The following is a 144,179-nucleotide window of genomic DNA, read 5'->3' on the forward strand; positions in this document are numbered from 1 at the left end:
CAACTTCATGGCTGTTTTTTTTTAAGAACACTCAGAAAAGTAATCTCAGACCACAGAAACTTATACATGTTGTATATTGTACATATTATACAACATACATATTGTACATACCAGTTTCGAGTTTAAGGTAGATAATTTGAGTGAATACTATTCTTAGGTGAATTTAGAAAAGCATCCTTAAGTTAGCTTACCAAAATGGTACCAAAGCCTTAGAAATATAGTTAACTGAACCTTCAAAGACATCTTACATTGAGTGTTAGAACAGCAACATTTTAATATGGGATATTTTTAACAAAAAAAAAAAAAGGGAAAACAAAGTCTTAAGTTATAAACTGTTTTAATAAGTTCTTTATCTGTTCTTCAGGACCTTGCTGTATACTCTCTGCACTGTAGTTTTCTTGTCCATTTCCCTTATGGTACTATATTTGCCTTTTGCCCCAAATCTGTCCAAAGCATTGCCTGTATCATGCTCTGGTATCTCATTCTTTACCCCATCCATCTCTTAAGATCTTAATTCTTCTAATAATACCCTATTTTTGACCAGTCTTATCATTAGCAAATCAAAAGCCTTAAATTTTCTTTCCTTTTTTGCCTGTTAGTTTTTCTCTACAACTTCTTCACAATGATTTATCCAGTGTTACATAGCTAGTAAATATGTGGGGTTGGATTTGAACTCGGGTTTTCTTGATTCCAGGGCTAGTATTTGTCCACTGTGCTATCTAGCTGCCTTTAGGGATATTTCTAGTAAAGGAAAGCTGTGCAACTTTGAACTCAGTAACCTGATTGCTCCCCTTCCCCCTCCCCCCCCCCCTTCATTTCTCTATGCTACAATATAGCTTGACTAGAGAATGTAGGAACAAGGAACTTGTGTGTGGTTCTTCACTAAATCTAAGAGAAAGGTCCCAGCATCCAGCAAGGCCAATTCTGTCCTCTAGAAGTCACTAAGCAGGGAAACCTGAGGGTGGTAAATATAAAGTGCCCAGTGTGACACTGAGCTCCAGAAAGTGATCAATATGAGAAAATAGTGAAAATTACCAGAGATCCCATGAGGAAGAAAACTCAATGAAAGACCTTTAAGTACAAGCAGGTAAACCAGTAGAGAAGATAATTAACAGTAAGGGGACTGTGGTCTCCAATTCAGGTAAGAGGGTTTAGGCATATATGACTATTATTGCAAGACAAAGGAAAGTAAATTACCACCTGATGAGGGAGAGGACTCTGGGGATTCCCAGAGACCATGGAACCATAGCAGGATGTTCCAGATGTTTAAAAGAGAGCTAAAAATTATGAAAACAGAATTTTTGACCTGCACGACAGAAATAATTGGTAGAATAGAATAAAAACTTGAATCCATGTTAGAAAGCCTTGTTAAAGAAACAAAAGAAAGGATAAATGATTGGGAATATAAATTCATGGAAATGAATGATAATCTGGAAGAAGTGAAGCCAGAAGTATTAACATTAATAGAAAGCATGATCTCTATACAAGCAAAACAGTAATCTCAGATGTTCACATAGTGTCCCAAAAGTCTTAGTGCAGTATAAAGCTACAAAAACTTGGAATAGATCCTTAGCTTCATAGTTTTAGAGCTATAAGGAACCTTATGCGTCATCTAATGTATATATGTACATATAAAATATATAATGTATTTATAGTTTCATTAGGTACTTGAAATACTTGAAAGAGTTTATAACTGAACAGAGGATTCAAAATAGAACAATAATAAAAACACATCTAATTTATAGTATAACACTATAATTGAAAAAGAATGGCAGGTTTCTTTCAGCTCTATATCTAATATCCCATGATTGTGCTGGTGTTCTAGGGAATCAATGTTGTTAATCACAGTGAACTTAACTGGAGGCAAGAGGTCCTTGAGATATAGTTGAAAGAAAGCCTCATCACTCTAGTGTCCTCTTAATCCTTCTTTTTCCAACCAGTATCTTTTCTGACCCAACCTACATAGGCAGTTGTGGCTCCTTCCCTGGTCCCAGTACTTCTCTTTACCAGTTCTGTATCTACAGATATTCATACATGGCATTTTATTTTTCATAAGAGCCTGTATCTCTTCAGCAATGATACAATGTCTGCCCCAAAGTATGCTAATTCAAAATATTCTAAGAGCACAGCTGCTGATGCTCATGGAAAGCATCCAAAACACATTCCATTAAAAAACACATGCTATGCCTTTGCACATTTCAAAACACTGCTTTAAATGCTACGTGACAGAAAAGTGAGTACTTCTTATCTAGAAAAATTAATACTCCAGTTAGAGTCTACACTGGGCATTACTTGTAAATAGAAAACCAGAGGAAGAAAAAACCTGGATATTTTGGGGAAAAAAAACCAAAACCTCGTAGATCATCCTAGTCTAGTCCTCAACTAATCTCCTGCAAATGACCTTGGCAACCCATCAGTTGGTAGTACACAGAAAAATGACAAAACTTGACATCCTGCCACAACCCTTGAAATGCAGCTGGAAGCATACACTTCCATGACCTGGTAAAATGCCAGGTACCCATAATTGTGATTCTGGAGAAGAATGGGACAGACAAGGAAGGAAAAAAGGGAAAGAATCTATGTTAAAATGGTTAGCAATCAACCAACTGATCATTATGCATTAAAATGTTATTTTATTCCTATAATTGAACTGTCTTGTTTCAGTACATTTTTATTTTTATGAAAGAATTCTGGAAGTAAAGATGTAGCTCTAATTCATCTTAAAGTATGTGAAATAAACTATGAAAGTCTGAGAACAGTTGTCCTCTGACAGCCCAAGATGAAGACAGCCCAAGCTGTCCTACACACCATTATAACATATCTTAGTCAGACCTATACTAGCAGTAGGAAATCTCCCCAAAGTTCATGAAAACAAGAGGGTGTGCAGAAGATTTTCCTGGCTGCAATGTTCTCCCTACTATAGTAGAAGTGGCTCCAACATTTTTTCTTAGCAGGAGAGAACAGTAAAACCTCGATTACCTAAAATCTTTGCAAAACCAGCTATTCTATTTAATTAAATGTTATGATAACATTTAGTTAAGTCAGGGTTAGTCAGAAAGTGTTTTTGTTTTAATTCTTATGGCTGAAGACCTCAAATGCTTACTTCTTTGCCTTATTAAGTAGCAGATAATAAATAGCAGATACCCTCTGCTAATTCAGAACTCTGGGATTCTGATTGATCATTTTCAACCCCAGTAGGCATGGGAGGTACTGAGCCACAGAGAGTTTAGATGTTTGGCCTGAATTCATTAACTCAATGACCACCTTGGACACCAATCTTTGCAACACAAGGAAATAAAGAATTAAAGCAGAAATGGTCTCTGGCTTCAGGGGGCTTATACTTCAATAGGTGTATGGGCATAATTAAAGGGTTTTAGCCATTTTATGTGTCATAGGCCCCACCCCTATGACAAAATTGGTGTATGACAGGAGTTGCCAACAGCTGGTGAAGGCCATAGACCTTTTCTCTGAAAAATTTTAGTTGAATAAAGCATAATAAACAGGATTGCAAGTAATTATATAATGAAATAGTTGTCAACATGTAAAAAAAACAAAACAAGGTTACAGCAAACCCTTGTCATAAATCTAATACAAGGTAAAAGGTAAAATGTGAAAATGTTGTGAGAGATACAAAGTGTTATGCAAATACAGAGGGAGAAATTACTCCAGAGTTTAGGGAATCAAAGAAGGCTTTATTGAAGACAAACCATTTGGGTTGGTTCTTTAAAGATTGAAAAGAATTAAACAGGTAAATTTAGGGGAGCAGTGGAAAGACTAGACCATATTCCTCAAAAAGGAAAGAGCACTTGCAAAGATCCAGGGTTTGGAAAGGTAGGGTTTTGTTTAGGCAAGAGTGAGTAATCTTAGTTTGCTTTAGGCATAGTTGGAGATTAGGCTATAAAGTTAAGTTAAGGTAATATTGTGAAAGGCTTTGAATGTCAGACTAAGAGATCTGAGCTCCCAAAGCAGAGGGTAATGGAGGGGTAGTACAAATGGGAATGGCTAGCAAGTTGTTTGAAATTCTAGATTGGAGTATTTTGAATAGATTTGGCTAAACTCATTTTCTTTGGGGAATTTTATTTGTATATTTTGTTGTTATATCACCTTCATTTCCAAATATATTCTTTCTCCTGCCCAGTGAACCTGTACTCTATAATGGGACAGGACAGGGCTGGGGGAGGAGAGGGAGAGTGGAGAAAAGCAGAACAGGAAAACTAACCAATATTTCAGTTGAATCTGACAGTATAAGCAATTTTCTTTGACCTTACTAGTCTTTCATCTTTCTTTGGGACCAACCTTGATCATTATAATTATACTGTTCAGTTTTGTTTTGTCTGCTTTGTTTTTTCCATTTTTGTTGCATTATATATATATTGTTTTCCTAGTTCTGATTATGTAATTTTTCATCAGTTCATGTGAGTTTTCCTATTCTCTGAATTCTTCATATTCATCATTTCTTATATTGCAATAATTATCCATTACATCTGTGTACCATAAGGTCTCAACATCATTGTCTCAAAGCCAATGGACATTTATTTTGTTTCTAGTAATTTGCTACCACACACACACAAACAATGCTGCTATAGGTATTTTGTTGTATATTGCATTTCCTCCTCCCCCTTCCCCCCCCAGTTTCCTTCTCATTTGATATATTCTTAGTAATGGGATCTCAGGGTCAGAGGATATAGATATTTTAGTCATTTTCTTTGTAGATTCCAGATTGCTTTTTAGAGTGTTTGGATCATTTGAAAACTACCAGTTGTATGTGGACATGACAATTTTTCTCTAACCCCTCCAACACTGCCCATTCCATCTTTTGTCTTCTTTACCAGTTTTCTAGGTCTGAGATGAAACCACAGATGTGTTTTGTTGTGCATATTTTCATAACCTGGAGCTTTAAACTTAGTGTTTTTATGGTGAAACAGGTATATTTGTCAGATAATAATTGGTGCCATTACACATATTCTTTATGACCAATTCAGAGGAAGGAAAGTGAAGTCCTAAGGTCTCTCCTTAACTACAGGAAAAATTGGCTGTGATAAGGGAGAGTGTGGTATATCACAATTGTTATGATGTGGTGTGGTGTGGTGTGTTGGTGGAGAAGAAGGATAATCTAAAGTTGGTAAAGCAACTGTAGAATTACATTTTACAAATTACGAAGCGGATGCCAAAAAATTCACTATAGAAAGAGGAAAGTGTAGCTCTCTCCTTAGCCCCCACCCCTTTTAGTTAAGTCTATTGGCTTATTTTTTCCCCATAATTTTTGCTTTGTAGTTGTAATCAGTAGTCAATAATAATAGTCAATAATCAAGCTCAAAGATGAATTTTACAGCTCTCTGCTAGAATGTTTATTTTGTGGGGAAAGATACATTATTTACATATATCTCTGGAGCTTAATGGTCATAAAGTAAACCTTTTCATCCAAATTAGACTTTTAACTTAATAAAATAAATAAAGTGTATGATGTTTTCTCATTGGCATTTGTTGTAAAATAATGAAGTAGTTTCATTTTTGAGATTTCTGTATTTTAAAAATTACTTTGGACTCGAGCAAAATTAAAATTACTGGCAGGTTTATGATTTATTTAAATAATTGAATGACAGATGTTTGCAGTAGAAAAGATAATACTGATTCCAGGTGTTCTACAGGTACATTTGAAAAGGTTAGATTCTGAAATAAGTTTAACATGAGAACAAGTAGTAAAATGGCCTTAAAGGACTTGTTTTTTTCCAACTCCATTAAAACACAATTTTTTAGGAATCTAAGATAAGTCCAATTTAGTTTAAAAACCTTATGTAATGTACTGTTATTAAGCTCATTTTTTAGAGCGTGTATTTCAGAGTGGAGGAATTTCATTATTGAATTGGATAGACTAAAGATACTCTTTCAGGCACCCTTTCTGTGGGATGTGCACCATCACCCCAGCACAGAGTTCTTTATTAGAAAGCCAGAGGAAAGTGGGAGCTGGGCTGCTTCCTTCCCCCTCACCAGGTGCACCTGAGGATATTTCTCATATCACCTGCCCCTTTAAAAGGTTCACTGTAGTGCTCTGGGCAACTCAAATTCTCTAGGATAAGTCGACAGATAAATTGCTAATCTCTATTGTTGAAGGGAATTTTCACCATAGCAATGTTTTATATCCATAAAATCATAGGTCCATATCCTGCCCTCCTTCCTCTATTCTCCCCTCCCCAAGAACCCCAAAACATACTATCTATTTTCATAGGATTTTTGTGGGAATAAAATGAGATAATGCATATCATTTGGCTTGTAAATCCTTAAATACTCAAATAGACTCAAATAGGGAGCTTCCTTCAATGAGGCAGATTATAAATCATCTATGCTTGCTTATTCTATTGCCTCTTGCCCACATCTTCCCCAAAGTTTGTCTGATGGAGTCCACTCAACCTACTAGAAATCTTCCTCACTTTCTGTTACATTTTCAGGGTCCCACTGGAGCAGTGTGGCCACTGATTTGGCATTCCTCACTCCTGTCAACTCTAAACTTGGGTCATGGTGCATCTCTAGTGCCTGTCCCAGATATGTTCACTGTTAGATAAAGTTTGTAGTCTATTCAGATGTATGATGAAATATAGGTTATAGACATTCTTTATCCACTTGGGCTTTCCTGTGTGAATGGACAGGCCATCTCCTTTGAATAATGATAGATTTCTTCCAAGATATATACCATGCCATGGTTTTTGTTATAGTCAATAGTGTTATATGCAAAAATCAGCTTTTTCAAGACTTTGCCATCTACAGGGAGTCCCCTCATTAAGAATACTAAATGATCTGATTGTATGATTAGGAGACCTTAGATCTTAGATTTATTCTTTACATCTGCCAGCTGATTGTCAGATAGTAAAAATATGGTCCATTGTTGAATATAGTTTGTGAAAACCTGCTTGTTCTGTACTAATATCTTCATTGAGGATGCCCTCAGTAGATGTATAGAGAGGACTCATAAAGATTTTATATAAATGGTAGAGTAAGCATTTAGGTCAATAGTTGTTGATGCTCTATCACTTTTTTTTTTTTTAAAGAATTAAGCTCCAAGAATTTTATCGCATCCTTGATATCTTCCTTCTTTGTATACCTTGTACATTGGTTACTCAGTACCCTCACAGTTTTACCATCTTAGCACTATTCTCCTCTATTGATACCAGTTGCTTTCCCCCATCTTTGTTGTCTTTAGTGCTATTTTTACATTTTTTGCAAGCACCTTGGAGACTGTCATGTTAGGGTTTTAGTACTGTCAGTCTGCTTTCCTTTGATGGGGGAAACTATTGTAATGACTTCTTTTCTATTTTCCTTTTGTTTGTAATCTTTTCTCTTTTTTTTACCTGTAAACACTTTTGGGCTAAATTTGTTTAACTTGGATACCTTGTCAACCTTTGTTTAGACTAGCTTTTTTCTTTATCAAATGATATTAGTTCTCCATCATCTTTCTTCCTGAGTTCTAAGTGTATTCCTAAATTTCTTGTGTTTACATTCTAATCTAGTGTTGAAGGCAAGGCAAGGTGCTTTCTCTCTCTTTGACAAGTTAAATGTTTGCTCATTAAGGTGTTTTCTAGACTCCTTTGGTATCCTTGTTGTACCAATCAAGGTGCTAGATGAAATTAGTAAAGTCGATGTCAGTGTAATTTCTGTTGTCTCCCATTTTTATTTTCAGTGGCTTTCTTAGACTTAAATCTTCTTAATTGTACATATTTCTTATTACTAAAGTTCTTGACTTATGCTTTTTTTTTTTTTAAAGTATTTCCCCCTCAATTTATACCTCCTTAAATTGGAAGTTAGGACAAGAAGGCACATTCCGTGTTTCAAGGCACATTGTAACTTAGGGGAATCCCATGAAGACAAGCAAGAACCAAAGGGTATAATATGAGAATGCCTATATTCTGAGTGGGAATAGAAATGATAAAGTGGAACAATTGATGAGATGTTCATGGGAATTCATGAGGATATTTTTAAAAAACATTAATATTTATTTTTTAGAAAAGTTAACATGTTTACATAATTCATGCTCTTACTTTCCCCTTCAGCCCCTGAGCTCCCTCCCCATACATGGCTGATGTGTATTTCCACTGGTTTTAATATGTGTCATTGATCAGGACCTATTTCTAAATTGTTGATAGTTGCATTGGTGTGGTAGTTTCGAGTCTACATCCCCAATCGTGTCCGCCTCAACCCATGTGTTCAAGCAGTTGTTTTTCTTCTGTTTCCACTCCTGTAGTTCTTCCTCTGAATGTGAGTAGTGTTCTTTTCCATAAGTCCCTTCATAAGGATATTTTGATGTATCAGTTAAGATAGCTTTGTGTCTAGCTAGCATCATGGTAATCTCTGGACTAAATGAAAGCTATCTTTTGCTTTGAAGAATGCAAAATTCCCCTATGGCTATTGACTACATTCTCATTCATTCTCTTTCTATGTGTCTCTCTCTCTTCCCCTTCTTTCTCTCTGTCTCTGTCTCTCTTTTTCTCTGTCTCTCTTCTCTCCCATTGTCCCCACTCCAATAATCACTTTCTTATGGATTAAGAAGTATTTGTTATTAGGGCCTCTTACATCTACACTTGTAATTGGGGTGGTTTGACCACTTCCAAAATCTAGCACTGTCTCTTTTGGAAATAGTACTTCCCTGCATTGTGGGCCTAGAAACTCCTTTTTTGAGGAGGAGTGACACCCCTTTTTTTAAAATGGTAGTCTTGTACTTTTTTCCCCCTGCTATAGGAAGATCATATATATTTGTTTAAACATCTCCTGATCTTCCTCCTAAAACTTGAGCATGCTTTCTTTTGAATAGAGATGTCAACAGTTTATTTTAAATATATAAATTATAAGAAAGAAGAGATAGAAGATAATTATGTAGAAGGAAAAGTGATTTCATAAATTGTAATACTGAAGAAACTTTGAATGAACTGAACACTAATTAAGTGTATTTTTCTGTGCAGGTATCATTTTGCCCCCTGGGATTCTGTCAAAGAGAGAAGTTGGTGGGAAATACTTCTGGAAAGAATACTAAAAAGTGGTAGGCTGAGCCAAATTTTGTTTTTACATGGTTGTCAGCTCATTAACCAAGATGGATGCTTTTGCCAACATTTTTCCTCCTGGTGGAGATACTGGACTGACGAGTTCACAATCAGAGTTCCAAAAAATGTTGATTGATGAGAGATTTCGATGTGAACATCACAAAACTAATTACCAGACTTTGAAAGCTGAACACACAAGGTAAATTACTTCAAATTTTAATGTTTTTCCTTTAATCTCAAGTATTAAAAGTGGTCACTGGAAGTTCATGTTATTTTGTTAAGTATAAATGATTGTTCTGGAATTGATGGCAAAATTCTCTTAATTTCTAGAATAAGACATTCAGGTTTATTTTATTTTCACTGCTGTCCTTTGTCTTTATGTCACATTCATTTCCAAACATACTGCCCTGCCCTGCAACTTTCCCACGTGCAGGGGGATGGAGGGAACAAAAATTTTTGTAACAAAAGATTTTTAAAAAGAAAGAAAAACAATTCAGCAAAACTGATCAATGCTTTGACCATTTTTGACACTAGATGAATATAGACAATATTTCACCCTCTTAGCCTCTCACCTCAGGAATGAATGAAGGGAAGAAGCTTCATTGCCTCATTTGGCTTTATTTTTTCAGCTCTTTGAGCTAAGATTGGCCATTCTAATTCAGAAACATTTATTTGTTTTTATTCCTTCCACTGACATTGCTATAATACACGTTGTCTTCCTGTTTCTACTAACTTCACTCAGTATCAATCTCCAGATATTTTCCTGGATTTCTCTGAATTCTTCATATTTATAACTTATTATGGCACAGTAATATTCTGTTGCATCTATGCATCATCTATGCCTGTTTCTTTAGCCATTCCCAACCAACAGGCATATACTTCATTTTTTATTTCTTTGCTACTACAAAGGGGGCTGTAATGATTAAACATAGTTTATATGGAAGCTTTATCTCTTTTTGTAACATCTTTGGTGCATCCTAGTATTGGAATCTTGGGGTCAAATGGTTTGGATATTTTAGTCATTTTCTTAGCATAACTCCAAATTGTTTTCTAGAAGGATTAGAATTGCAGTTCACAGCTCCACCAACAGTGTATTGAATACCCTGTCTTTCCATAGAATTTCTACCTGGCTTTTTTTTTTTTTTTTTTTTTTTTTTGCCAACATTGATAATTTTCTAGATGGGGAAGTAAAACTTTAAGATCGACTTTGATTTGTGTTTTTCTTAAATAGTAAGTGATTTGTTGTAATTTCTGTAGATTCAAAGATGCCAATGTCATCCACTGTCCCAGTTGTCCTGACTTTTGTCTTGTCACTGAACTTTCATTACTCTTTGAAGAGAGTGAGACTGATGACTTTGGGTCACTCACTGTCTTACTTTTAAATCCAATTCATGCACAAGCCAAGACATTGCTCTTGCAATGTCATTGGGCTTCTCAAAAAATGAAGGATGAACAAATGATTTGGAGTAGTCTCACATATGGTCGTTAAACATTTGTAGTTCTTTGGGAACTATGGGTTCTCAACCTTTGACTATTAATCCATTGAGGAATGGTTTTTGGCTTTATATATTTGTGTTAATACTGCCATATATCTTAGATAGCAGACCCTTATCAGAGGTATTTGGTGCAAATATTCTTCCTTCTATTCTTTCTTATTTCCTTCTATTACTTCTTGGGTTAAGGTTTTTAAAAGATTGCTTTTGTTCTTTTAAAATATTGGCCCTTAAATTTTTATCTTGTACATAGTTATGTTAAATGTCAAGTGTGTTTTGTCTTTTTTTCCTTCAATTTTTCTTGAAAAAGCTAAAAAATATAACTGTTTCAAAACATCTAGGTAATTGTAATATATTTTTCCTACGTGAAATTGTTTTGAAATTTAATTTATGGAATTAAGTTGGAAATTAAATGAAACCCAGTAGAAAAATTTTTTACCAGTTTAATAGAGTATTTGATACTTATAATTTTCTTCTGTAATGTTGTTTTGGCTGAACATAAAACAATGCCATCAGAAAGCCAGGAATATACTTAACATTGACTCCCAAGTCTTTTCTCCTCCTTTTTTAAAATCAGGTTACAGAATGAGTACATAAAGTCACAAAATGAGCTCAAGCAACTCTTAAGTGAAAAACAATCTCTTCAGGAAAAATTTCAGCTGCTTCTTGCTGAACTAAGAGGGGAATTAGTAGAAAAAACTAAAGAGTTAGAGGAATTGAAATTACAGGTGAGAAAACAGATTCAAGATATTTGCTACAAGTAATTAATTTTTTTTTCTTAGAGGCAAACTTGTCTATTTAAAAGCAATGTGGTAGCTTCACAAATGTAATAATTTATTTAAATATTTTTCCGTTGTATAATGGACCTTGATTCTGCACTTGATTCTCTTAGCACTCCTTAGTCAATATAATTGAGACTGGTTTTTTTTCTTCCCCAAAATGAGAGGGTGACAGAATCACTCTCATGTAACTTATTTCTAATTTACCAATACTTCCTTAGGAGATACCATGTGGTCAGGCAGTTGTCCTTAGTGTCAGGAAGACTGTTCTTTAAATCCTGCTCCTTAGATTTACTAACTTTGTGTTTGAAGGCAAGTCACTTAACTTCACAGTGCCTCTGACAACTCTCAGGAGACAGAGAGCCACAAATAAGTTGTTCAAATACATTGGTGGGAAGAAGCTTCTTCACCAGCAGTTAGTTCTCTCTCACATAGAAAACTGCAGGTTTTTACTAAAACAGGAACAAGATCTTCCCAAATTCAGGGAATAGCCCAGTATGAATTCATGAAAATTCTGAAGTAGAAGTGTTATAAATGCAATTATTTTCTAAGTAGATTAAGAGGAACTAGGCTGAAAAAGATTGGCAAGTAGTTATCCTTTTGGGAACTACTTTAATGAATATATAGGAATAATTTGCATTTTGCATACAGATGATAAGCTTATTACTTGTTAAAAGTTTTGGAGACAATTACTTTCTCTACTACTCCTTTTTATAGCTTATGTTATTTGTCTAGAAAATCTTAATCATAATGTAAAGGGTAAACAGCTAGATCTTATTAAATTACTATAAATATCAAATTAGTGATTCTTTCCATTTTATTATATTGATTTAGTAGGACTATAACCACACACACACACACACACACACACACATATATATTTGAAACTCTTTGCAGTTCAGTTCAACAAACATTGAATTGAATTTATTCAATTCTGTCTTCAATAAATTCCCTTATATTCTTGATCTTTTCAAAATTCTTTTGAAGCCAGTGCTCTCTTTAATAGAAACCTGGCTCTCTTGAGGATACAATCCATATCTGTTACAGCTTTCCTGTGGAGGCCATTTTCCCTGACTAAGAAGAACAGAAGGGGGAGTCAGCATATTCCTTGTTCTACATTCTTAGCTCTTCTGGGTTATCCATGTGTAGCTCTTTCTGTTTTAAAGTATTTTCCCGTTCATGCTACCTTCTTCCTGTCTTCATTGCTGACTTGTACTCAGTGATGTTAGTACCTGGACTAATCTTTCCCTTCACCCTATCCCATAATCATTATGGACTTGGAATTAGGAAGACTTGGATTTAAAACCAGACAGGAATACTTATAAAGTATGTGACTCTGGGCAAGTCATTCTTTAGACCTTAGTTTGTTTATCTGTAAAATGGAGATAAGAACACTTAACCCATAAGACTGAGATGATCTTAAAGTGTCATATGAATATAAACTATCAATATTATTGTCATCAGTCAACTTGTACTTTATAAGTGTGTGGTATGTGTCAGACTCTGGGAAGATTGAGATACCTAAATGAAATGGGTTGTGCCCTCTAGGAGCTTCTGTTTTATATTAGAGTCAACGTAGACACATGCAAAGATATAAAAATATGAGGTAGGGATTGTCCTAGTCCCTATGCAAAATGTACACTTGTTTAGTGCAAGGTAATTTTTGGGGAACAGCTGAGGGGATCAGGAAAATGAATAAAAATCTTGAGTTGACCTTTGTCATTAAACATTTTATTAAATGATTACTATCTGTAAAGTTCTGGGCATTCAAATAAAGGCAAAAAATAGTCTTTGCTCTTAGGAATTTAAAGTCTTAAAAGCAACATTGGAGACCACTGTGTATAAGATAAAGGAGAGATAATTAATAGAGAGAAAACACTAACATGAAACCTTTTTAGAGAAGATGGGCTTTTAACTGACCTTTGAAAGAAGCCCTAGAGGCCAAACAGCACAGGAGGAGGTAGAGACTTCTAGGCAACGGGGGGGGGGGGGGGGGGGCAGGAAGTCAAACTACTTCAAGAGATGAAGGGTTAAGTATGAGGAACAGCAAGAAGGCCAGTGTCATTGCAGAGTATACGGGCGTTTGGTGGCTGGGGAGTACAGCTTAAGAAGATTGGGAAGCTTGGGAGGGGGCAAGTTATAAAGAGCTTTGAATGCCAAACAGAATATTTTATATTTGATCCTGGAGGTAAGAGGGAACTATTGGAGTTTACTGAATACAGGGATGACATGTCAGATCTAGACTTCAGGAAGAGCAATTTGACAGCTGAGTTATTTTTAAACCTTTACATTAATTCTAAGATTGAAGAGTGGCAAGAGCTAAGCAACTGGGGTTAAATGACCTGCACAGTGTGACACAGCTAGGGGGTACCTAAGGTTGGATTTGAACCCAGGTCCTTCCAACCCCAGGTCTGACTTCCTATCTACTGTGCTACTTAGCTGTCCCTGAGTAGGGAGAGACTTGAGGCAGGGAGACTGAACAGAAAGCTGTTATAATAAGCAGTTCAGGTGTGAGGTAAAGCTAGACTAGGGGGATGGCAGTGTCGCAAGTAAGAAGAGGACTTATGTTAGGGGCATTACACTGCTAAAACTTCTAAGATTTGGCAACAGATTGGGTATAGGGAGAAAGGGTGAGAGAGTGAGAAGTTGTGATAACATCCAGGTTGTGACCTCAGATGACTAGATGAGGATGGTGATGCCCTTGCCAATAATAAGGAAGTTCAAAAATGGAAAAAAATTTTTGGGGGGGAGGGGATAATAAAATGGATTCAATTTGGAGCATGTTGAATTTTAGATGTCTATAGGACAGTATGAGGATAGAGTATGTGATTACAACACTGAGCCTTAGCCTCAGGAAGACCTGAGTTCACTCACATCTGGCCTCAGACACTTACTAGCTGTATCACCTGGGCAAGTAATTTAGTCATTTAACCCTGTTTGCCTCAGTTTCCTCATCTGTAATATGAGCCAGAGAAAGCAAACTTCTCCATTATTTTTGCCAAGAAAACTCCAAATGGTCATGAAGAGTCAGATGCAACTGAAACAACTGAACAACAATAACAATAGGATAGGAAACCCAATATGTCCAGTAGAAATTTAGAGATAAGAGACTGGAGATAAGGGCCAATTAAGTAGGTTTCATATATCTCTGATTGCATAAGGTGATCATTGAATACTTGGGAGTTGATGAGATTATCCAGTGAGATAATGTCAAGAGCCAGACAGAGTCTTGGGTATAACCTGGATGAAGATTCAGTAAAGGAAAAGGAGGAGTGTGGAACAGAACTGGGAGAGAAGAGGATGATTGGCAGCCAGATGGGCAGGGAGGATGAGGATTGCCAGAAAGCCATCAGTCACTTTGGAGAGAGCTAGATAGAAAGTTAAGAAGAATGAAAAGAAATGGAAGCACCAGTTTGAGACTGCTGACTTCCTCCTCCATGAACTTGTACCCACAGTTCCTTAATTTTCTTAACTCTTAGTAATTTCCTTCTCCCACCCCATATGGGTCTCAGGTCTTGGTCCCACTTGGGGCATTTCTTTTGGAGTTCTGCTTTCTTTGCTCTGATTCAGCTTCTATTCTTCCCCTTCTCCCACTATCTCTGGGGCTGTCATTTCAGGCTATTTCTCTTACTGGGTTCACTTTCCCTCTACACTCAGACTGACTCCATATAGTTTGTTGCTTTGATATATTTGTAGCCAGTACCAGTCAAATCCCTTGCTGGCTGATAGTCACTCTTATGACCAGCTGATCTGCATCCTGAGTAGAGGACTCCGTTTCAAGTCCTGCCACTGACAGTGGGACGTTAGACAAGTCATTTAATTTCCCTGGGCCTCAATCTTTCCTTATTTCTAAAATGAGAGTTAAACTATATTACTTTTAATGTGCTTTCCTGCTCTAGATTTGTGATTGTATGGTAAACCCCAAAAGGCAGTTTTTCTATACCTCTTCCTAGAATGCCTAGTGTTACTCATGAAATTGAACTCTTTTCCCCCACCGTAAATTTATTTTTTGTGACCATGATAGGGCTCTCACAGGTTACTTGTATTCTAAACTTCTTCATTCTCAAGGTCATTCTTCACTGCAGCTGTAGGAAATCCTTTTTATCTCCCTTTCAACCCTCTGTCTTCCTGTTCCCTTCTTTTGTAGATAACATAAACTATTACACACCCTCATACAGTCTTTTCTGCTACTCTCTCTTCATTGAAAGAGAAGTATTCCTATTCTTTATTAGGCTGTTCCTTCCTGCTTGTGATCCATTTCCTTTCTACTCTTTCATTCATTCATTCATTCATTTATTTACTTCCTTTTTTATTATCATGCAAAAACACACTTCCATATTGGTCATTGTCATAAGAGCAAAGTCATACCAAAACCCCAAAATAAAACCAAAAATACACTGATGTGAGAGATGACTCCAACAGTTCTTTCTCTGTCATAAATCTTCCAGGATTTTCCCAGATCATTGCATTGCTGAGAGTCTTCCTAGTCTTTTAGGACCTTGCTCCTTCAGTTTATTTTCTCTTTCCCCATGCATATTCAGTCTCTCTTCATTGGCTCCTGCCTGCCTGCTTAAAAACTTACTTAGGTCTTCTCAGTCTGAAAAAAAAAACTTTCCTTTGAGTCTTCTAACCAATCCAACTGTCATCTCATATCTCTCTTCACTTTTTCTGCTAAACTTCTAGGAAAATTCTTTATACTTAGTGCTTCTACTCTCTTAACTTCCTATACTCTCCTTAACTTGTGATTTGGCTTTTCCCCATCCTTTTCCTTACTGAAATTATTTTCTCTAAGGTCATATTTGGTTACTTATCAGCTTCATTGACCTTTTTTCCCCCAATCCTTGATTTGTTTTTAAGATTCGACATTATTGCCTTTATGCTAGTTGTTCTTTATTTCCTTTCTTTAGAGATAGCATATTCTTCCATTTCACTTTCTTCTTATCCCATCTCCTGTGTTGATTTCATATCATCATTCTGTTCTCTTAAGGTGGTTGCTACCAAAAGTTTTGTTGTTAATCCTCTTCACTTCCTGCACTTTTCCACTCTTATAATTTTAACTATTACTTCTATGCAGATGAATCACAAATCTCCATATTCAGAGCTCCCTTCAATTCTGGACTTCAGAACTATTTCTTCATCTGCCTGTAAAAAGTCTTGCAATGAATAGTCTACTTTTACTTCAAAGTCAATGTGTCTGTAACTAAGTTTATTGTCTTTTCTCTGTAAACCTTTTCCATTTTCTGAGTTTATTCTCAGAATGATACTACCATTCAGAACTTTGTATTGTCTTTACTTGGCCCTTTATGTCCATGTTGTTTTCAATTTCTGGTTGGTATTCTCTTATTACACTTTGTTCATAGGATTATAGAATTTAGAGCTAGAAGAGAACTTAGATGCCTTCCAATCTAACTCCTTTATTTTATTGAAAAGAAACTGAGGCCCATAGAAGTTGAATGACTTGCCAAAATTCAAATAAGTAACTAATAGCAGAGATCTGGTTTGAAAATAATTCCAAATCCAGAACTCTACACTAACATGTTTCAGTTATTTATGTACTTTGCTTATCCTTTTTACTAGAGCTTAATCCCCTTGAAAGATGCAATTGTCTTGTAGCCAATACCTCCCCCTGCTCTCTGTTCTATCTAGAATAACACTGCTTATAGGCCATTTGACTCCTGACTTTCCATAGATGATTATAACTAGGTCAGGAATAGCAGATTAAAATAGGACAAAAGGGGTGAGGGGGGGGCAGCTGGGTAGCTCAGTGGATTGAGAGCCAGACCTAGAGAAGTCCTAGGTTCCAATCTGATCTCAACCACTTCCTAGCTAGGTGACCCTGGGCAAGTCACTTAACCCCCATTGCCTAGTTCTTACCACTCTTCTGCCTTGGAACCAATATACAGTATTGCTTCTAAGACAGAAGATAATAGTTAAAAAAAAGAACAAAAGAGTGGTGGCTAGTAAATATTGAAATATTTAATAAGTACTTATGAATGAATGAATGAATGAGTAATGTATTCTTTTATAGATATCTCAGGAGTGGTATTGAGAAGGGCAAGATCTTTTTTCCAGTCATTTTAAATAATCAGCTTTTCCAGTTCAGTTATTAGTTTTATCCAGTAGGCCAAGTTATTGCATGATTATGACTGGATTTTCATCAGAAAATAATGAAATTCACTTTCTCTGTTCACCATAGTAGCCTTAATTGCCATCTTTTGCCATGTTGTTCCCAGGAACTACTTAAACAGCAGTGATTGGTTGTTATTAAGCCATGTCCACTGAGTTTTTGTCAGCTCTCAAAGTATGAAATTAGAGTGTTTAATGTACTGTGTTGTCAAATTTCCTCACTATTGATGCCATGATTAGAATTAAATTAGCAATACTATGAAAACTTTGGTAGATCCAGTCCTATATATTTTATGTCAAATGGAGTTACTCATATCTTATATACTTGAAAAGAAGGACTGGACCCAGTGATTTTTTTTTTAACGGATGTATCTAACCTGTATCCCTGATTTGATGAATTTGAAATTTAGAAAGAACTTAATTTCAGTTTTCCTGACTTAATATTTAGGGCTTTTTCTACATATTAGGTATTAACACCGCAAAAACTGGAATTATTAAGAACCCAAATACAACAAGAATTAGAAACTCCAATGAGAGAACGTTTTCGAAATCTAGATGAAGTAAGTAAATACTGGTATCAAAAACCAGTTATTTTCATGTGGTGATATATTACTGTGGAAAGTTGACTTAAATATAGGAACTTTCATTTGACATGTATTCTAGTGAAGACATTATGACTACAAAGTAATTTAAAAAAATAATATTTTTTAACTGAACTTCAGTATTTTAGAGTCATGACTAGAATAATCTCACAAAGTGAACATTAATTATGACTTATGATGTAGATAGTAGAGAAAACTTCAATATATTTAAGATGTGACTAATTTTGTAATAAACACGCTAGAACTAGAATTTAAATGAATGTCTCAAATTAATCACCTTTGGAGGGACAAAATATTATTCCACTGTTAATACTATTGCTTAAATTTGTTTAGTATTTTTGAAACTCATATTTTGAAATTGCCCTTAGGGATTAGAATATATTCTCTTGATTATCCTTAATAGTGACAAAAATTCACCTGTTAGAGTGGATTTAATATTTAGAAACAGACTAAAGACATTAAGAGCAAGCTTGATGAATAAGATGGGTGATCAAGTTAGATAAGATCAGTTTTGGTCCAAATGAAAGTATGACTAATAAGCAATGAAATTCATTTTCTTGCGTAGCTTGTAAACTGGATCTAAATTGAAGATTCTGATCCTTCTTGGGTTTGTATTTTGGAGGTTTGCTCTCTCATTAATTCTTTTTCTCATACATTTTTGAGTTGATGGCTCTCCTGCATCTCTGCTGCCTTATAACTAAGATTAGCTTGTTAATTCTAACACCCAGCAATTTCCATAAAGTGTTAGGAGGCTCTGAACAACTCAGACGCCTTATTAGACACGGGTTTTAGTTGGATTTGAATGATTGACTTTTCAAGACAATATGTTTAGTTCAGTTAATCTACTATTGTAATTTTTATGTTTTTTTTTTTTGCTAAACATTAAAGAAGTCCTCATTGCTTTTCATTTATTTTTTCTACTTTAAAGGTATTGTTATTTCTTGATCATATTTTCTTTTGATCAGATTCATAATATTGCATATTTTCTTCTATATACTTATATGAGAGTAGTTTGTTATATTTTGAAGTGTTATTTCATGAAGTTTAAATATCAGAATGTTTTCTATAGGGAAGCATTCTATTTTCTCATGAAAGCCAATGAAGAAGATTTCCCTTTTTACTGAATATGCATCTTTCTACAAATGTACTGAATATATACCATCTCATTCTTGCTTTATAGAGTCATCTTTGTTTTATTGTGGAGTTTTTTTTAATAGCATGTATGTGATGTTTGTAGTGAATACAAAAGGAATATTTTATATTCATTTGAATTAACAATATTTTCTGTCTTCTAATTTAGGAGGTAGAAAAATATAGAGCTGAATATAACAAGCTACGCTATGAACATACTTTTCTCAAATCAGAATTTGAACACCAGAAAGAGGAGTATATGCGAATTTTGGAAGAGATGAAAATAAAATATGAAGCAGAGGTGGGCATATTTCACTTGTCTTTTATTCCATTTTTTTAGTAATTTAATTATTCTGGAAAAAGTTGCATTTTTCCCCCTAAATTCCTCATTTATAAAGTCAGTTTTTGTATCATTTGGATCTGTCTTTTATTTGAAAAAAAACCAACATCATCATTTTGTTAATTCATTAGATTTTCAATGTGCAAAAAGATTAAACTACTTCCTTTATTTTGGCCCCTTCTTGAATGAAAAACATGAAAGCATTGTTATTTATTTTTAGTTAAGCAAATTCAATTTTATTTCAATAGATATTAAACATTTGCTGTATATACTGGGCTAGGTCCTGGGGATACTAGTGAAATGATCACCACCCTCCCTCCTAAGACCTTACATTGTATTGCTGAAATAGAATTGTAATAGAATGAGAAGAATCCCCCTAATGAAATTTTAACAAGTACTATTTACTTTGATGAAGTTAGCTTATTCTTTATTAAAGAGTAGATAAAATAGCTGACCCTTTTGATTCTTGACATCTTTTTAATTGTGTTTTGGGGTATTTTTTATTGAACCAGGAATGATGGACTTTAAAAAAGTGGTTTTGCTGTAAATTTAGTTCTTTTAAAAAATATTAAAGTGTTACTTGTAAATTTTTTCTCAAGAAATATACATTTAAATGTTCAAAAACAATTCCTAATTTAGATGTATAAAAATAACAGTATGATCCCAGCAACAGACTGTATCTCCTTTCTTAGAACCAGCCATCTTAGCAAATACAGAGAGGCTTATCACCAGTTGACTGGCCATTGGGTGATTCTTTGACCCTTGCTCTCCATAAAAAAATTCAAAATAATTGTGCGCTCTCTTTAAAAATAAAATTCATTTTTAAATTCCTCTCCTTTCCTAAATCCCCTTCTTCCTTCCATTAAAAAAAAAAAGAATGACATTCCTTTTAAGAAATAGTCAGGCAAAACAAATCCATACATTGACTGCAAAAGATACATCTCTTCTTTTCTCCCCCTCAGATCCTCCTCCTTTTTGTCCCAAGTGTCTTTCTTTTCCCCTCTTGCTTTTTTTCTTTCACTTAAGATAATCAACATAGGAAAAAAAAAACATTTTTAGACTTTCTTTCTTATGAAACGAATGTTCTGAGCAAATACTTGTTTCTCTCCCATTAGATAATGAACATTTCTTTATTGTATCGTCCCTTTCATTTGCTCCTGCGATTGTAGTTGCCTTTCTAGATGTTGATGTTTCAGAGGTTACATTCAGTTTTGGTCTTTTCATTAGGAATGCTTCAAATTCCTCTGTTTCATTAAAGGTCCATTTTTGTTCCCTTTAGGATTTTACTCAATTGTTCTTGGATACAAGTCTTTATCTTTTGACTTATTCCAAACTGTTCCATGGTTTATAGTGTTGACTGCCAAGGCTTGTATGCTATTAACTTTAACTGTTCCTTGTTTTTTGAACTCTTTCTTTCTATCTTCTTGAATTATTTTTTCTTTGACCTATAAGCTTCCTCTTGACGAGGATGTCAAGGTTTTGGGTATGTTGTTTTTTTTTTTTAAGAGAATTTTTCATTTTAGAGTTTCAGGAGATAATTGATGGAAGCTGTTTTCATTTTGCTCTCTAGTTCTGTGAGAGCTGAGCATTTTTCATTTATAATATCTTAGAAAACTGTATTCAAACTTTTTCTTTTTACCCTTGGTTTTCTGGTAATCTGGTGATCCTTTTTTAGTTGGGTGATTTTTTTGTTTTAATGTTAGTGTCTTTTTTTAAAAAATATTAATGTTTTGAATTTTCCTTCTTGATTTGAGACTTCTTGTCCGGGTATGGTTTCACTTATTCCTGTCCGCTTGGTTGGGATAGTATTCTCTTGTTTATTTTGTTTTCATTGCCAGAAGTCCTGTTGCTTCCCTTCCCCTATGCTGGTGTGTCCTGTGCAAAATGTGCTGGTAAGTTACAGAATGTTGAGCTCTTCCTGGTTGTCAAGGGATGCTCAGTTCTTTAACTTTAAGCTTCCAAATCTCCTAGCCCTTTCAGACTGGTTTCTTTCTTTCCTAGTAATATCCCTATCTGGGTGCTTTAACCACCCTAGGACCTCTTGGCTGTAGCATTATCTGTTCTATTGGTAGGTGTGCTTGATGGACCATGGGGCTTATAATTGCCTGCAAACTACATGATCCTGAGGGTGCATGTCTCCTCACTCTGTACCTCTAGAAGAGATCCTTTCTTATGCCTAAAGGTTTCTAAATGTCCCCTTTGTTGACCTAGGCTAGACAAAGATACTTGCCATAGTTCCTAGTCATTATTTGATCTGATCCTCTTTTGTATGTTCTGGAGTACATGTATGGGAATTAGGCTACTCTGCTACTGATCACTTCCTCATCCTGACCTGAACCTCAAGACTTTATGCTCTTTTTTCTTGAGGATAATACTTATGACATGAATCACAAAGTTTTGGTTATGGAAAATACTGATTTACCAATACGGCAAATCAAACAACCACATCTTGATAGATTAATGATATACGAATCACTTATAAATCAACTGTGTACAGATAGACCATTCATTTGTTAGATACACATTCAAAATCATTACCAATAAGGAGAAGAAAATTAAAAATGAGAATCCATGTTAAGTAATTGTGACATTTCTCTCCACATTTTTTTCAATAAACTCTTGAAGTTTAAAAATGGAAAACGATTAAAAGTAGACATTGACTTTAACAATCACCACTTGCCAATTTAACTGATGCAAAACAGCTACCATAATGAAGTGCATCAAAAGGCTATAGGATTCATAAACTTTTTTGTGTTGTAGACTCCTAAATGTATATATTAAAACACATAGTATTTTGAAGGAAACCAATTTTGTTGAAATACAGAAATAAAAATGTATATATATATATATATTATACATGTATGTGTATGTGTGTACATAGGTGTGTATTTTTTTTTTTAACTCTTCCATATTAGAATCACTACTGTGTTCTTGGTTCTAAGGCAGAAGGGTGGTAAGGGCTAGGCAGTGGGGACTAAATGACTTGTCCAGGATCTCAACTAGGAAGTATCTTAGATCAGATCTGAATCTAAGACCTCTTATCTCTTGGCCTGGCTTTCAATCCCTTGCACGACCTAACTGCCCTCCCCAGTTTTTTTTTTAAGTTCCTGAACTCCATGTTAAGATTTCCAGCTCTACATAAAACCATAAAACTCTTGATCTCCTTTGCCAAGCAGAGAGGCATGCAGCTAATACTATTACTAGTTTAGAATATAAATTCCTTTGTAAAATGGTACAGAAGAAACCTGGGAGGACTTCTATGAACTGAGTTAAGAGAAGGAAGCAGAAATAGAACAACTTATATATATTGATCCTAACATTGTGAAGAACATTAACTCCTGATCAGTGCCACATCCAGTTTTATCTCAGGGAGGCTGATGATCAACTTCTTGGTAAAGATGAGTTGTGGATAATAGTATGAGATATACATTTTCAAATGATACTGGTATAATCCTTTTTTTTTTTTTTTGGCTTGATTATATTTATTTGTTATAAGGGATAGCTTTTATTGGGGGAGGAAAATGTTATGGAAGAATATAGGGGTAGCAAAAAAAAAAGGGAAGCATCAATTAAACATAAAAATATATAGAAGAGGACAGAATAAAGGCCAGAGTGGGACACAGACAAGGAGGGCAACATTAGTACTAACATGTTAAAGTTGATCTGTGTTTTTAAGAGAACTTACTGATCATAGCATATTCATGATTTCATACATAATCTACTATTTCTGTCCTTTGGACATGATCGTGTTTGATGACTGTCAATTATATTATGGAAATATTAATTTAAAAAATGTAGAAGACAGGGGTAGAAAATTATAAGTAGCATTTTCTCATAAACCAAGGAGAAACAGTAGAGAACAAATTAAGTTTGTAGAAAGCATGATGTTGTGGGTCAGTCTAATCTAGGCTAGTCTAATAATTCAGGCTCAAGGTTTAAGCTATAGAAAGGCAATGTGTATCATGAGATGTAATTAAAACCAATTTTTAGTATGAAATTGAACAGTTTAAAAGAATACAAAATTAAAGATGAAACACTACTTTCTCTTTCCTTCACAGTCCAACCAGCAGCCAGCCAGCTAAATCAGGAAGGCATTTCTCAGAAGTCAGCAAGGGTACTGGGAACCTTTGGACAGCATTTCCCTCCAGATTGGGCCTCTTATAATTGAAAGAAATGGGTGGGTGGGAGGAGCAAATTGGGTTTTCACCCCTTTAATGGGTCAGCCTAATTTACCAGTCTGAGAGTAGGGTTCTCAAATTTTGTGGTCTCAAGACTCCTTTTTACTCATAAAAATTATTGAGCCCCCCACCCCCTGCCTCTTTTTTTTATATGGAATATGTCTAATAATATTTACTACATTAGAAATTAAAATGTTTAGTGTTATAAAAGTCATTTTGACCTCAAGCCCCCATGCCCAAAGGGTCCTCAGAAAGGTACTTTGAGAACTACTCTAGAGTTCTATGCCACTGTGCAGGGCAACCATGGAAAAAAAGAAAAGGGAAGAGTTGAGGGTATAAGGACAAAAAGATAGTAGTGGTGGTGATGGTGCTAGTGGATGTTAAAGAGAAGGTAGCAGACCAAATAAAACTACCCTGGCCAGTGTGTGGGCATGCAGCCAGACCCTCTTCAGTAATGGTACCCTTGCTGCTTACCCAAAATCAGCCTGCTCCTACTACATATGAGAACGCCAGTTAAACTGGATTATTTTGAGAATATTTAAGGATGGAATTTTTTTCCTCCATTTTCCCTGGAGTTTTCTTTTTTCATTTTTAAAAATTTTATTTTGAATATTTTCCCATAGTTACATATTTCATGTTCTTTCCCTTTCCCCCAAACTCCCTTAACCCCCCCCTTAGCCGATACACAATTTCACTGGGTTTTACATGTATCATTGATCAAGACCTAATTCCATATTATTAATAGTTGGACTAGAGTTATCATTTAGAGTCTACATCCCCAATCATATCCCCATTAGCCCATATGTTCAAGCAGTTGTTTTTCTTCTGTATTTCTCCTCCCACAGTTCTTCCTCTGAATGTGGCTAGTTTTCTTTCTCATAAATCCCTCAGCCTTGCTCTGGATCATTGCATTGCTGCTAGTAGAGAAGTCTATTACGTTCGATTGTGCCACAGTGTATAAGGTTTTCCTGGTTCTGCTCCCTTCACTTTGCATCAATTTCTGGAGGTCTTTCCAGTTCTTTATTCCTTTGAGCACAATAGTATTCCATCACCTGTTGATACCACGATTTGTTCAGCCATTCCCCAATCGAAGGACATTCTCTCATTTTCCAATTTTTTGCCACCACAAAGAGCACAGCTATAAATATTTTTGTACAAATCTTTTTCCTTATTATCCCTTTGGAGTATAATCCAAGCAGTGGTATGGCTGGATCAAAAGGTAGATAGTCTTTTAAAACCCTTTAAGCATAGTTCCAAATTGCCATCCAGAATGGTTGGATCAGTTCACAATAAGGATGGAAATTGAAAGAAAACAAAAAGCAGATGAAAAATAGAAAATATCTGCCTTTATTATTTTTTAAACAAATTATTTTCTCCATCTTTGGAAGAGTAGCTATAATATTTAACATCACTGCCTTTATGTGCTATAAGACCAGATAAAAATAAAACTGAAAGAAGGATTGAGAAATAACCAGATTGCATTAAGTCAGTCCATCAACAAACATTTATTAAGTAAATCCTGTATGTATCTCACTATGCTTAATGCAAAGAAAGGTAAAAACATAGGCTCTGCCCTCAAGGATCATACATTCTAATGAGACCAATTATTTACAGAAGACATCTTGGCTTTGAGGATCTTGAGAAATCAGTTCTTAATTTATATGAAATGTAGGTGAATATTCAGTGTGTATAAAAAGTTCTGATCATTATTCCACAAAAAGATGAGGAAGAAAGTATCAGTAACTGTTAACCTGTATGTGTTTTATCTTATCTCTACAAAATATTTATGAGTGTAACTTATATGTACATTAAGGCTATCCTGATAGAGATGTAAGAAGGGAATGGACAAACATTAAAAATGAGTGATAGACATCTTTTATTTTTATACCACCTTAATGTATATGTTATTCTTTATTCTCCATCTAGGGAACCAATCCCTATAACTAAGAATTAAAAAGAGAGGAAACCAAAACTAGTTCAGCATACCTAGTTAGCATTTCAGCCAACTTTGACATTGTATATATAGTCTTCCACACCCATTGCCCCCCTCTTATGTAAAGAAGGATTGAAGATACATTCTGTTTTCCTTTAGTTGGGGCCAACCTTGGTCATTATAATACATAGCATTCAGTTTTGATTTTTCTTATTGTTCTTGCCATTTATATTATATGTATTTGTTTTTCTGGTTCTATTTATTTAATTCTGAACTATTGCCTATTGGAATTTGAGTAAATTATTATTTTTGAAGAATCTGCATTTTACATATCTTTTTAGGTTTTTAAGGATTAAACTTTTTATTTATAACACAAAAGTGTTTTTATTAAGTCCAGATTTATTCCTTTAGTGTCCTCCTATCATTTTTAATAATATATTCTCTTTTAACCTGTATAATACAAATACATATTTGTGTGGTTCAGTCATTTTGATTCATGTTTCTTGGTAAAAATGTTGGAGTGGTTTGCCATTTCCATCTCTAGCTTGTTTTACAGAGGACAAAATTGAAGCAAATAGGGTTAAGTAACTTGTCCAGGGTCATATAGCTAAAATATGTCTGAGGCTAGATTTAATCTTAGGAAGATGAGGCCTGGCACTGTGCTACCAACTGCCCACAAAAATATATACATTACAAAACATTCAGGAATATCAGTGTTCTGTACCTTGTTGTCATATTGCTATTTGCAGTGCTAATATGGTTGCTTTGACCAACCTTAATAATTGGCCTATTCTAATTAAAATCATAATGAGGAGGTATAAAGTTTAAACAGCACCACTGTCTTTACACATTAAGTAGTTTGCATACTGGAATTTAAAATTTATAGTACCCAAATATTCTCCTGATAACCAGATGCTATTCAAGAACTCAGTAGATCTGATATATAGTGTGGAGAGGTATCATGAAGACCTTCATCTTCATATCACTTTGCTTTGAAACTGACTAATGATCTGTAAAATGAGAGGGCTGGACTAGGTGATTTTTTCATCTTTTTCTAAGTTTTAGTTTTTATTAACATATTTTCTTATTTCATGACATCTATTTTCAAATATATCTCTCTTCCTTTCCCTACTCAACCAGCCAGCCCTTGTAACATAGAATAAAAAAGGGGCAGAAAACAACTCAGCAAGATTGATCAGCACATCAACTAATCAGACAGTCTGTGCAGCATCCCACACCCAGAGTCTGCCCCATGGCGAAGACAAGAGGAAGGTGCATCCGCCTCTCTTCTCTGGGCCAAGTTTGGTTCATCTAATTATACAGCATTCAGTTGTGCCATTTTGCTCTGTCCATGTGGTTATTGTTTTTCTGGTTCTTCTTAACTTTATTGTTATTTCATTTAAGTCTTCCCATGCATCTTTAAATTCTTCATATACATCATTCCATATGGTGCTGTAATATTCCATTTCCTTCACGTATGACAAATTACTTGGCTAGCCCCCAATTGAGGGCCATATACTTTATATTTTTCTAAGTGAAAGTAAAAGAAGATAGAGAAAGGCAAGTTTTCTCCAAGCAAGGTAACATTTTATATTAACAGGGTGAGAACCTGCTGATAAAGATAGGTCTGATGACTGACTGTTTCAGTTAGCTAAAGAAGACCCTGGGATAGGGACCTAGTTTTTTTTTTAAAATAAGATTAGAGCAGAAAACTAAATAGGGTAGGTGAGGAAATAATGCAGTTGGTTTTAGAGTTTGACATCATGGGGCTGAGGATGTGATTGGTTAGAAGTTGGGAATGAAAGACTAGCCACAGCCTTCCTTCCTTCCTTTGACTAAGAAAAGTTCATTGGTTGATACTTGTAAAACCCAGTTGAATTGCGCTTTGATTGAGGAGGGGAGGGAAAGAACACGAATCATATAGCCATGGAAAAATCCTCTAAATTAATTAAATAATGAAAAATGAAGTGGAAAAAAGAGAAACTAAAAAAAAGAAAAGAAAAAAAAGTTCATCGTTTAAGTCTACTTGCAAGGTTAAAGATAGTGAGCCAGATTTCTTTAGATTACAGACAGACATCCTTGAAGGATGACTTCTTGGTATAAAAATGCGAGACCAGATTCCATGATGTCTACATACATTCCTTAAGGATAGCAGATTTCCTTGAGGCAAGAACAGAATAGTTATTAGAAGACATGGATTTCTAAACTGATCTCATTTTAGGGCAGCTGAATTTCTGATCTAAGTCCAGAGACAAGAGCCATGATATAGGCAGTTATAAACAAGATCAGTTAATTATAAATAGGGTCAATAAAAGATGATGCAGAATCAATTTAATCTTCTCAGCACCCAGTTTCTTGCTATCACAAAAGGTGCTACTGTAATATTTTTGATGTATTCAAAACCTTTGTTTCTGTCAGTGACCTCCCTGTTGTATGTGCTTAGCAGTAGCATCGCTGAGGTAAAGGATATTGATATTTTACTAATTTTCTTAGTTAATTTCAAATTACCAAAATGATTGGGCCATTTCATAGCCCCACCAATAGTGCTGTCTGATTTTCTTCTTGACCCTGTTTTGGGTTTTCTTGGGAGAGTTACTGGAGTAATTTGCCATTTCCTTCTCCAACTCATTTTATAGGTGAGGTAACTGAGTCAAATAGGGTAAAGTGATATGTCCAGAATCACATAGCTAGGAAGTGTGTCTGAGGCCAGTTTTGAAGTCAGGAAGATGAGTCTTCCAGACTCCATTTACTCTGCCACCTAGCTGCTCCAACCAATAGTGTATGAACCACATTATATATATTATATCTAAGGCTCTTCTACATTAGGGACTCTGATTCTAAAAATTGCATATTCAAATTTGCATGTAAAATTTTGTATTATAGTTTCTTGTATTGTTAATTTCTTATCACCCTCAAAGGAACTGCGCTTCATTAAAACATTTTATCTCTATAGCCTAACATAATGAGCATACAACTAGATACTGAATAAATATTGTTTGTTGTCATTGTTAGCTCTGGAGGAAAACACTAAACTAGCCATTAGAAGCCCCAAGTTTGCATCTCTGCCCTGCCATTTATTAGCTGTCTGAAATGAGATAAGACACTGGAAACTAATGATGGCCTATCTCAACCTGGCAGGTATGAAGATTAAATTAGATTATGTATGTAAAGTACTCTGTAAATGTGAGGTAATAATTCTGATGATGACAACACATGTGACCACAGGAAGAGGTTTGGAATGTGCAAAAGATTATAATAAGCTTTAAAAAACAAAACCCCACATAGTAAAAAGCAATTTTCTTGTGGAAAATAGTAATAATTTATTTTTTAATCTCTCAGAATCTGTGATTTCATCAGTGTGGGTACTTCATCAACAGATATCATTAGCCCTCTATAATATAGTGAATGGCCTCAGAGAACTGATGTGACTGAAGAATTGATCACTTTGTAGAGTAGCTGGTGCTAAGCTTTTCTATGTTTAGTTGGTCTGCCCCTCGTTTGCATTTCATTTATTGCTGTATGGTTTGTGACAATCTTATGATGTCTTTGAACTGACCCAAGTTGGTCCCTTTACGTCAGCAGCCAGAGCTTACATGAAATCTTTCTGGTGTTAGGACCTGTCATGGCTTACGTTCTGGTGCTCTAGCCTTCAAGAAGCCAGGATCATGTCCCTATAACAATGAGGCATTGGAGCATATCTTTAGTTAAGAAAGGAGTAGATTTACAGTTGCTTACTAGAAGGAAAGTACTTTTCTAGGCATTGGAGTATACAACATTAATAAGACATGATCTCTGTTCTTATGGAGATCACAATCTAATGGGAGGATATAGTGCCTATAGAAATGACTATAATAAATATTTGACAAGATTAGTGAATTTCAAAGGGGAAAATGCACTTTATGATTCGATAGCCAAGAAATATCACTTCCATTGTAGGGGTTGGATGGACAAGGGATCATAGAATCACACAGTTGCAAAGGACATCAGTGTCCTCTAATCCAACCTGTACCTGAGAAAGAACTTCTGTAATTTAATTATGATCTAACTATAACTATGATTGAGACCCTGCTTGATGACCTCCAATTAAAGGAACCTTCAACCTCTTAAGCATCATTCCACTTTTGGAGAACTCTCAAATGTTAGGAAATGCTAGGAAACTTTTCTTTACATTCAGTCAATCAATAAACATTAATTAAGCACCAAATTCTGTGCTAAGTGCTGGAAATTCAAAAAAGAGGCAGAAGGCCACCCCTGCCTTTAGGGAGTTTACACTCCAATGGGGGAAGTCTAAATTTGCGCCTTTGTTACTTCCACTCATTGCTTTAAGGTTTGCTTTCTGAGACAGAGCCTGGGCAAAGCAGAACCAGTCTAATCTCTCTTTCATGTGACCACTCTATATTCTTGAAGATAGCTTCCATGCCTCTCCTTCTCCTTCCCCCCAAGTCTTCTCTTCAAGCTAATAAATATTTGTGTTTTCTTTATGGGATCCATAGACTCAGGCTGGGAATGAGCAGGAAGGTCATTGAGTTTTTCCCCTCGTTTTACAGATGAGGAAATTGGGATTTTAATAAGTTGACTGAGGTCATAGAAATGAAAATATTTGTCAGGATTTGAATTCGGACCCTCTGATTTCAGAGCTCATATCATTGTACCATAGTGCTTCATAAAACATGAGTTTGAAATATTATTCTGACCTGACATTCTTTAGATATCACTTTCCTTTCTAAAATGTGCTACCCAGAATTGAGTGCTATATTCCAAATATGCTTAGAGAGCAAGAAGTACTCCTTATTTCTGATGCTAAATTTCTCTTATATAGCTTAAACTCTCAGTATCTTTCTTGACTGTCATGACACACTGCTAACTCAGTAAGCTTATTTATAGTTAAGTTGACTCTTAATGTCCTCATTGTCCTTATCATAACGTTTATATAACATTTTACAGTTTGCAAAAAAATTTTTTGAAATATCTAATTTTATTTTCAAAATAACCTTGAGGAGTAGGTTTTATAATCCTATTTTTTAGATAAAGAAACTGAGGTAAAGGTTGAGTAACCTGCCTAAATCACAGAAATAGTAAGTATTTCTAAGGCCAGATTTGAACTCAAGTCTTGCAGATTTTTGTTCTAGCATCTTATCCATTGTGCTACCTAGTTGGTATAAGACTTCAGATATGGTCCAGTGATTTCATCTCTCCAATTTTTAAAAATTCAGACTCTTATCCAGAATCAGCCTTCCCTCCCAGTTTTGTGTCATCTACAAATTTTGCAAATGCAACATAAAAATGTCAAATAGCATAGAGAACTGATATATATTCTTGCAACATTCTACTGGAGACTGCTTTCAGAAGTGACATGGAATCATTAATACTCTTTGGGTCCAGGCATTTAACTAGTTGCAAATTCATCTAGCCCATCTCTTTTCCATCTTTTGGACAAGAATACTATGTATTGATTGCTTTGCTAAAACCTAGATAAACTGTTTGTATGGGATTTCCAATCTTACAAGTTAGTAATCTTATAACAAAAAGTAGTGAATATTGCCTCTTTTTTATTAAGCCATGGTGGCTTACTGTGAATACTGGATCCTTTTCTAGATATTTACTAACCATCTATTTAGTAATTTATTTTAGTATTTTTCCCAGGTATTGAAGTTAAGCCTCCTGGCCTATAATTGGAAAAGTTCATTCTCTTCTCAAAAAAATCCAGAAATTTTGTCTCCCTTATTCTCTGGTATCTTATCCTGCACTGATCTTTGGAAATTACAAACAGTGGCAGTCATATTTACCATGTGATCCTGGTGACTTGAACATATTAAGGACAGCTAGGTACTCTTTTAATAGTTACTCAACTTATTGTAGGTCTCAACTCTCATTTTTTCCCTATCCTTTCCACTATAAAATGCATTCTTTTTTGCATAGAAAACAGAATCAGATTAAGAGTTCAGCAGCTCTGCCCCTCCAGTGTGATAAATTATCAATGTTACATCCACCATAAGCAGTGGTCTTTTCTCTTCTTTGATCTCCCTCTTTTCCTCAATGTAGTTTAAAAAAAAACCAAACAAAAAGCCAAAGAAACCTTTTTGTTATTCTTTACTTGTCCTCACCAGCCTCAGTAGATTTTGTTTTGGGTTAGTACTCCTGACACTCTTTTTAAAGGACCATAACCTACTTTTGTATTCTGTCCATTATCTGCCCATGTGCCTGTCTTATATATATATATATATATATCTTTTGAAAATCTTAAATCGATTATTTAGTTCATTGCCTCAGGATAGAGAAGGCAGAAGCATTTGAGTTAGATGGATAGGATTTCAGTAGTCTTCAGTTGAGGCCTGGTATTTCTTGGAGTAGGGAATCGAGTATACAAAAGTATGGGACTAGGGCAGTATAGGAAAAATCCAGGGATGCTGTGTTTGGCTGTAAAACATGTTACCCTGTGTACTAAAATAAGGTTGCAAAGGTAAAGTGACTTCAGCTTGTGGCAGCTCAATGCAAGGCTATATTGGAATTTCAGAATATAAGGAGTCCCAATTCCAACTCACACTGATTGTGTGATTCTGAGCAAGTATACCTTCACTTCTTGGTGCCTTAGGTAACTTGCTTAGGGTGGGAGTTGCCAGTCTATTGTAGAGATTTTTCCCAAGCAGTTTTCTGTGCCAGTGAATCACAGTTACAATCATCTTTCCTGTTCCTTCTCACCCCAATCCACCTGAACGAAGAGTAATTGAAGAATTTTGCACAGAAATACAACCATCTGCTCGAGATAGTCATGGTACAAAGAACAAATTGGACAAATCTATCAATAATCATATGAAGAAATGTTCTAAATCCCTCTTAATTAGAGAAATGCAAATAAAAACAACTCTGATACTGCCTTACACCTATCAGATTGGCCAATAGGGTAATAAAGAAAAGCGATAAATGTTGGAAGGGGATGTGGTGAAATTGGGACACTAATTCATTGTTGGTGAAGTTGTAAACTGATCCAATCATTCTGGAGGTCATTTTGGAATTATGCCCAAAGAGCTATAAAACTGCGTATCCTTTGATCCAGTAGTATTATTTCTGGGTCTGTATACCAAAAAGATCATAACAAGGGGGAAAGGACTTGTGCTTGTACAAAAATGTTTAGAGTAGCTCTTTTTGTAGTGGCAAAGGATTGGAAATTGAGGGGATGCTGTCAATTGGGGAATGGCTGAACAAATTGTGGCATATGTTGGTGATGGAATATTATTTTGCTATAAGAAACAATAAGAATGATTTCAGAGAATTCTGGAAAGATTTCTGTGAACTGATGCAGAGCGAAAGAAGCAGAGCTAGCAGAACTTTGTGCACAGTAACAGCTATAGTGAATGATGATGAAAGACTTAGCTTTTTTCAGCAATATAGTGAACTGGGACAATTCTGAAGGACTTATGACAAATAATGCTATCCACCTCCAGAGAAACAATTGTTGGAGTCAAATACAGATCAGAGCATACTATCTTTCACATTAGTTTATTTATAGTTTTATTTTGGGGTTTTGGTTTCACATGAATATTCCCTTAAAACAATGACCAATATGAAAATATGTATTACATGATAATACATGCATAACCCAGATCAAGTTGTTTACTATCTCCAAGATGGGGAGACAGCAGGGAGGAAGGGAGACAATTTGGATCTTAAAATTTTGGAAAACATATGATGAAAATTGTTATTACTTGTAATTGGGAAAATAATACATCTTTGAATAATAAAAAATAAAGAACAGATTAGAAAGGGGAGAGAATAGGGTTTTGAAATCATCTGTATTTCAGATGTAGTGGCAGTGAACCTAGGAAAAAGGGACTTGAGATAGGAAACTAAGATGGCATCACTAGGCTTTGGCATTGATTGGATGTGGAAATGAAAGCGAGGGAAGAGTCAAAGATAATTTTAAAAGTGTGGAATTTTTGTGGATGGTAGGTCTTTGGCTTTATCAGTCATTTAGAAGGAGGGTTAAGGATTTGGGGGAAAAGTTAAGTTTGAATTCTATATTTGGAGTTTGAGATGAATGTGATTATAGATTTGTGGTGATTAGGAAGGAGACAGGTATAACAAAGATACAGAATCTGGGAACCCAGAACTGAATAAGAACGTTCTTTCTCAAACAATAATCCAGACTTCCGGTTAAGATTGCGGCAGAATAAGGAGCAGCTGCTCCGAACCACACAGGACCCCTCAAGGGGAAATAAAAACGAGTCCAGAGGAACGAAGGAACCCCACAACAGGGCGCAGCATTGAAGGTACGCAGAATCGGGGCATTTCCACACTTGAAAGGGGTGAAACAGTTCACACTAAAACACGAGAGGAAGAAGCCCCTCCCCCACCCCCCACACCGCACAAGCGGGTAAACAGGACTGGGGCAACCAGACAATCACTGGCAGCCCCTGAGCCCGTACCTGTGCACTGCAAGACGAGGGACCCCAGGTGGCTGGGACTCTCCCTGAGCGCCCACGTGGGTGAAGGCACTGCCTCCGGCTGGGACAAAGGCCCCTAAAACTCGGCCTTTCCCAAGCACTGAAGGCATTGCCTCAGGTGTGAATAAAGATCTCCAGCCCACGGACTTTCACTACCTTCTGCGGGGGTGAAAGCAAGCCCTAAGAGCAGCAGCGCAGGCAAAGGCAGTGCCCTAGGCTTGGATAACGATCTCTAGCCCAGGCTTGGACCTCCAGTGAGGACCCGGTGCAGACCTGAGCGTGGCTGTGGAAGCAGCCCCAAAGACTGCTGAAGGAACCTCGGGCAGAGGGGCAGACCGGGAACTACCAGGAGGCCTGACCCTGAGGACAAGGAGACCGGAGGCACCCCCCCCCCCCCCAAGCTTGCAAGGCCCAGGCAGACCCGGAGTGCAAAGACAAAGCGGAAAAGGGGCGGGGCTAACAATGGCCAGCAATAAGGAAATCCAGAAGAAAAAGACCATCAAGAGACACTCTGGAACACTGGACAACTTCTACACAGAGAAAATCCAGACAACAGAGGAGGGAAAACAAAAATCCAAACCTCCCCAAAAAAATGAAAGCTGGTCACAAGCTATGGAAGAGTTTAAAAATGAAATGCTAAGGAAGATGGAAGAAATCTGGCAAGAAAATAACAGTTTAAAAGGCAGAATTTCGCAATTGGAAAGTGAGACAAGACAACTGAAGACGAAAAATGACCAGATTGAAAAGGAAAACCAAAACATTAAAGCCGAAAACCAGTCCTTAAAGGCTAGAATCGAACATTTAGAAACCAATGATCTCTCAAGACAACAAGAACAAATAAAACAAAGTCAAAAGACTGATAAAATAGAAGGAAACATGAAATATCTCAAGGAGAGAGTGACAGACCAAGAAAACCGGTCTAGAAGAGATAACTTGAGAATCATTGGTATTCCAGAAAAGGCAGAAATTAATAAAAACATGGACTCCATACTCAAAGAAATTATTCAGCAAAATTGCCCTGAAGTTCTACAACAAGAGGGCAATATAGACATTGAAAGGATCCATAGAACACCCTCTAAACTGGACCCAGAAAAGTCAACACCCAGAAATATAATAGCGAAATTGAAGAGCTTTCGAGTCAAAGAAAAAATCTTACAAGAAGCCAGAAAGAGACAATTCAAATATCAAGGAGCACCAATAAGGATCACACAGGATCTGGCAGCCTCAACACTAAAAGAACGCAAGGCTTGGAATACAATATTCAGAAAGGCAAGAGAGCTGGGCCTTCAGCCACGAATCAACTACCCAGCGAAACTAACCATATACTTTCAGGGGAAAGTATGGGCATTCAACAAAATTGAAGAATTCCAAGTTTTTGCACAAAAGAGACCGGGACTAATTGGAAAGTTTGACACTCAACCACAGATATCAAGAGAAAGATGATGAAAAGGTAAATAAGAAACAGAGGGAAAAGAAAGAAAACTCATAGTCTTTTAAGCTTGACTCTTTAAGGGCATAAATAAGATCTAATTATCTGTATTACTAGGTGGAGAAATGCTATGTATAATTCTCTGTAGTGAACTCTATACACTATTATAATATTCACTATTATAGCAACCAGAAGAATAATTCATAGGGAGAGGACAGGATACTAAATGGTCTAAGATGACATGGGGGGTGGGAAAGAGGGGAGGAATAGTAGGGGACACCAAGAAAAATCCGAGTAAATAAGAAAAATAAGATATTCTATTACACACAAAGAGGGCATGGGAAGGGGAGGGGATAAATACTACCATAAGAAGGAGAGGAAGAGAGCATTAAGAGGTAATAATCAAACCTTACTCTCAGTATAATCAACCCGGAGAAGGAAGAGTAGCTTTATTATCCATCTGGATAAAAAACTCCATCTAACCCTACTGAGAAAGTCAGAAGGGATAAACCAAAGGGAGCAGGGGAGTGGGGAGGCCAAAAAGGGAGGGAAGAAGAAGGGGGAGGGAATTCATTTGATCTTTAAAAAAACAAAAATAAGGGAACAACAAGGGAGGGGACAGAAAGGGAAGTCAATCAAGGGAGGGGATAAGGGATACTGGCTGAAAGCAAACCACTGGTGTAAAAGAAAATAGTGCAATAAGAAGGAGTGGGTCTAGGGGAGGATACAAAAAATGTCAGTGAATACACAACTAACAATTGTAACTCTGAATGTGAACGGGATGAACTCACTCATAAAACGGAAGCAAATAGCAGAGTGGTTCAGAAACCAAAATCCTACCATAGGTTGTCTACAAGAAACACATATGAGGCGGGTAGACACACACAAGTTCAAGGTTAAGGGTATGAGCAAAATCTTTTGGGCATCAAATGAGAAAAAGAAGGCAGGAGTGGCTATCATGATCTCTGACAAAGCCAAAGTAAAAATAGGTATGATTAAAAAAGACAGGGAAGGTCATTACATTCTGATTAAAGGCAGTATAAACAATGAGGAAATAACACTGCTCAATATATATGCACCAAGTGGTATAGCATCCAAATTCTTAAAGGAGAAACTGGCAGAGCTCAAGAAGGAAATAGATAGTAAAACCATAATAGTGGGAGATCTAAATATTCCTCTTTCAGATCTAGATAAATCAAACCAAAAAATAAATAAGAAAGAGGTAAGAGAGATGAATGAAGTCCTAGAAAAATTAGATCTAATTGATATGTGGAGAAAAATAAATAGGGACAAAAAGGAATACACCTTCTTTTCAGCTGCACATGGTACATTTACAAAGATTGACCATGTAATAGGGCATAGAATCATGGCAAACAAATGCAAAAGAGCAGATATAATAAATGTAACCTTCTCAGATCATAATGCGATAAAAATAATAATCAGTAAGGGCACCTGGACAGGCAAGTCAAAAACCAATTGGAAATTAAACAATATGATTCTTCAAAACCAAATTGTCAAAGAAGAAATCATAGAAACAATCAAACAATCATCCAGTCAAAATTCACTTGAAGATCTCTAGGAAAAGGGGACTTGTCATGCAGGGTGCTTCTCTGGGATGGGAAGAGAGAGAGAGAGAGATAGATACTTAGGATAACTATGGTGATGTAAGAAATAGAACATATCAGTAAAAATTTAATTTTGAAAAAGGAATTCGTTATATCTTGGGAGAGACCTCTTTCAGTAAAAAGAAAAAATGCTGGATTTGGGTTCATCTCTAGCTCATTTATTTACTACTTTGCACTTGGTGCCTTGGGCAGTTCTCTCCTAATCTGAACTATATATAAAAGTACATTGATAGAGGGAGTTTCCATGCTGCAAGTTGTCAAATTATGAAATTAGAGGTCTGAACCAAAAGGGAGAAATCAAAATTCACTGAGATTTGCCTTCTGAAAAACTGAAATTCATTCCTTGCTCCTACCCCAGTGGCAAAAGTAAGTCAAATTTCTTTATAAAAAAGAAAAAGAAATTAATCGAAATATCACCTTCATTTTCTGGAGGACAGGTTAATTTATTTGTTGGGAAGAATATAAAAAACAAAATAATCAGAGTTTGATATAGTGGGAAAGAAATCAAGTTTGGAGCTAGAAGTCCTGGATTCAAAATCCATTTTCTACTAATTCCATAGGAGCCCTCGTGCAAGTCATTCAACCTGTCTGACCCTCAGTTTTTTATCTCTAAAATGACTACATTTGACTAGAAGACCTTTGAAAACCCTTCTGTCTCCGAATCTGTACTTGCTCTACCCTTCTCTGAAGGTCACTTTTGCCTTTTTGCATCTTTCTAATCATTGGGAAGTTTTTCTGTACATGAGGTTGAAATGTATGCTCTGTCACTATTGCTCCTAGTTCTGTCTCCAATGCAAAGAAATGTGATAGCCCTTTCTCCAGAAGTAGTCTTCTCTCCAGAAACATTTCCAGTACCTTTAACTGACTGACAAATTTCTGGGACCGAGTTAATAGAACCATTGGCAGCATTCTCTTGAAGGCTCATATTTGTGGTGTTAATATTTGAAACCATACAGGTAGATGAGATTGCTAAGGAAGAGAGCATAAATAAAGACATCAGATGAGGTGACTGCCCTTATATAAACTATCTCAAATTGCTTGCCTTCTCAAAGAGAGGGAGGGCATGGAGAGAGAGGATGTGGAACTCAATTTTTTTATGTGAATGTTAAAAATTGTTTTTGCTTGTAATTGGAAAAAATTAAAAATTAGATGAGAGCTAAGGAGACAGCCTTGGGGAAAATGAATATCAAGGAGGGAAAGTGAGAAAAAGGAAGAGCCCGTGAAGTAGACAGAAGGAGCACTTAAAAGAGAGGATAAGAACCAAGAGAGTGTGTGAGTTGTGAAAACCAAGGGAGAAAAAAGTACAAGTAGAATGTCAAAATTTTGAGATGTCAAAGAGGTATTGGGTTAAGGAAAGAATAATAGATTTGGCAGTCACTTGTGACCTTTGGGAAGGAAGGCAGTTTCAGGAGAGTGATGGGGATGAAAGCAAGATTGCAAGGAAAGAGGCAGAGATGACAACTTTATAAAAGTTGAATGATTGGGAAATAATCCAAGAATTTAGTATGGACAGAGGAAAACTTACTGTGTTCAAGAGACTTGACCACATTTATACCGGAATGAGGAAGGAGCCATTGGGGAGGACAGGATTGGAGATACATGAAAGCAAGGATAATTGATGGAGAAGAGGATTAGATTAAGGATGCAGCTTGAGGGAATTAGTTTTCTTTTGAGGACAGGGAAAAAGGGGAGAAGGAGGTAAAAATTGGATATTTTAGATGCGGAGGAAAAGAGCTTATATCACTTAACAACATAAAATGAGATTTAGAATGTTAGATAATTGCTGCTGAATTTCAGTATTACTGATATTCTGATTGATATCATACATTTTAAAATCTGGAGATACTTTTATAAATGCTTATATTTGTGTTAAACAGTCTGTTTTGTTGTTTTGTAAAAGGGAAAAAACCTGCTACTGAAATCTGGTGGTTAATTCTTTCACTGAAGAAAGATTAAATTTGATGTGTATATTACTTGAAATTGGTTAGGGGCCAGTAGTGTCCTTAATTTCCATAATTGGAATCTCTTGTGAAAGTACTGGGAATTGTAATTAATAAAAGTTCTGGAAGATAATCCATTAGGGTACTTTGAAACCATAATTAATGGAAGCTGGGATGCTAAGAGTTTTAGATAAGGCTGAAGTCATGTTTTGTCTTCTGGCCAGTTGATTTTCAGTAATAATTGAGGGTTTGCATTAATTTCCTTTACTTATTACACTCTCACTCCCCATATTTCATCATCCAATCATATGTATCGACACTGTAGCTTTGTGAGATGATTGTGGGTCCAAAAAGTAAGAGCAGCAAGAAAAACTTCAAGGCTGAGTCCCACTAATACTGCCCAATTAATGCTGCCAAAGTACAATTTAAGCTGCTAGATAATAATTAATGTGCATATTAAAATAATTGCCTCTTTTCAACCTTAAGATGGCAGGACATATGTGTGTGGTAAGGATTCCTGTGTAATGTTTGTGAATTTTTGTTTTTCTGTAAGACAGAAGTGACTGCATATTGTTATATTGAGCTTTGGATTTATTGTTGCTTTGGGAGAAGGTTTTTAGCAATATTTTGTTAATATTCTCTAAGGAAGTTTATATGAGTATTTGTAAATTTTTGCTTATGTAAGAGTTGAGAAAAGTAGTGTGTGTGTGTGTATGTGTATGTGTATGTGTATGTGTGTGTATGTATACAGGCCAGCAAGGTGGCACAGGGCCTTAAGTCTCATCCTCCCGAGTTCATACTCAGAAACTTATTTGCTGTATGACCCATAGAAGTCACTTTATTCTGTTTATGTCAGTTTTCTCATCTGTCAAATAGCTGGAGAAGGAAATGGCAAACGACTCCAGTTATCTTTGCCAAGAAAACCCCAAATGGAATCACAAAGAGTTGGATACAACAGAAATGATTGAACAAAATATACATAGTTGTGTTATGTAATTATGGTGGGCTGTTAATTTATTAGTTCTTTGAGGGAAATGCTTTTAGTAATAATTTATTAGTGTTTTCCAGAGAAACTCATCAGGAATTGGCATTTCCCTTGATAATCTAAAAAAAAAAATTAAAATCTGTTTCTTTTTTTTCTTATAATGACAGATTAATAGACATAACTCAGTTATATAGCTTACTCTATTAATAACATATTTAATGTCAGAAGTTACAGATTGGTGAAAAAAAGTCTTAGAATTTTAGAGATCAAGATCTAATCCAGAGCTAGATGTCATACAAACCAGTTCCCATTAGATAAGGGAGCAGGATAGGAAGATGAAGCAGGTCACCCATGTTCTCTCAGCTAGTCAGTGACAAAGTCAGGTTAGAATTTGGATGCTACTATGTCAAATTGCCCCTTTATAGTTGTGCTCTCTTGATTAGGGACATAACTTTATGTTATATTGGAGGACATTGTTAGGATGGTTTAGGCCAAGGGGATTTTACTGAATGGAGATTGATAGTAGCACCAAAAAAAAAAAAAAATCAGTCATGAGGGAGAAGGGGAGCCAAAATACAAGGTCAAGCACATAGAGATGATTCCTCTGTTGGCTTTGTTCATCCTTGACTTTCATGTTGCAGATAGATCAGGGAAGATTTTTTTATACAATTCATTTAACTCATTGTATATTTGAGTAGATTGTTGTCGGAGTTTTTTGTTATAAAGATTTTTTTCCCAATTTGTTGTTTCCCTTCTGATTTTGGTTGCATTGTTTTTGTTTGTACAAAACCTTTTTAATTTAGTATAATCAAAATAATTTATTTTACATTTTGTAATTTTCTCTAACTCTTGCTTGGTTTTAAAATCTTTCCTTTCCCAGAGATCTGACAAGTATACTATTCTGTGTTCATTTAATTTATTTATAGTTTCCCTCTTTATATTCAAGTCATTCACCCATTCTGAATTTATCTTGGTTAGGGTGTGAGATGTTGATCTAAACCTAATCTCTCCCCTATTGTTTTCCAATTTTCCCAGCAGTTTTTGTCAGATAATGGATTTTTGTCCCAAAAGTTGGGCTCTTTGGGTTTATCATACACTGTCTTGCTGACGTCACCTACCTCAAGTCTGTTCCACTGATCCTCCCTTCTGTTTCTTAGCCAGTACCATATTGTTTTAATGACCGATGCGTTATAGTATAGTATAGCTCATCCTACCCATGAGCAGTCAATGTTTTTCCAATTGTTTAGATCTAGTTTTAATTGTTTGGAAAGTGTTTTGTAGTTGTTTTCGTATAATTCCTGTGTTTGTTTTGGTAGATAGATTCCTAAGTATTTTATATTGTCTAGGGTGATTTTAAATGGTGTTTCTCTTTCTTCCTCTTGCTGCTGTGATGTATTGGAAATATATAGAAATGCTGATGATTTATGTGGATTTATTTTGTACCCTGCAACTTTGCTAAGGTTGTTGATTATTTCTACTAGCTTTTTAGTTGATTCTCTAGGATTTTTTAAGTAGACCATCATATCATCTGCAAAGAGTGATAGCTTAGTCTCCTCCTTGCCTATTTTGATGCCTTCACTTTCTTTTTCCTTTCTAATTGCTACTGCTAGTGTTTCTAGTACTATGTTAAATAATAGATGCGATAATGCACATCCTTGTTTCACTCCTGATATTATTGGGACGGCTTCTAATTTATCCCCATTGCATATGATGCTTGTTGATGGTTTTAGGTATATACTGTTTATTATTTTTAGGAAAGGTCTTTCTATTCCTATACTTTCCAGTGTTTTCAATAGGAATGGATGCTGTATTTTGTCAAAGGCTTTTTCAGCATCTATTGAGATAATCATGTGATTTTTGTTTGTTAGGCTGTTGATATGGTCAATTATGTGGATGGTTTTCCTAATGTTGAACCATCCTTGCATTCCTGATATAAATCCCACCTGATCATGGTGGATGATCCGCTTGATCACTTGCTGGAAATCTCTTTGCTAGTATTCCATTTAAGATTTTTGCATCTATGTTCATTAGGGAGATTGGTCTGTAGTTTTCTTTCTCTGTTTTTGATCTACCTGGCTTTGGAATTAGTACCATATTTGTGTCATAAAAGGAATTTGGTAGGACTCCTTCTTTGCTTATTATATCAAATAATTTGTGTAGTATTGGGATTAGTTGCTCTTTGAATGTTTGATAGAATTCACTTGTGAATCCATCAGGCCCTGGTGATTTTTTCTTAAGGAGTTCTTTGATGGCTTGTTCAATTTCTTTTTCTGATATGGCATTATTTAGGTATTCTATTTCTTCTGCTGTTAATCTAGGCAATTTATATTTTTGTAAATATTGATCCATATCTCCTAGATTGCTATATTTATTGCCTTATAATTGGGCAAAATAATTTTTAATGATTGCCTTAATTTCCTCCTCATTAGAGGTGAGGTCTCCCTTTTCATCTTTGATACTGTCAATTTGATTTTCTTCTTTCCTTTTTTTTATTAGATTTACCAATACTTTGTCTATTTTATCTGTTTTTTTCAAAATACCAACTTCTAGTCTTATTTATTAATTCAATAGTTATTTTACTTTCGATTTTATTAATTTCTCCCTTGATTTTTAGGATTTCTAATTTAGTTTTCATCTAGAGATTTTTAATTTGCTCACTTTCTAGTGTTTTACATTGCATGCCCAATTCATTAATCTCCGCCCTCCCTAATTTGTTAATATATGCACTCAAGAATATAAATTTCCCCATGAGTACTGCCTTTGCTGCATCCCACAGAGTTTGATAGGATGTCTCATCATTGTCATTCTCTTCAATGAAATTGTTGATTGTTTCTATGATTTCTTCTTTGACTAACTGGTTTTGGAGAATCATATTATTTAATTTCCAATTAGTTTTTGATTTGCCTGTCCAGGTACCCTTACTAATCATTATTTTTATTGCATTATGATCTGAGAAGGTTACATTTAATATTTCTGCTCTTTTGCAGTTGTTTGCAATGTTTCTATGCTCTATTACCTGGTCAATCTTTGTGAATGTACCATGTGCAGCTGAAAAGAAGGTGTATTCCTTTTTGTCCCTATTTATTTTTCTCCACATATCTATTAAATTTAATTTTTCTAGGACTTCATTCACCTCTCTTATCTCTTTCTTATTTATTTTTGTTTTGATTTATCTACATCTGAAAAAAGAATATTTAGATCTCCTACTAGTATGGTTTTACTATCTATTTCCTTCTTGAGCTTTACCAGTTTCTCCTTTAGGAATTTGGATGCTATGCCATTTGGTGCATACATATTGAGTATTGTTATTTCCTCATTGTCTATACTACCTTTTATCAGGATGTAATGACCTTCCCTCTCTTTTTTAATCATATCTATTTTTATTTTGGCTTTGTCAGAAATCACGATTGCCACTCCTACTTCTTTTTCTCATTTGAAGCCCAAAAGATTTTGCTCCAGCCCTTTACCCGAAACCTGTTTTTTGTCTACCTGCCTTATATGTGTTTCTTGTACACAACATATGGTAGGATTTTCTTTTCTAATTCACTCCTGCTATTTGCTTCTGTTTTATGGGCGAGTTCATCCCATTCACAATTAGAGTCATAAGTATCAATTGTGTATTCCCCAACAATTGTGTATACCCCTTCTTCTTACGCTATTTCCTTTTAAACCAGTGATTTGTTTTAAACCAGGAACCTGTGTCCCCTCCCTTGATTTACTTCCCTTTATACCCCCTCCCTTATTATTCTCCTCTTTTTATTTTTAAGGGTTTAGTGTAGAGGGTGAAATTTTTAATTTTATTTTGAAGAATTACCCCTCCGTTCTCTTCCCCTCCCTTTTTTGACCTCCCCATTCTCCTGCTCCCCTTTATTTATCCCTTCTGACTTAGGGTTAGATAGTAGGGTTAGATAGAGTTCTATATCCCTATGGATATAACTACTCTTCCCTCTTAGGGTTAATTCTACTGAGAGTAAGGTTTAAATATTACCTCTTAATGTGCTCTTCCTCTCCTTCTTATAATAGTATTCATCCTTTCCCCTTCCCATGCCCTTTTTGTGTGGTATAGAATATCCTATTTTTCTTATTCATTCAAGTTTCTCTTGGTGCCATCTACTATTAACCCCCCTCTTTCCCACCCACCCCCATATCATCTTAGACCATATAGTACTCTAACCTCTCCCTATGAATAATTCTTCTAATTACTATAATATTGAATACTATAATAGTAAATAGAGTTCACTACAGAGATTATACATAACATTTCTTCATGTAGGAATACAAATAATTTGATCTTATTGAAGCCCTTAAAGAGGCAAATTTTAAAATAAGAGTTTTCTTTCTTTCCCCTCTGTTTCTTATTTAACTTTTCATGTTTCTCTTGGTTTTTGTGGTTGGATATTGAACTTTCCATTTAGTCCTGGTCTTTTCTGTGCAAATACATGGAAATCATCTATCTTGTTGAATGCCCATACTTTTCCCTGGAAGTATATAGTTAGTTTTGATGGGTAGATGATCCTTGGTTGTAGACCCAGTTCTCTTGCCTTTCTGAATATCATATTCCAAACCTTGAGGTCTTTTAGCGTGGAGGCTGCCAGATCCTGTGTGATCCTGATTGGTGCTCCTTGATATCTGAATTGTCTCTTTCTGGCTTCTTGTAAAATTTTTTTTCTTTTACTTGGAAGCTCTTGAATTTGGCTATTATATTCCTGGGGGTTGTCTTTTCAGGGTTTAGTGTAGAGGGTGATCTATGGATCCTTTCAATGTCTATATTTCTATTAATTTCTGCTTTTTCAGGAAGACCAGTGATTCTCAAATTGTCTCTTCTAGACCTATTTTCTTGATCTGTCAATTTCTCAGTGATATATTTCAGGTTTCCTTCTATTTTATCAGTCTTTTGACTTTGCTTTATTTGTTCTTGCTGTCTTCAGAGATCATTGGCTTCTACTTGCCCAATTCTTGTCTTTAGAGACTAGTTTTCTGTTATAATCTTATGATTTTCCTTTTCAGTTTGGTCCATCCTGTTTTCCAGCTGTTTAATCTTGGTTTCCAATTGAGAGTTTCTGTCTTTTAACCTGCTAATTTCCTTTTCAGCTATTTCCCACTTCTCTCGCCAAATCTCTTCCATATTTCTCTTTGTTGTTGTTGTTGTTGTTGTTGTTGTTTTTTAACCCTTAACTTCTGTGTATTGGCTCCTAGGTGGAAGAATGGTAAGGGTGGGCAATGGGGGTCAAGTGACTTGCCCAGGGTCACATAGCTGGGAAGTGTCTGAGGCTGGGTTTGAACCTAGGACCTCCCGTCTCTAGGCCTGACTCTCAATCCACTGAGCTACCAAGCTGCCGCCTTCCATATTATTCTTGATCTCAAATTTGAACTCTTCAAGAGCTTGTGACCAATTTTCATTTTTTTGGGTAGGTTTGGATATGATTACTTGCTTGTTCTCCTCTGCTGTTTGCTCTGTTGTCTGGATTTTTTCTGTTTAAAAGTTGCCGAGTGTTAAAGATTTCTTCTTGTTGATCTTTCTCTTTTGGAATTCTTGTGTCTGGTTTGCCATTGTTAGCTCGGTGCCTTATCCTCACGCCCAGGGTCTGTCTGCGCTCTTCAGGCCCCTGAGGTCTCAGGTCTAGTTGTTCTCAGGGTCAAGCCTCTTGGTTGTCTCCTTGCTTGTTCCTCTACCTGAGATTCCTTTAACAGTCTCAGGGAGCTGCTTCCACAGTCATGCAACCCCTCTGCACTGGTTCCCCACCCAAGGTCTGCGCTTGCGCTCAGGATCCATGTCCGTGCCTGCACTCAAGGTCTTTGTTCAAAGTCTGTGTGTTCTTTAGCTTTTTGGGGTCTTAAGTCTTGCTGCTCTCAGGTCCAGGCCCTGGTGATCCCAGGTACCCGCCAAGGACTTAATGGATGTCCCCAACTTGCTCTTAACTCTTGCGTGCTGGCTTTGACCTTGTAGATGGGGGGGCGGGGTCAGGGGGTTGCTCTGTTCCCGTTTTTAGTGAGAGCTTTTTCATCCCCTTATAGCATGGAAATGCCTTGATTCCACATACATTCAATGCTGAGCCCAGTTGTGGGGTCCCTTTGTTCGTCTGGATTTGTTTTTATGCCCTCTTGAGGAGTCCTATATGTGTGGGTTAGGAAAGGTTAAGCCGCTGCTTTTTACTCTGCTGCCATCTTAACTGAGAAGCCTCCTGTGCTATTCTTGTGGAAAAGATGGAGTAATTTGGACTAGGTGATTGTGTAGTTAATATCTGGATCTTATTGAATGACTGACGCCCAAAATATAATCATTAGTAGTTCATTAGCAACCTGGAAGTGAGTTTCTAGTACCCCAGATTATTTCTGCTTGTTCTTGTGCTTTTTACCATTTCTGTCAATTACTTGAATAAAGACATAGATGGTATGCTTATCAAATTTTCAGGTAACCCAAGTATGCAGGCAGCACAATGGCATATGCAAACAAGAGCATCTGGTTAGAGTACCTCTCCTTGTTTTAGGTCTTGCTTGGTATCAGTAATCATTCTTGTGTAATGGTATGTGCACTTCTGCATATCTCTGCATTTATTATGTAATCTTGTATGATCTTAATAAATGCATGACAAATTCCTTGACTGATGAAAGCCTTTTGCTTGTTTTTGTAATTAATAAACACAATACTTTTCAGCCAGTTGTGTGACTAAAGATATGGTCTTCTGTAGAGGATTGTTTGGAAAAACTTGCTTATTTCTTGAATTTTCATCAAGGATATCTTCAGTGTACATGGAATATAGGTGATTAAGATAAAGATTTTATAAAGATGAGAAAGAAGATGTGATTGAGTAGTTGTTCTCTGGATTGCCCTTTTTTGATGTACCTATCACCTCTAATTTTTTCTTCAATTCTTTTATTATATTCTGATATCTTAAATATTTTGTAAAACATTACCTCAAATTTTATTCAGATTGAGTTACCTGCCTGGGAATCCCTTAAAGGAGATGTTGACAGTTAGAACTGATATTTTTTAACTATAATTTATGATTTTTATCTACACCCTCCCTTTTTTTTTTTTTACAGGTAGCTATTTCAGACTATAACTAGACAAGAATCTAGATTTCTAAATCCCAACTCCTGGTTCAGTCACCTTTTCATTATTATATAACTATTATTTGATTTAGTGTTGCTTTTTTGACAAACATGAAAGTCAACATTCACTTGATTTTAAAAATTTACATATCTTGTGGTTTTACTTCTCTCATCTCTTTCCTACTCTGCTTTTCACTTCCTCCTATATTGTGTATGATTCCCTTTTAAAAAGAAAAAGAAAAAAAGTTTCCATTTAGCTGAAGTAAATCTGACAATATGTAGGATGTTCTACACAAATAATCTACATTTCTTCAGTGAAAGGGGGAGGGAGTTAATTTTCTCATATCTTCTTTGGGAACAAGCTTGTTCTATATAACCTGACTCTGACTCTAACCCCAATTTTTAATATTTTGTTATCACAAAAGTGCATTCATTAATATTTGGTGTATATGGGACCTTTTTATTTTTCAAGTGTAATAATCATATAAAAGATTATACTAAACTAGTAACAATAATAATATAGTTTGAAATTCTTTTGAGAATCCTTTAATTCTCATTCCTTTACCACATATCCATTGCAGGATGGCCTGGTCCTAAATATTTTTGTAAATCTCTTCTTCTAGCCCTGAACCTGACTTTTTCAGAATTTATTGTGTTTTTTTTAGTACTATACCATTTTATGTTTAACACAGTGTTTAATTCTAAGTTGCTGATTTCTACTAAATTATATGATACTGAAAAATGAATAAAGTAAAGCTAAGTTAATTCTAATTATTCTTAGGTTACGAGACTGGAAAAAGATAAAGAAGAGGTACACAACCAACTCCTTAATGCTGATCCCACAAAAGATAGCAAACGAGTAGAGAAGCTTATCCGAGAAAAGGTCCAGTTGTGTCAGAAATTGAAAGGCTTGGAGGCTGAAGTAACAGAATTACGAGCAGAGAGAGAGAACTGTGGCATCCAGGCTGAAAATGTCCAAAGGATCCAGGTTCGCCAGCTGGCTGAGATGCAGGCTACTGTCAGGTCCCTGGAGGTAAGTTGATTTTAATTGTTTCCCTGTAGGTTATACCATATGTGTTTAAAGCACACTTGAAAATGTCTTGCTTTTGAGAGCTTACGTGTTCATAGGCTCACAGTTCTGATGCTGACGCATGTATGGGTTCCCAAGTGTAACTGTTTTGTTTAGATCAGAGAGAACCTACTGATTCAAAGACAATAGCTTTGCATTGTTAGAGAGACTGTTGATTCTTTGTGAGTCAACAAGGTACCCATCTGAGGTGAATTTATGTTTCCCTTGCCACAGAGTATATTTGCTAAACCAAAAGAGATAATTTGCCAAATGGTGTCCATAATTACAGAAGTCTTCTCAAATAAGAGAAAAGTTTTCATCCTTTTCAGTAGTTTGCTTATGCCGAGTATCTCAGGTCCTTTAAAACAGAAAGTCCTGTTGCAATAGGAATACTATATTTGTTGTTTGCCAACAACCTCTGGCCAAGAGAAATAGAAGCTGGCCTGTCTTTTCTTATCTGTCTTTCTTCCATCACCCCATGGTGCTTAGTGCAGATCAGACACTCCACTAGTTATTGGCTATCTGGACTATCCAGAATTGATATTCATGAAAAATGGTGGGGTAGGACTGTGAGTAGGTGAGTAGGTGTTTGACACATGGGAACCAGTCTCAGTGAAGTTACAAGTTTTAAATTTGGGGTTACTTCACCAGCAACTGGTAAGGGTATAGTATCTATCCATCTTCTTGTGTGTGAGTATTTGGCCCTTGTCAATCCAAAAGAAGCTACTAAATTCTCACTCCCTCAACATCTGTGTGTGAGTTCATTATGTGTGGTTTCTCATTTTTTCTATTTTCCTATCCATCATCTTCCTAAAGCACAGGTTAGATCATGTCTGCTCAGAGACTGTCATTGCTTTTTAATCCCTGTAGAACATAAAAGTGTCTCAGCCAAGCTCCCTCCTACCTATCCATCCTTATTTCATGCTATTCCCTTTCACAGATGCAGTGTTACCAGACATTTTGAACCCCTAGCTATTTTCAAAACTTGATGTGCCTCCTGTTTCTATGGATTTGCCTTTTCCCCTTGCCTAGAACACATTACCTTTTCAACTTGGCCTCTTAAGAATCCTTTGACTTTTAAGACTCAGCTCAGGTGCCATTTCTTCCAAGAAGTCTTAATTGACCCCCAGACTGTTAGAATGATGTCTCTCTCCTTAGTTTTCCTTGTAATATACCTATTTTGTGCACATATTTTATCCCCCATGAGGGCCTAGCATGTTGCCTTGTACATCTAGGTGCTAAATAAATGTTCACTTATTTGATTTTTAGAATTTTTTACATTTTCTATTACATTCTCTTTTGTCTCCCTCCCAACTCTCTTTACCCATGGGGGAAAAGAAATCAAATCAAAACTCTTATCAAGCAAAATAAATTCCCACACTGGCAATATTTAAAAATTATGTGTGTCCATCTGCATCCTGTGAGTCTCTCACCTCCCTGTTAGTACGTGGATATCGTGCCATAGGTCAAGAAAGATGAAAGGCCAGTTCATTTAAATGTACAGAGAGCATAATTTATGCCAATGCTTGTATGTCATTGAATAGACTGTAGCAACTAGTTCAACAAAATTGTTTTAATTATGCAGCTACTACATACCAGGTGCTAGGCTGAGGAAGCTATAGAAAAAGTAAGTCATGGCCCTTCAAAACATGATCAGAGAAACAATCTTTCCTAATAAGCCTTCTCATCCTTTTGTTTCTTCTAAGCTATGGATGAAAACAGAGTGCCACTTTATATTTGGTTGAAATTGCTTTAAAATTTGAATTTGTTTGTTAGGTTTATACTTTACCACTTGATAATTTTAATTATATGGAAAAATTTCATTTATTAGATACCATTGAGAGATGTGATATGCCAAGGAAGTTAGTTTTCAGGATATCTGAATGATTCTTATAGTTTTTAGGGCTCCCCCCTTTTTAAAATTTAACAATCACATATGAAGATATTTATTTATTTTAAACTCTTACCTTTTGTCTTAGAAGCAATACCAGATATTAGTTCCAAGGCAGAAGAGTGGCAAGGGCTTGGCATTTGGGATTAAGTGACTTCTCCAGGGTCACATAGCTGGGAAGTGTTTGAGGACAGCTTTGAACCTAGGATCTCTCATTACTAGGTCTGGCTTTCTATCCACTGAGCCTTCTAGCTATGAAGATCTTTCTAAATCTGCCTTCTGTAAAAGAGATGGGCATCAGAGATGTTAAAATAGAATCTAAATGGTGTGGGTACACACACTGGATTGAAGGAGAGACAGGACCAGGATAGGGAGACCAGAGTACACAGCTAAGCTGCTGCTAACTGACAAAAATGGCCATTGGCCATCTGACACCCAACTCACCACTAGGCCAGAGTCTTTGAAACCAGCAGGCAAGGTAAAAGGCTTTAACAGTTTTAATTATGTTCAACTAAAAAAAGGTGGGATAGGGAATTCTACTCTAATGGGCAAAACCACAGGGCAAGGGGAGGACTTAACTTCTTTAATTCTGATCTTAGTGACCTAAGCAGGCAAGGCCCAAAGGAACAGCACTGGAGTCTCTGGGAGGCTGCTTCAAACCTGGTTCCATGCAGGTTTGACCAGCACAGCTAATGGGTCTGAGGGTGGCTTTGAGGTTCTCACGATAATCCACAGATGATCACAGGATGCCAAAAGCCAAGGTGGTCCAAGGTATCCAAGTAGAGAGAGTGTGCTTGAGATTCTGTCCACCAGATCCCAAACTCCTCTTCCCCTTGGTGCAGCTCTGCAGGTCTTGTCCACTTGCTAGAAGCCACCATCACTCAGGATCCCAGGGAGTAAGGATGCAGGTCTGAGATCTCCCAGGGCTAGCAACAGTTTGTGCCAACCACTAATGGAGTCTCTCTCAGGGCACAAGACCTACTTCCTGCTCCTTCATTCCATCTTGGAATGCTCCAGTCCTTCTTGCTAGGTCCATCCTTAATACTTAATTACTAACTAATCTTCCTCACAACACTTCTTAGACAGCATACTAAACATAAGGGTTTCAGTCCTTTCTTATTTGCTCCCTCCTTAAGAAAGTTACTTTTTGTCTTAGTACCCTTTTTCTTCTCATCTCTAAAACAAAAGTTGAACTGGATTATATTTTAAGTCCATTGTTGGCTCCAATTCCTTTGGATTGCTCAATAATTTAGCCATTTCTTGATGATCAAGGGTAATCTTTATATATATCATTTTGATGAAAAGAGCATTGGACTTGAAATTATAAGAAGCTCTAGAACCAGACCCCTAGCAAATTATTTTCCTTCTCCAGCGCTCAGTTTCCTTAACTATGAAATGAGTGGTAAGTTGTTTGGGGCACATTGCTTTGTAAATTGTAAAACTAAAAATGTAAATTAGTTCTGGGTTATGAAACAGCTAAATTTTAAGAAAAAGTTTGTCCTCAATTACTTTATCAGTATGTAGGTCTCATTGTCCTCATACTTAAAAAAAAAAAAGTACCAAAAATCAAAACTAAGGCTATTTAACATTTTGTCTGCTTTTTATATTTAGCCCTTGTTTCGGGATTTTAGCTTCTGTTTCTTATTATTATCATTTCTCTCTTCTGAGAGAGAGAGAGAGAGAGAGAGAGAGAGAGAGAACTTTCTTGAGGAAAGCTTTGGTAACTGACATATTTGTTACTTCTGCATTGATATTTGTTTTTTGTATATTCCAATGTATATTCTTCAGTTGGATTTGTTATGGAAAAGGAATAAAGATCATTCATTTTGTTTTTACTAAAGGCAGAAAAACAGTCAGCCACGCTTCAGTATGATCGAGTGGAAAAAGAACTACAGTCAACTAATGAGCAAAACACCCTTTTAATTAGTAAACTACACAAGGCTGAACGAGAAATCACTGCATTGACCAGCGAAGTAAGAGTTCTTGTTCATTCTAAAATATTCTAATTCTGAAAATTTTTTCCCTTCAGTAATGTTGATTTTTTGCTATTTACATGTAAAAACAATTTTTAGTATTCATTTTCCAAGTTTTTATGTTCTTCTTTCTTTTCCTCCCTCTCTTTCCCCTTTCTTCCTTCCTGAAATGGTAAGCAGTGTGCTATCATACAAAACAAATTTCTATATTTATCATGTTGTGGAAGAAGATATTTTTTAAAGGAGGAAAATAAACTGAAAAATAGTATGCTTTGCTCTATATTCAGATTATATCAATTCTTTCTCTGGAGGTTGATAGCATTTTTCATTATAAGCCTTTTGGAATTCTCTTGAATCACTCTATGGCTGAAAATAGCCTAAGACATTCACAGTTGTTCATCTTACAGTATTGCTGTTACTGTGCATGATGTTCTTCTTGCTTCACTCTGCTTAAGTCTTTATAGGTTTTTCTGAAATCCTCCTGATCATCATTTCTTAAAGCACAATAATATTTCCAATCATATACCATGACTTGTTCAACCATTCCCCAATTGAAGGCCATCCCCTCAATTTCCAATTCTTTGCTACTACACATACAAAAAAGCTGCTATAAATATTTTTGTACAAATAGGACCTTCCCCTCTTCTCCCTCCCCCTTTTTAAAAAATATTTTTAGGATATAGACCTAGTAGTGGTAGTGCTAGAGCAAAATGTATAAACAATTTTATAGCATTTGAACATAGTTCCAAATTACTCTTCAGAATGGTTGGATCTCTTCTCAGCTCCACAAACAGTGCATTAGTGTCCCAGTTTTCCCACATCTCCTCCAACATTTATTATTTTCCTTTTTTATCATATTAGCCAATTTTTTAAGTGTGAGGTTATCACTTCAGAGTTATTTAATTTGTATTTTTCTAATCAATATTGATTTGGTGCATTTTTTCATAACCATAAATTGTTTTGATTTTTCATCTGAAAACTGCCTGATCATAACTTTGACTGTTATCAATTGAGGAATGCTTATATTCTTATAAATTTGACTCAGTTCTTTATATATTTGAGAAATGAGGCCTTTGTCAGATACTTAACGTAAAAATTTTTCCCCAATTTTCTTTTTTCCTTGTAATCTTGGTTTCATTGGTTTTGTTTGTATAAAAACCTTTAATATAATGTAATGAAAATGATATATTTTAATTCTTATAATGCCCTCTGTCTCTTATTCGGCCATAAGTTCTTTCCTTATCCATATAGCAGACAAGTAAACTATTCCATGCTCCCCTAATTTGCTTATGGCAGTATTCTATGCTGAATCTTAGATCCATTTTGACCATATCTTGGTATATGGTGTGAGGTGTTTCTGCTATTCTGTTTTCCAGTTTCCTCAGTAGTTTTTATTAGTTCTTGGATTTTTAAGTTTATCAAAAATAAGTCACAGATTACTATAATCTATACTTATATACTTAATCTATTCCATTTATGCTCTACTCTATTTCTTAGTCTATACCTAGATTATTTTGATGATTACTACTTTATATGGTAGGGCTAGTTTTTTTTTCTCACTAAATTCTCTTGATATTCTTGGTCTTTTGTTTTTCCAGATGAATTTTGTAATTATTTTTTCTAAGTCTATAAAACATAAAATATAATTTGGTTATTTTCAGATCGAAGAAAAAGCCACTCACCTATATTTGAATTATTCTATGCAGTTGCAAATGCAATAAAAATTCTTTTACTACTATAGAATGGGAAAATAATCTTTTTGTGTGTTATAAGCAAATTCTAACTCCATTCTCTGCATTTATTTTTATTCTTTCAAATGATATAATGGCTTAAGTACCTTGTGAGCAATTTTCAGATAGAAGTTTTCTACTTATTTGTAAAATATGCTTTGAGATATAAAAACAAAAAAAAGTTTCTGTGAAGCTTTTTTCTCCTTAAAATAATCTCTCAACAAATATGTGAATAACACAAATAGTACAAAGGTAAGATTAGATATATATGTCTGAAATCTGAAAGAATAAATGTAAATTGGGCATGTAATGATAAAAGAATAGAATTGTATAATTAGAAGGGCCCATACATGCTGTCATTTTAGCCAATCTGCTAGGTGTGAGGTGGTACCTCAGAGTTGCTTTGTTTGTTAGCTTGGTCTCCTCATTGCCTATTTTAATACCTTCAATTTCTTTTTCTTCTCTAATTGCTTCTGCTAGTGTTTCTAATACAATGTTAAGTAATAGAAGTGATAATGGGCATCCTTGTTTCATGCCTGATCTTATTGGGAAGGCTTCTAATTTGTCCCTATTGCATATGATGCTTGTTGATGGTTTTAGATATTTACTGTTTATTATTTTTAGGAAAGGTCCTTCTATTCCTATACTTTATTTATTTGTTTGTTTGTTTGTTTTAAGCCCTTAACTTCTCTGTATTGGCTCATAGGTGGAAGAGTGGTAAGGGTGGGCAATGGAGGTCAAGTTACTTGCCCAGGGTCACATACCTGGGAAGTGTCTGAAGCCGGATTTGAACCTAGGACCTCCTGTTTCTAGGCCTGACTCTCAATCCACTGAGCTACCCAGTTGCCCCCTATTCCTATACTTTCTAGTGTTTTCAATAGGAATGGGTATTTTGTCAAAGGCTTTTTCAGCATCTATTGAGATAATCATGTGATTTTTGTTTGTTAGCTTGTTGATATGGTCAATTATGTAAATGGTTTTCCTAATGTTGAACCATCCTTGCATTCCTCGTATAAATCCCACCTGATCATGATGAATAACCTTCATGATCACTTGCTGGAGTCTTTTTGCTAGTATTCTATTTAAGATTTTTGCATCTATGTTCATTAGGGAGCTTGGTCTATAGCAGTGGTTCCCAAACTTTTTTGGCCTACTGCCCCCTTTCCAGAAAAAATATTACTTAGCCCCGTTGAAATTAATTTTTTAAAGACTTTTAATAGCAATAATTAGGAAAGATAAATTTACCTATGTCCATCACCACCCCTCTGGATCTCTGCAGCAGCCACCAGAGGGTGGTAGTGCCTACTTTGGGAATCACTGGTCTATAGTTTTCTTTCTCTGTTTTTGTTCTGCCTGGTGTTGGAATTAGTACTATATTAGTGTCATAATATGGTAGAACTTCTTCTTTGCTAATTATATCAAATAATTTGTATAGTACTGGGATTAGTTGCTGCCCCCTTAGAATATAGTCAATTTTAGAAAACGAGGGTATGACCTTCAATTGGGAAATGGCTGAACAAATTCTGGTATATGCTGGTGATGGAATACTATTGTGCTCAAAGGAATAATAAATTGAAGGAATTCCATGTGAACTTGAAAGACCTCCAGGAATTGATCCAGAGTAAAAGAAGCAGAGCCAGAAGAACATTGTTCACAGAGACTGATACACTGTGGTAAAATCGAATGTATTGGACTTCTGTACTGGCAGCAATGCAATGACCCAGGACAATTCTGAGGGATTTATGGAAAGGAAAGCTACCCACATTCAGAGGAAGAACTACAAGAGTAGAAACACAGAAGTAAAACAACCACTTGAACACATGGATTGATGCAGACACGGTTGGGGATGTAGACACTAAATGACCACACCAATGCAACTATCAATAATATGTAAATAAGTCTTGACTCATCACACATGGTAAAACTAGTGGAAATGAGTGTTGGATATGGAGGCTGGGGGGCTTAAGGAGGGGTGAAAAGGAAAGTAAAAACAGGAATCGTGTAACCATGGAAAATTTTTCTAAAAAATTAAAATATTTAAATCTAAAAAAAAAAAAAAAAGAATATAGTCAGTTTTGCTGGATAGTTAATTCTTGGTTGTAGACCCAGCTCTCTTGCTTTCCGGAATTTTATATTCCATCCCTTCTGGTCCTTCAGTGTAGATGCAGCCAGTTCCTGTCTTATCCTAACTGTGGTTTCCTGGTATCTGAATGACTTCTTAGCAGCTTATACTATTTTTTACTTGGTCTCGTAGTTTTTGAATTTGGTTATAATATTCCTAGAAGTTGTCAGTTGTGGATTAAATGTAGGAGGTGTTCTGTGGATTCTTTCAATTTCCACTTTTCTGCCTTGTTCGAGAATGTCAGGACACTTTCGTTGTATAATATCCTGTAGGATTCTTGCTGCTTTGTGAAGTCATTTGCTTCTAGTTGTTGAATTCTGATTTTTAAAGCCTGAATTTCATCATCCTTCTCCTTCTGGTCTGATTTTCTTTATAGATCATCTTTCACCTTCTTTGCTTCATTTTTTGGCTGGTCAATTTGGGTTTTTAAGACATTATTTTTAGATCATGTATTTCCTTTTCCCAATTGTCTTCAGCCTCTGTTGATTGTTTTCTGAGTTCTTGAGTTATTTGAATTTTGAGTTCTTGAGTTAATTGAACTTAAATTCTTCCAAACCCTATGCCCATTTCACTGAAGTTTCTATGTTTGTTTTTTTAATCCTTTATCTTCTTCTGATCCATTTGTTCTTTGTTCAATTTCTGGATAGAAGCTGTTGATTGTGGTTTCTTTTTTCTTTTTCTGTTGTTTCCTCATATTTTTTTCCTTCTTTCTTCCCTGTAATTGGCTGTAATCTTGGTCCTCTGATCATTCTTTTTTCATCTGTGGGTTTGGGCTATTCAGCCCTGGGAGGGTTTCTTCTCTGTTTTGTTGATTAATTAGGTTAGTGGGACCTGAGGCCAGATTTTCCCCAGCTGGTGGTAAAAGCTAGAGAAGTGAATAAGGCTACTTTCATTGTAGTCTGTTGGGGAGGGATGTTGGAGCTTCCCTGCCCTCTGAAGACTTCTTATCTGCTCTATTGATAGGATTAAGCCAGGTGGGGTTGATTTGCAGAGCTCCAAATGCCCTGAGGTCAAAACCTCGAGAGAAAGGATAAGGAGAGGCATTGCAAGATGGAGGGTATTTTCACCCTCTCTGGGTTTCTCCCCCAGCAGCCTCCCTGTTGTCCATGATTAGAACCTTGAGTTTGTCACAGCTGTGCCAGAGAGGCACTCCCTCAGACTAGAGCCCCAGCCCACCCAGAGATTCCAGGATCCACTGGAGACTCAGCACCTTAGGTGTGGGAGGGGATTCTGGGATCTTCCTCCTTTCTTTCCCCTCCCACTGGACAGTTCCAAGAATTCAGGCTTTTTTTCTCTTTTTTTTCCACATATCTTTTAAGTTGGGTTCAGCTGGAGGATCCCCCAGCTCTGTTCTGTTGTCAGATTTGGTTTTTTGTTCCCTCGGAGCCCTTTGTCCTTGATTGTTGGTGAAGGGCTTTACGGAGGTTTGGAGCCTTGCTGCCATTTTCCCAGAATTCCTCTACTTTTAAATATCTCTTAATGTTAGGAAGTTTTCAATTATGCCAAAATCTATCCCTCTGTACACTAAACATCCTTAGTCCCTTAAAGAGATACTTATACATCACTTTCTCTCGTCCACTTCCTTTCTTTTTTTTACATTCTTTTAAAATCTATTTTTATTTCTTTTTTCTTTCTTTTTTCTTCCTTTTTATTTTGTTGGTTAATTATGAAAAATTTTCCATGGTTGCATGATTCATATTATTTCCCTCCCCTCCTCCTACCCCCTTCCATAGCCAATGTGCAATTCCACTAGGTTTTACATGTGTCATTGAAGAGTTATTTCCATATTGATATTTACAGTAGGGTGATCATTTAGAATCTACATCCCCAATCATTTCCCCATCAACCCATGTGATCAAGCAGTTGTTTTTCTTCTATGTTTCTGTTCCCATAGTTCTTTCTCTGCATGAGTCCACTTCCTTTCTTGATGATTACCTTCCCTTTGACATGCTCTAGATCAGTGATGGGCAAACTTTTTAAAGAGGGAGCCAAAGGAAAGGAAATGTTCCTCTGTCAGTCTGTTTCTAAGGCAACTTTTTCTAAGTTTTATTGTATTGTATCCTATTCGTTGTATTTGTCAGATTAGGAATAATGTCTCATAGCCAGATAGAACATTTCAGGGGGCCGCATCTGGCCCGCAGCTGTAGTTTGCCTATCACTGCTCTAGATTGTTAACATCTTTTCTCAGTTCTTCAGAGGTGATCTGACCAGTAAGAGCAGTAGTTCCCAAACTTTTTTGGCCTACCACCCCATTTCCAGAAAAAATATTACTTAGTCCCCTGGAAATTATTTTTTTTTTAATTTTAATAGCAATTAATAGGAAAGATAAATGCACCTGTGGCCATCACTGCCCCCCCCCCTGATTGCTGCAGCACCCACCAGGGGGCAGTGGTGCCCACTTTGGGAATCACTGAGTTAGAGTATAGCAGTTCCGTTACCCTTTTCATTCTTTGTTCTCTTGTCTCTCAAATACATCCAAAGACAGCATTAGAAATTTTGGTTTGCCGTATTACATTATGAATTCATTGAGTCTGTGGACCATTAACACTTTTTTAGGTCTTCTTTTATTGGAACTATTTGTTTTTTATTCTAGACTTAACAAACACCTACTCCGTATATGGAAAATGAGTGTTTCCATATACAGAGTAGGTCATAAAGAGGATTATAGATGAAAACAGGAATTTTTATTACATATAGTTACCTACAGCTTGCTAAGGAGCTGTTTGTTTTTCCCTCCCACCATCCAGTCATGTACATGTGTAATTGATTCATTGAACCCAAATGTAGGACTTCACATTTATTCCTATTAAATTTCATATTCATAGATTCTGATCTTTTGAGATTTTTTTGTATTGACTCTTCCAAAATGTTAACAATCTCAGTTTAATATAATCTTCAGATTTGATAAGTATTTCATCTTTGCATTCATTCAAGTCACTGATAAAAGTATTGAACATCACACGATTAAATACAATTCTTTATATTCTACCAAAATTAATTTTCCATTGATCTTTTACTGAATTTGAATCGATTTAAATAGATTCAGATATGCCTAGCTACACAGTGTTCTAGGCTACATATCTCCATTTTGTACAAAGGATAGAATGAAAAACCATGTCAGATGCCTTGATAATGACCTTTTGCATCTTCCTCATCTGTCAGTATAGTAATCCTATCAAAAAGAGGGAGTAATGTTCATTTGCTACCCTTACCTATTCTTGATAAAATCAAGCTGTGTGATTTCCTGGTGATCATTGCTTCCTTTTGTAAATAAATGCTCATGAGCAAAATAAACTCCTGTTTTAAAGGGTAGAATGTAAAAAGAAGTTTAAAAAGAAAGAGTCAAAGCTTGTGATTGAAGACAAGAGCATGGAGAAAATGAAGTGGACACATTGCTTCAGTTATAGAAAATTAGGGTTCAGTAAATTCTTTCTTTTTTATCAGGTTCTTCTCAAGGGAGGGGCAAAAGAAGAAAAAAGACAAGAGTGTAGAATTGAAAGAAATACAATATTGGCTATCATAACTGAATGCGAATCGTATGAACTTGCCCACAAAGCCAGAGAAAACAGAAGAATGAATTAAAACATGGAATCCAACTGTATTTTTTTAATGAAAAAGCCACTCAAAATATTAATATTTCCTAGGTGTCAGTGATATATGCCTATAATCTCAGTTATCAGGAAGACCGAGGCAAATGAATCTCTTGAACTTGGCAGTTCAAATTGACAGTGGGTTATGCCAGTTGGATGTCTGTGTAAAGTCCAGCATTAATATGATGAATCCTTAGTTGGGGAGAGAAGGCCGTGTTGGAATGGATTGTCTTAGAAAGCATAAACTTGCCCAGGTCAGAAACAAAGCTGGTCAAAGATCTCAGGTTGATCAGTAGTGAGTAGCTAGACTTCTGTATTGCTCTGTAGTAGTACTTCCAGCCTGAGCGAAATAAGGAGACCAGACTTTAAAAAAAAAAAGAGTATAAAGATTCACAAAGTTAAAATAAGGAGTGAGAACAAAATCTTTTATGTTTCATCTTAACCTGGAAAAAGCAGGGATTAGCTATTGTGATTTCAGACAAGGCAAGGTAAAAATAGAAGAGGAAATAAAATAAGTAAAAAAATAGAAGAGGAAGTAAAATAAGCAGGTAAACTACTGTGTTAAAGACATCGTAGTTAACAAATTAATACATGTACTTAATATAGATATACTGAATAGCATCATATTTAAAGGAAAAGCTAAGTGAATTATCAGGGAAAAAGAAATAATAAAATTATAATAATGGGGAGACCTTAGTGTGCACTTTTCAGATATCAGGAAAAGATAAGAAAAAATGAAGCATCTGAATAGAACTTTAGAAAAATTAGATATAGTAGACCTTTGACAGTTGTTAAAGGAGAAGAGAAAAATGTTTTCATATTCTTAGCTAGGTGCAATGCCTTAAAAAATTGACCAGGAGTTGGGGCATAAAATTCTCACAAATAAATGTGGAAAAAACAAATATTAAACACATTTTTGACAGTCCATAATGCAATAAAATTATATTCAGCAAAGGGCTTTTGAAGAAAGAATTAGAATTACTTAGAGATTAAATAATTTAATCCAAAAGAATTGATGGATGAAAGTACAAGTTAAATAATTGAAGTTTAATTAAAGAAAATGACATCAATGAAACAATATACTAAAACTTTTGTGAGGCAAGTCAAGTAGTCCTGAGGAGAAAATTTCTTTCTACCAGAGATCAATGAATGTAGGAATGCAGCTTTAAAAAAACAACCCTGCTGTAAACCCCGCCCCCCCCCAAAAAAACTCAACTCAGAAGCCCACAACCAAACACCAAAGTAGAAATTCTGAAAATCAGAGAGGAGCTTAACAAAATTAAGAGCAAAATAAATAATTCTAGAAGCCTTTTTTGGGGGCAGGGGTATGGTACTAATAAAATAGATTAGCATCTATTAGCATGATTAAATCAGAGAAGAAAATACAATTTTATCCAAAAAAAGGAAGGGAAATTTGCAGCTGCAGATGGAATAGATGAAACTATGAGAACCTACTTTGACTAATTATAAATGAGTATCTACAGACATGCAAAATTCCCAGATTAAGTGAAAAATAAATAGATTTTTTTAAATGATCCATTATTAGGAAGAAATTGAACAAGCCATAAATGAACTCCGAAAGGAAAAAAATCCCAAGATCAGCTGTTTTTACAAAAGTTTGCTAACAAACATTTAAAAAATAATGGCAATATCATATGAATATTATACAAAAAGAAGGAAAAGATTTCCAAATTTTTTGGGTGATACAAATATGGTCTTGATGATCTAAACTAGAGAAAGATGAAGGAGAGAAAGAAAACTAGACCAACACCTCTATTAAATGTCACAAAGAAAATTAAGTAAAATTTTAGAAAAGAGGTTAATATAGTCATATAGTAAAAAGATTATAAACTATGATTAGATTGAAATTATGTCAGGAATGCAAAGTTAGCTTTAATGTTAGAAAAACTTTAAACATAATAGACTTTATTAAGGACAAAAATAAAAGCCATATGATTGTATCAATAAATACCATAAAATTTTGACATAATACAACACTTACTTTTGTTTAAAACAATAATACCATTAGAAAAGAGGAATAAATGAATCTTTTCCTTAAAATGGTGTGTAGTACCTGCTGTAAACTAAAAGCCAACATTGTCTGTTGCTAGAGGCTTTCCCATTAAGATCAGGGTAAAAATAAAAGTATGTCCCACATTGCAGCTATTATTTAGAACTACTAGCTATCCCAATATGATGAGAAAAGTTGAACTAAAAAAACTATCACCTTTTTTTGAGATGATAAAGCCCCCAAGAGTCAACTAAAATTACTTGCAATAGTAATTTCAGCAAAGTTGTAAGAAATATCATCAATATTTTTTATATATTACCAATAACCCAGCAGGAAGAGATAGAGGAATTCACTTTAAAACATGTACAGACATACATACATACAGTGCATAAATACTTGGGAGCCTTTCTCCTGAAGACATATCTAGAAACTATATATGAATATACTACATAACATTATTCATAGACTCCACAAAAAAACCTAAATAATTGGAGAAATGGCAAATGCTTGTGCCAATATAGTAAAAGAACAAAACTACTTATATTAATATATTTATGTAGTGCCATACCAATAAAATTTCCTTGTAGAGAAACAAATGAGATATATTAAGAGATTTAAGTAATATGAATCAACTTTTTTCAGCTTTAAGAATGGTGAAATAATAAGGTTCTTTCCATAGGTACAAGCTTAATACACATATATAGAAAATCAATGGCAATAATGGCTACCAATAATTACCCCCAGATTCAAAAATGTGTGATTCTGGTCTCTCAGATTTATGTGCTAGCCTTACCCTGTTCAGTTTGTTAATGAGTCTAAGACTAATGAGTTGAATCACCCTGTGTTGCAGAATGAGCATCACAAGGAGGGGATGCTTTCTAGACAGTCCAGCAACTCATTCTGCAAAATCAGTGCTCATCTGGTTACCAAAAAAGAATTAGGCAATAAAGTATAAATAATGGACTGTTGATGAAAAAAGCTCAATATATGTACATATACCAAGTTTAGAGTGAGCTTTAAAAAACAGAAACAAAACTTTTATTCTCAGGACCAGAAAGTTTGATTGAGAAGAACTGAAATATATTTTAGATGAGATCATATTTGATAAGCTATTTCTAGTCACAAGGATACAAGTTTTATTTTTAAATCCAACAAATGTTTACCCAAATTTCATTGACTTAGATATCAAACACACCCAGGTGTTCCTTTCCATTGCAAACAACCATTTGTTAAAATTGGAAAATTTTGACACTTTAACTTGTTAAGAAAACTGTGAACAATGTTTTTGGAATATTATTTAAAATCTTAACTTCTTAATACATTTTTCTCATATAAAAGCATTCATATGTGGCCTTAGAAACCAGAACTGTTGTCCCCCTGTACCGTTCAGTTTATTTTGTGCAGTCATTTTCAATAAGTCATTTAGATTTAAAGTGTTCAGCATCTCTTTAAAGTCTCTGTGAAGGAAGTTAATGCTTCATGTCAGTGGACAGAAGCAGCTAGTGTGAATAGTTATAAATTGCTCTAATCCACTGGTACCCCAATGGAAGAGGAAGTATTACAAGGGATGTAGCATGGGGAAAGGATACATATAGGGGGAAAGAAAAAGCATAGGAAGGCAACAGACCATATTTCTCCTGTGAGATGTGGACAAAGCACATTGAAGTCTGGCCTTTTACCTCCCTTGGGGTTTGATGTGCAGCCTTGGGGGTTGGATACGATGGGTGGAGTTCCTTCTTTTTGCTGTCTCCGGACACAGAATCAGTCTTGCAGGCCGTGCAAATCTCTGGATTGTCTTGGGTCATGCTGAGATGCCCTGGGTTCATTTGCCTGTATAGGCACTGGTTTTTCAGTGATTTCTTCCTTCTTGCTCTTGGACTTCTGGCTCATTTTTGTGCATTTCACTGTAGCTCCTTATTGGATTTCGTGATCATTTTGTTTGATATGAATTTCAGATTTTTGCTAGAGTTAAGTGTAGGAGATCTAGATAGCCTGCTTCTGTTCAGGCAGCCATCTTTGTTGGACATCCTGTGAGTGTTAATTAGCTGTTTTTTCATTCTTAATGCACAAGGTTTAACGTGGCTTTTAATTATACCAGTTCTTTCCTAGCTGTGTGACCCTGGACAAGTCACTTAACCCCCTTTATTAGCCCAGTGTTGGTGAATGTTTTTGAGTTCAAGTTCCCAAACTGCAACTTCCAGCTAGAGCCCCCCTGCCTTACCCCAGAGAGGGGAGAGAGGAAGTGCTCACTTTGGGTGGATGGACAGAGGGATGGGGCATGCAAAGAATGTCCTTGGGCCCTGGGAAGAGGGGGAATGGAGCCCCCCCCCCCCCAACTGTGCTGGCCTGGCACATGTGCTAATACTTTGCCATCACAGTACTGATTCTAAGACGGAAGGTAACGGGCTAAAAACAAACAAGCAAATAAATGATAGGTATATCTATTCATTTGGCATCATCCCTGGCAACTTTTGGAAATGACCACAATGATTCACTTTTTCTCTTATTTCTTTTAAGCCATCATTTTATTTAAGTTCTCAGAGCATCCAGGCTCTTTAACAGTAGGCATCCCTTTTCTCCAGGGAGGTTCTACTATCTCCTGTTCTGTTCTTCCTTGTCTTTAAGAGTCCTTTCCTGAATGATTTGTGTGTACTTAGTGTTCTCCTGCCCACCTTCCACCTTTCATATAGCTTTTATTGAATACTGAGATTTAAAATAAACTATGAGGCTAACTCAAGGGGTTGTTGTTTAATAGAGGGAACACTGGATTTGTTCAAATTGGATTAAAGACCTTGCTTCATCACACAGTAGCTGTGTGTGACTTTGATTCAGTCCACACTGAGCAGTAGCCTCCTTGAGTATGAAATGGGGACATGATACTTAGTCTGCTTATTCTATCAAATGACTTTGGTATCATATAAGTTGTTATATATGTGATCATAATGTACGAGGTAACACTAAGGTGGTATGACCTTTATATATATGTTACTGTTTAAACTGACTCTAGTATTGGGAGTCATCAATAGGTGAACTATTTAAATGAGTGAAGAAGATTAAAGAACTAGAAAAATGGAATCTGTTAATCAAAATCATTTAGTGTAGAAAAGAGATGACTCCATAATGAATTTCATTATTATGATGTATTTATGATCCAGAGAATGCTGATACAATAGAATACATAGTCTTTAACTCTGAAGAGATATAGACTGGAGAGAAATATTTCCCAATGAATGTTTCTAAGCCTTGGCTTTGTTTGGTAAGGGAATGTTCTGGAGATCTCTTGAAGAGCTTTAATATAAAATAAATTTAAATGATAGACTCTTGGATGTTATGAACTGGGTGAATTGATGTAGGTGATCTCCTAAGGTGGGGCTAGGTGAAGCTCTCTATGAGAGAGATAAATAGCTCTCTATGAGAGAGATAAATGTGGATTGTTGTTAGCCTAAGCACAGCCTCATTATCAGTGGTGTGTGTGTGAGTGTGTGTGTATGTACTCTCATCAACAAGAAAAAAGCTAATAATTTTACTTTCAACTTGACACCAGGTTCAAGAACTTAAACATTCAAACAAATTAGAAATAGCAGATATTAAATTGGAGGCAGCAAGAGCCAAGAGTGAAATAGAAAGAGAAAAGAACAAGATCCAAAGTCAAGTGGATGGTAAGTGTTTCCCATGATTTTTGCTCTTATTTACAGATGTTGTCAGGTTTCCAGGTCAAATGATTTATATCTCCATTCTCTTTATTCCAAAATCCAGTTTCATAATACTTTGTATTAATGTTGGTTTTTGTACTAAATTATAATAATCAAAAGGTTTGGTTGTAAATGTTTCCAATTAGATTTCTATACCTTATTGGTTTTATCATCTTAAACTTTATTTTGAGGATATAGTGATAGGAGTTATTTTTTTTCACCCTGACTATTCTGTGTGATTCATGTAAAGATTGGACTTATATGATTGTACTTTTTAATGTTCCTGATATTGCCCAATTGTTTTATTGGTAAATGTGATATGCCATATCAGATTTATTGAAGTAAATGATGTATTGCCTTTTTTCTACCTATCTTCATGGTTTTTTTCCCCTTCCCTTACAATCAACAACCCTGGCAATATGGATGTGGCAAGATTGCAATGGACTAGATTATCCTCAGAGTTGTACTAGAGCCAGCTTGATTGTTCAGTTTTCATTGTGAACATTTTTACCTTGAAAATCAGTAAATGCTACAAATCAGGGTTTTTATTATTTTTTATTTTTATTATTTATTATTTTGTTGATTGTCCAGACTTGAAAACGTGTTGGTAATGCAAAGTAAAACAAAAGGTTTGTTGTGTGTGTTTTATGTTTACCAATATACTCCCAGTTATCATTTAGGAGGTTGAATTTGGCACCAAGTTATGCTGGTCTAAGTCTTACATACATAAATTGTTTGTTCCAAAGCAAATCTGAGGGGTCTGGGCACATCTTGTGGCAGTTCTCAAGAGTCCATTTTATCTTGGGTGCTAGCTACACCTAATTAGATAGACCTCTCCCATTTTAGTTTGAGAGGGCTATGTTAGTCTACCTGGGTGTTTTAGACCTTCTCTAAAGTGCTGTCTCTGAATTATGTGGACATAACCTCATGGATTTTTTAATTGAATTGGTTTGGGAGAATGATTTTTATTCTATTTCCCTTGTTAATATTGAGCCATAGTCAAAAGAACTCTGGATTCTTTTCTTAGTCTTTTGTGTTGTTGACTTTTCACGATATTGAATTAGATATTAATGTGCCTTTATTTTTCCACTTATGAAATGGAACATTTTTCTAATTCAGAAAAGTGAAGATTTAGTATTAGGGTAAGTATCTATTTGGGAAAACATTGGAGAATTCAGAGAGCCAATATAATTTCTGTTCTCTTATCATAGAGTCATTAGGCAAAAAAAGGGGTCTTTTTTTTTTTTTTTAATCAAATCTGATGAAATTTTACTCACCGTATCCTTTGTCTTGCAATGATTCCACATTTTGGGTTTTCTTTATAGGTGAGGTTATTGAATAACAAAGACCTTTGGATAATAAAAACCCCATGAATGGGACTTTGAAGATAAAGGGGAAAGAGATGTCAATATTTTTTGGTTTTAACAGTTGACACAGAAGATTAACTCTTAAGATTTACTCTACTTGAGTTTTCTTATATTAAGGAGAATTTTTTGATCTTTAAAGAGCTTATTGAAATTGAAATTACATGTTCAGAGAGATTTTGCAAAGTTATGGTTTTTATTTCTTTTAACCAGCATCTGTGAATGCCTGTTAAGCCCATTTTTAATTTAAAGGTAATGATGAATATAATTCATCTTTTTTTCCTTCGTCAACAACTAACCAACCAGGACTGCAGTCAGACAATGAAATCCTCAAGTCAGCTATTGAACGCCACAAAATGCTTTTATTAGAAAAAGACCGTGAATTAGTACGGAAAATACAAGCTGCCAAAGAAGAAGGTTACCAAAAACTAGCAGCCTTGCAAGATGAAAAGTAAGGACTTAAATACCTTGTTTTGTTTTAAATCTCTTTGTAAATGAAAACATTTTACTGCTGTCTTATCCTTATTGTAGTTCTTTTAACATAATTATCATCTGTCGTTTTAGGCTAGAACTTGAGAACAAATTAGCAGATTTAGAGAAAATTAAAGTGGAACAAGATGTCTGGAGGCAATCTGAAAAGGATCAGTATGAAGAGAAAGTGCGGGCTTCACAGATGGCAGAAGAGTCGGCCAAAAGGGAGCTGCAGAGTACTAGGTTACATATGTGTACATATATCTTCTTTATTCTAAATCTTTAATGACTCTTCTAGCTGCGCATGTTAAAGTTGAATAACTCTCTTTGGATGTACCATATTCATTATGTGAAAAGTGTATAATAAACATTTGGAAATGAGGTTCTTAATCAGGAGCATTAAATATTAGTATTAAGCCAGCCACGTCAGTGAGTCTAGAATAATAATTTTACGAGGAACCTGGAGATATTATTTAGTGTAGCCCCTTGTTTGTAGGAGCATCAATATCAAGACTGGACCAGCTACACGTTGTCTTCCTGAAGATCTCCAGGAAATGGGTATAGATCTTTTTGTAGGGAGCCTGCTTCAGTGCTCTTTTCCTGCTACATTTTAGTTTTCCAGTCAGTTCTGTTGGGTGTTCTGTAAAAATAGAGAATTACTCATATCCTTGGTTTTCTTTTTTCTAAGCAAAATAACCATTGTTCTTTTAACTATGTTCATACGGATTATTTCTCAACCTATTAATCATTTTGGTCACTATTCTATGTCCCTTTCTAATTTTCTACCTTCTTTAAAAGGATTAAGGACAGTACAAGAATTATTTTCCAGGTTTTGCATGTTTTATTTGTGCTAATATATCTCAATATTGATTTTTTTTTAAAATAACTACATTATAGCTCAGACTGGGAAGGTCAGTCATATTTGTCATTTTTTTGACTATGTAGTTAAAAACCATAGAAATATAATTTAGACGTCACTAATCTAGAATTTGTGATGATTTAGAAGGAGTTAGCTGGAAGTATAATGGAAAATAAGATTATTAAATTCTTGAATAATAAATATAGCATGAAGGAATATGTTTCTAGCTTAAGGGAATAGTTTTCATGGAACTGTAGAAACATACATTAATCAATCATTAAGTACTTCTATGTATGTTTACAGATAGAAATGAAAAGAATGAGACCTTATATCCAGACATTATAATTATCAGATGAATAGAAGTTACTTGTACTTTTGCTTTGTTTTGTTAATTAAAGATCATTCTTATTGCTTCATTAAAGCAGGACTTCTGTGATTTGGCTCTACTCTGCTCAACTAGTTCCAAGTCTTATATGTTTTTTAACAATAATAAAATAGTTTCTTCAAAAACATTCCATAGTTCTGTAAGGCTTTTACCACATTTATTTAGACTGTGTTAATGAGGCTTCATTGTACTTATAGTTTAGCCTGTCTTTTCCCTTTCTGTTTTTCTATTTTTTTTGGTCCCTAAGTATATATAGCCTTTTAATATGTTCTAGTGTTGTGTTGACTTTTTTCATAATAGTATTTATTACATTTGTGGTTTGTAAGGTCAACTACATCATCTAGTTCTTTTTTCAAATATTAAAAAAAATAATTTAGGCTTCATTCAGAATTTGTGATCATTCAAAAATTTGAATAATAATTTCAGACAGCCACAGAATTTAATTTTGTTATAGTGAAATTTTTCTTGTTAATTAAAATTACTTTAAATTTTACCTAGTTATACAACAGGCATATCCCAGAAAAGTTCTTCTTATGTGAAAATTTTGAAATGGAAAAATTTTAAATGAACAAAATGAGCTTGCTATTTAGAGGAATTTGGTGGTGAATCCTTTCCAAAGAAAGTAATTATTTCTGAATTTATCGTTGTGCAAATTAAAATGAAAGCAGGTATATCAGTTGTCCATTAGCACCAGCCTAGCTAAAATCAGAGAGGCTTATGACCAGAAGATTGGCCACTAAATTATACATTTATACATTGTTTTGGGACTACTGAATATGATCTACTGAGGCATGGAGGAACTTTCTTTTGCATCAGTGGAAGGGACGCACACATACATGAGGAAAATCAACTATTCTTGAAGTATTAGAATACTTCAGCATAGATCCCCTGTATATTTCTGTTTTCCACAGAAATGTGCCCCACCCCCAACCCCACCCCAAAGCACCAGACTAATTTAGTTTAGCAACCTTTGAATACAATAATTACTGATAGACAACTCTAGGAAGGCTTTTCTTTTAATGTAAAAAAAACATTTTGGTCCAGGTATATAACACATTAAAATGCAAATATCCCCAGGTGGGCTCCGTTCTAAAATAAGTTTTAGTGAATTTCTTAATTTATTAATTAAACTTGAATTAATTTAAGTTTTCATATGGAGCAATGACTTTTTGTCTAAAGGTATGACATATAAAGATAAAGAAAAGTATTCCATCTAAGGAAACAGAAAGATACTTGTAGACACCAGAATCAAGCATTAAATTTTGCTCTTGAATTTTCTGGCAGTTATGGTAAAAAGAGAAGCATATTTTATGAAACCATGATGGATGTATGAAAATTGTTTTCCTAGAACTCAGTTCAAGAAAGAATTTAGTGAGTTGTTACTAATAAGGATTAAGAGTAATGCTAAGGATTGCAGATCGAGACCTCAGGTCTATGATAGGTGCAGAAGGAGCTGTGATTGAGGAAATGAGAAACTTGTATTTCAGTAATGAAGTGCCTGAGACCTCGTATTGCCAACTGTCATAGATTTGGATAATTATTTTACCCTTTAAAATAAACATATCCCCTCAGTTAATTCCTTGCTAGTTTCCTTCATTCACTTGATAATGATTTGTGAAGTACATACTATGAGGCAGGCCCTGGTGACAAAAGGGAAGTGTCTCTGTCCTGAAAAATCTTACATTTTATTAGAGGGGAAACTTACAATAAATACAAAGACATCAGGGGCAGTGGGATAGGACACTGAGAACATAAGGGGATCAGATGGACCATGGGTAGGAAGTAGTACTTGAACTGAACCTTTAAAGAAGGATCTGAGGGGGAGATGAGAAAGAGAGGAAGAAATTTCATCGGTGGGAGAGAGCCTGTACAAAGGTCAGGGATTGGAGTTAGAATTGCCTATGCATATCCTGGAGTAGGTGAGCCAGAGTCACATTGTAAATGGTTATAAATGCCAGATGGAGGAATTGGTAGTTTATTCTAGAGGCAGCAGGGAGACTGGAGCAACATACTTAGATCTCTGCTTTAGGGATACCACTTTGGTAGCTGTGTGGAGATGGTTTGGAGGGAGGAAGAGGTTGAAAGGCAGGGAGATCACTTAGGAGGCTACTGAAATAGTCCAGACAAGAAGGAATGGTGGCTCCAATTAAAGATAGACTAGAGCAGCAGAGGAATCAGAGTATATCCTGAGCCAGATTAAAATGAATTGAGAAGTATATAACAAAATAAAAATATAATAAAACATTGATAATAATATATTTTAAAGTTAAATCATCATGTTTACCTCCATTTCTACTTGAATTCGAGACCACTAGATTAGAATCTATATTTTGCAGATCCAGCTGTCTCAACACTCATTTCCGTTTTTTTGGTTTACATTTTGTACTTAGGTTTTTTGAATCTAGCTAATTTGGTTCTCTCTTCTTGGTAGTCCTGTAAAATAGCATACTAGAAGCCCTTAGTGTAGTTAGGACTGGGATTAAGGATAGTTCATGGCGGTTAGGACCACCCAGGGCACAATGTACATACAAGAGGGTACATTAAGGGATGCTTCTTAATATTGCTTTTTATAAATATACATAGTTTTTTAAGTGCTAGAAAAACATTATAGAACATACAGGGCTAAGAATAGGGAAATAGATAAAGGGAGCCAACTCCAATACTTATCTTTCTCTCTTCCTCTTCTTTGCTTTCCATCTTAGCAGGAGAGAGAAACACTGGATAAAACTGGAAAAAAGGCTCAACTGGATTCAGGAAACAAAGCTGAAAAACAGAATTTGTAGTTTGCAATCTCCCATATCAGCCCTAATAGCTTAACTAGATCCCACCATTCCTCACTTTGCAAAGTAACTTGAATCATCTCAGGGAAATCCATAAAAACAAAGTATAAAAACAGTGAAGGGTTGAGGTACATTATGGATATTAGAAACATTAATATAGGGTCTACATAATTGTTCGTTTCCTATAGCTTGTTCCAGAACCTCCAACACTTTAAACAAACAAACCTTATACTTCTTTCTTAGAATTGATACTAAGTGTAGGTTCTAAACAGCATAGTGGTAAGGGCTAGGCAATGGTGCTTAAGTGACTTGCCCAGGGTCACATAGCTAGGCAGTGTCTAAGGCCAGATTTGAAACCAAAAGCTCCAATCTCCAGGTATGGCTCTCTATCCACTGAGCCACCTAGCTACCCCTCCTAGCACTAATATTTTAAAAACTATCCGTTTTTCTATAATTCTTTTGTTAGACTTTCTTTCCTTCTAATCTTTCCGTAAACCTGATACAGTTAACTTAGTTCACATAATAAAGGATTTGATGATCACTTTAAATCAATTGAGAAGCATTTAGTGCTCACTATGTACCAGTATTGTGTTAATCCCTTAGTCTACAAAGAAAAAAAAAAGCAGTTCCTGACCCCAAGGAGCTTCCATTTGAATGGAGGAAATGGAAGAACTGACTTCAAATACTGCCTCTGACAGTACCTCTGTGACCTTGGGCAAATCATTTAACCTCTCTCAGCCTCATTTTCTTCATTTATAAAATGGCGATAATGATAATGGCACCTACCTCATAGGGTTGTTGTGAGGATCAGTTGAGATCAATGTAAAATACTTTTGACAACTTTAAAGCACTCTATATGTATTAGCTGTTATATAGCTAAAAGCATATAAGATCAATTTAGAGCAGATAGGAGATAGTTTTAGAGGGATTAGCACTAGTAGCTGGAGTGGCCTGCTGGAGAAGGTAGTTCTTAAGCTGGGTCTTGACTGGAAGCCAGGGATTCTAAGATCCAGAGGGTAGGAAGGAGAGCATTCTGGGCATTAAGGAATAGTCAATTCAAAGGCACAGTCAAGAAACAGGAGTATCACGCTTGTGACAGGATCACAGAATGTGTGGAGAGGAGTAAATGGGAGAAGATCGAGAAGGGATGGTAGTAAGGAGCTAGGTTGTGAAAAGCATCCCAGGTCAATCAACAGACTTTTCATTTGATCCTGGAGGCAATAGGGACCCACTGGAACTCATTGCACAGGGTTAGGGGGAGGTGACCTGGCCAGACTCGTTCATTAGCAAAACCATTTGGCAGCAGAGTGGAAGGATTAATTGATGTGGTGAAAGGGCAGGGTGAGGTGAGGGAGAAGAATGAAAAGGTAATTCCAGGAGACTCAGGGAGAGGTAATGAGGACCTGAGCTAGGATAGAGACTATGAGCAGACAGAAGAGAGATGTGTTTGAGAAATGTTGCAGGGAAAGAAATGATATGTTTTGACAATAGATAATATATTGGGATGGATAGATAGATAGGATAAATGAGAGAGAAACTGAGGATAACACTGAAATATTGAACTTGGGCAATCGATTAGGATAATGGTGTCCTTGACAATAATAGAAAGGTAATGACAGAGTAAGAAAAAGTAGTACAGCTCGGCCCTCCCCACATTTATTCCAACAAAACTCTGAGAAGGATTCCGAATCAGATAATGATTGGGAAATCTAAAGGAAAACCACAGTTGGTCCTTACCCAAATTGATCCAGCCCAAGATCACAAATTTTACCTATAGGCAAATGACCAAGGAAAGGTCTGTGGAAAAGGGATGGACCCACAGTTCTATCATTCTGACCCTACAGAAAGATCATGCTTTCAACCAACTGGCACAGACTAGATATGGGCTTATATCTCTAACACTGTGACCCAAGAGTTGTATTAGACTAGAGGTTGTGGGTCCAGTAGCAGCCAAATATGGAGCCTTCTAACTTAGAGGAGTAGGAGTCAGCAATAGCATGCTGGAGTTCCACCCAGGGGCAAGTCTTCAGTTGTGTTGCTAAAACTTAATCCAGTATCTCTAATTTGGACAGTTCTTTAAGAAGGACAATGGTCAGGCCTTGCTTAAAATCAGATGGCTTAGAGACCACTGGAAATTCTCATCTTCTTTCCATTAATTGCTGTTGACATCCTTGAAGATCATAACACTCATTACCTGGAAAACACATTGTTAAGAAGAGAATACAAATTAGGACCAAACATGACCCTTGCATTCCCAATAGAAGTATCAACTATGGTCCTACTGTAAGTCCCAATTTGGGAAATAAGACTGGAAAAAAGGAATAAAGAAAAAAAAAACAATAAAAAGGCCTCCATGACCAAAAGCTATAGATCCAAGGACGCCTGAGACAAAAGTGGAGAATAATTCTAAAGTGTAAACAAGGAAAACATTAAAGAAAAACACAGCCACCAAGTGAACTAGAATTCCCAAAAGAAATAAAGCAAGAATTTAAAATATTATAAATGAAATAAGAGTGCTAGAGAAAATTATTACGAAAAATGACCGATTCAGGAGGCAGACTTTGAAAGTGAATTAAATGAGTACAAGAAGTATAAAACTTTACCTTGGTATTAGGCTCTTTGAAAATTAGAATGGAATAAATAGAATTTAGTGATTCCATGAGAAAATAAAAAATATTAAGACAAAGTCAAAAGGCTGAAAAAGAAGGTAGTGTAGCTAACAAGCATTTAATAGAGTAATGTTATAGTATAAGTGTGTTACAGTGTAAATACTAACAACAATATAAATCATCAAAAGCAGCTGACCTAAAAAGAGATCAAGGAAAGGTCATTTAAATTTTTTTGGAATACTTGGTAACTGGGACTGAAAAGAAAGCCTGGATATCATATTTTAAGAAATAATGAAGGAAAACTGTCCAGATCTTTTAGAATCAAAGGACAAAGGAAAAAATGGAAAGAATCTACCAATCACTTCTTGAAAGCAGTCTGAAAAATGAAAGCTCTCCAAGAATATAATATTCAAAAAAGAGCTTTCAGGTCAAAGAAAGATAAAATCTGTTTTACATATATTGAGTTTGAGATATCTCTAGGAAATCCAGTTTGAAATATCTAACAGGCATTTTGTGATACAGGAATGGAACTTCAGGAGGAAATGGTAGGGCCAAAGAAATCTGGGAACCATCAGCATAAAGATGATAATTGAATTCTATTGGAGCTGATGAGATCAAATGGGAGACTGGAAGGAGAAAAGAGAAGACCAGAGTGGGAAGGGCACCCAGAGTTTGTGAGTGTGACCTGGATGAAGCTCCTCCAAAAGCATGAGAAGGAAGGGTCAGACAGGTTGGAGGACAATGAAGAAAGAATGAAGTTATGACAACCTGAAGAGAAGAGATTATTTAGGGACAAGTGGTTGACGGCAGTGTCAGATGCTAATTAGAGGTCAGGAAGGTAGAGGTTTGAGAAGAGGCTGTTATTTTAAAAGATGGTTGGTAACTGTACAAAGACCAATTGCATTCTGAGTAATGGGGTTGGGAGCCAGATTGAATAGGCTTTTTAGAAGTACAGATACTGATTGTAGTTGATTTTTCAAGGAGTTTAGCTGAGCAAGGGAGGAAAAATACAAGATGATACCTGGGATTTTTAAGGATGGAGATGATTCTGAGAGTGGGGAAGGGATGGAGACAATTTGGCTCTTATAATTCCAGAAAACCTATGTTGAAAATTTTTTTTTTCGTATAATTGGTAAAATAAAATGTCTTCAAATAAAAAACAAAAAGGATGAGAGAGATTTGTGCAGGAAGGGAGCTGGTAGATAATGAGTGATTGATATTAGAGAGACAGTAAGGATGATAGGGAGGGTAATCTTCTGAAGACAACAGGAGGGAAAGGGGGCCAGGGTACACAAGTAGAGGAGTTTTGGCATTGGCAAACAGTAGGGCTAAATCAGAACCCAGAGGGAAGAAGATTAAGGGGCTATGCCAGATTGGGTTTTGGGGAGGGGGGAGAAACTTTCAGCAAACGGCCTCCATTTTTTCAGTGAAGTATGAGGCAAAATTTTGAGCAAAGAGGGTGGGGGAGAGAGTGGCATGAGGTAGTGAGTAGGATAGGGGATTGCTTAGGGAGGAGCAGTAGGATCGCCTTTCTTTAGAGACAGTCCAGTTCAGATGACTTTAAATTTATAATGGATTCAATTTATAATGGATTCATGAAGCATGGTTTCATTTCCTGCATGTCTGCTTGGCAACCTTTGATTGGGAGCAAAGTAGCTGGATGATGGGGGCCCTACAGGGTTGGGGTTTGGCAAGGCACAAGTGATGGTAGATCGTAGGGCAAAGGAGCAAGGAATTCAAGCGTAGAGGTTGGTACTGAGTTGAACTGGTTGATGAGGGTTCCCTACTGAGAAGATGAGAGAATGTAACCAGAACAGGGATGAGGTCATGGGACTTGAAGTTAAGATGAGGCCAAAAGTAGGTTTAGGAGAAGGGGAAAGATAAATATATGGTGATTCAAAGAAAACGGTCCACATTAGTGAGAAGGATATTTATTCAAGTTGGCTTTTTTTTTTTTTTTTTTTTAAAGTAGATTGCCAACAATGCATGCCCAAAAAAGCCTGCTTGATTTTTTGGGCTTTTGCAACAGTTACTTCACTAGGTAAAAAAGCCTTTATTACTATTTTATATGCCCCCAAAGCTGTTTTGGAAGAATTGGCCAAAGACTTTTCATCTATTGGTTTGGTGTTCTTTACATGGGATACTCCATCTTTTTTGGGATGTTTTATTCTCCAGCCATGTTATATCTAATGAAGAATCTGGGCCTCCAATCAACACAAATGATACTGGCTTTTGGGTTTAGTTTCAAATCAGCAAAGACTTATTAAATGCCTGATAGATGTGTGAGCTGCTGGGGCATCTCTGGATGTTACTGGTAATATGTAGCCTTAGGCACCTCAGAATTCGTAATTTGTAGCCTCCTAAAGGGCAGAACTGATTTCATTCAGTTTTTTGTCTTTGCATATAGTCTTATGCCTTTCATCAAGCACACAGTGGATGCTAAATAAATGCTTGTTGAAGTAGGTATAATACCAAATGTAGGTAAGTGAGTAATAGGAAGTAATTTGAAGAGGGGGAGGGATCTAGTCACTGGGAATATCAAGAAAGTTTTTAAAGGAGGTAGCACCTGAGCTACATTTTTAAAGACTCAGCAAGACTGTATTAAATGGCTGCTTTGTTCCAGCCCCCAGACTAATCTCTTGGAGAAGTAAACAGAAGAGCAAAACAGTCCTTGACAGCAAAGAACCTGGGTTCTCTCTGGGGGAGGATTCTGAAATGTGGAATTGAGGAGGGGGCTCCTTCCAGAGGGGAAGAAAGGCTTATGAGAATGCTGGCCATTGCAACACTTACTGAGGTCATGCCCTTTCCAGAGCACTATGATGGGTGTGGAAGGTGTGTGCGCACACGTGTGCCCACACACACACACACACACACACACTATCTCTCTCTCTCTCTCTCTCTCTCTCTCTCTCTCTCTCTCTCTCTCTCTCTCTCTCTCTCTCTATCACCTAGTTTCTCTTCCTTCAGGGAAAAGAGGCTTGAATCCCATAACTTTTTGTCTTTGCCATAATGTGATCATCACTAAAAAAATGTTCCTGGGACAGTCTGTCCCCCTACTTTCTGCTGACTCTTCACCTTGAACAATGCCGTCGGCTGTTTGCTCCTTGTTGAGCACCTTTGAATGAGCACCCTGAAAGAGGGGGTTTGCACCTGTAGCTCTGAATCTAGTCATGGCTAATGCTTACTTCATGCCGTTACTATCAATAGCAGAACACAGCTGTGACTTAGTGGATACAGTTTAGGGAATTTTCAAAGAGGTTAAACACATTTCCTAGGGTCAGATTTGGCAAGTGCAAGAGGCATGGTTTGAACTCAGATCTTCCTGGTTGTAAGTCCAACACTATTCCCAGTGACTCCTTCATAGCAACTGTGTGGCCCAGTGAGCATTATAAAAAAAGAATACTTTGAGTTTGAGGAGGAAAGAGACAAAAATCATTCAAACCTAGTATAATACTCTGCTCCCTAGACCAGCCATAGATGGACTCTTCCACGTATGTGCTTCCCAGTCAGGATCCCCACTCCCCTCTCTTCTCCCTCCTGTGAGGCTGACATTTTGACCGAAGGATCCAAATGTTCTTTTTTTACCTTCATGCTGACTGGTGCTTTCCCAGGGTGTTTGTAGAGCGCAGGGCAGTGGGCTGGGCTAGATGGTCTTTTGGTAAAGATGGAGTCTCCTTTCAATATCTGACTTTCCTAAGCATTATAAAGTTCTACTGTCAGATTAGAAATTGTTAATTCATCAAACTATATGTTCTTAAAAATGTACTTTGTTACAATTGTCACATTTTTAGGATGAAGCTTCAGCAACAGATGATTGCTAATGAGAATGCAGAAAAAGAAAAAGTTGAAAATGTTGATCTGAAACAGGTAAGAATTTACAGAATATTGGTGAACGTTTTAGTTACCTGGTTAAAGCTCTCCTTATTCCGTCACTGAGTGTCAGCTAAGTCGGTAAGCATTTACTGAGCACTTCCCATGTGCCAGGCACTGACTGAGTGCCATGGCTATAGAGAAAAGCCAAAGAGAATCACTGTCCTCAAGGAGACTAACGCACCTTTATTTAGATGGAGTGGATAGATAGTGGAATTAGGATAACTTCTCTTCCTGAGTTTTAATCTGGCTTCAGCTACTCGGGCAAGTCACTTAACTGTTTGTCACAATTATTTCATCTGTAAAATGAGCTGGAGAAGAAAATGACAAACCACTTTAGGATCTCTGCCCAGAAAACGCCCAAACAAAGGGGTCACGAAGAGTCAGGCGTGACTAAAAAATGGCTGAACAACAAATTATAAAAATCCCATCACTAGAGTTGCTAATATTAACATAAATTTCTAACGTTAAAATGAGCAAACATCTACCTTTAGTTTGAAGCTGCTATTTCTCTCTGGTATTTTCGTTCTTTTAAACCTTATTTTCTGTCTTAGAATAAACACTAAATATTGATTCCAAGGCAGAAGAGTGATAAGGGCTAGGCATTTGGAGTTATATAACTTGCCCATGGTCCCACAGCTAGGAAGTGTCTAAACCAGATTTGAATCCAATTCTGGCATTCTATTCACTGTGCTACCTAGCTGCCTGCTCTGATATTTTCTTAAGGTATTTATCTGCTTGGGACTTCTTGAAGATTCTTATTTATTGTAACCAAATGCTGTATCTTGTCAAACCATAGTCCTAGATTGCATAAAAGCTTAAGTCCCCATCGGTAAGGACTTGAAAGGATGTTTTTTCCATTTTTGTTAGTTGTTTCTTATATGATATTTTCAGAAATGTTAATTTTGTTATTAAATTCAGTCAGAAAACAAGAGATTTACGTGAGGGTATGCAGTGCTTTAGAGCAAAACAGGAAAAGTTGCATCTTTTGGAATGCCGTTTAAAACACTTAATATGCATGCCTGGCCTTTCTTACACTGCATTCTTACACAGTTATGGTTTCTGGATCAGAACCGAGTTGTTGCAGAGAAGTAATCTGGTACTCACTTTTTTTTATTTTTTTAAATTATTTTTTGTTTTTTAAATAATAATTTACTGGCGCCTTATTTTTTGGTCACATGTACCTTTCTTTTTGTTTGTTTATTTATTTAGTTTAGGGTGTTTTTCCATGGTTACATGATTCATGTTCTTTCCCTCCCCCTCCCATAGCTAACGAGCAATCCCACCGGGTTTTACATGTGTCATTGATCAAGACCTATTTCCATATTATTAATATTTGCATTAGGGTGATTGTTTAGAGTCTACATACCCAATTGTGTCCCCATCGACCCATATGATCAGGCAGTTGTTTTTCTTCTGTGTTTCTACTCCCACAGTTCTTTCTCTGCATGTGGGTAGCATCTTTCTCATAAGTACCTCAGAATTGTCCTGGATCATTGCATTGCTGCTAGTAGAGAAGTCCATTACGTTCGATTGTGTCACAGTGTATCTGTCTCTGTGTGCTATTCACTTTTAGATCCTTATCAGCCAGTGGTTCTTGAGGGTTTTTTTAAATGTCTATTTAGTTAGCTATCATGCAGATTTATGTTTGCAACTACAGCGAAAATAAAGCTTTGTAGTTCTTCATTCCAGGACAAGAGAGAACAGAGACCATTTAAATGGATATTTGTTAGCTGAACTTGCCCTACCTGCATTGTTTGTGTTTTGTTACATACACAAATTAAAGTCTGTATTAGTGATTTCCAAACAGAAAAAAATTTGAGCATATTCCTAATCTATGTTTATCTATTTATAAATTGAGGGGCAGCTAGAAGATATAGTGGATAGAGTACCATGCCTAGAGTTGGAAAGACCTGAGGTCAAATCTGGCCTCCAACACTAGCTGTGTGCACTCGCTTAATTCTCTTTGTCTCAGTTTTCTCATCCGCCAAATGAGCTAGAGAAGGAAATGGCAAACCTCTCCAGAATCTTTGCCAAGAAAACCCCCAAAGGTGTAACAAATTGGTTGGAGATAACTGAACAACATTTTTAAATTATACACACACACTGTATATGTATAAAGAAGTATTGGGTATAGGGGATATAGAAATAGTTGTGAAGGGAAGGAAGATAGAGGCTGTGTGACTTTGGACAAGTCACTTCCCTTCTTACTTTCCTAGACTCTCTAATTGTGTTGGTAGAAGGCATTTCCTCACCTGGGATCTCCCTATAGCAATAAAATCACAGTTAGAGTCTCTATTCCTGTCCTATTGCTATGCCAATATATTCATTCTGAGATATGTACCAAAAATATAAATTTTAAAAGAGTTAAATAAAAATGAGTTTTTAAAAGCATTAAAAATTTTATTTATCACTTGTACAAAAATCTTTTTGCTCTCACTAAAAATATAATGCTTCCATTAATAAAAATATTTCTTTGAGCAGTGTAATTGAATATGCTCCATAATTATTTGAAAAACCTTATCTATATCCTAGGAGATAGGGCAAGTGCACGAATAATAATAATTATTATTATTTAGTTAATTTGAACAAAAGTAGTCAGGGAGGTGAATTTTTTCTTTCTTTTTTGGGGTAGGGGTTGGGGCAAGGAATACTTTGTTAAAAGATACATAATATAGCACTCCAGTAGTAGGCCCAGGAGTCCTGTTTCTGGGTACATAAGTAATCAGTGCACACTTAAAATGTATTCGCCAAAATACCAGGCAAAATTGAATTCTCATTTTGCAGTTCAGCAGCATTCAGTCCAAATCTATTCTCCTTTATGTTTTACTGAGGACCCAGTGTCGTCCTTTCTTAGTTGTGCCATTGTTTGAGTGTCTTAACCTGGGTTGGTCCCCAGGATGCAGGTAGGCAAGTCCTGAATGATTAGGCGGCAAAAGGCAAGTTAATGCCAGGCTATGAAAGGCTTTAATACCCACCAGTGGTTTATCTTGAATCCGGGAGTCAATGGGAAATTGTTGCAGTTGATAGCATCGGGAAGAGTGTGTTTTTAGATTTGTGCTTCAGGAAAATCGTTTTGGAAGCTTCATAGGAGATGGGCCCAAAAAGAGAACTTGATACAGGGAGATCAAGGACGATGCAGACAAGAAGAGGGTAGATGTCAGATGTGCAGGTAAAAAGGACTCGTCTTGGCTTGGCGGTCCTGAGGAGGGGGGCAGTTAACTCTCCTTCCAGCTGCTCATCCTAGAGCCTTAGGTCAAAAGGAAAAATATTTAACCACTTTTTAATTAGTGAAATATTGGGGGAGGGGGGGGAGAATATTAAATTTTTGGCTAAAAATATGTGTTATATGGGTTGTTACCCATTACTTTTACTGTGAATGAGTTTTCCTGAACTCAAGGCTAATATTTTCTGTGAGGCAAAGGGAAATTTTGGAAATAGCCAAATATTCCTTTCTCTTCACATTCTCCTCACTGTGAGGGAGACAGAGGAGAAGGACTTATTCAAGCAGGCTGGGAAATGAAGCCCAAGGCAGTTGAAAGTGTGTGCTAGGTAAATACCAGCCATGAGAATGCTTCTGGTGACTGTGGTTGGTAGCTTAAGCCACTGATAGCACCTGCAAGGGAGTATCTGGGGGGAGCCTCCAGATTGTCTCCTTTTTACTTTTGATATTTTTGCTTAATAATTATCTATTTTCCCTCCCCACCTTGCTTTTTCTTTTAAAGCAAATTAGTGGTTTACAGATCCAAGTTACCTCCCTCACACAGTCGGAAACTGAGTTGGTGGATTCTAACCGAATACTGAAAGAGATGGTGGAAAAGCTGAAACAGGAATGCCGCAGTGCACGGACTCAAGCAGACAAGGCTCAACTCGAGGCCGAAAAGTAGGCTCAGCTAGACTTCCTTACAAATGATGCCCAGCTCTCTTCCTGATAATCCTGGCCCTCATTGTATACGTGTGTGCACGTGCCTTTATACGTAAAGAGGGGGAGAGAGAATATGCTTTACTCTGCACTCTGTGAGTCCATTAACTCTCCATCTGCAGGTAGATAGCACGTTTCAGCTTGAATCCTTTGGAATTGTGGTTGATCATTGTGTCAATCAGAGTTCATAAGTTTTCCTAGTTGATTTATAAAATTTTACAGTATTGTCATTAGTGTACAACTATTCTTTTGTTTCTGCTCACTTCACTGAATACTTTCTTTAGTTTAAAAAAAAGAGGTATGAAGTGCCCAGACACGGCGGACACCAGAAAACATTATATAGAGTAAAATTGATGACATTTTAACAGATAGGAAACATCTGGTGACTATTGTCGAGTCATTTCCAGGCCATTTGGTAGTGTGTATTCATACCACGAACCTGTTAAAACAAAGATTGAAGTCAGTGCCAAGTGAGAAGACACAGAGCATAACTGAGGCAGCTCTGACTTGATCCATCTAAGGAAGACTTTGATTTAGAAAAATGAATAGCAAACACTATGTAGGAGAAGTAGCTTAAAAGATACTCTCAGGAAAATAGATACACGATGGGAAAAGGAAGTAAGTCAGAGGTTTAGTGATTAGATAGGATCGCCCACAAGTAGCTGATCTTCTCTGTTGTTTCTCATGCTTTCTCAAGAGATGTAAGAACAGGCTCGCAGGATGTCGGGTGTTCTCCTTGTGGAAGATTTGTAGGAGGGCATGGACGAGAGAAGGCAATCTACACCCTTAGAGAGAGAAGGTAGAAATCAGCTCCCCACAGATGAAGAAAACTGAGGCCAGAGAGGGGTGAGGGGATACACACCTCAACCAGGTGCACAATGACCATGAGCAGTGCTGTCAAAAGAACAGATGTGCTGACACGGACAAAGGGCCCCGTCATGGCGTTGTGCCTTGAAAGTGATGATGGCAATGACAGTAAATGACATTGATGCAGCCTTGTGGATAGATGCTAGAGAGATTATTAACCCCCTTTTACAGATGATGAGTGGAGCACAGAGCTGAATGGCACGAGGAGAGTGGGCTGGATTACCTTCAGGGCAGAGCTCACTTAATGATTCCAAGCTTCTCCATGAAAGCAGAGGCCTATGGTTTTAATCCCAACCTTCTTTTGTTGCTCTGTGCTCGAGTTATGAAATGCAACTGTCCCTAAAGGTGTGAAAAGAAACGAGCCAGAGGGTGATAGAGAGATGCAGAGTTGTGTGTGTGTGTGTGTGTGTGTGTGTGTGTGTGTGTTCATTCATGTGCATGCACACGCGACAGCAGCTTAGCATCCACGGAGGCACACACAAAAGAAGAACAAGAGTAAAAGAAGTCATCAAAGGCCCTTCTGAGGAAAAAGAAATGGTCGAGTGGTGAGGGCAAGGGAGCACAATTCACAGTGGACAGGGCAGCCTCCTGGTGTCAGGCATGATCAGAGAATGCCCTTGGAGTGTTAGGTGGGCCTCTGGGGAGCTTGTGGGGGTTTCAGACAAGGGTCCCTAAGGATGGGTGTGTAGTGAGGGACTATGTTCTGCATCAGTGGAGAGAACTTAGGATTTCACTGTTATCATGGAGCTATTTTAGTATTTATAGATGAGGAAACCTTGGAAGGTCAGTTAATTAGACCATAGCCACATAGCTAAGAAGTTAGAATCAAGACATGTACCTAGGTCTTCCTGACAGCCAAGTATATTCCTCTTCCCACAAGAGGCCTAGGGAGGCCTCTTCCTTGGCCTAGTAATCAGGAGACCTGAGCTCCTTTCTTGATCTGTGATTTTGTGGCTAAAATGAATAGTGCAATGACTGCTATTATATCGGTGTGCTCTTATATTGTTTAGGGAAAGGAATTCTTAAATTTTTTCTTGCATATTTATTTTTGATTAGTGCATTGGAAGAAAAGCGGATAGAATGGTTGGAAGAGAAGCATAAACTTCATGAACGTATCCAAGAAAAAGAAGAGAAATATAAGCAGGCCAAAGAAAAGCTGCAGCGAGCTTCACTGGCTCAAAAAAAGGTAGGCCAATGGCTTCTTATTGTTCTCAATAATGTTAATAGTCATCACAACAATAGCAGTAGTAATTCCCCTCCTCTAAGATTTATAGAGTTCTTAAGCAATTTATTTTGAGAAGAAGGTTTTAAGGGCATGTTTAGTTTCCAATTTAAACGTACTTTTAAAAAGTCTACTAGAGAGGGATGAAATGGTCAAGTTCATTGACAAGTCAGTTTGCAATTCAATGCATTTTGCCAGAGAAAACCTTTTAAATGGATTCTGGAATTTAGAGCTGAAAGAAGGGCCCTCAGAGTGTTTTAGTGTATCTTATTTAAAAAACGACCTCACCTGAGTCACAGCGATAGTAAGATAGAAAGTGGTAGGGCAAGACTTGTAACACCCAAATCTCACTCTTTCTACAACCCCTCGCTACTTCTCTGCTGGTTGCTTAAGTTCTCTGAAGTGAGAAGTTAGTCGAGCCATAATATGCCTGGTGCGTAGCAGTGATAGTGCTATTCCCATTATCCATCACCACCGTTTATATGATGGTTGTAAGGAGTTAAAAATGCCGCTCTCCTACTGGCGCTGCTGCGTGGAGTGAGAAGTGGAATTCAGCTGTCTCAAGAATTAAGAATTAGTATCACAGAGGGCAGCGGAGAGATGCCTGGTGGGTATGAGCAGGCTGCAGGGTGCACCCAGTGTGGAGCCATGAGAACCAGAGTGCCAGTCTGAATCGGCCATTCTGGTTCATAAGACAGGCTTCTTTCATGTCTACAGTGACCGAGGAAGTTTGGGGAGCAGCTTTGGGAAGTGGTGATGTCAAGGGGAGCATCAGAGAGACATTTCCTGCCTCATTAACATGGCAGTTCTCCACATTTGAAGAGTGAAGTGAATACATTTCTCAGAGTTTCCTAGACAGAACTGGAATGGGCCTTAGAGATTCCATAAATCCAGGCCTTTCATTTTATGGTGAGGATCCCAAAACCCAAAAGGGGGGCATTGACTTGATCACAGCTAGAATTCAGCTCTCTTGATTTTGTTACCCCATTAATTTAAGAAAGCAGCAGTTCATATCATCAGTTTCCTATTTATGAATTATGCCTGTTCTCCAAAGTCATCAACTTGGGGGCCACTAGACAAATGGTTTGAGAGTCTACTGCATTCCCATTTCACTTTCAGACTTTCTGCCACTTTTTCCTTCCTGCAATAACCTAAATTATCATTGCAGTGGAATGAGTAGAAGTTGTTTCTGACCTGAATATAAAAATCTGTTGTTTGTATATTTACTTTCCTTATGTCTCTTTGCTTTCTCTCATAGTGACTGTGTGTGATACTAATGGTGTCTAGATTTTCCATGGCTCAGAATGATTTCATTACACAACTTCCTTTTACTGGTTTAAGCCCTAGAATGAGGGAGGAGACTAAATTCTATCCACTTCGCTGGAAATAAAAGAGAGTTGGCATTATTTTTCTTGAGGCAGCTTTCAGTTAATGTTTCTTTAGACAGACACTCATTTATTCAGATATGATTCTGGGACCAAAGTGACATCCAATTAGTGATGTAAAATGCAGTTAAGATGTTAAGGAGAATGAAGGTAGAAAAGGAGCTTTTGAACTGGATTAATGGAATAATGGAAAGATTTGGTACAAGGAGTTATATGGTTCTAGCTGACCAAAGCTAATTTCAGCATGCTTAAGAGGAACAACTCTAGGGTGGAGGCCCATCCAGTTACAGACTTTGGTCCTGATGAATCTTTGTCAGATAATGTAGATATATTGTGGATCAACAAGCCACATGGTCAATATGGAAATGTTTTGCATGACTTCATATGTTAAATTAATGCCATTTTGCTTACCTTTGGAAGAAGAGGGAAGAGCTACAGGAGAGGGAGAAAATTTGGAACTCAAATTTTAAAAAAAGTAACATTACAAATTTTTACATGTAATTGAAAATATTAAATGAAATCAAATATATTGAAAAAATCCAACTTAAACTATCAGAAGGAATTAAATGTATGCTACTGCCATTCTTTGGCAGCCAGTCATTTAAACTCTTTGGACCTCAGTTTTCTTAATTCAGTAGTGTATAGATCACACTCCCCTGTCAGTAAAATATTTTCAAGCATGCATCTGAAAAATCTGAATATTTTCCTTAGATATAAGTGTCTATGTACTTATGTCACTGCTGATAATCATAACATTGTTAACATACAGGAAATAGAAATTTTAGGAGTAGAGGAAAGATAAAATATTTTGAAAAAAATATTTTATTTATTAATGGAACAAAACCCCTTTTTGCTGTCACTCAAATAATGATATTTTTAGGGAAAGCAATGTGGTTAAGATATTTTATTTTCTTGAAGGTCTTGGTAGAACACTTTGTGTTCTAGCAATTCAAGCATCTGTTCCTAAATTTAGCTTATCTTGATACTTGGTTTTAATGATTGTCAGCTGAAAAAGATACCTCACAAACTTACATAGACCTAAGGAAGAAATGTATCATTGGCTCTGCTTACTAAGTCATAAATCACAATACTCATTTTTCATTCCCCTTCACCAGTAATTCAGAAGTTATTGTTGGATCTCAGCCAGTAAATTTCCATCTTCCTTGGATGTCAATCACTTGTTCTTATAAACAAGTTAGTTGGAATGTTTTGTATTTTTGACAAATGGGTTCAAAACCCCCTGGAGCCCTTTAGAAGATGTTTAAACAGATTAGAAAATTCTATTTACAAGTTTGTTCATTGTGCAGATATGAATTTTTAGAGGTGATGCACATATTATGTTCAGCAACCCAAAAACATAAAAGAGTAAGCATTCAGGAAGGGGGCGATCAATAATGTCAGAATGTAGAGGTCAAGAAGGGCGGAGATCAGGGATAGCCTGAAGATTGGGTCATTGAGCTCACAGGCAGGTCTAAGGTTGGAGGAAAAAAGAATGTAACAAGCGTGGCAGTGCAGCGTCGCTGTCCACGTCAGCTCTCCCAGGGCAGCCCCCCCTCGCCCCAGAAGCTGCTGTGTGGTGAGGCCTCTTGAGCTCCTCCTCACTAGCCACTTCCCCTGCGGCCATCCTGCCAGGAAGCACCTACGCTGGCCGTGGGGTGACCTGGAGGGCAGTGTAGCAGGCCAGGGTGTGGAGGCAGCCAGGATTGCAGTATCAAAGGGCTGCTGGAGCTGAGGGGAACAGGGTCCCTGGGAGCCTTGGGGCGAGATGAGACCCCGCTTTCTGCTCCGATTATTTACCCCTTGGAGTCATCTTCACCCCCTTGCTGCCCCTCCCCCATCCAGATTGTCATCCAGGCCTATTTCACCCCTGGAGCACCTCTAACACACCCTCTTGTGCCCTCTGACATTGCCCCCATTGCCCCCACTCTGCCCACATCACCTCACCCCGGACTGTGGCAGTAGCCTGTCGCTGGGTCTGCCTTCCCTCTTGAGTCATCCAGGGATTGTTTTTAAAACATGGGTCTGACCGTGACATTCCCTTGCTCAGTCAATTCGAGGAGCTCCCTCCCCCCAGCCCCAGAGACAGAATGCGTTTGGCATTCAGAGCCCTTCCTGGCCTGCCCCCTCCTGCCTTTCCATTTTGCTTACACCTTCCCTGAGACATACTCTTCAATCCAATGACACTGGCCTCTTTGCCATTTCGTGATGAACGAGATACGCCATCTTTTAACTCCAGGCATTTTCTCTGGCTATCTCCCATACCTGCAATGTTCTTTCTCTTCCACTTCATTACCGACCTTCCTGACTTTTCCTTTAAGTCCCAATAAAATCTATTGGAAGCCTTCCCCAGTCACTCTTAATTCCAGTGCCTCTCCTCTACTAGTTATTTCCTATTTATCCTGTTTATAATTTATCTGTCTCTTTTTGCTTGTTGTCTCCCCTATTTGAATGTAAACTCCTTGAAGGCAGGTGCCTTTTGCCCTTTTGTATCCCCAGCTCACAGAGCCTGGCATGAAGAGGGTGCTTAATAATTGTTTACTGACTACTGACATCTGAAGCCTTCTCCCCGGGTGTCCCCCTGACCTCCACTTTCCTTGCTTCTGCAGTGGGAGGTGGTCTCTCTCGTCCTTCCTGGCTGTAGCTCTGTGATGCTGAGAAACAGACGGCAGGCTGTATTCGGCTAGAAAAAGGCCATGTAGTCAAATGATGCCTAATTTAACAATTCTTTAGTCTATATTTTTAATCTCACTTCATTTGTCCCTAAAAACTCTTTGCTCCTTATTTGAAGTAGAGTAGAAAAAACACTGGATTTGAATTAATAATAATTGGTTTCAAATCCTGACTCCTGTTTAGTACCGGGGCTAGTAGCAACCTCTCAGGGGCTCCATTTCCTAACCCATAAACTAAGGCAGTTGGGCTAGGTAATCTTTGAATGCCCCCTTACCCCTAAAAGTTCCCTTCATCATTCTTTCTGGGGATGGGAGGCATATCCCTAACATGGAATGGAATAATGCTCTTCCTTTCCATGTGTCTCAGTGCTGCCCTTCTAGCAAGCTCCACCTCATTTCCCACCTTCTGCAAATCCAAAACTCCACAGCACTCATGCACTTACCATGTTAATCTTGTTGCATGTGGTTGTTTTTTAATATTTGGGGGGATCTACCCCGCACCCCCAAAATCCAGCCTATCTATGATAGGCTCCTTACAAATGATTGTTATGGATGATATTGGGGATTACTTGATATGCTAGTAGTTGTCATTTGGGAAAAGTAAATAATGAGAACAAATGGAGTGCTCTAATGGGCAACATAATATTCTAGACAGATCGTCAAAGAATTGGTGCCACCGTCAGTGATTCTTTTTTCTAAAATGCACTATAAGACTTGGATGCTGTGGTTAGTAGAAATGAACTATCTGTCTAATATTTGTAAGAGTCTCTCCCCTTAGACATTACACATGTGCACAGTTTTATAGAAGAGAGAATTCTTTGCAGTGTAGCAATAATTATTCTTTTATTTAAAGAAATTACCTAGTTAGCCCTTTCATTAAAAAGAGATTTTTCCTCATGTAATCTTAATTAAGGTTACATGAACAAAAGTGAATTTTCAGAAATATTTTTCTTAATAAAATGAGATATGGCTGTTAAATTACCATGCATTTCTGAACAATTAATTCAGTCCTTTGAAAAGATGTTTTTAGCTTTGACATTTTGCTTTAGTCTCATAGCAGTTTATACATTTTGGGAAAATGTCTCTCTAATGAGGTTCTAGTTGAAGGCCAGGCTCAGGCTCAACTTCTGTAAATATTAAGCATTGGTGGTGTGTAGATGCCATTTTGTCCCCAAGATCCTCAAGCGTTTGCTGCCTGGTGAGAGCTTCATCCTTTGAGTACAGGCTTGGGATGGCTCTCCAGGACTGCCTTGTCTTCAAGGGCCTCCCAAGCTGGAGAGGCCCCACAGTCAGAGAGGTCAAGGACCATCACAGCTTGTGATCTTAAGGGAGGCACTGTGTAGGTTGGGGGAACACAGTTGTCAAAAGACAAAATTAGTAACACCCAACTCATGCTCTTTTTAAGGTTACCTGCAGCAATTTTGTTAGTAATATCAGTCTTTCTGATTTAGCATTCATAATGTTTGTCAGGTTAATTGAGAATGAGAAGGAAATGTGTGGTTGATATCTTTAAAAGCATTCAAAGGGAGTGGCAAAAGAGGTGGATCAGAAATATGTATTCAATATGGCATTTCAGCTAAGCAGGAGATTGTAATTTCCCACAGGTGCATTAAATGGAGACATCTTTATATTTACAGAGAAAATCCCTCTATGAAAACAAACTGAAGAAACTGCAAGAGAAAGTAGAACTTTTGGAAGCAAAGAATGAAGAATTGGAAACAGAAAATCAGGTTTTAAATAGGTAACTTAAAGCTTTATAGCATTGTTTATGGATACAAGTGGATTGTTTTTGAATGACTGTTTTAAAAATGCTTTTATCACTCCCATTGGGTTTGAAAGCCCAGCTCACGTGGTTAACCTTTGGCTTCTCCTGGGACCCTCTACCCATAAGCCTCCTCTGTGTGCAGTGGCCGGGGCGCCAGGAAACCACAGCAGCGGGCCGGCGGCCTGCAGGAGCTGGGCTACCACAAGTCTCTCGTGAGAAGCTGAGCGGTGGCCCTTGCAGTGCCCTGCAGACAGCAGCCTGTGGTCTGTAAGCCGGGGACCCCAGAGCCTCCCAGCACTGGGCCGAAGTCACAGCCGTATAGATGCACTTTAGAAAACACATTTCCACTTCTCTCATTGACGAGAAGCCTGCTTCTGGCCTCCGGAGCCTTCTGGGCCTGAAACTCCCCGAACACGAGACCACATACAGGGAGGGGGACCAGTTACCAACAAAATGTCCCGTGTTGCTACCAACTTTTCATCCGACCATATTAGATTGCAGACCGTCAGATTGCTTTTCATAGAAGAAAAGAGTCAAACCTTTTCTGCGCTCCATATCCATGTAGATACTGCAGAGCAGTAGTGGGGAGGACAAAAGGGGGAGGGGGAGTGCTTATACACAAGCATTTGTTCTTGGTGGATCTGATGTTTCTTGACCATGAAAACCTGACCAGTCATTCACCTTCCTCCTCCTCTCTTTTCCTCCATCTCCACATCCTGGCTAGAAATGAATGGCACCACTTGGGTAAATCATCAGCCTAAGTAGAGCTTTTTCCATTTCCTTACATTTTTGCATTTGAATTTCATGCCATTTGTGAGTTGTTATTTTTCATTCGTTATTTTAACTATAAAAGGACTTTTATGGGCTTCAGGTGGCTATAGAATATTTTAAAATCAGTGAATTTAATGACTTGGTCATAGAAATGTAAACTTTACCTTATTCCTATGCTTGCAGTGTTGTAAAGGTGGTTTGAGTTGGTGAGTGTTTGCAGAGTGTAAAGTCAACTCTATAGACCTGGGCTTGAACCCTCTTCAATTCAGGTCATGCTAAATGGCACATCAAAGAGATATGTATTTCAGGGGAAAAATGTGACTCTTCTCTTTAAAGACAAAATGTGCCACATGAAGACTACACTAAGCTCCAGAAACGACTGAAGGACATACAGAGAAGACATGATGAATTTCGAACTTTAATCTTGGTTCCTAACATGCCCCCAACAAAATCATTCAATCCTGTGAGTTTTTTATCAGGACCCTTGCCTCCTGATGTTGAACCATCTTTCCCCGCTCACCTCCCGGTAAGAATATTTTCATACTTTCTTTGTTTTATATAGAGAAAATAATTTGATGGGACTATAGCTGATGATCAAGACCTTTGAAAAATTCACAAGCTTCCCCTGTGTCCTCAAACCTTATATTCTAAACCACTTATCAGGACATTTTACACAGGTAGCAGAATAACCCTGTTTGGAGTCTCATCTCTCACTTTCTGGTTTAGTAAAATGCCCCCAAAATAGGTAGTGGAAAGGAGGTCCTTGTCGTCCACTTAGAAACAGACGACTGTTGACTGAAAGCTCTCAGTTAGGGCAGCTTAAAAGCAGCGGCATTTTTTAACGTGAGTTGTGAGCCCTGAAGATTCAGAGCTCCCAACCTTAGTTCGTTTCAGTGGAATGAATAGCTCAGTGTTTTGTTTATAAATTACTCCATAAACGAAGCCCTGTTTGAAGAGAGCTCTATGAATACAGATGTGATATGGAAGTGCATTCTTATTTCCTAATTAGCTCCCTGCTGAAATTTATAGCTTGAGAAGATGAGACTTAGTCAGAGTTACAGTGTGAGGCGAGAGGAGTCAGCACCCCTTAATAGGCTCTAGAGCAGATGTGCCCCTGTCTGTCCTCCTCTTACTGGTGACAGACTGGCCAGAGGAATAAGGCAGTGGGGACTGTGGCTGAAGCACGAAAGGTTGGTAACTCTCCCTCCTCGTTTTTAGGAAGAGGAACATCAAAGAGAACTGTGTCTCCTTCGAAAAAGACTGGAAGAATTAGAAACCACCCAGAGGAAGCAGCTGGAGGAGCTCGGGCCTCCTGGAGAATGAGGCTGCCGCACTAGGCAACCCAATCAGTGACTCAATAAAGTTGCAAACTTAAACATTTGTGGCATTTTAGAAGCTTCATTCCTATCTGCCAAAGAAAATTTTGCCTATAATTGGGAAAAGTACCAACTATGTGCCGTATCGCTTAAATGTACACTAAAGATGAACTGCGTTAAAAGACTCGCTTTCAGAAATTTTTTAGGATATTTACTGTTAGCCCTTTGAGAGGTGCACACACACACACACACACACACACGCACTTGGAAAGGGGATGCAATAAGGGGGATCAAGGTTTAAAATGATTTTCCTTAATTTTATTCTACATTGAATAAACTCTGGCATTCTTTCTGAAACCTGATTCCCTATTGCATTCTCTTTTGGAAGTAGTCACTAATAAGAAGGCCTGCTCAAGATAATCCTAATTTTGATTACAACCAAACATTGTGTTTAAAGGCACTTGAATGTCAGCACTATAGGAAAGAAGCTCGTGATCTTTTGAAATGTATGTTCTTTATGAATGTCTGCTTTTTCCAAAAGCTGATTGCATATAATTTATTTTAAAAGTTTAATAAATATTTTTTATCAGTATGTATTGCCTCATTTTTAATTTGATACTGATTGTATAGCAATCTTGCAGTAACCTGCCTAGTAGGTGGAAGGTCCAAAGGATAGTTGGCAGGGTGAAGGACCTTGAATCCATGGCATAGGAGCATCCATTGGAGAAACTGGGCATATTTGGAGAAATTGAGGGTGGGACGGGAGTGCAAAAGGTTGAAGAGGGAGCAGTGTGGCATGGTGAAGAATAAAGATAGAAGGGCTTTGTTTGAGTATCTGAATAAATATCCTCTCGTGTAAGGCTAGACTTATTTTCTCTTTGGCCCCAGAAGACAGAGATATGGGCAACATAGGCTTCTTTCTGGCTTGATGTAGAATGACCGAAAGATCAAATGGAGCCCTGGGAGAATAGTTGTAAGAAACTTAGGGGCCATCTAGGCCACTTCCATCATTTTACAGATGAGGAAACTGGAGGCCTGATAGATAGGGCTTTGTCAAAGTCCTGTAGGGAGTCAGTCACCTGATAATGCTGGTATTAGAACCTAGGAGTGTTGACCCAACATTCTTCTTCCTTTCCACACTGGTGAAAGAAAGGACTGCCAATTTATGATAAAGAGTTTTAGAACTGCCCCTTTCTTGACTAACCATTTAAAACAAATTAGGTTTTTAAAAATCTTACATAGATTGTCACCTTTTTCATTCCCTTTGCTTTAATAGTAATGATGGCTCACTTTCAGACATTGTTTACAAAGCACTCAGCATGCACATTATTAATCTTAAAGGTGGCCTCCTGAACGAAGTAACCCAATTATTGTTAGTCCCTTCCACAGATGGGAACACTAAGACTCAGAGAGGTGAATCAACTCTACCTCATGGTCATATTCCAGTTCAAAGGATCTTTGCACTCCATACCATGGTGTCTCTTATTGACTATAAGCTTTTTATAGAACATCATTAGGGGAACTCAGTGATAATTTCATTCCAATTAATGAAAGCTCAACTCTACAGAAGGAAGTGCGAATAAATGTTAGTTATCTAGAAGTCTTCCAAAAAAGTGCCACAAATATGATTAGTTGAGAGAGAGAGAATAAATATCAAAGACCAAGAATTTAATCAGGCAGGAGCACACAGGCCCACTTAATAAGAACTAGATTTCCCTTCTATCTAGTACATCTATCCACTGCAGAAGTGTGTCTCCTAAGAAAACTTCCATAAAATTTCTTCAAGATTACAAAAGACATGATAAAAGTAAATTTAAGTAGCAAAATAATTAATAGCCTTTGATACATCAAAGTGTTTATTTTGGATATACACATTTAAAACATTCATCTCCAAGAACAGCTTCAATCATGTATACAAGAAATTGATTTTAAATCCTAATACTGAAAAAGTAACAGAATTAATCATAAAATGCTGCTGTAGACACTAGTGTTAGGAAAAAATAAAAAGCTTATAAAGAAACTGACCTTCACCCCAAATCAGAAAATAAAGTTAACAATAGAAATTGTTTGACAGTTGGTTTTCTGGCTGCTGTTTAATATGGACTCAGTTACTGATTGTCTTCAGCACGTCTGATCAGGCCATTCACTGCCTTGGGCTAGTGTGCTCCAAAATGCTGCTCTAGATCTCGTGCTGTCCGTGGGAGTATCGACGAGCACTCTACAAACATCAGTGAGTCTTCATACCACCTCTGTGAGGTAGCTTAGAAAGATTTTCCAGAAATTGAGGCACAAAGAGGTAAAACAATTTGCCCAAAGTTCCCACCAGCACAGTCACTGGAAGAGCTAGCTGGTAACCCAACCCTTGAAATACTTGTGTGCCAAAGGGCTTGAGGGGGGGAAACCCTAAAAAGTATTATTCAGAAAATACTAGGATAAAGCCACAGCTGATCATTTGAGTTCTCACCATTTTAGTAGTCGTCTTCTGCACCCTAAAGAAGAGGCATCTTTTGGGCAACTCTCTTCTACCATTGATTGCCATACCTACTCTTTCATTCAAGAATTCCGCCATCTTTCTTTCAAAATGGTAGCAGCTTTATTTTGGGACCAGTCCTCTCACCTTTTTACACCTGGGGGGGGAGACTTTTTGGTAGTATCTTTGAGGTGTGTCCACAGGACAGGCAATGGTCAAAAGCTATGGGAATCAGGAAAAGTGCCTATTTAGGGCATTTACTATTCTCCTTGCTCTTTGTTTGGGTGTTTGACCCTTCTCAGTCCACCAGATGTTGAGTGGGAGGAGAGAGACACTTGCATTCATCTAAGACAAAATGCAAATTTTAAACCTGATGTTAACTACAGTGTTGGCAAGTGCTTCTAAAAGGGGCGTGGGATCATTGACTTGGAGGGAAATTTCATAGGCTGGAACTGGGAATTCTGAACCTCAGCCAGGAGGGCGAGGTGCCACAAGGAAGGTTGACAGTGATGACAGTTTATTTCTTCTGCTATTCTAGAAGGGAAACACAGTGGTATTGAACTTGGTCATGAGCAGCAAAAATCCAAGATACAAAACCAGCAATAAAAGATTACAGTATCACTAGAAAGGGACCATTTGAACGAAGGCATGAATGAAAATGGGTATTTTTTTTTTTTGGACTTTCTCCTTTGAGGAATACTTTTAAAAAATACATAATAAGACAAAGATACCAAGCTGTATACTAATACCTTTCAGGCCTCAGGCCTTTTATATAGATATAATACTCCAGTGTGTACAGCAATTTCACGTCATGTAATGTAAAAACGTATCATCATCCTACCACACACTTACAGGTGTTAATACCCATTGATTTCACCTGAGACCTAAAGCAAGGAGGAGATGGCGAGGTGGCAGGACAGACAGACACACGGAGCACTCTACCCAGGAGAGCTCTGCCTGAATGAATTCTTGTGCACAGAAACAATAAATGTCAATGAGGAAGGTTAAAAAAAAATCCACGAAATTACCAGCAAACACATCGTTCACCATCACGTACCCGTGTGGTACTTTTGAATAAAAAAACGAGTATGTAACACAAGGCAGGGAGCGCAGCACCCTGGCGAGTGGCTGCTGCCTCCAGACAGACCAATGCGCTTGCTTTAGGCCACTGGTGAAACACAGGTGAGCTTGATGGAATGCGTTTGGTGACTACCGAAAAAACACGAGCCCTTTCAACAATGTTGCCACACTGTTAAGTTTTTGGTTTAAAAAACACACACACAAATGCTAAGTGTACACACCACCACATTTTGCAGTCACCTTTTCCAAGAACTACTGGGGACGAGCTTGACGTTGCAAGTCCCCAAAGGGTGCCCCAATAACCCGCCACCCACCCCGCGTCGTGGACGGGAAAAGCCCCTCCACGTTTCACATTTGGTGTTCGGCATCGGCAGCATCCTCCTTCAGTGTCATCACAAGTGCTACATAGCTGTAGTTTTGAGACAAAACCACTTGGATCATTGTGCTTAAGTGGAAACTGTAGTTACAATAATACTGACACTTGCTTACTGGCCCTGTATTCTCTGTAAACGAGGAGGCTGTTTACAACCACCACGACATCTATATTTACATAAGGGTCTCCACAGTATTTACAACAGGCACAATGGCTGGTCAGCTTCTCTCAAAAGTTGTGCCTTAGTCTCCTACGAAAGACTCGCTGTTCAAAGTGGAATCTATGTGCAAACTTTCTTTTTTTGTGTTTTTTGTTTTTAAAGGCGCCAACGTAGCTTGAGCCACCATTTTGTTCCAAGCTGTCGGGGAAGAATTTCACCATCTTAAGCCAGGCCACGGCATGTTGTTCACACCCACTTGCATTTCTTCTTCTCGTCAAAGAGGACTTTTACGTGTAAAAGCTGCTTCTGGGCATCTTCTAGCCCTCGTTCTCTTTCTAGTTTATTTAGAATCTGTTGACAATCAGAAGAGTTATTTTGGATATTGTGGCTCTGAGCACTACAACTCCCCTTTTTTTGTGCATTCCCAATGCCATGAGTGGGTAAAAAAAAAAAAAATCTGTATGAAACAGATGCCAACGTTTGCCTCGGTCATTTACATACTCATTCTGCAAGTTGTTTTTACTAAGTCATTATCACAGGATCAACAACACTCCTGCTGGAAATAGCAGCTCCCATGAAATACCATTTATTTACTTACAGATATGAGGCCAGCCTCTCCCTGGCCAGATTATGTGCATTATTATCATAGCCATTCCAAGCACCACAAGCAACCGAGACAGCCAACATGCAGGAAGCTGTTTCACCTCCATCCAATGCAGCAGGCCAGGAGGGGAGGGGAGGGGAAGAGGGGGTGTCCAGAGGGAGGGTCAGGCACCCTGATCAGAGAGTCATCGGTCCCCACCCTCCCCTTCCCCAGTTCTACCCTATTCACCCCTACCCCTGGAAAACAAGGATGCTGAATCATGTGGAAGGAACTCATCACCTCTACCCTACCTTATTCACTTGGGTCTTCAAAGTAGAAAATGGAAAGGGTGAGCTATTCTCACCACTGACATGGATAGCCTGGCCCAGCATGACTGAGTGGGGGGAATGAGGGAAGGGGGGGATTAACATATATTTGGAGACTGTGTTTCATGAATGCTTCTGTATGAATTCCAAAAGAAAAACCCAGATCAATGGGAATTAATTCATGGCGGAGAAATGGCTTTACGGAAATAATCTTGTTCTTTGAATTGGAAAAAAAAATGGACATAATTTCATCTAGATAATCACTGAATACAGAGCCTAGACGATACAACAATCTATTACTAAAGCGGATTACAAGGTTAGCGTTAATTTATGATCAAGTACAAGCTGGCCCCATTTAATATCAAACCACATTAAATGGGAGAAATGGACTTTTTTGAGATATTTGTAAAGTGCTTCGCACAGTGCCTGACACATAGTAGGTGCTTTATTAAATATGCTCACTCCCTTCCTCCCTTTTATTCTCCCCTCCCCTTAGTGAAGTTAAGTCTGTATCTGTGTGGCTGGTAAGCCAGATCCACTTTATGCCCAGGGGAGCAAGGGTCAGGATTTGGGAGAATTTACACCAAATTTAGGGCCTGGCTTAGTGCCAGGATCCACCCAAAGGTCAGCCCGTGGGTGTCAGAACAAGTAATAGGCCCCAATCCAAAAACTATGACATCCTTAGGTAGAACAAGGAGACGATTATTAAATTTTTAAAACTTACCTCATCAAAATATTTTACGATGTATTTGTAGATTTCTGTCAAGGCCACTTCTTCATTAAATTCATTTTCGTGTTTCTTAAACAAAGGCAGATAAAATGAAGGGTTAAGAGTCAAAAAAAAAAAAATGATCGAAAGGAATTAAACCTATCAGCCTGCTTTGGCTTTCCTTTCATACCTTAGATTCCTGAGTTAAAAATTCTTCCATTTCCAAAGACGACAATGGAGGCAAATCCCTGATTGCTTTATAATAAGCTTTCACTTCCTCTTTATAGTTTGGAATATCCTTGGCATAAAGAAGTTTATTCGTTGGCGCCTCCTTAACAAAACAAAAACAAAAACCAAAAGATGTCAAGAGTAATGTCCAGTTGGAAAGAGCAGGCGTTCATTCTGAGTCACTGTGGCCAGCGCACAGGTGGCATGGAATAAATACCGTGGACTGCCTGGCTGATTGACAACGCTTTGTGACTCATTGTTATCTTCAGGTGGAATAAATGCTAATATATTCTGCCTTCCTCTCCTAAAAGAAGGCAAATGATTATTTTACATGATTTTGAGTTACTATTAACAATGGGCCTCATTTCAATCATAATTCATTACTTAGAGTTGTAAAAGCCTAAAATTAAAACATTTGCTCCCATCCTCACCCATCAGTGGATTTCAGCACTTGTGAAAGATTTGATTATAGATTTGATTGTCTCAAAAGTAAGTGGGTCCTTTCCATTGCCATGGAATCGGTGAATAATTGGAAATTGGCAGTAGCGATTTCAGATCTCTTCTACCCCTCCTCTCCGGGGCGGGAGCAGGGAAAGGAGGGAGAAGGCTGCTGAGACGGGCTCCAGAACTCTAGTTTCCCCAAGGAATGGCACTCTGGGTGCCCCTGCAGGCTTCACAGAGGTCTTGTCTAGGGAGACGCAGAATTCCAAGTCTTGTCCAGGTCGTATCCAGCAGGAAGGAAGAAGCCGACCCAACAGAGCACATACAAAATGGTTTAGACCTATAATTTCACTAAATGGAGCAATCTGATCAATGCCATATTGTAGGGACCACCGTGGTGCCCGCCGCAGGCCCTGCGCTCAGCTCTGGTCTGACCAAGTCTCTGACCAAGTGACTCAAGTCTGGTCAAAACGAGGCGGGTTTCACTGTCCCTCCTCGCCTTGGCCCCCAGCTAAAATCCTTCCTGCTTCAGGGAAATCCTCCAGATTTCCCAACCCCTCTTAATTTGCCATTTCGATTTCCCCTCTATTTTGTTTTTCCCTTCCCTTCCATCTTGGAATCCATACTGTGTATCGGTTCCAAGGCAGAGAGCGCTAAGGGCTGGGCAATGGGGACTCCAGGCTTCACTCTCATCTGAAAATTAAGATCCTGGCCTGGAAGACTTCTGAGATTCCTCACATCCCCTCATCTATGACGTGGTGTTAGGGTGGAAATTCTCTGTCCGACGCAGACCAGCAGCTCCTCTGTAACTTGCTCTCAGAGATCCTGGGGCACCCCGAGAGGCTGGCTAAGGGACTTGCCCAAGGTCATAGAGTTAGTCTACATTCAAGGCAAAACCCAGCGTGGAATTATTCTGATTTGGCATTCGAAGACCTTCGACATCTGGTCTGGCCTCCTTTTCCAGGCTGATGACTCATTACCGTCTTACACATTCTGCCTTCCAACCCAAGTGACCTACTTGCCGCTCCTCAGATGGGATAGTTCATCTCCTGTCTGTGCTTGGCTCGGGCTGTCCCCTGTGCCTGGCTCCCTCTCAGAAGCCTCTTAGGCTTCCTTCAAGGCAGAGCCAAGGGCCACTTCCTCCAGGAGGGCTGCTCTGATGACCCCCCTTCCCAAGCATTATGCCTTGGATGTCTGCTTATCTGTGATTCTGTCCGTCCCTCCCCCAACAGAAAGTGCACTTTGAAGGCAGATGATGCTTCATTTTAGTTTATGTATCCTCAGGGTCTCCTTGCCCAGTGCCTTTTTTTAAAAAATAGAATACAATATTTTATTCACTTTAAGATTGTATTACATATGAAATACATATATATCTTATAAACACATAAGATATATCTGTATTTATATATGTTATATTTTTATAGTATTATAGTACTATAGTATTTTTATATGCATTTATGTATATATCAAATATGTATCGAAGACATATATCTCAAATGTATATCATATATGAATATATAAGTATATTTATATGTTTATTTTTATGTATATCAAAGAAATATATCTCTTAAAATGAATATCACATAAATATATATACGCATACTTACCTGTATATTGTTTATGTATATCTCTCAAATGTATATCATATATAAATATATATACAGTTATAAATGAATATCAAACAAAAAGGCAAGAAACCATTAAAAGAAAATATTGGAATGCATCTGCTTTACAGGGCGGCCCACTGAACTCTGTGATTTCCCAGTAGCTACCAGCTCCACACATCCTGGGACGCCCCGGGGGGGAGGTCCAGAGCCGGGTGGTCACCCACTGGGCAGGTTTTTAGCAGAGCATTGGATAAACATCCTAGACCAAGAGCTGCTCACCCCCTTGTGGGTTGTTGCATGGTCACTGGTGTCCTAAGACAAGGACCCTATCCCAGGGAATTTAAGTATTTCTGAATTTCACATTGCCCTCGGGCTGTTTTCCTATTGTCATAATTAGATTAAATCAGTGGTTCCCAAACTTTTTTGGCCTACCTCCCCCTTTCCAGAAAAAATATTACTTAGCCCCCTGGAAATTAATTTTAAAAAATTTCAATAGCAATGAATAGGAAAGATAAATGCACCTGTGGCCATCACCGCGCCCGTGGATCGCTGCAGCACCCACCAGGGGGCGGTGGCGCCCACTTTGGGAATCACTGGATTAAATCTACACTGCCCATCTTTAGATTTAATCACTAAAGATGGGCAGTGTAGATTTAATCTCATTATCACACTTTTAAATGAAGCATTCAGGTAATGTTAAACACAAGGCAGATATTGAACAAATGTGTGTTGAATGAATAAGCGATGACACAAGTAGCCCACTGCCCTGGTTCAGAGCCCAGAGGCTTGGGAGACTGGGTGAGCTCTCTCAAAGATAAAGGTTTAAGGGGAGCCGAACCAACTGAATTGCATTAATTGTTCTCATTAACAAACATCCAGCAATTGACTCCATTCCAGACCCTCCAAAAACCCAAGGAGGGAAGAGCCAGAGCGTTGTTTAGACATTTTCAGAGCCTTCTATCCCAGCTGTTGCTCCGGACGATCACACGCATCAGGACCCTCAGATGTCACGTGAGGCGCTTTTCTCCAAAGTCTAGTTTTCCCTTTTATCTCACTAAGCTTGCTTATTTTGTGCTTTTGATCAGATGAGGAAACCAGGAAAACAATATTCCCAACTGATCTGGAAAGCCAATGGTAAACAGAAATCCTCAGGGAGATTCTCATCAAATAATCAAGTTATATTTTGTTACATTCAAGTGGACATTCGTTTATTGATATTTAGATCCGATATGATTCAGCGGATTTCAGTGGTTTCTCTTTATGAACATTTAAAAAGTTGTTTTTAATGCATCACTTTCCCAGAAAGCGAAAACAAAGCATCCCCACTCCAACAGAAATCTCCCAAGGAAGAGGAAACAAGCAGATCTGCCACTCCTCTATTTCGGGCCAGGCACTGAATTTGGTGCTGGAGATACAAAGATAAAAAAAAAACCAAACACCTTCTTCTCTCAGGGATCTTACATTGTCTCCAGGGAGGAGGGATGGGGAGAGGGGACAAAGTCAGGGGTGGAGGGAGACAACGTATCCATCGAGAAGCATTATTATTTTAGCCACAACAAACCAAGGTGTAAATAATAATTCACAGGCAATTTTGAATATAAAGAATTTGGAATGAATACTGTCCAGATGGTCTCTCCTTAGCTGGTTTAAAATGTTTACAAGAAAGGCAGAGGGCTTTAAACTCAGAGATTACAGTACAAAGACAGGAAATAGCAAACTGTGTCTCACCTTCCCCAGTTGTTGTTCCGCAAGAGAAAATGCATCCATGAAAGCCTGGGCGATGACTGACAAACAGCTGTCTATGTGTGGCGTCTTCTTGATATCAAAGACGAACTGAGGGTTCTTCAGGATGTTGACCCAGAAACGCAGAGGGAGGCTGTTCCAGAAAACAAGAGATTCTCTTTTGTCAATAGATTCATTCGCCGGAGACTTGTGTCATACTCTAGAAACGGGCATCTATTTTTCTTTATATTGGATGAACATGAAGATTCTTCTCCAGAGCACTGCGGTGCCGTGGAAAAATGGGTGCAACTTGGAGGCAGAGGAACTAGAATCAGATCCTACTCCTCAATACTGGAGTGACCCCCCAACCAAATGCCGTACCTCCCTGGGCCTCAGTTTCCTCATCTGTAAAAGGAAAGGATTCAACAACTCTGAGGTCACTTCCAACTTCAAATCTAGACTAACTAAAAAACTGATGGCAAGGATTTCCTAAAACTTGGTGGATGGAAATGGAACCAAAGGGGAGAAACAAATCTGAAATGAGAAAGTGACAGCCCAACGTGCTCTCCAGAGTAACAAGAACTCACTCTAAGACTGACGACATCATTCCTCTTTGCACCCCCATTTTATTGATGAGGAAATGGACAGTTATTTGGATGGGGGTGACTTGGCCGTCTCCTGACTCCAAATCCAGTGACAATATTATTTTATATTACATCAATCTATCAGGGATTTGTAATTTCTGGCTGTGGAAACTTTTTCACCACCACCATCACCAGATGCAACCTGCTGGTAACTTAAGAGCCTTTAGAAGGGGCAGCTGGGCAGCTCGGTGGATTGAGATCCAGGCATAGAGAGGAGAGGTCCTGGGTCCAAATCTGGCCTCAGACACTTCCTAGCTGGGTGACCCTGGGCAAGTCACTGACCCCCATTGCCCACCCTTTACTGCCTTGGAACCAATACACAGTATTGATTCCAAGATGGAAGGTATGAGTTAAAAAAAAAAAAAGTTTCAGAAGAGTTGCCTGATTTGCAAATAAACACAACTTGTAAACACAATAATAATAGCTATATACTGCTATAGAACTTATAAAGCAATTTATATACTTTATCTGTATTTGGTCCTCACAACAACCTTATGAGGTGTAGGTGCTTTTATTATCCCCCCTTTATAAATTAGGAAATTGAGGCCAGATGTCCCAGTGGACTGGATTCAAGAAGAATGGAGCTCAAACCTAGCCTCAGACACTTACTGTGTAGCCCTGGGCAAGTATGTCTGCCTCAGTTTCCTCGTCTTTAAAATGAGAATTAAAAATATTTCCTATTTCCTAGGGCATTTGTGAGGGATGATTCAATGAGATGACATCTGTAACAGTACTAGACACAGTAGAGGGGAAGGGAATAAATATTCCAACTTCATTTATTTCATGTTCCAAAATACAATTTTAAAAATATTGACAAAATTAAGGATCACATTATTAAAAAAATAAAAGAAAAGATGAATCTCTCAAAATTATGGACAGGAGGTGTAGTCTTAACTGAACAAGAGATAAAGACAATCACAAAAGATAAAAGAAAAGGTTCTGCACAGGCAAAATTAATGCACTTAAAACCAGGAAAGTGGGAACATGGGAGGAAAGTATCAGATTTCCCTAAGGTTGTGGCATCCAAAATATAAAAACAATTAATAAAGACATAAAAGACTAATAGCTGTGCCCCACTAGATGAATGATCACAGGATATGAACAAATAATTTTCAAAAGAAGAATTACAAATTATTCACAAGCACAAGAAAGAATGGTCCAAATCACTCATAATAAGAGAAATGCAAATCAAAACAAGCCTGAGGTTTTTAACCTCTCATGCTGCAAATTGGCAAAAATGATAAAAAATGGCAATAGTCGATTGTTGGAAGGGATGTGGAATGTTAGGTACACTAATACATTGTTAGTGGAGCTGGAAATGGTGGAAGCATTTTGGAAATCAATTTGGAATGAAGCAAATAAAGTGACCAAAACGTCCATACCTTTTGAACCTGAGACTCCATTATTGGGATCATACCTCAAAGACGCCATTGATAAAGAAGAAAGCCCCCCTATATGCCAAAATATTTATAACAGCCATTTGGGAGGTAGCAAAGAATTGAAAACAAGTAGATGCCTTTCGAATGGGAAATCGATAAATAAATTGTGGTACATGAAAGTAATGAAATGCCTTTGCAATAAAAAATGATGTGATAATCCAGAGACACGGAAAGGTCTACGAGAGTGGATGCACAATGAAGTAAGCAGAACGAAGAAAATAATTACAATGGTGTAAATAGGAAGGCCAAGTACACATCAACAAACCAAAAGTGAGTTAGCAAAACCAAGCGTGCTCCAAATTACATATGAGAAGACACTCCTTTGTGAGGAGAGGCCCTCACTGCACATATTTTCACTTTTTAAATATATTTGATCCATTGTGTTGATCAGTTTCCCCCTCTTTCTTTAAAAAAAATTAAAGATGATCTAGAGAGACCCCACTCACCCACCCAGAAAGGACTTATAATCTGGGAGACAGAAAGAAAATATAAAGAGGCCAGAATAGGATTCGATAGATGTCATAAGAAAGGTACAAATTAATCACTGGGTGGATTTTGAACAGAGAAAGATTGATACTTGATTGGAGGAGTCTGGGGTTGTAAAAGACAGTTCCTGCCTAAACTTGTGTTCTCTCTCCCATTGGATTGTAAGCTCCTTGAGAGCGAGACCCACTTTTTGTCCCTCCTTGTATCACTGGCAAGATTAGGCACTTAATAAATGCAAGAGTTTGTTAATGGAATGACTGATTTATCTGGCAGTGATTTGCAATTTGGATCAAAAGGGGGAAAACAAGAGTTCCATTAGGAATCTGATGCTTTAATGCAGATAAAAAGCCAGGCGGCTCCAAATTGTTATGGAAAGGAAAGGGTAAAGTCTAAGCAGACAGAATCTGGAGACTCTGATTAGACAAAACTATCATTTTCTCTAGAGAAGCAATGTGGATCGAAGATCCCTCTATCCTAGACTTAAGGCTAGAAAGGACATTAGAGATGATTTAGTCCAATCTACCCATTTTACAGATTGGAGAAGAGAGAGATCTTCAAATTCTACCTCCAGTACTCAGAAGCCAGTGACATGGCATTTAGGCCCATTATATATAGTCAGTCTGTAAACATTTCTTAAGCACTTACTCTATGCAAAGAACTGTGCTAAGTGCTTGGCACTCTGCTATAGTCTCATTCTATCTCAGTTTCATCATCTACAAAAGGTAGCTAACTAATGCCTAGAAGATCTAATTTAAAGGGTTGTGATGAGGATTAAATATAAGAATATATTTATAGTAATAATAATTGATAACTCTTAAGGTTAGCAAAGGGCTTTATAGGTTTTATTTTTGCAATTTTTCTTCATAATAATTCTGGGGGGATACGTGCTGTTATTGTCCCCATTTCATATAAGAAGAAACTGAGTATCTGAAGCCAGATTTCAACTCTTTGGGGCTTGAGGTCTAGCTTGCTATTCTCAGTAGTACTTCAAGATCTGCCTGGGGACACACAGTAAATGAAAGGCAAAGACAGGATTTGAATCTAGTTCTCTAGAGTCTGCATCCAGTGCTCTTACCATTCACCCCACCATGCTGGCTCCTTTCCATATCAACACTAAGGAGGTGAGATGAAACCATCCTGTAAGCTCACCAGGATGGCTATCATAGGTGCCAAATAAAGAACCCAGTTCATTCTATGGGAACAGAGGGAAGGAAGAGGTCAAGGGTGGCTGGGGAAAGGGGAGAGATGTCAGAGAAGGCTTCGTTTCATGAGAGGTGAAACTTGAATGATGGGTAGGAGCTCAGCTCTTGCTTTTCTGTCCAACCCAGAAGACTCTTTTGTCCTGGAGGGAGCTAGGAAGAAAATGGCCTTTTAAGATGAGAAACTTGGGCTGTCTTGATTTGATTTTCAAGAATCCTAGGAAAGAGATTACACAGGGTATTTTTTTCATTGTTTTTAAGACTTTGATAAAGAAGTCTCAAATTTGCTGTCAGATGGTGGAATCTTCTATTAACCTCCTCTGTCCTTTTTTCTCATTAATATGCTATCCTAGGTCTTTATAAACAGTCACTGAAAGCACACATTCCTCCCCAGCCCCTCTGCTACCTGTTTGTTTTCCAAATATGTACGACGTCAGGATCTGTGATTTTTTTGTTCTCAGCCTGGGCATCCAAAAAATCAAAGAAGTATTTGATGGCAAACGGGGCTTTGCTGTTGGGCAAACTCCAGATGCTTCGGAAAAGCTTTTCCAAGACAGAGTGAATGGCCACCTGAAAGCAGAGAGGAAATCAGACTGTTGTCTAGGAAGCCACGTAACCCAATGGCCAAAATCCATGCTGGGCAAAATGAAGAAACAAATTCTGAAGGGAAAGGGAAATCAGAGCAGGCGAGACTCACAGCTGGACGAGCAAAGCTCTTGCACGTGAGGGCTCTGGGTTCAGATTTGGTTTGGGCAAAATAATAAGCCTCTGCTTACGCACAGCAAAGTTATTTAGTCAATAGGGGAGAGTGGGAGGACTTGAGGCTTCCCAGGTAAAGCCAAATGTCCAACTGAGATGACAACCCTACCGGAAGGATGCTTGGTTCTCATTAACGATATCCAGGGGGGGAGAAGTCAAGTGGGGATACCAGGTTCTGACAATTTCCCCTCCTATTGCATCTATTCCTGGTCTAGGATCTTACTGTGTCTTTCTAAAGCAGCTGAGTGTTGTATAAAAGCTACATAGGGTAGAACTACCGAAGACAGCAAAGACACTGCTGTTGTCTGTGCACTAACCAAATCTACTGGGCTCTAAACAAATTCAGCTCTGTAATCTGGAGCAGTATGGTCAGTAAGCTTACAGCTAGGGGGCCCAGGGCAGATAACATTATTTTTCTAGGCTTATTTTAGGAGGAAAAATAATCCAGCATGTCTGTTCATTCTACCACAAGCCAGATAAGTCAAATTGGCTACAGATCTGGCATTCGACCAGCTTACACATCCAGCACCATCCAGGATGTGAACGGAATTCTTAATTTTATTTTTTTAAAAGGAAGCCACAGAATCCAGGTTTCTATCTGCTCACCCATCTCCATCTCCTGCTTTCTTGTTTATGGTACGAGGAAGGAGTTTTGTTGATTGTCCAAAATAACAAGTTAACAAAGAAGGATAATTAGGCCATCAAACTCAAAACCCCCAAAAAACAACAACAAAAAACTGTGTAGTAAACCGTGGGGGAAGGGGCCAGGGAACAATAGGAGAGCCCCATTTTTTTTTTTTTTTTTTTTTTTTTTTTTGGAGAGCCCCATTTTAAGACATGACTGCATGAATTGGGTAAGTGCTGTTATTTCTACAACTGGCTTTTTTTTTTTTTTTAAGGGGGGAGACAAGGAAAAGGCAGCATATACAATTTTAGCTTTCATCTTGCCTTGCTAAAAGTCACTAGGGATTTATAACATTTTCACACATCAGTGGAAATTAAGTCAAACACATCATAAGCCCCTTGGTAGAGGTAAAAGCATTCCCAGGATGCTTAGTGTACCTTGGTTGACAGCAGCTTTGTTAAATACATTTCCTTTACTTTAAACTTGTGCTTCCCTCGGTGTCTCTTGCCTTGGACATCTTGGAAAGCTTCTGAGTCTGGCAAAATCTATAGAAAAGAAGACTAGAAGGGTTAAACCCAAGGGACCATTTGCTCCTTACAAGAAAAAATAAACATAATGAGACATTTTGTCTTTATGTCATCTCTATTTCCCAGTTTATCCGAGAAAGGGAGAAAGAGAGAAAAAGGGGGGGGGAGAGAGAATAAGAGATGAGAGAGAGAGAGAGAGAGAGAGAGAGAGAGAGAGAGAGAGAGAGAGAGGAGAGAGGGCGAGAGAGGAGAGAAAGGTGAGCAAAATTAACCAGCCAATCCAAGAGTCTGACAGTAGATGTAGGGTTCCATGCCNGAGAGAGAGAGAGAGAGAGAGAGAGAGAGAGAGAGAGAGAGAGGAGAGAGAGGAGAGAAAGGTGAGCAAAATTAACCAGCCAATCCAAGAGTCTGACAGTAGATGTAGGGTTCCATGCCCAGAGTCTCCCTCCTAGTCCAAGAATTCCATAGGTAGTCAGGGGTGGGGGGTTGGGATTAACTGCTCATTACTTTTCTCTGGGGCCAAGTTTTATCATCATAATTTTAGCACATACAATTTCCATTGTTTATATGTCATTCTTTCCATTTACATTATACAGTTGCTGGGTATGCCATTTTCCTGGTTTTGATTGCTTTACCATTCATCAGTTCATACAAGACTTTCCATGCTTCTCTGTATTCGTCATATTTATTGTTTCTTAAGGCACAGGAATATTCTATTACATTCACCATTTGTTTAGCCATTCCCTAATCAATGGGCATCTACTTTGCTTCCAGTTCTTTGTTGTTACAAAAAGTGTTTCTATAAAAAAAGGGATAATGATACTTGTGCTCCCTAGAAAAGAAAAGGAAATCAGGAAATAGTCTAATGAATATCCAAGGATTTAGGAAAAAGTAGATTTCACACTCTTTCAATAAAACAGTAGGTAGAATCCCATATAAGGACATTCTATAAGGAATGCCACCCCAGGAAGTATAGGAAGCTCTCAAAAGTGAAATTCCAAAGATAAACAAAGAAATCCCCAAAAGGAGGGAAGTGTTATCTAAAGAGAATGAAAGATGTGGCTGCATAGGGAACTCACCAAGTAAATGAGATCATAAGTCTTCTCAAGGGCAATTAACAAAGGATGAGTACCAAAGCATAGTAACATCTCATCAGAAAAATGCCAAAAATAGTAAGGAATTTCAAGCAAACTGAGGCTAGCAAAAAAGCTCAGGATAAAAGATAGGGAATTTATGTTACGGTGAGGGAGAAAAAAAAGGAAATTCAAAGAAAGGACAGGACCGCTTCTCAGGGTGGATAGATGGAAGAATTATAACTAATGACTGAGAGCTGTTTCAGTCCTCATTTTGCTTCTGTGTTCTCTCTCAGAGAGAATGATCTTTGTATTAGAAAGAACAGAGAAAAAAAATGGCTAATAACCAAGATAAGAGAGTGAAAGCTACCCTTGCTGGGTTCAAATCACTTAGCCTAAATGAACTAACATCCTGGGGTTCCGAAAAAATTGGCAGATGGGATTGCTGAGCCATTGTCAATGATCTATGAGAGACTGTGGTGAACTGGAGAGGGACGGCAGGATTATAGAAAGGTGATTCTCAACAAAGGAAGAGAGAGCAGTCATAAGCTAGAGGTCAGTGAGCTTGTCTTTGATTCTTGGCAAAATTCTACAATGTATTAAAAAAGGACTGTGAGTGAATATTTCGAGAAAGAAGCAGCAATCACAACTAACACGAACTGGCCAAAAGAGAAAGCATGCCACGTTGACCTTCTTTCTTTTTGTGATAGGGAATACCAGACTGGCAGATGATGGGTATGCTATAGATGGCATCTTTCTGGATTTTACCCAAAAATCTAATAAAGCTTCTCATGTTATTTTTGTTGGGAAGATGAAAAGATTTAGATGAAATTATAATACCATTCTCTAGATTTGGAACAGATTGCATGGCGAAAGCCATACTGTAGTCATTAATGATTTGATGCCTTCTTGGAAGGAGGTCTCTAATCTCCAATGCCCAAGGATCATTGCTTGGCCCTATGTCGTTTTGCATTTTTACATGTGACTTGGATAAAAGCATTAATGGCATGCTTATCCAATCTACTGATTACACAAACCTAGGAAGAATGGCTAACATGTTGATCAGTTATTTTTCAGTCTGCCCAAATCTTCCTGACTCCATTCTTCTTGCTACAGATACTAGAATGGTTTCTGTTTTCTTCTCCAGCTCATTTTACTGAAGAGGAAACTGAGGCAAACGAGGTTAAGTGACTGCCCTGGGGTCACATAGCTAGGAAGTGTCTGAGGCCAGATTTGAACTTAGGAAATGGAGTCTTCCTCACTCAGGTCTAGCATTCTATCCACTATATAATCTAGCTGCCCTTTGTATCCTTAGTACTTCTTGAATTGAATGAAAAGGACCATGATGATAGTTATCTTCCAGTCTTTGAAAGGCTATTCCGAGAAATTAAGTCTTATTCTGTCTGGCCTGAAGGAGAAATAAGATCAGCTGACAGAATGGATGGACAGATTTCGGCTTGAAGAGTTTTCCAACAATGCGAGCCATTCCAAAATGGAATCAGTTGCCTAGTATGGTGGTTAGTTCATGCTCTGTGGAGATCTTCAGATAATAGTTAGAGGACCACTTGATGACCACAGGTCTGGATCTCAGCCCTGTTCCTTGGTATCTGGGGGACTTTGGACAAGTCAGTTGAGTTTGAGTTTCCTCATCTGAAAAATGAGGAAGTTGGACCAGATGAGTTTTAAGGGTCCCTTCTTAGATCTCATTTCTGTAGGTCTGCTTCCCCCATCTGTAAAGTGGTAGGGAATGGGTTAGATGACCTTGAGGTCCCTTCGAATTTCTTTATCTTCTGAGTATTACTAGATGGTAAGCTCCTTGAGGTCAAGAATAAGAAAACACACATAAAATACCTCCTGTACAAAGGGCATTTAAAAGAGCATGACTCTTGCTTTTATGCCCTTCCAAATCAACAGATCTTGCAGGGACCATGTCTGAGAATTCTGTCTGTCACAGAGGTTGAGCCTGGCTTCCTTTGTAGTTCAATGAATTTTATTTCACACATTTAAAAACATTACTTTGAGGAGGAGTCCAAAGGCCTTGCCAGATTACAAAAGGGATCCAGGATACACAAAAATGTGAAGAACCCCTGATCTAGTCCAGCCTGCTCATTTTACAGGTGGGGAGACTGAGGCTTACAAAAGTGAAAGTGACTTGTCTAAGGTGACCCAGCTAGCTAAGCTGACTGGTCCTTGGGACCATGAATCCAGCATTCTTTCTCCCCACCAATACTGGGCCTCTTCTTTACACTTCCATTAGCTCTGAGCACATGCCTCTTCAATATTTTTTAAAATAGATGAATGATTGAAAGAGGTATTGATTCAAGAGCGAGCACAAATGATTCATCAACTTACCAAATGACAGTGATGTTCAGAGTATTCCACATCTGAAAAGCAAAAAAAGAGGGGAAGAAAACAACCCATTAAAGAAAAACGTTACTGGCTAATGAGCCAGCTCAGAAATGACCGGCCATGACAAAGAGAAGGGGGGCCTGAATGTTCCCGGTGTCCAGGGGGCATCCTAATGGACCAGAAGATTCCATATTAAGGGCCTCCCAAAGGACACCACATACTCTTACTTTTCTTTTCAGGGCCAATAAAAAGCTATTTTTCCCTTCTAAAAAATGCAGCAAACCCTGCACTCCACTGTAGGAGCAGCCCTCTACAGTGTGCCTGGCTTTCCTTGTGGTTAATGCAGGTAAATTAACCCAGGTTAACTCATATTGCCCTTAGAAATAAATGTAGTACTACTTGTAACAAACTCTATAATAATACTAATAAAAACAGATGACTTTTTGTTGTTCGGTCATGCCCAACTCTTCATGATGCCATTTGGGGTTTTCATAGCAAAGACACTGGAGTGGTTTGCCATTTCCTTCTTCAGCTTATCTTACAGATGAGGAAACTGAGGCAAACAGGTGACTTGTCCAGGGTCACACAGCTAATAAGTATCTGAGAACATATGAGACGAGTCTCCCTGACTTCAGACCTGGCACTCTATCCACTATGCCACCTACTGCCCCAAACAGTAGTCTTAGAAGAGATGCTCCTTTATCCTGATGTCACATGCCAGGGAACACATTGAGTAATGGGGAAGCATAGATTTGGGGCTGAAAGCAAGCTCATAGGTCACCTAGTACAGAGAGGTCAAACCTGTAGCTGGAAAACAAGAAGAACTTCCAAACACAGCCTGAACTAGATTAAAATGTAACTGGAAAACGCTTAATAAAATACATTAAAATAAAAACTACATGGATAATTATTTGTGGGCTTTCTAAGTCAACAGGAGGCCTATAGGGATCTGTTTCTACTGGGGTTTGAACCCCTGATCTAGTTCAACCTCTTTATTTTAGAGCATTTCAGTGATTTGCCCAAGGACACAATAAAGATGGTAAATGGCAGATTTGAATCCAGCTCCTCTGACTCAAAAGCTGGTGATCTTTCCATGGCACCAGTCCTTTTTTCTCCCTAAAGAGCTCCACACATTGAATTCCCAGAGATCCTCAGTTTGTTGGTGTTTTGATGAAACACGCAATTATTTGCAAGGATAAGATACATGGGCGTGATTTTCTTCCCCCTTTCCAGAGCCTGCCTTTTATGGCTGATTTTGTTTTGTTTGTTTGTTTAAAGGCTGTTTCTAATAGAGGAGACAGAATCCCAGAAGCGCATTCACGGGCTTATAACTTATAAATGAGGAGTATATTAATGAGAAAACTTGGCAAACAGGGGACTGATGGGGCTTAGCAGAAAGACAACAGCTCTAAGGAGAATAAATTGAGGGTACATTGAGGGGGAGCACAGAGTGATGGGCTACAGTGTTGCCCTTGGATTTGGGGAGACTCAGGTTCAGATTCTACCTTGGACATTTCCTAGCTGGGCTATCCTTGGCAAGTCACGTAATTTTTTCTAAGCTGCCTTCTTCCTCTCTCAGGTAAGGGGATTGGACTGGACCAGATGACCAGGAAGGCCCACATCAACATGGCGGGCAAGATAGCAAGCTGGCTGCAGAACCAGGAAAAACTTTTAAGTCCCACTTCTGACACATACTGGCTTGTGACCCTGGGCAAGTCCATTTCTTAGTGTTCTGGACAGTGGTAGAAACAGTTTCCTCATTAGGTCAATGAAATCACAAGACCAGTTGCTAATAAATCTTAATAAATAAATCACTAATAAAAAATAAATCCAATGACCCAGAGTTTTCCAAAGGAACTGAGTCTGATGGCCACATGATGCCTTCTGGCCATGATCCCACCTCAGTCAAGAAGGAAGCCCCGTCCATTTCTCCCTTGATAGCTCCTTCCCTTTAGGGTGGCGGGGAGAGAGTGACACATTCCATTGGGGAATCTCACACATGCTCTTGTCTGAACACAAATGGAAATCCTGTGGCTGCCCAATGAGATTATCTTGCTTATTCAGAAGTTATGGGGCCTCCGAGATTATCAACGTTCTTCCTGTTCTGGTCATTAGAATAACTTCCGTGTCCTCTCAAAAACAACCCCCCCCCAAAAAAAAACAAAAAACAAAAAAAAATCGCACACAAAAAAGTGACAAGATCTGAGAGCTTGGCTTGAGGATGGTCCTGATTAAGACAGTAGACACTTCCCAGCTATGTGACCCTGGGCAAGACGCTTGACCCCCATTGCCTACCCTTACCACTCTACCACAGTATTGACTCCAAGATGGAAGGTAAATGTTTAAAAAAAAAAAAAAAAAGAGGCAGTAGAGTAAAATGGTTAGAGATGGTCTGATTCAAGTCCTGCCTCAATCAAGTACTGGCTGTGTGCCCCTAGACAAGTCATTTAGCTCCTGGGGTCCTGGCAACTCTCTAAGGCTATAAATCTCATAGAAAGTGGTGACCTGCATTTGCAGAAGAAATGTCTTCATTGGGAGCTCCTGAAAATCAAAGAAATTATAGCAGAATGGATAATATTGATACTGATAATAATTTTTAAAGAAGGGGCACAGAGGCTAGAGAGCCAGGCATCCTTAAAGGCAGAAAGCCTGGGTTCAAGACCTGCCTCTGATTCATTCTGGCTATGTGACTTTAGACTAGTCACTTAAATTATCCCAATGCCCTTGACAACACTCTGCAGAGAAGATTCTGATCTGCTTTGGGGGAAGGGAGTTTTCTCACTGGGAGTTCCCTATCCCAAAGAAATCAAGAATCTTGTGATTTTTTTTTAAAGGGAAAGTAAAAAAGGGTGGGGAAGGATAAGAGGAGAAGATGAGGAAGGAGAAGAGGGAAAGGGGAGGATGATGATGGGAGCAGTTAAAAGGGGAAGAGGAGAGAAGAGATGGGAGGAGAGAGGCTGACCCTGGGCAAGTGGTACCATCATAATCATCATCATCATCATCATCATCATCATCATCATCATCATCATCATCATCATCATCACCATGACAACNCATCATCATCATCATCATCATCATCATCATCATCATCATCATCATCACCATGACAACAACCATTACTACCACCACTACTATCACAATCACCACCACTCAATTTTAAACCGAGTTACAATTTCACTTGTTCTTTTGGCCTCATTTCCAGATTCTCTCGGAGGCAGAAAGAGAAGCCCCTGGGACCTGCCCTGAGTCTCAGCAGAATCCCCCCCTTCTAGGACAGCCCATCTGGGACTGACAAGAACATGAACATTTCTCGAGGCCAGAAATGGCCCAGCTTCCAATCCTGTCTGTTACCTGATGTGAAGTTTGAGAGCTTCTTGAAGACACTGATGGTGGATCCATTTGAAATCTGAAAGAAGACAAATAAAAGACGGATGAGCATCCACTAAGGAAGGCATCTGAGAACCAGAGAGCGAGGAGGGGTCCTAAGAGACAGCCACTGCAAAAGAGGCCAGGGACCTTCACGGCGGTGGCTGCTGCTGTTGTGTTTGCAGCGCCTAACACGAAACAAGCCAAACGTGTATCGAATGAATAACTCTAGTTAAATTTAGCTTACTTTTCTTGGGCGAGGCGAGGCTATATCTAAAACATCCTAGACAGAAATGTCTATCTTGTTTAAAAACAAAACAAAGCAACATATAGCATTAGGGGGGGAAAACAAACCCACAAATTCCCTCTTCAGTCCTACATTAAATCCTCTCCCTGTATCTAAAGCAGGGATTCTTAACGTGGGGTCCCCAGAGATCTTTCCAGGGACTTCGTACACTTGGAGGGATGGGGAAAAGAAATTCTATTTTTCACTCCATTAGAATGGGCTGCCTTTGGCATGATTCTGAGAAGGGGTGCACAGGCATCCCCAGATTCCCAAAGAGGACCACAAAACGGAAAAAAAAGATGAACAATTCTGGCCTAAAGGAAAACATTTGTACGGCGTCTGAGGATTAGGGGAAGCTGTGGTGGCTGAAAATTGCCTTTAAAGTTGTTAGAATTCTTTAATAGAAATTTCAGAAAGGCCAGGGGCTTCTGGGCAGCATATATGAATGGAAGGGGAAAAAATATTCCATCTCCTGGCAAAACTCAATTACTTAGAGTTGACTCTTAATTAAGTATTACTAAAATGACAACAAGCTAGGTAGCAGAAAAACAGGCCTTTGTTTGGAGAGCAAGGAAATCTCCCCATCCCCTCGGAGCTCCTTTCTGGCACATGGCTGCTGGCTCGTACGCAGATGCCAGTTTCACCCTGAACCATATGGTAAGGAGTTGGCTCCTGAGCTTGGATGAAAATCTGGCACTCTAGGAGGTGTCCCCACCTCCATCTCGACCCCATTCCCCCTCCCCCCCTGCAGTATATAATCTTCATGTTCAATCGTGTTACTCTGATTAGCTTGGCTTACTATGAAATCCCAAATCCAAGCCAGTTGCTCCAAGATGGGCACCATTTTGTTTTTGAAGCTCTTAGACATTTCATTTTATCCAGGAACCAAGAGACTCAATGGTTTGCTCTTTATCAGTGGGCTACCTTAGTCTACTTGAGGTATCTGCTATAGGAGAGAGAATCAGGGATATATGTAGACTCTTAGTTCCCATCTTGGGCAGCTAAGTGGTGCAGGGTAGATAGAGCGCCAGCCTTGAGGCAGAAGACTCATCTTTTGATTCCAAATCTGGCCTCAGACACTTACTAGCTCTGTGACTCTGGGCAAGTCACTTCCCCCTGCTTGCCTCAGTTTCCTCATCTGTAAAATGAGATGGAGAAGGGAAAGGGCAAACCACTCCAAAATCTTTGCCAAGAAAACCCCAAATGGGGTCATATGACTGAAAATGACTGAACAATAAAAGTGCCAATCCTGACCAAGTTTCAGGAGGCACCATCTAGAATGTCAAAGAGATAGGGTAAGAGATGGATATTGAGTATTAAATGGGTCCAGGTGACTTTACAGGGCATGAAGAGCTCAGACTGCTTTCCTCTGTCACAAGGGATCTTACTAGTTAGGCTTCAGAGGGAGAGTCTTATGAATTTGGAAGGAAAAAAAAATCCATCTCTATTTCAATCTAATTGGTTCCTGTATATCTCATGCACTGGTGCACATTATTCTGAGAAGGGGGCCAAAAAGCTTCACCAGATGCTGCCAAAAGGTTCCAGGACACACAAAAAGGTTAAGAACGCCTGCTCTATTCAACAGACAGAGAAGGATTTTCTGAGAATGGTAAGAAGCACAATCAATATCCAAATACTCCAAGTATTATAATTTTATAAAGTTTATTTATAATAACTTGAAGAAAAAGGAAAAACAGCAAACCTCAGTAAAGAAAAAGCCACTTCCCTGCTCGCACACATGGGAGAAGAGAGCGAGAGGCAGAGTTACACCAACTATATACCAAGGATGTCAGCACGCAAGGTGGGGATGAAGGAGGAAAGGGATTCTGGGAGATGAAAAAGGATTCTGGGAGATGGAGTCCAAGGGTTCAAGATAGCCTGACTATACAGTTTTAGTTGCTAACTAGGCATTAGGTGCAGCATCACTTTAGCAACAATCTAGCCCAAACTGCACAAAAGAAATCTCCGCTCTCACACAGGCAGTTGGCTTCCCGTTTATGACGGGTATCTTATCGCTTGTCTTCTCAACAGGCGAGAAAGAGGAGGGAGGGAGGGAGAATTTGGAACTGAGAAGAAAAATTAAAAACAAAAGATGACAGAAAACAAAACATATGTATCTGTTGTCTGGTGGGGCCGATTCTATTTGAAGACCTCCAAGGAGGAGGAATTCGCCCCTCCTTGAGGCGGCCCATCCATGATTCCAGAGCTCTGATTTTTAGATAGTTTTTCCTAGTTTCTTTGACATTTCTACTCCACACTGTGGGCTCGGGTCTTCTCCCTCTCTCACACGAAAGCCCTTCAGATACCTGAAGACATCTATTATGTCTTCTCTAGACACTCTAGGCTAACCGTGGCCGGCTCCTCCAGCCCATCCTCAGATGGCCCTTCGCCATCCTGGTTGCCCTCTTCTGAACACTCTTGAGCTCATCCGTGTCCTTAAATCATAGTAATATTCCAAATGGGGTCTAATGAGGGGGCCCAGCTAGATGGCTCAGTGGATTGAAAGCCAGGCTGAGGTCCTGAGTTCAAACTTGGCCTCAGACACTTCCTAGCTGTGTGACCCTGGGCAAGTCACTTCACCCCCATTGTTTAGCCTTTCCAGCTCTTCTGTCTTGGAACCAGTATACAGCATTGATTCTAAGGCAGAAGGTAAGGGTTTAAAAAAAAAAGACTAGTGAGGACAGTGAGACTATGACTTCCATTTTCCTGGAGGCCATGCTCTAGTACCCTTAACCAAACTCTTCACATGTCTTTTCTCCAAGCATCTCCTCATACACACTCCAATTAAAATGACAATCAATCCCACTTGGTGAAGCTCTCCTCTCCAGGACCACCCTCTGTAGCTACCTCCTTTCTTGAACAAAACTTCAAAACACAATGAGCTTGGTGGGGGGGGGATATTTGAATATTTTTACAAAATTCCTCCTCCATTCCTCATGGAGAGTTGGGTAAGCTCTGTTTTTTTTCTGCCAATAAATATCCTTTTTTTGTTTTTTAATTTTTAAAGAAGCTGGTGAATCATTGTGGGTAATTGTCAAAGAATGAATCCCAAACGGACCCTGTTGAGTGTTGAGCCAATACTCCACTGCTGTCAGATGCTGTGTTTTGCCAAAAGCAAGCACCCTTACTCTATAATCACAAACACAACGGACGGGCCCCTCTGATAGGGATCTTTGCCAGAAGTTCAAGTGTCTTTTCAGAAGCTGGCAACAAAGCCAAGTGCTGGCACTGCTCTCGGGCATTAAGATATTGTGCAGAAAGATGGGGCTGGCATCCAAGAGATTTTACTCTGAAATTATCTCTCAAGAGCAAGTGTAAATGTATTTTATTAGTAGAGGGTGTATATGTGTGTGTGCGTGTGTGTGTTTGGTGGTGATTGTTTTAAAGATAACCCTAATCTTATCTCGTGGAGCGTTTCACAGCTGCTCTGGGGCTGGAGCATTCCCCCCCCCCCAAGACAGTTTAACTCAATTGTGAAGATAGAAAAATGGTTCCTGTACAGACGTGCGTGTATGTTTTTAAAAGAATATATTTCTGTTTTCTCCTTCACGCTGCTGCAAAGTTGAAAAGGGAAAAGCTTTGGGAGACCTCTCTAAAATCACAAGGGTTAAACAGAGCTCTGCGGGATCCAGAGGAGGCAGCCCCAAAAGCTCATTAATCGGGAAGCAGGTAGCCTCTGATGGGCCCCTGAGCTGGGGATGGAAACGAAATTAAATCTAAGAAAGGTTAATGTCACTGGCTGGATGTGTGGCAGAGACAAATGTCTCCAAGCAAGGGCAGACCAGGTCCCCATGTTCACTTCAAATTAAATTCCTTCCAGCTTCTCATAACACTCAAGGGGTGGAGGAAAAAAGAGTATTATTTTTCTCTGACCAACTGGACACTCTGGTATGGGGAAGGGAGACGGTAAGGACCCTTGAAGCCTTTCCTTCAAAAGAATTATGAGTCATCCGCTCCTAGAGAGAGATTTCCATAAAGCAACAAATCAAGCGAACCTTTTGAAATCAGCCGAGACAAGGCTGAGACACAGCACAGGTCCCAGATTGTCAACTTTGGAATCACAGAGGCCCAGGTTCAAGTCCTGCTTCTCCTACACACTAAATGGGGATGGATAAATCGCGAAGGCTCCCAAGATCAACTAGGACCCCAATTCAAATTCCCCTTTACAATTTCTGTGACAACTGGGCAAATCCCCAATCCCGTGAAGCCTCAGTGTTCCTCCCGTGTTAAAAAAATGCAAGAGTTGGACTGGGTGACCCCTAACGTTCTAAGTTAGGTCTGACATGACAATTCCACAAGGACTAATTCTCTTGAAAAATTTCCATTGCAATTTGCCCTAAGAATCATACTGAAGTCATTCGGGGGATGGAATAGGGCATGCGCCTTCTTTTTCCCTTTTATTAAAACGAATGAAGAAAATGGGAAAAACCTCTCCAACTAGCCAAACATTCTAATCTCCAATTCGGCAAATGTGCTAAAACAGAATTATGCAGAATCATTATTTGATGTCATGAAGCTCCTTCCTCTGCCTGCCTTCTAGAAGCCACAGCTCAACTCTGGCTCCAAGAATGGAATCTAAAGAAAAAGAAACTCCACTCCAATCTCCGTGCTCTGCTCCCAGGGCTTCGAGACCGTGACCTTGCTTGGTCCTTCTGTGAAGGCAGCTCAGGGCTAGTTGGCACAGACCTGTCAGAGCGGGCACATCACATCACATCACATAAACTTGACTCTTGACACCCAAGACAGAACGTCCAAAAAGATTTCCCAAACAAGGCAAAACAGTGAGGCTACGTGGCCGATACATCCCCTTCCTTCCTCCTCCTTCCTTGGAAATCAGCCCTGGATGCCCAGAACTCTGTTTTTATAGAATTATAGAATAAGAGCTCTGAACATATTTCTAAGAATATAGACTGTCTTCTTTGATAGACAGTAACCTTACTGAGGGCAAGGGTGATTCACTGTCATCTTTGTATAGCCTCCGGGCCTCGTTATAGTTCATGGCGCTTAATAAATTCTTCCTGATTGATTGAAAAGACCCTAAAAGGGATCTAATTCAATCCTCTCATTTTACAACAGAAGAAACTAAGGTTGTCCAGAAGAGGCAAATGACTTGTAAATCTTGTTTTATTAAAAAAATAAATAAATAAATGAAAAACCCTTTACTTTTTGTCTTAAAATTAATACTAAGTATTGGTTCCAAGGCAGAAGAGCAGTAAGGGCTAAGCAATGGGGGTTAAGTGACTTGCCCAGGAGCACACAGCTATGAAGTGTCTGAAGCCAGATTTGAACCCAGGACCTCCCATCTCTAGGCTGGCTCTTCATCCACTAAGCAACCTAGCTGCCCCTTTAAATGAGGAACTCTTCAAGCCACCATCTTTGAAAAGGAAGGATGACCTGGCAATCTGAGCAAGGAGGTGGAAAGCCAAATTCTTACCGGTTCTTTGTTTGAAATTCTCTGTCCCCAAGTTGCACGGAACAGCTTTTCATAAAAGCAAGGGCCCTTCTGTTATTCTCTGGGGCTGTTATGATTGCTAATTAATAGTGATAAACAAAAGCAACAACAAAAAAATCTCAAATACTGTTAAGTGCTTATAGAGCTGCAAAATGCCTTCTGAATGCCAAATATGATATATTAAGATAAAAAGGAAAGACTTCCAATAAAATGGAACTAGTCAAAGTGGAAAGGGCTTTTAGGAAGGGAGTCAGTTCATAGCATCATACATATAGGGCTGGACAGGGCTTTATTGGTCATCTAGTCCAAAGGAGGAAACTGATAATGCCCAGAGAGCTCAAGTGGTTTACCATGGTCTGGAGCAGGGTCTGCACTCAGGTCTCCCCAACTCCAAGTCCTGAACTCTATGCAATAATTATCACGTTTCCCTTCCTAGAGATAAGCAAGTAGAAACTGGATGAGAACTTCTCAGGGATGTCTTAGAGGGCATTCCTGCTGTAAGGATGGGATTTGTGCAAGGGGGATGGGACATTGCTCCCGTATGGCTTGCATTAGACCAGGGATTCTTAACCTGGGATGCTCTAATTATTTAAAAAATTTTCATAACTGTATTTTAGTATAACCAGTTTCCTCTCTAATTCCATATATTTTCTTATGTATTTAAACAACCATTTGAAGGATTTAAACAACCATTTGAAGGTCCAAATGTTTCCCCTGACTGCCACAGGGGTCTATAATTAAAAAAAAAAAAAAAAAAAGCTAAGGGGAGGCAGGAAGGTGGCTCAGTGGATAGAGATGGGGAATCTTAGGTTCAAATCTGGCTTCAGACACTTATTCGCTGTGTGACCCTGGGCAAGTCACTTAACCCACATTGCCTAGCCCTTATCTCTCTTCTGACTTGGAGCCAATACTTAGTATGGATTCTAAGACAGAAGGTAAAGGTTCAGAACTCCTGGTTTCAGTGGGTCCCTTACAACTCTGAGATTACATGATGCTGAGCAACATCTGTGAATAGTAATGCCATTTGCAAACCTGAGAAGCAAGGAAGAGTTTTTCCCGGTCACAGCAGAAGTAAGGCTCGTCGAGCATCTCCCCTGCCTTCCAACTTCTACCTAAGTGATGGAGGCTCTTTTAGGTTGTAAATTTTATTCCTTTCCTGTTGCTCCCTGCATAACCTGAAGACAGCTCAAGGAAGGGGTTTAGCCATTGTTAGAGGAAATAGCCTTAGATGGAAGATGGAGAAAAAACGGTGGATTCCAGAGGAAATCCTTGTTTGTTTCTCGAGAAAGTGATCCTGCACATCTCGGGATGCTCAGGCAGCAGTGCTCTGCTTCATAGGAACAGCCCACCTCAAGCAAAAGCCAGCAACACAAGCAGTTCTGGGAGGATTTAATTATAGGGAGGAGAAATGCTGCTCCCTTCTTAATGGGGTTGTAAGGCAGTCTGTAAGCTTAACCCCTCGGCTGCTGCAAACCTGGCAATATCCTGCTAGGAGAGAAGCAGAATCTGCTTGGACGAGACTGAAAGCAATCACGCCAGTGGACGAGGCGGTGATCTACCGGATGAATGCATCTCAGATGCAAGTTGGGGGCCCTGGTAGGCGGATCTAGTCTACACACCACAGTCGCCCTCCTCCACACTTGCGGCTACCATGTTGTTGTTGTTCAATCATTTTAGTCACCTCCCATTCTTTGTGACCCCATTTGGGGTTTTCTTGGCAAAGATGCTGGAATGGTTTGCCATTTCCTTCTCCAGTTCATTTTACAGATGGGGAAATGGAGGCAAATGAGGTTAAGTGACTTGCCCAGGGTCACATACTTCATGTCAGAGGCCAGATTTGAACTGGGGAAGATTCATCTTCCTGACTCCATGCCCAGCACTCTATCTGCTATGCCACCTGTCTGTCCTGTGGGTACCAAATGTTTTAAACTTTTACAAATGGTCCTGCTTCCTAATCTTCTGTCTAGTTGCCAAATGTCAAAATATTGGCAAGTAGTGATGAAATGATCACAGGATCTTAGATTTTAGAGCTGGAAGGGTTGTTCGAGGCCATTGAGATTGTAAGTGGCAAAGCCAGGATTTGAATCTACTACTCTTTCCACCCTACCATGATGCTTTAAATGAATCACATCAATCATTCAATTCAAGATGGTACAGAGAGAGGAAGGAAAGAAGCATCTATTAAGTGCCAACTATGTGCCAAGCACCCGGCTAAATACTCTACCAAATACTGTACCAATTATAGGTCTGGACCCAAACAAACAAACAAAACCCATCCCCAAACAAAAAGCAACAAAAAAGTCTCAAAGACGATTATGTCTTTATAGAATTAAAAAATGTATTTTGAATGCTAAATGCAACATAATAAAAAGAAAAGGAAAGACTTCTCAGAAACGAGAGCTACCAAAAGTGGCTGCTTAGATGGCTTCGTGGAATCACAGCGGTAGAGCAAGAAGGGACCTTATTTGCTATTGATTTCAAAAGAGGAAACCGAGGCCAGCAAAGCTTACATGATTTGCCTCCAATGAGTCAGGATTGTATCAGTGCCACTGTCTGGGGGTTTTACAACTTGAAAATTCAAGGCAAACGTTCACCCCCACTTTATTGCTTACACCAAATGTCCCACAGAGCCATGTGCTGCACAGCGAGCCACAGACCCAGTTAGAATGCGTGAGGTGTTGGGATGCCTCTTCAATCGCTGATCATCCATATTTCATGCCTCGTAGATATTTTCAGGAAAATGCTAACAGTCAGACTGGCTGCAATACTGACATTTCCAAGACATTTCAATGGCTTACAGAGACAGTAGGGCAGCCTATTTGCAAAGAGGACTGTCTTGAGAAGCGTCGGTTCCAGGGTTACCAACCTTGAGTCGAGAGGAGCAATTTATCAGGCTATCGCCATTTGATTAAAAAAATATATATCCCTTAAGAATAAATATCTGCTTGCTTCCGCCCTATAAGCAAGCTAACAATTTATAATCTGACCTGCTAAGTGGGAGACCTATCAGGAAATAGCACCTCGTGAAAATGACTGCTCATATCATCCCATACATCCCCCCTCACAAATTTACTTTCTCGTAAATCAGTCTCTCCTGGGGGTTTGGTTTTGGATACACCAATCCGTTCTGGAGGGACTAATAGAATATAACCTCTGATGGGTTACATCATTCCCGGGCTTCTAGCTCACCAATCAGTCAATCAATCAATTGATCATTGAGTAAATATTTACTAAGGACTCACGGTTTGTGGCTCTAGGTTAAGTACTAGGAATAGAAAGAAACCACAAAATCCACCATCTCAAAGAGGTAACAGTTAAACAATTGGGTATACACAAGGTACATGTAAAATTGGGTGAAGGTCAGTGAATAGATTACCAGGCCTAATAGAGTCAGGAAGACTCATCTTCATTGTTTTAAATCTGGTTTCAGACACCTACCAGCTGAGTGACCCACTTCCCCCTGCTTGCCTCAGTTTCCTCATCTGTAAAATGAGAAGGAGAGGGAAATGGCAAACCACCCCAAGAAAAAAACCCAAACAGACTCACAAAGAGTTGGACAGGACTGAAAATGACCAAACCATACAAAGGTGAAAGATAACCCTAGAAGGGAAAGGACCAGAATCTGGGAAGAGCATCTTTTGAGGATGGCTGTATCTTGAAGGAAGTTGGGGGTTCTCAAAGGTGGAAGGGAGGAAAGATACTGTTCTAGGCATCACCGGATAGCTTCTTGTCCCCCAAGATATTCAGCCCCACGGAGCCTATCTGTCCATGTATCAAACAGGGATATGGGGGCAGTTACACGGCTCCATGGATCAAGCACCACGACGTGGGCTCCAATCAGACCTCAGACACTTCCTATCTGGGTGGCCCTGGGCAAGTCACTCAACCTCCATTGCCTAGCCCTTACGGCTCTTCTGTCTTGGGATCAATACTTAGTTTAGATGCTGAGACAGAAGGAAGTATTTTCTTTTTTAAAACAGGGCAGGTGTTCCAGAAGAGCAGTGCTGAAACATGTCACCTGCCTTCTCTTCTGGTTCTCATCCTCCTTGGATGGACCAAGAGGCAAAAGGAGATGCATTGGTGGACCCGATCCGTATGAGAATTGGTTGTTTGCTGGTGCCTATTTGCTACAAGTTTTTTATTTCTATTTTTGTTTTCCTTTTTTTTCCAGTGAGTGGGAGAGAGAGGAGAGAGGCTCACGCACTGGGGGAAAGAAATAAAATTTGGACTGAAGGGGTAGGGTAGCGCCTCTTCCGTGGGAGACGGTCTGGGTCGAGTCCAGCATGGGAAGTCCGTGAGGCCCCCTCGGAGCTCGGACTTTCTCCGGCGTGGGTGTTCAAAACCGAAGGAGAACCCCTTAAGTCCTCGAGTTCTAGTCTCGTCCTTTATGACTACGAGGCGGCAATACTCTGGTCTAAAGCCAATAAATCATCTGGACGGGAAGTGGCTGGAGGCAGGATTAATTTCATTATCGTCCTTAAGCAGAGAGGTGTCTAGCACGGCCGCTGTCTCCAGTGAAGTCTGATTCTCTATCTCCCTTGACAAGTCTTAGCCTTCCCTCGCTGACAGCTCCGATGGTTCTTCATTTTCCCTGCTCCAGTCGCTTGTTCTGTCTTTCTCAATTAACGAAAATAAGTGGAATCGGCCTCTTTCCTACAGTGCCTGTGCCCGTTAGTACACGCTAGGCAGAGAGGCTCGCGGATGCTGGCATCAGCCTCATGGTCACAGCTGCGCAGGCCAAACAAATCAATCAGAGGCGAAGATGTAGCGAGGCCGGGCTCTAGACTTCTGGACACGCCAGCTTGCTGGCTTGGGCCCGAGGGACGGAAGCAGAGCCTCAAGGAAACTCGGTGCTTGGGAAAACAAGCCTTCGCCGGGGACGCTGGGTGGCCCTGGCCAAGCCCACAGACCCCTCGCTCTGTCTCTCCTCCTTGACATCTGAATTGAAGGCTACCTCCGGGAACGTTTGACTTCGCATCTCTGACCTAGGAGAGGACGGCCAGACCCGGCGGCCAATGTCTGAGGCAGGTGAGGCAGGCGGGGAAGCAATTATAATCCTATGTCAAAATGGTACTGTACTATCAAGAAAGCAATTTGAGTAACCGGAGAAGCAGTCCTATATTGGAATATATATTTTAATTTCCATAAAATTCCATTAAATGAATAATTTAATGAGGTAATAGATAAAAATACTTTTTTATAAGCCTATGCTTAATTCTCCCAAATGTGAATTAAAGAGTCAGGAAGGCACAGAGGAAAAGAGTGTGGCTCTAGGGAGTCAGAATAATCTGGGTTCTGGTTTTGGTTCTGTTCCTAACTGGTAATATCACCACAAGCAAGGCCATTCTGTTCTCCCTAACCTCAGTTCCATTATCTGTAAAAATGAGGGGGTTGAGGGTCAGCTGGGTGGCTCAGTGGATTAAGAATCAGGCCTAGAGACAGGAAGTCTTGGGTTCAAATCTCTCCTCAGCTACTTCTTAGCTGTGTGACCCTGGGAAAGTCACTTACCCCCCCCCCCCCAATTGCCTAGCCCTTACCCCTCTTTGGCCTTGGAACCAATACACAGTATTGATTCTAAGGTAGAAAGTAAGAGTTTAAAAACATAAAAAGAAGGGGCTTGGGGGGCAGCTGGGTAGCACAGTGAATAGAGCTCCAAGCCTGAAGGGAGGAGGAACTGGGTTCGTATCTGACCTCAGACACTTCCCATGTGCAAGTCACTTAACCCCAATTGCCCAGGCCTTATTGCTCTTCTGCCTTAGAATCAAAATACAGCATTGATTCTAAGATGGAAGGTAAGGGTTAAAAAAAATGGATATGAAGCTAGAAGGTCAGGGTTAAAAGAATAATGAGGGAGTTGAACTTTAAAGATGACCATTAAAATCCTTCCAAGGACTAACATTCTGATGCTAGAGTTAGCTAAAATATTGTCTCTTCCATCACTGTTGGAATACAAGCTCTTTGCTTGGGAATTTCTCCAACCTCTCTGGAAAGCAATTGGGAACCACAACCCTGAAAGTCACTAAACAAGGTCTACCCTCCAGTCCCCGAAGAGACCAAAAAGGGAAGAAAAGAACTCATATGTTCAAAAATATTTCTAGCAGCCCTTTTTGTTGTAGGAAAGAACTGCCAACAAAGTGAGCGTCCCATGACGTGGAGGATGACTTCACGAATCATGGCGTTTGAGTATATTTGGATATTTGGTGCTGTAAGAAACGATGGGAAAGAAACCTGGGAAGGTGTACATGAACTGACGCAGAGTGAAAAGAACAGCTTATGATAACGTAACATTATAAAGGAAAACGACTGGGAAGGACTTCAGATCTCTGATCACCCACGACTCGAAGCAGAATGAAGCAAGCCAGCCATCTCTTGATGGAGAGATGATAGGCTAAGGGCACAGAACGGTACATCTGTTTTCCAACAAAATGGTACCTTGGCCAATGGGTGGATTTATTTTGCTTGACTAACTTGCTAGAGGAAGGTGTTTTTTTTTTTTTTTTTGCATATGCAGGGAATGAGAATGTGGTGGGGAACGAGATACGTCTAAAAAAATAGAGAGAACATTGATGAAACAAAAAGCCCAGAGGAGAAGAAAAAGAAGTTCAGGGGTCACGTAGAGAAGTGTTGGAATTACCAAATCAAAATGAATGAATATTTAAAAAATAAGCTGCCTGTAATCAAAATCCATATTGCAATGTAATCCTCTCTTTCCTTTCATGTTTGTTGATATGTCAGGTTCATCATAATAAAAAGAATGAAAACAAAAAGAACAAAAGCGCTTTAAGACAAGGATTCATTTTGGTTTTGTCTTTGTAGCCCCCCAGAGCTTAGCACAATGCCTAGAATGTGGCAGACACTTAGTAAATCCTTATTAATAGATTAAAAGAGAAACCCTCTGGTTAAATGGGGAGAGATCAGCACTGATGGAGATTAAAGGGACCAAAGATGAGGAAAAATGAAGAATGTGTGTGCATGCGTGTGTGTGTGTGTGTGTGTGTGTGTGTGTCCCTTCTAGTTCTGAATCAATTTGACCATGATACCTCAGTTTCTCCATCTGTAATATGAGAAGCATAATGCTTATAATGCCAACTCTCCTGTTTACAGTGATGTTCACCCGGACCAATGAATAAAGAATGCCTCTGATGCCCCAAAGCCATTGGAGTCAACGGAAGCCTTACCTCATAATGGCCGATGGTATTTAGTTTAGTTATTCCATCCTCCAGAATCACAGAAGAGCTATCTATGTCCAAAAGTTCTTTCTGCCGCGTGCCCAGCTGAAGCTCTGAAAGAAACAAAAATCAAGCTTTCCTTCTTTCAAGATTCCAAATGAGAAGAAAACCTGCTCACATGAAACGCTACCCTCTTGTTTTCAAGAGTTTTACTTACGATCAAATGAAATGGAAGCAAAAATGGGAAAAACGTTCATTTGAAGAAGGGAGGATTAACTGGCTGGCATAGAACAACTCGCACCTCTCTCCTTTTGAGGCGATGTTTACTAGCATTTCTGCTAGAAGTGGCATTCTTCTAGCAAGCTATCACAGGCTCTGGGGCTCTTGGAAGGTGATGAAGACCCCGGGAATGTCCACATGTACCTTAAACACACGCTTTGAGACCAGTCAGGAACAAACACGGCATATTGTTTCTGAAACTGAGCTGGGGTGGAATTTCTGGAGAACACACTGGATTCATTTGGATTTATTTTTTTAAAGGGGGAGGCTGAGTCCGATTTTAGAACATTAATGGGTTTGCAAAAATTTGTCCACACTCGGCAGTGGTGCCAGACCCTATCCTGGTCATCCTTGTAGTATGACACGGTAGAAAGAAAGCTGGAAATAGAGAAGATTTGAGGGCCACTCCCCACCCCCACCTCGGTCCATGAATTTAATTGGGATGGGGAAAATGACTTTGGTTTTTACTATAATTGATTTCCTTTGGAATCTGATGGATTATTTTATTTTTTATTATTTTATTATTATTTTATGCACTTTAAAACATCATTCTGAGAATGGCTGCATAAACTCCACTCGCCCAAGAGGTCTATGATACAATCTCTGATCCAGAAGCAGTTGTCCCCAAATCCAAATCTGGACGCTTTTCCTGGGACCTCAGGCACATCTCTTAGTCTCTCCTTAGTCTTAGTTTCTCCATCTGTAAGATGATGGATTTGGACCAGAAGACCTCTAGAGTCTCTCCTATTTCTACATCTATGCATCTATGACCCTACATTAGGAGAAGGGGAAAAAAAAAAAAAACAACCTGCATACAGCAAGTGTAGGGTAGCAGAGAGCACCAGGTGTTGAGGCAGGCTGACTCATCTTCCTGAGTTTAAATTCAGCCTCAGATACTTACTAGCTGTGTGGCCCTGGACAAGTCACTTCACCATGTTTGCCTCAGTTTCCTCATCTGTGAAATCTGGCCTCAGATACTTACTAGTTGTGTGACCCTAAGCAAGTCATTTAATCCTGTTTGCCTCCATTTCCTCAACTATAAAATGAGCTGGAGAAGGAAATGAAAAACCACTCCAGGATCTCTGCTAAGAAACCCCAAATGGGATCATGAAAGTTAGACGTGACCGAAATGACTGAACAACAACCAGCACTGGATAGCCAGTGTTTACCCTATCTCTGGAAAGGGCTGCCAAATGACTGCCCCAACATTAATGCACCCCCCCCACTGAGTCCCCAGACCCCAATTCCCTTCTCTGGTCACCACTCCCCTAGGTGTGCCGTTTTACCCTATGAGGACGGGAATGCTTACATAGCAGTCGTTCACGGTTTTGTGGACAAGCCGCCCCTGTTCCGCAATGTACTCAGAAATGTTCATTTTGGCTGAGTGTTTAAGTTCAGAAAAAAAAATTAAACAAACTAGAGAACATAAGTTCCTTGAGGTCAGGGGCACTTGGCTCACCACTGAGCTTACAGTAAAGGCTTTAAAAGTACCCTTTCATTTATTTATTAATGAAGGTATAAAGAGATAAAGATAGTAGGATTGAGCCATCATCCCTGGGACACTTGAGCTGTGAGTAGGCACAGACAATTAGGACGATTTATTTATATCAGAGATGGATTGCACTGAGTCATCCATGATCTTTCTCATGGCTCCCTATGGGATCGCCGTAAGCTGACTCAAGAATCAGATACCTTGGGTTTTGGGTTGTTTTTTTTTGCAAATGCTAAGAGGGCAGTGCGAAAGAGCTGGAGGTAGTGGATAGGGAGGAGGCCCCCCAAATCAGGAAGATCGGAGTTCAAGTGCTACCTGTGACACATGCTGGCTACATACCCTTAGGTGAGTCACAACCTCTCAGAGCTACAGGAAGCTCTAAAACAATTAAGTTCCCGTCGTTCCTCAGTGATGTCTAACTCTCTGTGACCCTTTTGGGAGTTTTCTTGGCAAAGATACTAAAGTGATTTACCATTTTATTCACAGCTCATTTTACAGATGAGGAAACTGAGACAAACAGGGTTAAGTGACTTACCTAAGGTCACATAGCTAGTAAGTATCTGAGGTCAGATTTGAACTCATGAAGATGAGTCTGTCTGAATCCAAGGCTGGTGCTCTATCCATTGTTCCACCTAGCTGCCTATATATATATATATGGCTATTTACATGGATAGGTAGACAGGAAGATTAGAAAGATAAATTGATATATATATATATACTGACTACAAAGAAATGTATATATCTATATCTATCTATTATCTGTACACGAACATATATCTACCTATCTATCCACATATCTATTTGTGTCTATCTATCTCTCTTCTGTCTCTCTTCTATCTATCCGTCTGTATCCATCTCTTCTTTCTGTTTCTCTTCTATCTATCTGTCTCTCTTCTTTCTATCATTTATCTACCTGTCTCTTCTATCTGTATCTGTTTGTCTATCTATCTACCTATTAATCTCTATTTGTCTCTCTTCTATCTATCTATCTGTCTCTTCTTTCTGTCATCTATCTACCTCTCTGTCTGTCTCTTCTATTTCTATATCTGCTTGTCTGTCTATATACCTATCAATTATCTATCTATCTGTCTGTATCTATCTGTCTCTCTTCTTTCTATCTCTTCTTTCTACCTATGTCTGTCTCTCTTCTGTTTGTCTGTCATCTATCTACCTATCTATCTACCAATCTATCTATCTCTCTTCTTTCTACCTATCTATGTCTGTCTCTCTTCTGTTTGTCATCTATCTATCTATCTATCTATCTATCTATCTATCTATCCATCCATCCATCCATCCATCCATCTACCTATCTAGCTATCCATCTATCTATTTGTCTGTCTCTATCTATCTATCTATCTATCTATCTATCTATCTATCTATCTATCTATCTATCTATCTTCTGTCTGTGTCTATGTCTCTCTTCTTTCTATCTCTCTTCTATCTGTCTCTTCTTTCTATCTCTCTTCTATCTGTCTCTTCTTTCTATCATCTATTTACCTCTCTGTCTATCTCTTCTATCTATGTATGTTTGTCTATCTAGCTATCTATCAATCTATCTATCTGTGTCTACCTGTCTCTCTTCTGTCTGTCTCTCTTCTTTCTATCATCTCTCTTCCTCTGTCTTTTCTATCTATCTATGTATCTGTTTATCTCTCTACCTATCAATTCTCTGTCTCTCTGTCTCTAGCTCTCTGTCAATCTGCCTGTTTGTCCATTCATCCATCCATCCATCCATTTGCCTGTCTGTTGCCTATCTATACATCCATCCCTCCAATGGCGTGGCATGGCATGGGTACTTAATGAATGTTTAGTGGCTGATGCATTGATTTGGAGGCCAGCTCTCTACTATCCACTGTAAGATGGTGCCTCTCTCACTGTCTGGTTTTCATTGGCTACCTTGGATGCAGAGGAGAACGTGGTTCTTTTAGGGTTTGCTCGGGCTCCCTGTGCTACCCAGTGGCCTCTGTGACGAAATCTTGTGCCTAATCTTGTGTGTTGAGATGCACCTTGTGGGGACTGCTAGAATTTTTTAGTGTTGTTTTTTAATTGTCTGCTTAGCAAAGCATGATGGCTGTCTCCTGAGAAGAGATGAGACTAGTTACCCACTTGCAGCTCTGATTTCTTAGCCTCTCTTCTTCTGTACTCCATTATCTCCTTGAAAATCCTCTGGCAGTCTCCAGGGGATTACCACATAGAGATGAACTTAAAAATGTTTATGAACATTTGAGGGAAGCAGGTCCCGGTTACTTTGCTCACGCATATGTTCTTGGTTTCAGTGTACCAATAAGAGCCCGAAAATGAATTCACAGCAGATGCTACTTTATGTAGGAGGAAGGCAGAGGAGATACTTAATGCTGTATTTGATTAACCAAAAAAAAAAAAAAGAAAACTAGGACCAAGAATGCCCTTCCCTAACATGCTGGCTAGAACTAACTAACTGGGTAGAGCTGGGATAACTGCTAATGACTTGGTTCCTAATGTCACAACACACCCATCAAAGACATCCATAGGAAATGCCCAAAGAGTACACTGGGCTCTTAACATTTATATTTTTCAATGCAAAACAAATGCAATGCATCAGAATGGAAAGATACTTAAGAATCTGATGTTACAGAAGATATTTATTAATTTTTTAAAACCTTGACTTTCTATCTTAGAATCAATACTGTGTATTAGTTCCAAGGCAGCAGAGTGGTAAGGGCTGGGTGATGGGGGTCAAGTGACTTGCCCAGGGTCACACATCTAAAAAGTTTCTGAGGCTAGATTTGAACTCAGGACTACCTTTCTCTAGGTCTGGCTCTTAATCCACTGAGCCACCTACCCCTCCCCAATCCCTCCCCCCAAGATATTTATTGAGAAAAAAAATGGAGGGAGGGGCAGTAGATTGAGAGCCAGGTCTAGAGATGGGAGGTCCTGAGTTCAAATCTAGCTCAGACACTTCCTAGTTGTGTGACCCTCAGCCAGTCACTTAATTTCCATTGTACAGTCTTGGAACCAATACACAGTAGTGATTCTAAGGTGGAAGGTAAGAGGTTAATTAAAAAAAAAAAAAAAAAAAAAGGATTTCTCCTCTTCTTGTTCCTCAAAGAGGAATTGTTAGCAGATTCTTGCCTTCAGCCAACTCTTCTCCACAACAATCTATGCCTGTGGAAAGAAGATTTGTGAATGGGAGAGGAAGGGGATAAGACTCTTCCATTCCCTCCACTGTCTTACCCAGGCCAATTTCATTGAGCTGGAGCCCATAGAGAGAGCCGTTCTTGCTTAAAAACGCTTGAAAGATCTTCTCCTTGGCTTGTCCTATAGTATCACAGTCTAAGACGTTGACGGCAATACTTCGACAGACATCAGTGCTCTCATTCTCTGGGATTTTTTCAAACACAGCATTGAGTGCCTAAAAGGATGCAAACATGATATTTCAAAGCCTATTCGATAATTGAATTCATAAGCGAAACAAACCTTTGTAATTCCCAGAAATACCTTTGACAGCCTATTAGTAAACATTGTATCACACTGTATTACCATTAATCTTTCTTTCCATAATTTGTTCTTTTCAGGGATAAAGGTAAGAAAACAGTCCCCCCCCCCAAGTGGAAATATTCTCATTGTAGATCAGGAAACTATGTGCAAATAAATATTTTAAAATCATGGTTTCTTTTATATCACTCTCAAAAAAAGGGCTGGGAGAAAAATTTTCACAGTAAATTTGGGAAAGCTCACAATCCTCTTCCTCCCCTCCTTTTCACATTAATGTGAAATTTTCCCTTCAGATTGATGAGATGGGTAAAAGGAAAGGTAGAGAAATCACAAGGCTTTGCTTTTTAATATACACTGTTCATTATAGATATAGGAGTCATCCTTTTTCTACCCTAGACTTGGGTTGTAGTTTCAGTCATTTCAATCATATCTGGAAGATGACAGAGTAATTTAGAGCAGCTCTGTGTCACCATGAGAATCCTCTTTGACCAAGATTAAAAAATTGCCACAAAATGAATACAGGAGTGAAAGAACTAACAAGGAGACAGAATGAAACAACTATCAAGAAAAGAAAAACCCAAAAGGCAGGCAGTGAACATCCTGGGCACTGAGGTGAGAGGAAAGCAGAGCCAGCAAGAGGCTGTAGTAAGGAGGGAAGAGCAAGCCAAGAGTGAGCCACCACTCCACATCTGCTGTCACATGTTTAGAACTTATTCCCAAGCCAACATTCAGATCCTGAAATCCTGCCTGGGCAAACAGTGGTACAAGCCAACCCACAGCCCTTGAAATTTCAAATCTGTGGAGAAGTCCGGAGTCTCAGCCCAGAGCAGTCTGTGCTGAAGTGGGCTGATCTGTGTGGGCCCAGAGAGATGGCAAGAATCCCAGTCTGGGCTTGGGATGAGGACATAGTTCACACTTTGGGGTGAGGATACAGTTCACAGACCGCCCCCCCCTCCAACCCCCTACCTTTTTGCCCAAATATAAGGGTAGTGCTCCAGGAAAAGGGGATCAAGGGCCTGCCTGACGGGATCAAGTACACAGTGTGATTAAAAACTTGAGCTTAAGCCTAGGGCTAGAATTTGAATTTGATCAACCCCTGATTTGATCAAGTTCAGAATGAGATCAAAAGCTTATGCCCAAGCCTGAGGCAAGACCTTAAGCTATAGGGATGTCAAGGGTCAATTGAATCAGCAGGGGAAGGGGCAAGCTCAGAGCTCTCAGCCCTCAGACCATCACATCATCCTTCAAGAGCTGAAACTGATAAAAACCCAGAAAGTAAGCTGAGAATAACATCAAGGAAGGACTGAGTTTTAAGAGGGAACCTTCCCAGAACACAGAACTTATCTCTAATTAGATAGGGAAAATGAGCAAACAACAAAAAAAGCACCTAACTCTAAAGAATTTTTATGGATACAAAGAGCAAGGTACAGACATAGAAGGGGACAGGGAAAGCAAAACAAACACGCAAAGTCCAAAGAAAAATATGGATTGGACACAGATTCTGGAAGAGCTCAAAAAAGACTTCAATCATGTTTGACTCTTTATGACCGCATTTGGGGTTTTCTTGGCAAAGACCCTGGGTTTAGAGTGGTTTGTCATTTCCTTCTCCAGCTCATTTTTATAGACAAGGAAACTGAGGTAAATAAGGTTAAGTGACTTACCCAGAGTCACACAGCTAGGAAAATTCTGATTCCAGATTTGAAATCAGGATGTTGAGTCTTTCTGACTCCAGGCCTAGGGTCTATCCTCCGTGCCACCAAGACTGGTATTCACAGAAATTTTTCTTGAACCCCTGCCTTCCGCTGTGGTATCAGTCTTGAAACAGAATAATGACAAAAGCTAGGCAGTCTGAGTTAAGTGACTAGCCCAGGGTCACATAGCTAGGAAGCATCTGAAGTCATATTTGAATCCAGGTCCTCCTGACTCCAGGCATGATGCTCTATCCAATATGCCACCTAGCTGTCCCATATTTACAGCATTTTAAGGGGTCTCATGAAAACCTTAAGGAGATTCTTATTCTATGACCACATTCCATGATCAGTCAACAAGCATTTCTTTCTTTGTTAAATTCTGAAAATATAAAGAAAGGTTCCCTGCTTTAAAGAATTGAAAGTTTAGGGTGGTGGTAAGGGAGGAATATGGAAAAAGGCATATAACATGCAAATACTTTGTACTAACATGATATGCAAGATAAAACGGAGATGATAAATTCCAGTGACTCCTTATCACCTCCGGAATCAAATATAATATCCTGTCTTAACAGGAAGAGACAGAGAAGGAGAAAGAGAGTCAGAGACAGAGACACAGAGACAGAGAGACAGAGAGCACATGAGAGTGCTCCTTGAGGGCAGAGACAGCTCCTCTTATCTTTGCATCCTCAGTTTGTTGAGGATAGCAGCTGGCACACACAGCACTTGGTAATGCTCCTTGATAGCATGACAGATCCCAGCTGGTGACCTGGGAATGTCAGTCACTTAACTACTCAGTGCCTCTAAGCAGCTCCCAAAGACTTGAAATGACATGGAAGACATCGATCTGCATTGGTGGAGGGAGTTCCTCATCTGAAATTCCCCATGCCACTAACATTACATATCTGGCCAAAAAAAGAAAAAAAATAATTGTACTTTAAATTCTGCCAGGGGAAAAAGCAACCCGAAGTAGGTTTGTAAAGCCCTTTATCTCATTTTATCCTCCTTGCTTCCCTGGGCAGCAGAACTAGACAAACAAAAAATTTATCTCCTGGAGGTCCTGAGGGGGAATTGGTTTGGTGAATAGATAAAGAATATTTTATAATAATCCTATCAGAATTCTAGAGCTGGGAGGAAACTTAAAGATCTTTTAATCCAAAAGGACATTTTCCAAGGCTCCCTCTTTCCATAGGTGAGATCTGAGTCCTAAAAAAAGTGGATTGATTTAAGTTAAGCCCAGGATCACCAAAATGGCAGCTAGGTTGCCCCATAGTACACAAAGCCCTGGACCTGGACTCAGAAAGGCTCATCTTCCTGCATTTAACTTCAGTCTAAGGCAATAGACTGGGTGACCCTGGGAAAATCACTTCACCCTGTTTACCTCAGTTTCCTCATCTGTCAAATGAGCTGGAGAAGGGAATGGCAAAACACTTCAGCATCTTTGCCAAGAAAATCCCAAATGGGGTCGCAAAGAGACACAACTGATAATGAATGAACAACAATGACCAAACAGAATCAGACACATATTTAAGGTGGCTAGGTTACACAGTGGTTAGAGCAGTGGGCTTGGAATCAGGGAGACTCATCTTTATAAGTTCAAATCTGACCTCTGACATGTATAGACACTGTGTATTGGTTCTAAGGCAGAAGAATAGTAAGGATGTAAAAAAGAAATGTTCCTCCAAAAGGAGATATGCATATTGAGAAGGATCCAGATGGATTGGTGGTAAAAAACCAATGGAGATTAGGTGACTTGCCCAGGGTCACACAGATTGGAAGTGTCTGAGGCCAGATTTGCTCACCTAAGTGATAAGTCACCTAACTCTGTTTGCTCCAGTTTCTTCTTCTAGAAAATGAACTGGAGAAGGGAATGGCAAACAACTCTAAACCCAGTATCTCTACCAAGAAAACCCCAAATGGGGTCACAAAGAGTCAGGCATGACCGAACAACAATAACAACAACATGGTCACCAAACTACAAAATGGCCATTAGAATATGAACTTGCATCAACTTGCCTTCAAGACCAGAGCTCTTTCCATTAAACCAACCTCCTCAACCTACCCATTTTATAGATGAGCAATGGCAGCCCCAGGGAGATCATTCCAGGTCACAAGGTTAGCGCTTGTATATGAACTCAGCCTTCCAACTCCCAAATCTCAGGATCAAAACTGGAATGGCCCTGAAAGATGAGCTGGCTCATCTTAACCTCTCATTTAAAGGAACTGAAATTCAGAAGAGGAAGAGACTGACCCAAGGTAACACAGTGAATCAATTCACCATGATTTCCAAAATTGCCAATACAGGCAAAATTCCTTCCCCCCATATAATGACAAGGTTTTCTTAGATTTCTCTAATCTTTGCATCTGGGCTCTTCTTCATGGACAGCAGTGACACAGTGGAAATAAGGAGATGATTCAGATGATTTTTATGGGTGGGATGTGACGCTCTGTGATCACAGAGCACCAGATCCAGAAGAATGAAATTCAGATTTTTGAATACAAGCTCCACCAGCTAGGAGAAGCTGTGAGTCCTTGGGTCTCCCCATCATTAAAATGGGCATAATAATACTTTTATACCTGCCTAATTCACAGGGCTGTTTTGAATCAAATGAGATGATGCAGAGATTGCTTTGTAATCATAAAATGCTATGAGCTGCTATTGCCGGGACATAGCAGGAGAAGGCTGCTCCACCAGCCATCAGTTTTTTTAGCTATCGCATCTCATGAAGGGAAAGAAAGGGGATGGGAAGAAGCATTTATATAGCACCTACTATGTGCCAAGGACTGTGCTGAGTGCCAGACTCTGCTAAGATGGAAAGAGAGCACTGGGCGTGAAGACAGAGGTTCAAATCCCAACGGCCACTTTCTAACTTGGTTTTACTTAAGCCACTTAATTCTTTAGGAGTGTTTCTCATTTGTCAAAGGAAGGGGTTTAGACTCAGTGGCCTTTAACGGCAATTCCAAGCCTATCCCGTGAAAATGTCCTTGGAGACAAAGAAATCTTGAAGGTTCCCTCCAGCTCTAGGTAAGGGGTGGAGGGTTTCAGTTCTGATTTCCCCAGCTGATGTTGTCTCCACATTCTGAAGTTACTTTGCATTTATTCAAATACATTTTTCATTTATTCATACAGGTGCATTGACCAAGGAGGATGCCAAGGGGAGGGATTGTTTTTCACCCAGGGGAGTGCTGGTAAATATTTAACAACCAGATCTCCATGAAAAAAAAAATACATATTTTAAAGTTTAACCTTCATTATTAATAGTTTCTCCATCACTTTCTTAAGTCTAAAGTTAATCAACCAAATAAATCATCCCATGATTTGTAATGTCTGCACATTTCTGAGGTGTAAATGCTCAACTGGAAAATTTAATAGTCTCTAAGTGTCCTTGGAGACGGAGATACAAAAACAAAAATGACAGCTCCTGCCCTCAAGGAGGGAAACTCTTGTCCTTACAGTCTATTGGGGGATATAACATGTGTATATAAGCAAAGACAGACTAAATATTCTTCCCAACATTACTGGATCCTAATCTTGTCCTTTTACCCAGTATCAGTCTCAGAATACCTTTGGGTTACAAAGAGTTTCCTTGAGTGGTTGGCCCACTATTACACCAGTCCTGACATTATGCTCTCCTACATCCCTTTTGGCTTAGAAATCTATGATTCTGGGAGAACCTGAATCCTAAAATATCAGAAAATTCAATTGTCAAAGATTGTTTCTATATATAACTGAAAAAATTAAAAAATAAACAGATATCTATGATTCTGGAGTATCTAGGTGGCATAGAGTACCAGGTCTGGAGTCAGGGGGAACCTGGGTTCAAATCTAGACTCAAACACTTTCTAGCTGTGTGACCCTGGTCAAGTCACTTACCCCCCATCGCCTAGCCCTTGCTGCTCTTCTGCCTTGGAACCAATACACAATATTGATTTTAAGTAAGAGTCTTAAAAAAATTAATTAACCATTGGAGACCATGACTCTATAATAGCAGGCTCTATAAGAGCAAGATGATGTTTGATCCCAATGTGGAGATCTGTCGTTCTAAGCCCACATTAGTTTCTCTAGCTGCTCCCAATGGGGCTTCGTGAATGTCTCTTCTCATTTCAGGGACTCGGTCGCCTTTTGGACAGATTGGAAGTAATGACTGTGCAGCTATCTCGAAGGGCTTCACAAAGATAAAAATGAATCTAAATCGCCTTTTCAGGACAGAGCCCTAGTGATCAGAGCGCCTTTAAATGGTCTTAAAGCTATTTAAAAATAACAACAACATTCTGTTAGTACCTAACGGGCATGATTGCCTTAGTTCATGCATGCCTTTGTAGGCAATAAATGTCCTCTTCAAAAATCAGACCAAAAAAAATCTTAATAGGATGTAAAATAATGTAGAGTTTCGGCAGCTTACTGAGTAGGGAAAAAAAGGGTACGTGTGTGTAGGGGAAATGACATTTCTCCAAGTCCCCAGGGAGTATTGAGAGTAAATTCAGACACAAATTGATTTATGTTCATTTTTATGCTACTAACACTTAAAGCTCAAATAGCAATTCCTTTAAGCATAAATGTATGAAAAGAGGCAGATGGGGGGCATTAGAAAAAGCCAGAGAGAGGACCCTGGATGGAGGCAAAAGATCAGACACAGACTGAGAGCTGGAAGGGATATTAGAGGCCAGGAGACCAACTCCCTTCATTTACACAGGCACAAAGACTTGCTCAAGGTCATTCAGTGCATAATAAGCAAGTATCTGGGGTAGGATTTGAACCTAGGTCTTCCCAACTTTAAGGCCACACCTCTGTTCACTACAGTAATCTACCTCTCGGTTGTTCATAATGGCCCCAAGGTACAAGATACTGATGCTGTAGCTCTGCTAAGCCTAAGAAAATTTGTGGCGTGCCTAGGCGTGCTTGCATAAGAAATATTTGTTAAATAATGGAGGGGTCCAATATTATGCCCAATTTTCAACTTCCACAAAGGGTCTTGGAATGTGTTGAAAGCGTACAACAAGCTCCTGCTGTACATGGCGAATCTCCCTCAAATACTCTAACCTAATTTCTCATTTTCCATTTTCTGGCATTCTTTGGCCCAACTACAGGTCCACACAGGGATGGTCATATCCTTGATCTTGTCCTCACCCACAAATATTCTTAAACTCCAAAATTCCTTTCTCTAATCATACATAATCTGTTGTCATTCTACCTCAACTCTAACCCCAGTTCTCTGCCCTCACAATAACCTCCATTTCCTTGAGCCCCCCAGTTCTCATGAGGCCATCATAACTTCACTGACTGTTTCCTTCCCCATCTTGGATGCCTTGGCGAATTGGTTCATCTCTATATTGACCTCTTCTCTCAGGTCCCTTGCCCCTTTGGCCCAGAGAAGATTCTGTCCTTCCAAACACCAGACTTGGATTATTTCCACCATTCGCTACTGCCTTCATTCCCACTCTACTGCTGAACAAAGCTGGAGAAAAGTAATGAAACCATGTTGACTGGGTCTACATAATCTCGCTACAACAAGGCAATTCTTTCATATCTCCCACACTGACTCACTAAGCCACTCACCACATTGGCTTTTCATCTACTCTAAAGCCTCCCACGGTCCACCCTGCTCATGTTATTTCACTGAAAAAAAAACTGAGAGCATTATGAAAAAAACACATTACCCAGAGAGGCCTCCTGCCACTATCTTCACCCCTGTCTCCCATGAAGAAGCGAACCTTCTCCTTGCCAAAGCAAACCCCTCTACATGCACAAGATTCCATTTCATTTGGTGTAGCAGATTGTCCCTTCTATCATCTCCTTGTTCTCACTAATATTCAGTCTCTTCTGGCTGCTTTCCCACTGTCTACAAAATTGCCCATATCTCCCCCATCTTCAAAAAACCCTCTCCATTCCTGCTAACTGTTGTTCAATACTCCTTGAGAAGACCCTCTACAACAGATGCCTCTCTCCTCACTCTTTTCTTAATTCTTTACAGTCTGGCTTCTGAGCTCATCATTCAAATGAAACTGCTCTCTCTTCCCAAAGCCATTAATGATCTCTTAATTGCTAAATCCAACAGCCTTTTCTCAATCCTCATCCTTCTCTCTGTAGCCTCTGACACTGTAGATCACCTTCTTTTTCCTTGACACTCTCTTCTCCTTAGGTTTTCATGACACTGAGCTCTCTAGTTCTCCTGCACCTTTCTAACCACTCATCTATCATTTTGGGGAGGTCTTCATTCACATCATGACCACTAACAGCAAGAGCCTCCCAAGGCTCTGTCCCGGGCCCTCTTTGCTTCTCTCTCTATCCTATTTCAGTTGGTGATCTCATTATCTTCCATATTTCTTATTATGAAAGAGGAGTCTTTGTGCAGATGAGTCTCAGATCCACTCGTCTAGACCTAACCTCTCTCCTGACCTCCAGTCTCATATCTCCATTGGCAGCTGGTTATATACCTTGAACTTGATGTCTTATCTGAAATTCATCATATCCAAAACTGAACTCATTACCTTCTGCCCCAAACCTTGTTTTCTCCTGAACTTTGCTCTCTCTGTCCAGGGTACCTCCATCCTCTCAGTCTTCCAAACTCACAACCTTGGTATCACCTCAATTCCTCGCTCTCTCTCACCCCACCTCCCTATCAAATTGTTGCCAAGATCTACTGTTTCTACTTTTGTAACACTCTCATATGTGCCCCCTTCTCTCCCTTGGCACTGCCATGACCCTGCTACACGCCATTTGTCCTTCCAAACACCAGCCTTGGATTATTTCACTTATCACTTCACCGCTGGACTATTTCAATAGCCTACCTGCCTCAAGTCTCTCCCTTTCCAATTCATCCACCACTCCAGTGTCCAGTTGATTTTCCTAAAATACAGATCTGACCCTATCACCCCCTCCCCACATTCTGTAACTCCATTGGCTACCCATGATCTTCAAGATCAAATAGAAAATCCTCTATTTAGCTTTCAAAGGCCTTCCTGATCTGTACTCCCACCCCCCACTTTTCTAGTCTCTCATACCTGACACTCCCCCCTCCTGATATTTAGTGATCCAGCTTTCTGTTCCTTGCACAAAATACTCCATCTCCCAACTCCAACCATTTTTAATGGCTCTGCCCCATAACTGCAGTTCTCTCCCTCGTCTCTGCCTCTTAGCTCCCTTCAAGTTTCTGCTGAAGTCTCACCTTCAGCAAGGAGTCTTTCCCACTCCTCCTTCATCTTAGTGCCTTGCTCCTGCGACGACCCCAACTCATCCTGTCTATAACTTGTTTGTACTGAATTGCTTCTGTGTCGTCTCCTCCATTCGGCTTTAAGCTCCTTGCAGGCAGGGACTATCTTTTACGTCTTTGTGTCCCCAGTGCTCAGCACAATGCCCGGCACCTAGCAGCTGCTTAAAAAGGGATCAGTGACTGACAGATTGAACCCAAGGAGGAAATTCCATCTGGTGATTACTCAACATATTACTTTTACAAAAGTTTCCAATGAAAACCCATTTAACTGCTAATGGCAGTCTTTGGTTCTTCTGGATTGTGCCTCCCTCCTCACCTACGATTCAGGACTCTAGAAATAGGGAATAGGCTTCACCCATATCCCATATTAAAGAGAGAGCTGGTCGGGACACACCATAGCTTGTTGAGGAAGAGAGAAAGAAAAGATTCCCTACTCCCAACAAGATTCTGCTCTAACGAGGGCGACAAGAACATTGTGTATCGGGAATATGAAGTTAATCAATACATTACACACACACACACACACACACACACACACACACACACACACCCCATAAATACAAGAGAGGGAAGGCACTGCCAGTTGAAGGGATTAGCAAAGACTATCAACTATTTAGCCAAGGAGACAGAGATATCATGGAGCATAGAAGGAACAGGGCTACACTCTGGGTGCCCCGAGATCACTGGGATCTTGAGGCTCTTCAGGTCAGCCTCATTGGTTGGTGATGCTGACGCTTTTGCTCTGTATCTCAATCCTTTGTTTTTTGAGGAAATGCTCCAAGACACAAATGAAAAAAAACAAAAGTATCCAGGGGATTCCTTTCAAACTACCAAAAACCCAGGATCACACTGTTGCCTAATTGAACTTGAGGCTCAGGCCTCACTCAGGCCTTTTTCACACAAATTATTTCCATTTCTCTCACATCTCCCTTCCTTCCCTTTGGAGCTGATGTTGCTATTTATCCCCCATTTTTAAGAGGACCAATGACCTCATTGGGCGATGCCTTGACTCTTATATCAACTGGATTTAAAGGAGGCGGATTTGCTCCAAGAAATCAGTCACTCTTCCAGAGTCATCGAGGTCCACTGGCAAGACAAAAGTTCAATTCACATGTATAGATAGTTTAAAAGTGACTTTTAATGATTTTAGTGATGGTTTTAGAACCTCCATTTGCCACTGCATCTTCTTCATAGGATCATAGATTTAGAAATGGAAGAGACATTTCAGGTCATCTGGTCTAACCCCCTTGTTTTGTAGAAGAGAGAGCTGAGGCCTGGACAGACTAACTTGACTAAGATCACACAAGTACTCTATGAAGGCTTCACAGAACTAATCATAAAGAATCACATTTGCCTGTCCCCTCATTCCAACCTACTAGACTGTAAACTACATGAGGGGCAGAGACTGAATCTTATGTATCTCCTTTAGTAAAAGTTCCTTGCACTTAGTAGGTGCTCAGTAAATGTAGTCTATGAGGAAGAACGGAGAAATATATTTGTCTCTTCAAAGCCACCAGGAATAAATGATGTGTGTTGTTACTGCAGAAACTCATCAACCATCTGAGATTAAAAAGAAGACATACAGAGGATGGAGGCCAAGGGGCAGGGCTCTGAGGCAGAATACAAAAGAAGAGCAGAGTCTTGTAAGAATAATGATAGTAAACACTGAAGCCCCAAACAGAAGACTGGCAATGAATGGGAAGGAAAACAAAGAGAAAGAAATGGTATGGACCAGAAAAAGAGATTTTTTTTTTTAAATAGCTATTTAGGAGGCAACAGGAAATCAAAGAAGAGGCAGGACCCTTGCCTGGATTCTATGCAGCAACACTTCATTCTCCTCCTTTGTCTCATGTTTTCCTAAATCCGCTCTTCATCTTCATTGAGATCTCTGGAAATTCAGTGCCTCCAGATTCTCCCTATTCATTGAGGTTGTTTACGGCTTTGCTTCACTCCCTTTACATTTTTAGGACCATTGTTCATCATTTGATAGTCACCCACCCTGAAAACTCGCATCCTTGCACTTGACCCTTAGCTGAGTCAAGCCCACCAGCTACCTTCTCAGCTTCTATTTATAATCTACTAAAGGAAGACACTAAAGATGTCAAATCAATCTCCTGGCTGGGTCCGATAAAAATCTATGTGATCTAGACTCGAATGGACCCTGACAACTGCTTGGCAATCCTTTTATTCAGCTCTGATTTACACTCCAATGCTATTATATACACACATACCACATACATAATGGAATGCACATATATATATATGTATTTATAGATAAAGATATACTCTTTATGTAGATTTACCATTTCTTTATTATATATAAAATACAACATCCATCTATCCATCCATATATGTATGTATGTATTTATCCATCCATCCATCCATCCATCCAAGTATGTATGTATCTATGTATCCATCCATCCATCCATCTATCCATTTATGTATCTATATATCTAAGTATGTATGTATTTATCCACCCACCCATCCATCCATCCATCCATCCATCTATCCATCTAAGTATGTATGTATCTATGTATCCATCCATCCATCCATCCATCTATCCATTTATGTATCTATATATCTAAGTATGTATGTATTTATCCACCCACCCATCCATCCATCCATCTATCCATCTAAGTATGTATGTATCTATGTATCCATCCATCCATCCATCTATCCATCCATCTATCTATCCATCTAAGTATATATGTATCCATCCATCCATTCAACCAACTGGAAATGGCAAAGCACTCTGGTATCTTTGCCAAGAAAACCCCAAATAAAGTCATGAAGAGTTGGGCAAACTGAAATAACTAAACAACCACAACTAAGGTACATCCACAAACATAAATTGTATATACATATATGTGGGCAATTAATAAATTCCCTCTTCCCTCTCAGAAGATGACCCGGTTTCTTCCTCTAGCACTTAGCCCTGTACCTGGCACATAAAAGGCCCTTAATAATGTTTGATGACCAATAGACTGATTTGCTGAAGAAACCAAGGGCATTTATTGAGAATGCCATTATCTCTCCCACCCTCCATTTCTTGAATGTCTGCCTTTGGCTATTCTCCCCTCTTTTACCCCAGTGTGAGGACCACATAGCTTTCTCTTCCTTGTTCAGGGCAGTTTGTAGAGTCCGTGAGGTCCCGACTCTTCGAGGGTCCCAACTCACTGATCACTTATTCAATCTCATCCAATCCATTATTCGGTCTACCTTTCTTTTGTCTACAAATATGATCAGATGACCCCATTCTTAAAAACAACATCCCTCTGGGGATACTCTAAACAAGAGTCTTACTCCAATGCCTCATTATGGTGTGGAAGTAACTGTAGACTCTCAAAGGCAATGCTGCCTGTATCCAAGCTCCAGCAAGTTTTAGCAAACTGGAAAGGATTTAAGTACAGCCCAGGGACAGATAGTGTCTCCTGTCTGAGGTGAGTCTAGACCACCTACTGGTAACAAGCCTCTCTGTGGGGGAGGACAATTAGAGACAAATTTCTTGGCCATAGCAATCTAAGAAACAAAGAAACATAATAAACGGT

General features: G+C 38.6%; 1 protein-coding gene across 5 annotated transcripts; it reads left to right on the forward strand.

Moving 5' to 3' along the window:
* The first annotated feature begins 9,052 nt into the window (after nucleotides 1–9,052).
* Nucleotides 9,053–91,893, forward strand: CEP83 (centrosomal protein 83). 5 transcript variants are annotated; one of them, XM_044677772.1, is made up of 16 exons: nucleotides 9,053–9,225; nucleotides 11,097–11,247; nucleotides 17,892–17,984; nucleotides 19,327–19,458; nucleotides 47,863–48,114; nucleotides 51,883–52,014; nucleotides 65,012–65,126; nucleotides 66,830–66,974; nucleotides 67,088–67,237; nucleotides 77,419–77,494; nucleotides 81,223–81,380; nucleotides 82,117–82,218; nucleotides 83,343–83,472; nucleotides 89,200–89,303; nucleotides 90,435–90,624; nucleotides 91,317–91,893. In XM_044677772.1, the coding sequence occupies exons 1-16, from the start codon at nucleotides 9,053–9,055 to the stop codon at nucleotides 91,419–91,421; spliced, it is 2,208 nt and encodes a 735-aa protein (XP_044533707.1). In that variant the 3' UTR covers nucleotides 91,422–91,893. The 5 variants fall into 5 exon arrangements, with proteins under 5 accessions (XP_044533707.1, XP_044533708.1, XP_044533709.1 ...); XM_044677773.1 differs by lacking the exon at nucleotides 82,117–82,218; XM_044677775.1 differs by lacking the exons at nucleotides 11,097–11,247; nucleotides 82,117–82,218 and having other exon boundaries at nucleotides 9,155–9,225.
* Nucleotides 91,894–144,179: the final 52,286 nt, after the last annotated feature.

This window comes from Gracilinanus agilis, chromosome 5 (assembly GCF_016433145.1).
Source record: "Gracilinanus agilis isolate LMUSP501 chromosome 5, AgileGrace, whole genome shotgun sequence".
Taxonomy (NCBI): domain Eukaryota; kingdom Metazoa; phylum Chordata; class Mammalia; order Didelphimorphia; family Didelphidae; genus Gracilinanus; species Gracilinanus agilis.

Excerpts from the sequence above, each read along its gene's own strand:
- CEP83 (XM_044677772.1), top strand. The coding sequence starts at position 9,053 with ATGGTTGTCAGCTCATTAACCAAGATGGATGCTTTTGCCAACATTTTT. Across the intron at positions 65,127-66,829 it reads GATCCAAAGTCAAGTGGATG|GACTGCAGTCAGACAATGAA; the intron begins GTAAGTGTTTCC and ends CTAACCAACCAG. Across the intron at positions 90,625-91,316 it reads CTTTCCCCGCTCACCTCCCG|GAAGAGGAACATCAAAGAGA; the intron begins GTAAGAATATTT and ends CCTCGTTTTTAG.